The sequence below is a fragment of the Myotis yumanensis genome, unplaced genomic scaffold, assembly GCF_028538775.1.
Source record: "Myotis yumanensis isolate MYYU_CA2020_CCGP unplaced genomic scaffold, mMyoYum1.0.hap1 SCAF_12, whole genome shotgun sequence".
NCBI classification, from domain to species: domain Eukaryota; kingdom Metazoa; phylum Chordata; class Mammalia; order Chiroptera; family Vespertilionidae; genus Myotis; species Myotis yumanensis.
In genome coordinates this window covers 16,302,877-16,447,055 of record NW_027223763.1, presented here as the reverse complement: position 1 = coordinate 16,447,055, position 144,179 = coordinate 16,302,877, and the positions used below count along the sequence as shown (strand labels likewise).

Below are 144,179 nucleotides of genomic sequence, written 5' to 3'. Positions count from 1 at the left end.
TTCCGAGTCCTGCCTGCTGCCAGACAGTCCAATTTCTCCCCATATGAGTCCTGGGTCCCCAGAGACTTCCCAAAACTGGAGTTCAGAGCAGTCGGGAGCTTGTGACTCCCTCCCGATTCAAAAAGACAGCCGCGTCCTCATGTGCCAGCCCCTTTTATGCGAGCGTTCAGCCTCCGTACCTCTGCACCTTACTTCCGCAGCTCCTCTGAGTCTCAGTGTGCTTTTCTCTTTCCTTCTAGTTGTAGAATTTCCACTCAGCCAGCCTTCCTGTAGTTCTGGATGATGTTCGTTTTGTCTTTTCGTTGTATTTTTGGAGTTGTTGTCGGAGGCAGCAATTTTCAGTGTTTACCTATGCCACAATCTTGGTTTCTCCGATGGTCTATTTTTTATTACTTATTTACCACAAGTAAAGTTCAGGAATTGTCATCTTTCTTTTCTTTTCTTTTCTTTTTTTTACTTTTTAACTTCATTACCGCTGTGTATGTGCTCCATCTGAGTGACGTAGGTGCTTATATAGGTGAGTTCTCGCCGTAGGAACAGATCCCCGATGTAACCCGAGGATGTACTGTAGAGGGAAATGGATTAAAATATACATTTAATCAAAAGGGAGGAAGATAAGAGAGAATATATGTGAACATGTATCAAATAAAAAACATATTTACATGAAAAATATAAATTCAAATCTATTATGATTACATTAGATGTCAAGAGACAAAATTCTACAGAAATACAATAATTGTTGCTCTACATAAAATGAGCAATATCCAGCATTACATTATTAATAATGGACACCTCAGAGATATAAGGAAAAAGAAAATTTTAAAGTGATGGAAAAAATATACCATTAAACTCTAACTGCAAGAAAGCTGCATTTTACTCCCTATTCTATACTAGTATCTATATCTCTATCTGTATATTTATACCTATACTAGAGGCCCGGTGCACAAAAATTTGTGCACTCGGGGTGGGGGGGGGTGGGGAGAGGCGGGTCCCCCAGCCCGGCCTGTGCCCTCTCGCAGTCTGGGACCCCTCGGGAGATAATGACCTGCTGGCTTAGGCCTGCTCCCGGGTGGCAGAGGGCAGGCCCAATCCCTAAGTGCAGCCCCTGGTCAGGCTCAGAGCAGGGCCGATTGGGGAGTAGGGGCGCCGCCCCCTGTCATGCACAGAGCAGGGCAGATCGGGAAGTTGCGATGCCACCCTCAGTCACGCTCAGGGTAGGGCCGATTGGGGGGTTGGGACACCGCCCCCTGTCACACTCAAGGCAGGGTCGATGGGGAGGTTGTGGCGCCACCCCCGTCACGTACAGAGCAGGGCCAATCAGGGGGTTGGGGCGCTGCCCCCTGTCACTCACAGAGCAGGGCCCATCAGGGGGGTTGGGGCTCTGTACCCTGTCACACACAGAGCAGGGCCTATCAGGGTGTTGGGGAGCTCCCCCCTGTCACGCACAGAGCAGGGCCAATCAGGGGGTTGAGGAGCTCCCCCCGTCACTCACAGAGTAGGGCCGATAGGGGAGCTGGGGCACCGCCCCCTTTCACACACAGAGCAGGGCGGATCAAGGGGTTGGGGCGCTGCACCCTGTCACACTCAGGGCAGGGCCAATGGGGAGGTTATGCCTCTACCCTGTCATACACAGAGCAAGGCCCGTGGAGGGGGGTTGGGGTGCCACCCTCTATCACCCACAGAGCAGGGCCGATCAGGGGGTTGGGGCACCACCACTGTCACACTTGGGGCAGGGCCGATGGAGAGGTTATGGCTCTACCCTGTCACACACAGAGCAGGGCAATCAGGGGATTGGGTAGCTCCCCCCTATCAGGCACAGAGCAGGGCCCGTGGTGGGGGGGGGGATTGGGGCGCCGCACCCTGTCACACACAGAGCAGGGCCGATCAGGGGGTTGGGGAGCTCCCCCCTGTCAAACACAGAGCTGCAGGGCAATCAGGGGATTGGGGAGCTCCCCCCTATCAGGCACAGAGCAGGGCTGATCAGGGGGTTGGGGCGCTGCCCCCTGTCACAGAACAGGGCCAGTCAGGGGGTTGGGGCGCTCCCCCCTATCAGGCACAGAGCAGGGCCCGTGGCGGGGGGTTTGGGGTGCCGCACCCTGTCAAACACAGAGCCCCAGGGCAATCAGGGGGTTGGGGAGCTCCCCCCTATCAGGCACAGAGCAGGGCTGATCAGGGGGTTGGGGCGCCTTTCCCTGTCACGAACAGAGCAGGGCGGATAGGGAGGTTGTGGCCCCGCCCCCTGTCACACACAGAGCCACAGGGAGATCAGGGGGTTTGGGCGCTGCCCCCTGTCACGCTGATCCCAGTGCCGGAGCCTCGCTGCTCCGCTGATGCCGGTGCCGGGAGGCATATTACCCTTTTACTATATAGGATAGAGGCCTGGAGCATGGGTGGGGGCTGGCTGGTTTGCCCTGAAGGGTGTCCTGGATCAGGGTGGGGGTACCCACTGGGGTTCCTGGCCAGTCTGGGTGAGGGGCTGAGGGCTGTTTTCCTGAAGCGAGTGACTGAAGCTCCCAACCGCTCCTTGTTTTCTTCTTCTTCTTTTTTTTTTATTCTGGGCCAGCTTTAGCTCTGAGGCCTTGCTGCTGAAAACATCAATACAATGTTTCGGTCTGGCTGGGTTTCAGTCCGGCTGGTTTCTGGGGTTTTGTTTAGCTTCTTATTTGCAACATAGTACATAGTTTCTTAGACTTGCAGCTGAGAGGCCGGCAAGTGAGGCGGGGAACATTGGAGTCCGCAGCAAGCAAGCCTCATCCTCGCTTCAGTGCCTGGCTGCCGGCCGTCATCTTGGCTGACAGTTAATTTGCATATACTCACTGATTAGCCAATGAAAAGGGTAGCGGTCGTACGCTAATTACCATGTTTCTCTTTTATTAGTGTAGATGTCTGTTCCTATATCTGTATGTGTACCTATATCATGGCGACGTAATCACAAAACAGCGTGTGTAGAGTCCGATGAAACCCGAGGACTGTCTATTAACTTAATCCTACGTTATCATTATTGTTTTATGATTCTTCCCTGTGTTCTTAAGAGATCACTTCTTACACTCTCTTTAATTATTAATTATAGTTTGATATACAAAACATAAAATTATAGTAAAGTACCTATACTAATATTAGAAATAGATGAGTAGTTAAGGTAAAGCCCATTTCTAGAAACATCTCCTAATCATAAATGCAGTGGTGTGCTTTTGAATGTATTTTTGAAAAGTCTGGCCCTCTTGTTTGAAAAGCCTTATTTTGTAGCATATGCCATTTTTCATAGTGTAATTTTTCTTATCATGGCTGATTGCAATCTATCAATATGATGTCACTGAATGTCAGTTGGGAAGAGACCCTCACAATCAACTTGAAGCCATCAAAAGCCAGCATCAAAGAATCAGGTAGAAAAAAATTTAACCAGAAGCCAATCATGTGGCTAAATCAGTATGTCATCAATAACATAGCATAAAAAATACATAAGCAAAAGCTGACACATCTCAAAGGAGAAAAAGAAAATCCACATCTATAATTGTGCAATGTATTTCACATAAATCTTATGAGATGATGAACAAGCAAAAATTACTAATTGGGAATATAACATTATTAACAATCCATGTAGCAAACTTGAGCTAGTTTACATATTAACCACACTGTACAGGACAACAGAATGCATATTCTATTAAAGGTATATGGAGATGTTGACTATTCAGTAATTTTAGGAGATATATTTCCCTGTGCTCCTGACTGCAACCAGAGAATTTAGTGATTGCCACTTAAAGAACTTAATCCTCTTGACACCCATCTCTAAGGCCTGTTTTATATCTCTGTTCCTCAGGCTGTAGATGAAGGGGTTCAGCATGGGGGTAACTACTGTATACATGACTGAAGCAGTTATGTCTTTGGAATCCCATGATGAGGAGAAAAAGTAAACACCTGTAACTGTCCCGTAGTATAAAGACACCACAGAGAGATGGGAGCCACAGGTAGAAAAGGCTTTATAGAGTCTCTTAGTGGAGGGGACCCTCAGGATGAGGGCCCCTATACGGATATAGGAGCCCAGAATAACACCAATACACAAAAAGGAAATCATTCCTCCAACAGTGTATATGACCAACCCATTGAGGAATGTGTCTGAACAGCTCAGCTTCAGGAGTACAGGGAGGTCACAGAAGTAGTGGATGATGGCATTGTCAGCACAGAAGGACAGTCGGTCCAAGAGGAGGGTGTACAAAAGGGCAACGCTCGAGGAGAGAACCCAGGAGCAGGCCACCAGCAGCACACACAGCCCCTCCCTCATGATGGTGGTGTAGTGCAGAGGCTGACAGATGGCCACATACCTGTCATATGCCATCACAGCCAGAAGAAAATTGTCAAGACCAGCAAAAAGTATGAAAAAATACATCTGAGAAATACATCCCACGTAGGAGATGGATTGTTGCCGAGTCTGCATGTTCATGAGCATCTTAGGGACAGTGACAGAGGAGAGAGAAATGTCAGAGAAGGCCAAGTGGCTGAGGAAGAAGTACATGGGCATGTGCAGGCGAGAGTCCAGCCTGATGAGCAGGATGATGAGCAGGTTGCCCAGCACCGTGGTCAGGTACATGCCCAGGAACAGGGTGAAGAACACGCCCTGCTGCCCTGGCGGGATGGGGAGCCCCAGGAGGAGGAACTGGGACACGCTGCTCTGGTTCTCAGGCCTCATGCTGCTCTTCTGTCTGCTGGGGATGAGGAAGGGTTGGGAGTCTCAGGAACCTAGAAAGGATGAACAGGACATCTCATCTCATACTGTCATTATTGGGAAAACCATTCATTTTTAAATACTTTCATATTAATTTCTCACACCTGTGGATGTATGCCTCTTCCCTCTCTCCAAGTCTGGCTCCAGGAAAACATTCAACCTCCAAAGTAGTCACAAGACCTCACTACACAGAAGAGGGGTTCACTGTTTATTCAGTTTTTACTTTTAACATCACGTCTGTATGGGAACCTCTACTAAGGACTGCAGTGCAGCAGTGAGCAAGAAAAGCAAGGTGCCCACCTCTATGAGTTTACATCTTGATGAACATGGAGGGATCATTTCTACACCAGGCCAAAGCCAAACCATAATGATTCACTGTGGCAGGAAAGGAAGGTGAGCCCCGGAAAAGTGGTATCAGTTGTTTCTGCCTGAAAGTAAAGTGAGACTGCAGTGCTGAGCGGGCGTTGTGGGAGCATTGTCAGAACTCCTGTGAACCTGCCGGCTCCCATTGACCCTCAGCTGTAAACTCAGGGACACTCTGGAGTTTGGTGGCCATTGAAACCCACTTGAGGCCAGAATATTTCCAATACCAGATTAGTCCACAAAGTATATTTCATAATAATGCTGAACACTTAGGTGAACATTTGGGTACCAGGCTAAGGCCTTTACCTACATTTCCCAATTAAATCCACACATCAGCCTTACATTCCCAGATTTTAAAACCTCTTCACAACTGCTGTAAGGATTTGTATTCTTTGACCAATTTTAGTTTTTAATTAATAGAAACATAAATGACACAAATTCTGTAGGCACACAGCACTACAGCAGGGACGGAATGGCGCACAAATTTATGTGTGTATATTAGTATCTATTACATATCTGATATGTATTGTTTATAACTTGATATATATATATATATTACCATTTTCTATAAATTAAAAATCACCAAGTGTTAGCTACTTCATGGGATTCTGTCTAATATGTCTGTGTGATCAGAAACCATGCTCTTAACTGTTACACAGGGAAACTTCCCTTTTCTTGCTTAGGAGCAAAGCACAATATATTATTTTAGAGCTGTGAGGACCCAGAATTGTCCAAAATTTTTTTATTCCCTTTACTAGATAGTTTTATTCCTTCATATTTATTTACTTTCCAAGTGACAAAAAATTCTCAAATACATTAAGATGTATTTATGCAATATCTCTTTACTGAGGGCCTCTGCAAGATTCACAAAACTAGTGTAATTCTTTCAATTTTATAGACTTGAAAGTGAGACCAATGTTTTATATAACTTCCCAAAGGTCTCATCACTATTTAATGGTAATTGTGCCCAATACCTTCACACAGCATGATGCCTGGAGCTTAAGATTAGTTAGTGTGTTTGTTTCCCTGGGATGTTTAGTAAAAATAAAGAAAGTTTGGAAAATCCTGAGCAACTCAATCACACTCATGTACATAAAAATGATAGCAAATCCATTTCAAGAACCAGGGGGTTGCTTAGAAATTGAGTATCTTAGGTAATGGTGCCCCAGAAGGAGGACACTAGGAAATATTTGAGTCATGGATACAAATCACACACACACACACAGACACACACACACACACACACACACACAGCTGCTTCGATAATGTACATCACCTCTGACCAAATTTCCATCCTAAAGGAAGAATAGCCAATATATGGTTCATCTCATAAACATCATATGCATACATACAAGTCAGAATTAACAGAAGTTGGAATACACACATACAGTAATACACCTCTCACCCCAAACACACTCACAGTGCACATCAATACTCCTGTTTCATGATGTACCTGGTGAACACTCACCTCACCACATAAACATAACTCAAACACTACACACACTTCACCAAAAGCACACAAGACCACAAACAATTCAAAAATTTTACAAGAAACACACAACACAACACATATGTAGACCCAGCCACACTCACTACAACAAACAGAATACATTCTCCTATTAATGAGAGTGGATTAATGAGCTTCCTTCTGACGTTCCCCTTGCTAGGGGAGGGCAGTCAGCATGGGGCAGTTAAGTCTATTCAGTCACAGGCACAGTCATTAAACCACCACCAACACCCATGCATATGGTCTCACACACATGGTCACATACAGACAGAGAAAATCCAATAACATAACTTCCAGCTCTCATACACAAGGTGTCATTCACAGGCACAGCTCACATGTGCACCACAACACACTGCTGAGCAGAGGCCTGAGCTCTCTCTGTGCTGACCTTGGTTCCTGGTGAGGTCGGCATCTTCTTGTCCAGCAGCAGAGACAACAGTGTCCCTCCCGATGTTCAGCTGTGATGCTAGTGTTACAGTCACACACAGGAATCAGGAGTCCCAACCAAACACCAGGAGGCTGAGAACTTGGTCCACAAACACTAAAATGAGGCTGTGAGATTCATAGCACATATACAAGCATACACAATACGTGCACACACACAGGGTCATGGACACAGAGTCTCACACATGAACCCACTAGCACACTGGCAGGTCCATCGGCAAAGGCAGATTTCCAGCTCCTCTCACCTGGGCTCCTCAATTGGTGAGTTCAGACACCTTCTGCTGCAGATTATCGCTTATCTCCTCAGCTTTTCTTCAGGAGACCTAACATCAGACACACAGAGGAAATATCTGGGGACTTGGCAGTTCTACAGACTTTCATTTTCCTTATCCGGCTCTAGAGAAATGAGTCCACAAATGACACTTAACTGCTAATGAGAGACTGCAGCCAAGTCCCCTAGCTTGTGGCTGATTTCTGACTGCCCTTTGGGGAGCTGTGTGTCCAAGAGTAAGAGGGACTGGAGTCCTAGGGGACAGTGTCCCTGATTCCAGTCATGCCCTGGACGGCTTTGCTCTTGGGCATTGTTCCAGCTGGGAAGAAAGATTTTTCAAGTTTCTATTTTCAAATGATTTCAAAGTTATAGAAAAGTTGTAATAACGATATTAAGAATTCCTGGTCAATCTTCAGCCAATTCCCCAATGGTTAACATTTTACTATGTTTACCTTCTGTGTGTGTATCCTATATAATAAGAGAGGAATATGCTAATTAGCTGTTACTCCCTGAGGCCTAATGACCAAGCATGTCAAGACCAGATCACGGATCAGCAAGAGGGTGGGCCTGCATGGTACTAGTGGGCTGTGGAAAACTATAGGACGGGGCAAGGCAGCAAGGAAGCGGAAGTGGAGAGCTACAGGAGAGGGCAGGGTAACAAGAGGGGAGGGTGGGGGAGCTACAGGAGGGCGGGGCAGCGGTCGGAGAGCTTCAGGAGGGCTGCAGCAACCTATTGGCGCACGGATTTCTGCGCAGGGCTACAAGTATGTATATATTTATGTACTAGTATGTTTGTATGTATATTTCAGGCTTAGATTTATAGCTGGTATACCAGTACATGTTATCAGAATGCATATGATAATGTTTCCAAAGCTACTGTTTTTATCCTGTTTTAACAAATTTTCAAAAATATTTATTGTTGAAAGTATTACATTTGTCCCCTTTTCCCTCCATTAACCCTTCTAGCCTTCCCCCAGTCCCTACCCCAGACCTTCACCATACTATTATCTGGATCCACTGATTATACATAGATGCATACAAGTTCTTTGGTTGATCTCTTCCCACCCACCCATGCCTGCCTTCCCTCAGAGATCTGACTGTATGTTCCATGCTTCTATGTCGCTGGATCTATTTTGTTCATCAGCTTATTTTGTTCATTAGATTCCACATTTAAGTGAGATCATGTGATACTTGTCTTTCTCTGACTGGCTTTTTGCTTAGTGTAATACTCTGCAGGTCCGTTCATGCTGTCTCAAAGGGTAAAAGATCCTTCTTTTTTACAGCTGCATAGTATTCCATGGTGTAATGTACCACAGCTTTTTTATCCACTCATCTACAGGTGGGCTGTTTTCCGGTCTTAGCTATTGTGAATTGTGCGGCTTTGAACATAGGGGTGCATATATTCTTTCTGATTAGTGTTTTGAGTTTCTTAGGATATATTCCTAGAGTGGAATTGCAGAGTCAAATGGCAGTTCCATATTTAATTTTTTGAGCAAACTCCATGCTGTTTTCCATAACGACTGCACCAATCTGCATTCCCACCAGCAGTGAATTAGGGTTCCCTGTTCTCCACATCCTCGCCAGCACTTGTCATTTGTTGATATGTTGATGGTAGCCATTCTGATAGGAAATGCATTGTTGCTGGCTCTGAATGTCCATGAGCATCTTAGGGACAGTGACAGAGGAGAGAGAAATGTCAGAGAAGGCCAAGTGGCTGGGGAAGAAGTACATGGGTGTGTGCAGGCGAGAGTCCAGCCTGATGAGCAGGATGATGAGCAGGTTGCCCAGCACTGTGGTCAGGTACATGCCCAGGAACAGGGTGAAGAACATGCCCTGCTGCCCTGGCGGGATGGGGAGCCCCAGGAGGAGGAAGTGGGACACGCTGCTCTGGTTCTCAGGCCTCATGCTGCCCTTCTGTCTGCTGGGGATGAAGAAGGATTGGGAATCTTAAGATCCCAGAATGGATGACCAGGACCATCACATCTCATACTGTCAATCTCTGGAAAACCATGAATTTTAATTGCATACCTATTAGTTTCTCATACCTGTGGTTTCAAGCGTCTTCCCTGTATTCCTGTCTGTCTCCAAGAATCATCACACCCCTAAGGCAAACGGCAAGACCTCCTTGCACAGAAACAAGAGGGCATTCTCCCAGTTCTATAAGTTTACATCTTTTAAAAAAAATTTTAAAAAAAATTGATTTCAGAGAGGAAAGAAGGAGAGAGAGATAGCAGCATCAATGATGCCAAGAGAATCATTGAAGGGCTGCCTCCTGCAAGGGGAATATAAGACTGATGTATGGATTTAATTAGGAAATGTGGCGATTGAACCCACAACCCCACTATGTGCCCTGACTGGGCATTGAACTGTGACTTCCTGGTTCATAGGTCAATGCTCAACCACTGAGCCACACCAGCCGGGCTGAGTTTACATGTTAATGACCTCCGAGAGATAATTTCTAGTTTGGCCAAGGCCAAACCATAATAATTCACTGTGGCAGAAATAGAAGATGAGCCCCTGCAAACCAGTGTCAGTTGTTTCTGCCTGAAAGTAATGTGAAACCCAGTCCCATTGACCCACGCTTGTAAACTCAGGGACACTCCAGCGATGGGTGCCATTTCAAGCCACTTGATGCCAAAATAGCTCCCAAACCAAGATAGCCCACAAACTCTCTTTCATAATAGCGCTGGACATTTTGGTGAACGTTTGGGTGCTGGTCTAAGGACTTTACCTACATTTCCTAATTAAATCTCCACATCAGTCTTACATTCCCAGATTTTCAACCATCTCCACAGTTACATTAAAAATTTGTGTTCTTGACCTAACCAGTTTGGCTCAGTGGATAGCGCGTCAGCCTGCAGAATGAAAGGTCACAGGTTCGATTCCGGCCAAGGGCATGTATCTTGTTTGCGGGCACATCCCCAGTAGGAGGTGTGCAAGAGGCAGCTGATCGATGTTTCTCTCCCATCGATATTTCTAACTCTCTATCCCTCTCCCTTCCTCTCTGTAAAAAATTAATAAAAAATATTTTTTAAAAAAGAATTTGTGTTCTTTCAACTTTTTTAGCTTTTAAGACATAGACACATAAATGACACAAATTCTGTTGGCACACATAATACAGTAGGGGACAGAATGGCATACACGTATGTATATCTGTATCTATAATATATGTGACATGTATATTACTTGATATATATATATACACATATATATATACATATATATATACATATATATATACATATATATATATACATATATATATATGTATATATATATATATACACACACACACACACACACACACAAGTAGCCTGGTGCACGAAATTCGTGCACTGGGGTATGGAGGGGAAGGGGCCCCTCAGTCTGGCCTTCACCCTCTCCAATCTGAGACCCCTCAGGGAATGTCCAACTATCTGTTTGTGCCCACACTTTTAATAGATAACAGCTCCATTGTTGTTTCTTTCTTATGCATCAAACCATTGGAATTAGTAGGTATTCAAAGTGTGTATACATTTTGGGGGGACACCCTGTGTATCTCTAGTCATTGGTGAAATAAACCAACAGCAGATTTGGAACCCCCAGACAGGGAACCTCGCTCACTCCCCCCTTGTCTCCCCACTTCACTTTCCACCTTCGTGGGCAGCAGGAGAATCAACGTTTTCTCTCAGTAATTCGGAAAAGCACGTCCTGTCACCCACTGCCCGGCAGGAGTGTGCTAGGCCCCAAGCAAGCAAGGCTCAGTCAGGGCAGCCTTCACTCATGGGTGCTGGCACCCAAAGTGACATTCCTCCTCTACAGTTGCCCCGACTATCCCACTGTTTCACTGAGAGGATGGAATTCCTCTCCACCTCTGGGTTCTTGATCTTGAACGCTGACCGAAGGCACCTCAGCGAGGGCCACCCATGCCCACCAGGTGTGTCTATCTGCATCTGCTCCTGCCTCAGCACCTGCATTAACCCCCCAGAGGTGATCTCATAGCTGCACTGGCCTCTGTGGGAACAGGGCATCACCACTCCTCCCTCTCACTGTCATCTCACAGGCACCCACCCTCAGCACCCAGAACACCCCAACACTCTCCAAAGGACGTGAGCGCATCAGAGGGGATGTGTGCACATCCTGTGGGGGTGTTAAGCATGCCGGGTTGATGGAAGTGCGGTGCAGAGGCGGCGGGAACTTGTGCATGCCTTGGGTTGCAACTGTTGCAGGCGTGGGAGGGTGACAGTGTGCTGGGGGATGTTCGCACGCCAGGGGGGGATGTGCACACCAGAGGCCTCTGGCTTTGAAGATCCGCAAACCCCATGATGTGGCCAGGAGGATGTCAGTCTGGTCCGCCACGGTGGCTGTCCCTGCGATCCTGCACCTTCTGGGCCAGGAGGCGGATCTTGCTCAGCCACTCCTGGGCGCTGATGGCCTGCAGGCGCTACTTCAGGTCAGCCTGCAGGCTCCACTTGGCGTGCTCACAGCTGTCACCACCGCCATGTGGGGAGTACAGGCTGCCCTCCGCCTGCCTGCCTTCCCTGTCCAGAGGCTCTCTGTGCTGCTCACCTGCCCAGAGTGACTGGGGCTGGGCGGAAGTCAGGCATCCTGCCCTGCCCAACCCCAGTGATCTGCCCCTGTGCGAGCTGCCGCCCTGCCAGGAAGGGTCACAGATCCAGGTCCCAGGACCGCGGACAGCCTCAAGTGCTGCCCCCCGCCCGGCTGGGTCACAAATCCAGGTCCCGGGACCACGGAAAGCGTCAAGCGCTGCCCCCTGTCCCCAGGTCACGGATCTGGGTCCCAGACTGCAGACAGCCTCAAGCACTGCCGACCCGCCCGCCAGGACATGGATCCGGGTCCCAGACTGCTGACAGCCTCAAGCGCTGCCACCCACCCGCCAGGTCACGGATCCGGGTCCTGGGACCTCGGACAGCCTCAAGTGCTGCCCCCTCCACCCCCCCGCAGAGTCACAGATCCGGGTCCTGGGACAGCAGACAGCCTCCCGCGGTGCCCCCCGCCTGGCAGGGTCACGGATCCGGGTTTGGACCTCGGACAGCCTCAAGCACTGCCCCCGCTTGCCAGGTCACCGATCCGGGTCCCAGACCCTGGACAGCCTCAAGCACTGCCCTGTGCCCGGCAGGGTCACAGATCCAGGTCCCGGGACTGCAGACAGCTTCCAGCGCTGCCCCCTGTCCGGCAGGGTCACAGATCCAGTCCCGAACCGCGGACAGCTTCAAGCACTGCCCCCTGCCCAGCAGGGTCACAGATCCGGGTCCCAGGACCGTGGACAGCCTTGCCCACTGCCGCCCGCCTTCAGTATGCAAATTAGCCACCATCTTGTTGCTTCAAGGTGGGGGTCCACATTGGGGTGCCTGGCCAGACTGGGTGAGGGGATGATGGCTGTTTGCAGCTGGTCACACCCCCTTCAGGGAGGGGGTCCCCACTGGGGTGCCTGGCCAGTCTGGGTGAGGGGCTGAGGGCTGTTTTCAGGCTGGCGGGCGACTGAAGCTCCCAACCTCTCCTTTTTTTCTTTTTTTCTTTTATTCTGGGATTTATTTACCTTCTATGGCTGTCACTGGAGCTGAGAGCCAGCTTTAGCTCTGAGGCTCGGCTGCAGCTCTGAGACCTCGGCTGCTGAAAGCAGGTACTGGGTTTGTTTGGGTTCTATAATTGAAACACTGTTGTGGTTCTGCTGGCTGAAGCCCTGCTGGCTGAAAGCAGGTTTCTGGAGTTTGTTTAGCTTCTATACTTGCAACATTTTTTCTTAGAGTGCAAGCTAAGAGGCCGGCAGCAGCAGGCGGGGAACCTTGGCTTCCTCCATCACTGGAGCAAGCAAGCCTCCTGTTTGCTTCAGTGCTTGGCTGCCGGCCACCATCTTGGTTGGCAATTAATTTGCATAAGAATATGCTGATTAGCCAATGGGAAGGGTGTTGGGGTTATGGTCAATTTGCATGTTTCTCTTTTATTAGATAGGATGTCTTATCATTTTCTATAAATTAAAAATGACCAAGTATTATCTACTTCATGGGATTCAGTCTAATGTGTGTGATCATAGCCCATGCTCTTAATCATTACACATAGAAACTTCTCTTTTGTTGTTTAGAGAAGTCAAGAACAATGTATTATTTTAGAGATGTGAGGACCAAAAGTTGCCCAAAATTTTCTTAGTCCCTTTACTAGCTGATTTAATTCCTTCATATTTATATACCTTCAACTGACAAAAATTTTCATATATATTAACTTGCATTTATACAATGAGTATTTACTGAGAGATTTGATTATAAACGTGTGCTGGATTTGTCAGATGTTTTTTCTGCATCCATTGATAGGACCATGTGGTTTTTATCCTTCATTTTGTTTATGTGGTGTATCATGTTTATTGATTTGCAGATATTGCACCAATCTTGGATCCCTGGAATAAATTTCACTTGATCATGGTATATGATCTTTTTAAAAAAATCTTTATTGTTCAGATTACTACAGATCTTCCTCTTTTTTCCCTCAGAGCTCCCCTCCACCTGGTTTCCAACCCACTCCAGGCTTCCCTGCCCCACCACTGACCTTGTCCATAGGTGAAAGCTTTTTGTCCAATCTCTTCCCTAACTCTCCACAACACTTTCCCCCCAAGAATTGTCTGTCTGCTCCCTTTTCATGCCTCTGATCCTATTATATTCAGCAGTCTGTTTTTTCATCAGGTTTTTTATTCATTTGATTTTTAGGTTCACTTGTTGATAGATATGTATTTGTTGTCACTTTGTTGTTCATAATTTTTTATCTTTACCTTTTTCTTCTTCTTCCTCTTCTTAGAGAATACCCTTCAGCATTTCATATAATACTGGTTTGGTGGTGATGAACTCCTTTAGCGTTTTCTTGTCTGTGAAGCTCTTTATCTGACCTTCAATTCTAAATGATAGCTTTGCTGGGTAGAGTAATCTTGGTTGTAGGTTCTTGCTATTCATCATTTTGTATATTTCTTGCCACTCCCTTCTGGCCTGCATAGTTTCTGTTGAGAAATCAGCTGACAGTCGTATGGGTACTCCCTTGTAGGTAACTGACTTTTTTTCTCTTGCTGTTTTTAAGATTCTCTCTTTGTCTTTTGCTCTTGGCATTTTAATTATGATGTGTCTTGGTGTGGTACTCTTTGAATTCCCCTTGTTTGGGGTTCTCTGTGCTTCCTGGACATGTCAGTCTATTTCTTTCACCAGGTAGGGGAAGTTTTCTGTCATTATTTCTTCAAATAGGTTTTCCATATCTTGCTCTCTCTCTTCTTCTGGCACCCCCATAATTCGGATGTTGGTATGCTAGAAGTTGTCCCAGAGGCTCCTTACACTATTTTCATATTTTTGGATTCTTTTTTCTTTTTGTTTTTGTGGTTGGGTGTTTTTTGCTTCTTCATATTTCAAATCTTTGACTTGATTCTTGGGATCCTGTAGTCTGCTGTTGGATCTCTGTATATTATTCTTTATTTCAGTTAGTGTATGCTTAATTTCTTTTTTTTTAAAAATATATTTTATTGATTTTTTACAGAGAGGAAGGGAGAGAGATAGAGAGTTAGAAACATCGATGAGAGAGAAACATCAATCAGCCGCCTCCTGCACATCTCCTACTGGGGATGTGCCCGCAACCCAGGTACATGCCCTTGACCGGAATCGAACCCGGGACCTTTCAGTCCACAGGCCGATGCTCTATCCACTGAGCAAAACCGGTTTCGGCTAGTGTATGCTTAATTTCTGATTGGTACTTTTTTATCCTAGAGGGTGTCACTAAATTTCTCAGAGGTTTCTAGAAGATTCTTGAGTAACCTTATAATTGTGGTTTTGAACTCTATATCCAGTGTTTTGCTTTCCTCCATTTCTTTCATTTGTGACTTGTTTCTTTGTCTCTGCATTTTGCCTGCTACCCTGTGTTGATAGAGTGGCTTTGTGTGCTAGGTGTCCTATAGGGCCCAGTGGCTAAGCCTCCCCAGTACCTGAGGTGGACACTCTTGGTGCACCTCTTTGTGGGCTGTTTGCACAGTCTTGTAGTTAACCCTTGATTGCTGTTGGTATCACTGGGAGGAATTGACCTCCAGGCCAATTGGCTGTGATGACCAGCTGTGTCTACACTGGAAGATCTGTTGTGCAGGAGACATTCTTATGGGGCAGGACTTGCTTCAGTGGGGTTTTGGTGCTCACTGAGTCTGCCCCTTGAGTGTGTCTCTCATGGATGTGAAGAGTTGTAATCCGGTATGGTCTCACTCTGACTGCTGTATACACTGGCTCTTGGATCTCCAAGGAGGTGCAAGGTCAGCCACTGTTTGAGGCCGCCCAGCAGGAGCTACAGAGACATCTACAGATTCCTCCTCTTTGTATGGGGTTTGAAAGTGCCCAGACGAGGCCCAGCTGTGAAGCAAGGCAGGCTGCTGCTGCTGGGCGTTGAGCCTTGGGCTTTCTTTTGGAAGCTCTGGAGCTCTCTGACCCAGCTGTAGTTTTACAAGTTTTAGGCAGAGAAAGGACAGGCCATTCATATGCAAAAGCCGATGCACACTGCTTGGGTGGGGTTGTAAATTGGGTGGGGCGGCATCTCTGGGATACACCAGGGTGGAGCAAGCAGCAATGGCCTCCCGTCACCCCTGCACTGGAGAGGTCCCCGGGTCTCCGAGTCCTGTGCCTCCTGTGCAGGAACAATGATTGTTGTGAACACCTCTGCAAGAAAGCCGCCCTCACGTTCCTGTCCCGATGGCAGACAGTCCAGTTTCTGCCCATATGTGTCTGTCCCCCAGAGTCTCACCTGGAACTGGAGTTCAGAGCAAGCGGGAGCTTGTATCTCCCTCCCAATTAAAAGAGCAGCACATCCAGGTGCCAGCACTGTATGCACCTCCGCATCTCTTACAGGTCTCAATGCACTTTCTTCAACTCTGTAGTTGTGGAACTTCCACTCAAGCAGGTTATCTGCAGTTCTGGGTGGTCGTTGATCTGCCTTTTAGGTGTAATTTGATGTGGTTGTGAGAGGCAGCAAGTATAGGTGTGTACCTATGCTGCCATCTTGGTTCTCCTCAGGAAAATATTATTTAAAGTAAAAAAAAAAAAAATTAAAAAATTGAAAGAAAAAAAAAACCTATCATAGTGTTTAGCTAATCATATACTTTACATAGTGTTCTTCTATGTATTTCCAGTCTAATGACTGTGCTGTATACCTGAAACCAATACAAAAAAATATTGAAAGTAAATATAATTGAAAAAAAGAAGAAAATTTGTTATTTACCAGCAAATAAGTAGAAATAACTGAATTGAACATATTTGGTATAGGGTGGTCCACAAAATCATTGTTTTCAAATTCCTATGGTTCTTTATGTTGAAAAAGTGAACAAACTTGTTCCCTGGAATATGAGAGGGTAGAGATATGGCTCATCTATAAAGATATGCTGAGGTCATAAGGAATTTTCTGTAAAAATGTATTGGTGATTCTTATATGACAAAATTATTGCAAATGTGGTGGCCATATGGTGATTCTTCTAATTCTGTTATTTCTTCTGTGTTGATTAGGTGTACTAGTATTCTCCTATAAGAAGGGACTTACCCTATTTTCCACATTTATTTATTTATTTATTTGTTTGTTTTTTTCATATCATTATGGACGCTTACTTATTCTCTTGAGTTATAATCCATTACAACTATTTATTTTGTAGCTTTAGGTGTTTTTATTGGTTGCAAGGATTCTAAATGATCTCAGAGAAGCCAACTGGGAAATACTTATAACAGAAACAAAAGGAGTAAAAACTAGAAACTAAGAAACTGAAGGGAAGTTTACCCACAGGAGGTGGGTCAGGAGTGGGACACAAATAATGGGGGATAAGACAATATAGCTGTTGATATACAGACAATAAATAAAAAATAAATTGCAACCTGTTTATACATTTTAAAACCCATGAGTTTGAATTGATATCTCCAATTCTGGTTTGACACCATAGAGAGTTTTCCAGCCTCTCCTTTTCCATGTACAGAGCTCCTTTCCCTGAGAGTGAGAGTCACTATCTTTTCCTCAGTGTTAACTTATTTGCTGAATCTTTGGATACATGGTGAGTTGTTTCAGAATCTTGAACTCATACCACAGTTAATAACATACCACAGCTTAAAACTTTGTTTTGAGGTTTTTTTTTTTATTAAGAATTCTGAAAGTATATAGACAAAATTCTAGGTTCAAGAACTACTTAGGTTATTTATTTTATTTTCCCTTTTAGTGTAATTATGGTGTTAATTTGAATTTTGTTATGTTCATTTGATTTGTTTTATTCTATTTTGCTTTACTAGCCACCTTTTCTATTCATGTTTTTCTTGCAAAAGGCAACATAGTCAAAACTACGCAAATAGCCGAAACCCGTTTCGCTCAGTGGTTAGAGCGTCGGCCTGCGGACTGAAGGGTCCCAGGTTCGATTCCGGTCAAGGGCATGTACCTGGGTTGCGGGCACATCCCCAGTAGGAGATGTGCAGGAGGCAGCTGGTTGATGTTTCTCTCTCATCGATGTTTCTGGCTCTCTATCTCTCTCCCTTCCTCTCTGTAAAAAATCAATAAAATATATTTAAAAAAAACCAAAAAAACAAAAAAACAAAACAAAAAAAAACCTTCGCAAATAATTCTACCCATCTCCCCATCGCTTCTGCCCCACCTCCTGTAGATAAAAAATCCTATTAGTTTCTGATTTATTCTTCCTGTGCTTCTTTTTGCTCAATGGGCAGACAGTTGGATATTTTATTTCCCTTCATTTTTACATGAGAAGTAGCACACTATAAATGCTCTTTTACACATTGCGTTTTTTTCATTTAGCAATATATCTCACTATTTCTTTGTATTAATTCATAGATATCCTTGTTCTTATTTTTTTCCCAGTTGCAAAATACTCAGTTGATATTCTGTGGAGACTTCTTTAGTGGTCATAAAATGAGATATTGCTGATGAGTGTCCTAAATGGTTCAAAGGGGTAGAATGGTAAATTTTATGTTTTGTATATCAAACTACAATTAAAAATTAAAGAGTGTAAAAAGTGATCTCTTAAGAGCACAGGGAAGAATCATAAAACAATAATAAAAATGTATGATTAAGTTAATATAGACAGTCCTTTGGTTATGTCGGATTTCACATACACCATTTAATGGTTACGTCACCAGCTCCCATTTATCTATATATAAAAAAAGTTCTGTTCTATCGACATATGTACATATGTGCTTCATGTTTTTCATTACTTATTTACCACAAGTAAAGGTCAGGAATTGTTATCTTTCCTTTAAATTTTTTTGACTGTTTCACTTCATTACTGCTGTGTATGTGCTCCATGTGAGTGACGTAGGTGCTTATGTAGGTGGGTTCTGTGCCTTATGAATAGATCCTGACGTAACCCAAGGACCTACTGTTGAGGAAATGGATTAAAATATACATTTAATCAAAAGGGAGGAAGACAAGAGAGAATATATGTGAAACATGTATCAAATAAAAAATATAGTTACGTGGAAAATATAAATTCAAATGTATTATGATTATACTAGAGGCCCAGTGCACAAAATTTGTGCGGGGGCGGGGGGGCGGGTCCCTCAGCCCAGCCTGCACCCTCTCCAATCCGGGACCCCTTGGGTGATGTCCAACTGCCGGTTTAGGCCCGTTCCTGGGGATCGGGCCTAAACCGGCAGTCGGACATCCCTCTCACAATTCTGGACCCCTGGCTCCTAATCGCTCACCTGCCTGCCTGATTGGTTGCCCCTAACTGCCCCTGTCCCCCTGCCTGATCACCCCTAACTGCCTCTGCGTGCCAGCCCGATTGCCCCTAACTGCCCCCCGCTGCCGGCCAGGTCGCCCCCAACTGCCCCCTCCCTGCTGGCCTGGTCACTCCTACCTGCCCCTCCCCGCCAGTCCGGTTGTCCCAAACAGCCCCCCTCTGCTGGCCTGGTCACCCCCAATTTCCCCCTCTCGGCTGGCCTAGTTGCCCCTCACTGCCCCCCCTGCCAGCCTAATCGCCCCCAACTGCCACCCTTGCTGGCCTGGTCAACCCCTACTGTCCCACTCTGCCAGCCTGGTCGTCCCTCTCTCACACACCTGCTGACCTGGTCGCCCCACACAGCCTGCTTGTTCAGATGTTGGGTCGTCCCTTAATAACCCCTCTACCAGCCTTATCGTCCCATGCAGCCTGCTGTTTGTCGTTTGGTCATCCCTCACTAACCCCTCTGCTGGCCTGGTCACCCCAACTGCCCCCCCTGCCAGCCTGGTCGCCCCCAACTGCCCCCTCTCCGCTGGCCTATATCCCCCTCACTGCCCCCCTGCCAGCCTAATCACCCCCAACTGCCCCCCTCTGCTAGCCTGATCGATTCTAACTGCCCCCACCCCCAGCCTCATAGCCCCTAACTGCCCCCTCCTGCTGGTCTGGTCACCCCCAACTGCTCCCCTTTCATGCTGGCCTGGTTGCCCCTCATGGCCCCTCCGCTGGCCTGGTTGCCCCATGCAGCCCACTGTTTAGTTTTTTGGTTGTCCCTCACTAACCCCCCTGCCGGCCTGATCGGAGGCAGCCATCTTGTGAGAGTGTGAGGGTTAATTTGCATATCACCTCTTTATTATATAGGATTAGATGTCAAGAGACAAAAATATCTGGAAATACAATAATTGTTGCTCTACATAAAATGAGCAATATCCAGGGTTACATTTTTAATAATGGACACCTCAGAAGTATAAGGAAAAAATAAAGTTTAAATTGATGGGAAAACTATGCCATTTAAACTCTAACCAGAAGAAAGCTGCATTTTACTACCTATTGTATACTAGTATCTATTCTCTATCTATTCTCTATTGTATACTAGTATATATTTATACCCATACGTCTGTTTGTATATCTGTATGTGTACCTATATCCATAGTGATAGATATAAAGTATACTAATATTCGAAGTAGATGAGTAGTTAAGGTAAAGCCCATTTCTAGAAACATCTCCTAATCATAAATGCAGTGGTGTGCTTTTGAATGTATGTTTAAAATGTCTGGCCCTCTTGTTTGAAAAGCCTTATTTTGTAGCATATGCCATTTTTCATAGCGTAATTTTTCTTAACATGGCTGATCGCAATCTACCAACAGGATGTCATTGAATGTCAGTTGGGAAGAGATCCTCATAATCAACTTGAAGCCATCAAAAGCCAGCATCAAAGAATCAGGTAGAAAAAAATTTCACCAGATGCAAATCATGAGGCTAAATCAGGATGTCATCAATAACATAGTATAAAAAATACATAAGCAAAAACTGACACATCTCAAGGGAGAAAAAGAAAATCCACATCTATAATTGTATAATATATTTTGCATATATCTTATGAGATGATGAACAAGCAAAAATTACTAATTGGGAATATAACATTATTAACAATCCATGTAGCAAACTTGAGCTAGTTTACATATTAACCACACTGTACAGGACAACAGAATGCATATTCTATTAAAGGTATATGGAGATGTTGACTATTCAGTAATTTTAGGAGATATATTTCCCTGTGCTCCTGACTGCAACCAGAGGATTTAGTGAATGCCACTTTAAGAACTTAATCCTCTTGACACACATCTCTAAGGCCTGTTTTATATCTCTGTTCCTCAGGCTGTAGATGAAGGGGTTCAGCATGGGGGTAACTACCATGTACATGACTGAAGCAATTATGTCTTTGGAACCCCATGATGAGGAGAAAAAGTAAACACCTGTAGCTGTCCCGTAGTATAAAGACACCACAGAGAGATGGGAGCCACAGGTAGAAAAGGCTTTATAGAGTCTCTTAGTGGAGGGGACCCTGAGGATGATGGTCCCTATACGGATATAGGAGCCCAAAATAACACCAATACACAAAAAGGAAATCATTCCCCCAACAGTGTATATGACCAGCTCATTGAGGAAGGTGTCTGAACAGCTCAGCTTCAGGAGTGCAGCGAGGTCACAGAAGTAGTGGATGATGACATTGTCAGCACAGAAAGACAATCGGACCAAGAGGAGGGTGTGCAGAAGGGCATATCCACAGGATATAACCCAGGAGCCAGCCACCTGCAGCACACACAGCCCCTCCCTCATGATGGTGGTGTAGTGCAGAGGGTGACAGATGGCTACATACCTGTCATATGCCATCACAGCCAGAAGAAAATTGTCAAGACCAGCAAAAAGTATGAAAAAATACATCTGAGAAATACATCCCATACGGTAGATGGATTGTTGCCGAGTCCTCATGTTCCTGAGCATCTTAGGGACAGTGACAGAGGAGAGAGAAAGGTCAGAGAAGGCCAAGTGGCTGAGGAAGAAGTACATGGGCGTGTGCAGGCGAGAGTCCAGCCTGATGAGCAGGGTGATGAGCAGGTTGCCCAGCACCGTGGTCAGGTACATGCCCAGGAACAGGGTGAAGAACACGCCCTGCTGCCCTGGTGGGATGGGGAGCCCCAGGAGGAGGAAGTGGGACACGCTGCTCTGGTTCTCAGGCCTCATGCTGCTCTTCTGTCTGCTGGAGATGAAGAAGGCTTGGGAGTCTCAGGAACCTAGAAAGGATGAACGGGACATCTAATCTCATACTGTCATTATTGGGAAAACCATTCATTTTTTAATACTTTCATATTAATTTCTCACATCTGTGGAAGTATGCCTCTTCCCTCTCTCCCAGTCTGGCTCCAGGAAAACATTGAACCTCCAAAGTAGTCACAAGACCTCATCACATAGAAGTAAGGAGGGGTTCGCTGTTTGTTCAATTATTACTTTTAACATCACGTCTGTGTCGGAACCTCTACTAAGGACTGCAGTGTAGCAGTGAGCAAGAAAAGCAAGGTGCCCACCTCTATGAGTTTACATCTTGGTGAACATGGAGGGAACATTTCTACACCAGGCCAGAGCCAAACCATAATAATTCACTGTGGCAGGAATGGAAGGTGAGCCCCTGAAAAATGGTGTCAGTTGTTTCTGCCTGAAAGTAACGTGAGACTCCAATACTGAGTGGGCGTTGTTGGAGCATTGTCAGACCTCCTGTGAACCTGCCGGCTCCCATTGACCCTCAGCTGTAAACTCAGGGACACTCTGGAAATGGGTGGCCATTGAAACCCACTTGAGGCCAGAATATCTCCAAAACCAGAATAGTCCACAAAGTATCTTTCTTAATAATGCTGAACATTTAGATGAACATTTTGGTACCAGGCTAAGGACTTTACCTACATTTCCTAATTAAATCCACACATCAGCCTTACATTTCCAGATTTTAAAACCTCTTCATAGCTGCTCTAAGGATTTGTATTCTTTGACCTATTTTAGTTTTAAAGAAATAGAAACATAAATGACACAAATTCTGTAGGCACACAGCAGTACAGCAGGGACAGAATGGCGAACAAATACACGTGTGTGTATATTAGTATCTATTACATATGTGATATGTAATGTTTATAACTTAATATGTATGTGTTACCATTTTTTATAAATTAAAAATCACCAAGTGTCAGCTACTCCATGGGGTTCAGTCTAATATGTCTGTGTGATCAGAAACCATGCTCTTAACTGTTACACAGGGAAACTTCCCTTTTCTTGCTTAGGAGCCAAGCACAATATATTATTTTAGAGCTGTGAGGACCCAGAGATGTCCAAATATTTTTTATTCCCTTTACTAGATAATTTTATTCCTTCATATTTATTTACTTTCCAACTGACAAAAATTCTCAAATACATTAAGATCTATTTATGCAATAACACTTTACTGAGGGCCTCTGCAAGATTCATAAAACTTGTGTCATTCTTTCCATTTTATAGACGTGAAAGTGAGACCAATGGTTTATATAAGTTCCCCAAATTCTCACCACTATTTAATGATAATTCTGCCGAATACCTTCACACATCATGATGCCTGGAGTTTATGGTTAGTTAGTTTGTTTGTTTCCCTGGGATGTTTAGTAAAAATAAAGAAAGGTTGAAAAATTCTGAGCTATTCAGTTACACTCAGGTACATAAAAATGATAGCAGATCCATTTTAAGGAACAGGGTGTTTATTAGAATTTGAGTATCTTAGGTAATGGTGCCCCAGAAGGAGGACACTTTAGGAAATACTTGAGTCATGGATACAGATCTCTCTCTCTCTCTCTCTCTCTCTCTCTCTCTCTCTCTCTCTCCCTCTCTCCCTCACACACACACACACACACACACACACACACACACTGCTGCCTTGAGAAAGTACGTCACCCCTGACCAATTTTCCATCCTAAAGGAAGAATAGCCAATATGTGGTTCATATCATAAACACTCATGCGTACATACAAGTCAGAATTAACACAAAGTTGGACATACACAATGAACAATAATACACCTTTCACCCCAAAACATACTCACAATGTACATCAACACACCTGCCTCATGATGCAGCTAGTGAACACTCACCTCACCACATAAACATAACTCAAACACTACACACACTTCACCAAAATCACACAAGACCACAAACAATTAAAAAATCTTACAGGAAACACACAACACAACACAACATATATGCACACCCAGCCACAGTCACTACAACAAACGGTATACACTCTCCTATTAATGCGAGTGTATTAATGAGCTTTCCTCCATCTGACCTTCCCCTTGCTGAGGGAGGGCAGTCAGCATGGGGCAGTTAAGTCTATTTAGTCATAGGCACAGTCATTAAACCACCACCAACACCCATGCATATGGTCACACACACATGGTCACATACACAGAAAATCCAATAACATAACTTCCAGGTCTCATACACGAGAGCGTCACCCACAGGCACAGCTCACATGTGCACAACACATTACTGAGCAGAGGTCTGAGCTCTCTCTGAGCTGACCTTGGTTCCTTATGAGGTGAGCATCTTCTTGTCCAGCAGCAGAGACCACAGTCTCACTCCCAGTGCTCAGCTGTGATGCCAGTGTTTACTATCACAGACATGAATCAGGAGTCCCTAGTCACATGCCAGGAGGCTGAGGAATTGATCTACATACACTAAAACGAGACTGAGTCAGATTCATAGCACAAACATACACAACTATCAAAAGCACATATAGAAGCACATACAATACATTCACACACACTGGGTCAAGGACACAGAGTCGCACACATGAATCCATTAGCACACAGGCAGGTCCATCGGCAAAGGCAGATTACCAGCTCCTCTCACCTGGGCTCCTCATTGGTGAGTTCAGACACCTTCTGCTGCAGATTATCACCCATCTCCTCAGGTTTTCTTCAGGAGACCTAACATCAGACACACAGAAGCAATGGCTGTGGCCTTGGCATTTCTACAGACTTTCATTTTCCTTATCCGGCTCCAGAGAAATGAGTCCACAAATGACACTTAACTGCTAATGAGAGACTGCAACCAAGTCCCCAAGCTTGTGGCTGATTTCTGACTGCCCTTTGGGAGCTGTGTGTCCAAGAGCCAGAGGGACTGGAGTCCTAGGGGACAATGTCCCTGATTCCAGTCATGCCCTGTACTGCTTTGTTCTTGGGCATTGCTCCAGCTGGGACAAAGGATTTTTCAACTTTCTATTTTGAAATGAGTTTAAAGATAAAGAAAAGTTGTAATAACGATATTAAGAATTCCTGGTCAATCTTCAGCCAATTCCCAATGGTTCACATTTTACTATGTTTCCCTTCTGTGTGTGTATATGTATATATGTATGTACTAGTATTTTTGTATGTATATTTCAGGCTTAGATTTATAGCTGATATACTAGTACATATTATCACAATGCATATGATAATGTTTCCAAAGCTACTGTTTTTATCCTTTTTAAACAAATTTTCAAAAAAATTTGTTTTGAAAGTATTACATATGTCCCCTTTCCCCCCCCCATTAACCCTTCTAGGCTGCCCCCACTCCCTACCCCAGACCTTCACCATACTATTATCTGGATCCACTGATTATGCAAACATGCATACAAGTTCTTTGGTGGATCTCTTTCCATCCACCCACCCACGCTCGCCTTCCCTCTGAGATTCGACAGAATGTTCCTTGCCTCTATGTCTCTGGATCTATTTTGTGCATCAGTTTATTTTGTTCATTAGATTCCACATTTAAGTGAGATCACGTGATACTTGTCTTTCTCTGACTGGCTTTTTGCTTAGTGAAATACTATGCAGGTCCCTTTATGCTGTCTCAGAGGGTAAAAGATCCTTCTTTTTTACAGCTGCATAGTATTCCATGGTGTAAGGTACCACAGATTTTTTATCCACTCATCTACAGGTGGGTTGTTTTCCGGTCTTAGCTATTATGAATTGCACTGCTATGATCATAGGGGTGCATATATTCTTTCTGATTGGTGTTTTGGGTTTCTTAGGATATATTCCTAGAGTGGAATTGCGGAGTCAAATGGCAGTTCCATATTTAATTTTTTGAGCAAACTCCAAACTGTTTTTCATAACGACTGCACCAATCTGCATTCCCACCAGCAGTGTATTAGGGTTCCCTGTTCTCCATATCCTTGCCAGCACTCGTCATTTGTTGATATGTTCATGGTAGCCATTCTGATAGGAGATGGATTGTTGCTGGCTCTGAATGTCCATGAGCATCTTAGGGACAGTGACAGAGGAGAGAGAAAGGTCAGAGAAGGCCAAGTAGCTGAGGAAGAAGTACATGGGCGTGTGCAGGCGAGAGTCCAGCCTGATGAGCAGGATGATGAGCAGGTTGCCCAGCACCGTGGTCAGGTACATGCCCAGGAACAGGGTGAAGAACACGCCCTGCTGCCCTGGCTGGATGGGGAGCCCCAGAGGAGGAAGTGGGACAAGCTGCTCTGGTTCTCAGGCCTCATGCTGCTCTTCTGTCTGCTGGGGATGAAGAAGGTGTGGGAAACTTAGGAACCCAGAATGGATGACCAGGACCATCACATCTCATACTGTGATTCTCTGGGAAAACCATGAATTTTAACTGCATACCTATTAATTTCTCACCCCTGTGGATTCATGCATCTTCCCTCTATTCCGGTGTGGCTCCAGGAATCATCACACCCCTAAAGCAACTAGCAAGACCTCCTTGCAAAGAAAGAAGAGGTCATTCCCCCAGTTCTATGAGTTTACATCTTAAAAAAAAATTTTTTTTATTGATTTCAGAGAGGAAGGAAGGAGAGAGAGAGAGATACCAACATCGATGATGCCAAGAGAATCATTGAAGGGCTGCCTTCTGCAAGGGGAATGTAAGACTGATGTATGGATTTAATTAGGAAATCTGGGGATTGAACCCACAACCCTGCTATGTGCCCTGACTGGGCATTGAACTGTGACTTCCTGGTTCATAGGTCAATGCTCAACCACTGAGCCACACCAGCCGGGCTGAGTATACATGTTAATGACCACAGAGAGATAATTTCTAGTTTGGCCAAATCCAAACCATAATAATTCACTGTGGCAGAAATAGAAGATGAGCCCCTGCAAACCAGTGTCAGTTGTTTCTGCCTGAAAGTAATGTGAAACCCAGTCCCATTGACCCACACCTGTAAACTCAGGGACACTCCAGTGATGGGTGCCATTTAAAGCCACGTGATGCCAACATAGCTCCAAAACCAAGATAGCCCACAAACTCTCTTTCATAATAGCGCTGAACATTTTGGTGAACGTTTGGGTGCTGGTCTAAGGACTTTACCTACATTTACTAATTAAATCTACACATCAGTCTTACATTCCCAGATTTTCAACCATCTCCACAGTTACATTAAGAAATTGTGTTCTTTCAACCTTTTTAGCTTTTAAGACATAGCACATAAATGACACAAATTCTGTAGGCACACACAGTACAGTAGGGGACAGAATGGCAAACACGTGTGTATATCTGTATCTATAATATATGTGACATGTAATGTATATAACTTGATATATATATGTGTTATAATTTTCTGTAAATTAAAAATGACCAAGTATTATCTACTTCATGGGATTCAGTCTAATGTGTGTGATCATAGCCCATGCTCTCAATCATTACACATGGAAACTTCTCTTTTGTTGTTTAGAGAAGTCAAGCACAATGTATTACTTTCGAGATATGAGGACCAAAAGTTGTCCAAAATTTTCGTAGTCCCTTTACTAGCTAATTTAATTCCTTCGTATTCTTCGTATTTATATACCTTCAACTGACAATAATTTTTATATACCTTAACTTCCATTTATTCAATGAGTATTTACTGAGAGAATTGATTATAAACAGGTGCTGGATTTTATCAAATGCTTCTTATGCATCCACTCATATGACCATGTGGTTTTTAATCCTTCATTTTGTTTATGTGGTGTATCATGTTTATTGATTTGTAGATATTGCACCAATCTTCCATCCCTGAATAAATTTCACTTGGTCATGGTATATGACATTTTTTTTATTCTTTATTTTTCAGATTATTACAGATGTTCCTCTTTTTTCCCCCCATAGCTTCCTTCCACCGGGTTCTCACCCCACTCCAGGCCTCCCCTCTGCCCCACTGACCTCGTCCATAGTTTAAGCTCTTTGTCCAATTTCTTTCCGCACCCCCACATCCCTTTCCTCCTGAGAGTTGTCTGTCTGCTCCCTTTCCATGCCCTGATCCTATTACATTCACCAGTCTGTTCGGTTCATCAGGTTTTTTATTCATTTGATTTTTAGGTTCACTTGTTGATAGATATGTATTTGTTGGCACTCTGTTCATAATTTTTTATCTTTACCTTTTCCTTCTTCTTCCTCTTCTTAGAGAATACCCTTCAGCATTTTATATAATACTGGTTGGGTGGTGATGAACTCCTTTAGCTTTTTCTTGTCTGTGAAGCTCTTTATCTGACCTTCAATTCTAAATGATAGCTTTGCTGGGTAGAGTAATCTCGGTTGTAGGTTCTTGCTATTCATCACTTTGTATATTTCTTGCCATTCCCTTTTGGCCTGCATAGTTTCTGTTGAGAAATCAGCTGACAGTCGTATGGGTACTCCCTTGTAGGTAACTGACTTTTTTTCTCTTGCTGCTTTTAAGATTCTCTCTTTGTCTTTTGCTCTTGGCATTTTAATTATGATGTGTCTTGGTGTGGTCCTGTTTGGATTCCTTTTGTTTGGGGTTCTCTGTGCTTCCTGGACTTGGAAGTCTATTTCTTTCATCAGTGAGGGGAAGTTTTCTGTCATTATTTCTTCAAATAGGTTTTCAATATCTTGCTCTTTCTCTTCTTCTGGCACCCCGATAATTTGGATGTTGGTATGCTTGAAGTTGTCCCAGAGGCTCCTTACACTATCTTCATATTTTTGGATTCTTTTTTCTTTTTGCTTTTCTGGTTGGGTGTTTTTTATTTCTTCATATTTCAAATCTTTGACTTGGTTCTTGGGATCCTCTAGTCTGCTATTGGATCTCTGTATATTATTCTTTATATCAGTCAGTCTATGCTTAATTTCTGATTGGTGTTTTTTTATATCCTTGAGGGTGTCACTAAATTTCTCCGAGGTTTCTAGAAGATTCTTTTTTTTTTTAAAAAAATATATTTTATTGATTTTCTACAGAGAGGAAGGGAGAGAGATAGAGAGTTAGAAACATCGATGAGAGAGAAACATCGATCAGCTGCCTCCTGCACATCTCCTACCGGGGATGTGACCGCAATCCAGGTACATGCCCTTGACCGGAATTGAACCCGGGACCTTTCAGTCCGCAAGCCGACGCTCTATCCACTGAGCCAAACCGGTTTTGGCTCTAGAAGATTCTTGAGTAACCTTATAACCGTGGTTTTGAACTCTTTATCCAGTATTTGGCTCTCATCCATTTCTTTCATTTGTGACTTGTCTCCACATTTTGGCTGCTTACCTGTGTTGTTTCTATGTACTGGGTAGCTGCTAAGTCTCCTTGAGTTGATAGAGTGGCTTTGTGTGGTATGTGTCTGTAGGGCTCAGTGGCTCAGCCTCCCCGGTCTCCTGAGGTGGTTACTCTTGGTGAACCTCTTTGTGGGCTGTTTGCACAGTCTTGTAGTTAACCCTTGATTGCTATTGGTATCACTGGGAGGAATTGACCTCCAGGCCAATTGGCTGTGATGACCAGCTGTGTCTGCACTGGAAAATCTGTTGCGCAGGAGACACCCTTATGGGGCAGGACTTGCTTCAGTGGGGCGTTGGTGCTCACTGAGTCTGCGCCTTGAGTGTGTCTCTTATGGATGTGAAGAGTTGTAATCCGGTATGGTCTCACTCTGACTGCTGGGTACACAGATTCTTGGATCTCCAAGGAGGTGCAATGTCAGCCACTGTCTGGGGCTGCCCAGCAGGATCTACAGAGACATCTGCAGATTCCTCCTCTTTGTATGGGGTTTGGCCCAGCTGTGAAGCAAGGCAGGCTGCTGCTGCCGGGCCTTGGGCCTTCTTTTGGAAGCTCTGAGGCTCTCTGACCCAGCTGCAGTTTGACAGGTTTTAGGCAGAGAAAGGACAGGCCATTCATATGCAAAAGCCGATGTGCACAATTTGGGTGGGGTTGTAAATTGGGTGGGGCAGGGTCTCTGGGAATCACCAGGATGGAGCAAGCAGCAATGGCCTCCCGTCAGCCCTGCACTGGAGAGGTTCCAGGGTCTCTGAGTCCTGTGCCCCCCCCAACACCTCCTGCAGGAGCAACTATTGCTGGGAGCACCTCTGTGAGAAATCCGCCCTTGCATTTTTGTCCCGATGCCAGACAGTCCAGTTTCTCACCATATGTGTCTGGGTCATTGTTCAGAGCAAGAGGGAGCTTGTATCTCCCTCCCGATTAAAAGAGCAGCACATCCAGGTGCCAGCACTGTATGCGCCTCTGCATCTCTTACCGGTCTCAGTGCGCTTTCTTCACCTCTTTAGTTGTGGAACTTCCACTCAGCCAGCTTTCCTGCAGTTCTGGGTGGTCGTTGATCTGCCTTTTAGGTGTAATTTTGATGTGGCTGTGAGAGGCAGCAAGTATAGGTGTGTACCTATGCTGCCATCTTGGTTCTCCTCAGGAAAATATTATTTAAAGTAAAAAAAAAAAATAAAAAAATTAAAAGAAAAGAAAACCTGTTATAGTGTTTAGCTAATCATATACTTTACATAGTGTTCTTCTCAGTATTTCCACTGTAATGACTATGCTGTATTCCTGACACCAATACAAAATAATATTGAAAAAAAGAAGAAAATCTGTTATTTACCAGGAAATATGTAGAAATAACTGAATTGAACAGATTTGGTATAGGGTGGTCCACACAATCATTGGCTTCAAATTCCTATGGTTCTGTATGTTGAAAAAGTGAATAAACTTGTTCCTTGGAATATGAGAGGGTAGAGATATGGCTCATCCATAAAAATATGCTGAGGTCATAAGGAATTCTCTGTAAAAATTTATTGGTGATTCTTATATGACAAAATTATTGCAAATGTGGTGGCCAAATTGTGATTCTTCTAATTCTATTATTTCTTCTATGTTTATTAGGTGTGCTAGTATTCCCCTATAAGAAGGGACTTACACTATTTCCCACATTTATTTATTTATTTATTTATTCATTTTTTCATATCATCATGGTCTCATGGATGCTTATTCTCTTGAGTTATAATCCATTACCACTATTTATTTTGTAGCTGTAGGTGTTTTTATTGGTTGCAAGGACTCCAAATGATCTCAGAGAAGCCAACTGGGAAATACTTATAACAGAAACAAAAGGAGTAAAAACTAGAAACTAAGAAACTGAAGGGAAGTTTACCCACAGGAGGTGGGTCAGGAGTGGGACACAAATAATGGGGGATAGGACAATTTAGCTGTTGATATACAGACAAATAAAAAAATAAATTGCAACCTGTTTATACATTTTAAAACCCATGAGTTTGAATTGATATCTCCAATTCTAGTTTGACACCACAGAGAGTTTTCCAGCCTCTCCTTTTCCATGTACAGAGCTCCTTTCCCTGAGAGTGAGAGTCACTATCTTTTCCTCAGTGTTTACTTATTTGCTGAATCTTTGGATACATGGTGAGTTGTTTCAGAATCTTGAACTCATACCACAGTTAATAACATACCACAGCTTAAAACTTTGTTTTGAGGATTTTTTTTTTTTTTTTTTTACTTGTGAACGTTTATAGACAAAATTCTAGGTTCAAGAACTACTTAGGTTATTTATTTTATTTTCCCTTTTAGTGTAATTATGGTGTTAATTTGAATTTAGTTATGTTCATTTGATTTGTTTTAGTCTATTTTGCTTTACTAGCCACCTTTTCTATTCATGTTTTACTTGCAAAAGGCAACATAGTCAAAACTACACAAATAATTCTACCCATTTCCCCATCGCTTCTGCCCCAACTCCTGTAGATTAAAAAAAATCCTATTAGTTTCTGATTTATTCTTCCTGTGCTTTTTTTTTGCTCAATGGGCAGACAGTTGGATATTTTATTTCCCTTCATTTTTACATGAGAAGTAGCATGCTATAAATGCTCTTTTACACATTGCTTTTTTTTCCCATTTAGCAATATATCTCACTATTTCTTTGTATTAATTCATAGATATCCTTGTTCTTATTTTTTTCACAGTTGCAAAATACTCAGTTGATATTCTGTGGAGACTACTTTAGTGGTCATAAAATGAGATCTTGCTGATGAGTGTCCTAAATGGTTCAAATGGCTAGAATGGTAAATGTTATGTTTTGTATATGAAACTACAATTAAAAATTAAAGAGAGTGTAAGAAGTGATCTCTTAAGAACACAGGGAAGAATCATAAAACAATAATGATAATGTATGGTTGAGTTAATACAGACAGTCCTTGGGTTACGTTGGACTGGACGTACGCCGTTTCAAGATTATGTAGCTATCTTCCATTTATTTATATAAAACAAGTTCTGTCATTTCAATATATGTACATATGTGCTTTATGTTTTTTATTATTTTTTTTGCTTCTTATTTTTTTACTAGAGGCCCAGTGCACAAAAATTTGTGCACTCAGGGGGGTCCCTCAGCTTGGCCTGTGCCCTCTCCCAGTCTCCCCTGGTCACAGATCTGAGGCCCGGATCTCATGGGCAGCATCTGGTACTTTCTGCGCCGCCTCCCCTGTCCCAATCTGGGGCCTGGATCCCAAGGGTGGCATCTGGCACTGCTCGCCCCACCTCCCCAGGTCACAGATCAGAGGCCCTGATCCCACGTGCAGTATGCAAATTTAACGGCCATCTTTGTTGGGTTAATTTGCATACTCTTCTGATTGGCTGACGGACGTGGTGAAGGTACTGCAAATTAGCATCTTTGTCTTTTAATAGTGTAGATGTCAATTTATTTTATTTTATTTTTTTATTGATTAAGTTATTACATATGTGTCCTTATTCCCACGTCACCCCCTATCCCCCCCACTCATGCCCTCACCACCCTGTTGTCTGTGTCCATTGGTTAGGTCTATATGCTTGCATATAAGTCCTTTGGTTGACCTCTCCCCCTTACCCCCATCCTCCCCTACCTTCCCTCAGAGGTTTGGTGGTCTGTTTTTTATTACTTATTTACCACAAGTAAAGTTCAGTAATTGTTATCTTTCTTTTAAATTTTTTTTACTTTTTCACTTCATTACTGCTGTGAATGTGCTTCATCTGAGTGATGTAGGTGCTTATATAGGTGAGTTCTCGCCGTAGGAACAGATCCCCGATGTAACCCGAGGATGTACTGTAGAGGGAAATGGATTAAAATATACATTTAATCAAAAAGGAGGAAGACAAGAGAGAATATATGTGAAACATGTATCAAATAAAAAATATAGTTACATGGAAAATATAAATTCAAATCTATTATGATTACATTAGATGTCAAGAGACAAAATTCTCCAGAAATAAAATAATTGTTACTCTACATAAAATGAGCAATATCCAGCATTACATTGTTAATAATGAACACCTCAGAGATATAAGGAAAAAGAAAAGTTTAAAGTGATGGAAAAAATATACCATTAAACTCTAACTGCAAGAGAGCTACATTTTACTCCCTATTCTATACTAGTATCTATATCTCTATCTGTATATTTATACCTATATGTCTGTTCGTATATCTGTATGTGTATCTATATCCATGGCGTCATAATCATGAAACGGCGTATGTAGAGTCCTATGAAACCCGAGGACTGTCTGTATTAACTTAATCATACATTATCATTATTGTTTTATGATTCTTCCCTGTGTTCTTAAGAGATCACTTCTTACACTCTCCTTAATTATTAATTGTAGTTTGATATACAAAACATAAAATTATAGTAAAGTACCTATACTAATATTAGAAGTAGATGAGTAGTTAAGGGAAAGCCCATTTCTAGAAACATCTCCTAATCATAAATGCAGTGGTGTGCTTTTGAATGTATTTTTGAAAAGTCTGGCCCTCTTGTTTGAAAAGCCTTATTTTGTAGCATATGCCATTTTTCATAGCGTAATTTTTCTTAACATGGCTGATTGCAGTCTACCAACATGATGTCACTGAATGTCAGTTGGGAAGAGATCCTCACAATCAACTTGAAGCCATCAAAAGCCAGCATCAAAGAATCAGGTAGAAACAAATCTCACCATTAGCAAATCATGAGGCTAAAGCAGTATGTCATCAATAACATAGGATAAAAAATACATAAGCAAAAGCTGACACATCTCACAGGAGAAAAAGAAAATCCACATCTATAATTGTACAATATATTTTGCATATATCTTATGAGATGATGAACAAGCAAAAATTACTAATTGGGAATATAACATTATTAACAATCCATGTAGCAAACTTGAGCTAGTTTACATATTAACCACACTGTACATGACAACAGAATGCATATTCTATTAAAGGTATATGGAGATGTTGACTATTCAGTAATTTTAGGAGATATATTTCCCTGTGCTCCTGACTGCAACCAGAGGATTTAGTGATTGCCACTTAAAGAACTTAATCCTCTTGACACACACTTCTAAGGCGTGTTTGATATCTCTGTTCCTCAGGCTGTAGATGAAGGGGTTCAGCATGGGGGTAACTACTGTATATATGACTGAAGCAATTATGTCTTTGGAACCCCATGATGAGGAGAAAAAGTAAACACCAGCGAGTGTCCCGTAGTATAAAGACACCACAGAGAGATGGGAGCCACAGGTAGAAAAGGCTTTATAGAGTCTCTTAGTGGAGGGGACCCTGAGGATGATGGTCCCTATACGGATATAGGAGCCCAGAATAACACCAATACACAAAAAGGATATCATTCCTCCAACAGTGTATATGACCAGCTCATTGAGGAAGGTGTCTGAACAGCTCAGCTTCAGGAGTGCAGCGAGGTCACAGAAGTAGTGGATGATGGCATTGTCAGCACAGAAAGACAATCGGACCAAGAGGAGGGTGTGCAAAAGGGCATATCCACAGGAGATAACCCAGGAGCCAGCCACCTGCAGCACACACAGCCCCTGCCTCATGATGGTGGTGTAGTGCAGAGGCTGACAGATGGCCACATACCTGTCATATGCCATCACAGCCAGAAGAAAATTGTCAAGACCAGCAAAAAGTATGAAAAAATACAACTGAGAAATACATCCCACATAGGAGATGGATTGTTGCCAAGTCTGCATGTTCATGAGCATCTTAGGGACAGTGACAGAGGAGAGAGAAAGGTCAGAGAAGGCCAAGTGGCTGAGGAAGAAGTACATGGGCGTGTGCAGGCGAGAGTCCAGCCTGATGAGCAGGATGATGAGCAGGTTGCCCAGCACCGTGGTCAGGTACATGCCCAGGAACAGGGTGAAGAACACGCCCTGCTGCCCTGGCGGGATGGGGAGCCCCAGGAGGAGGAACTGGGACACACTGCTCTGGTTCTCAGGCCTCATGCTGCTCTTCTGTCTGCTGGAGATGAAGATGGTGTGGGAAATCAGGAACCTAGAAAGGATGAACAGGACATCTCATCTCATACTGTCATTATTGGGAAAACCTTTCATTTTTAAATACTTTCCTATTAATTTCTCACACCTGTGGATATATGCCTCTTCCCTCTCTCCAAGTCTGGCTCCAGGAAAACATTCAACCTCCAAAGAAGTTACAAGACCTCATCACATAGAAGAGGGGTTCACTGTTTATTCAATTATTACTTTTAACATCACGCCTGTATGGGAACCTTTACTAAGGACTGCAGTGCAGCAGTGAGCAAGAAAAGCAAGGGGCTGACCTCTATGAGTTTACATCTTGATGAACATGGAGGGGACATTTCTACACCAGGCCAGAGCCAAACCATAATGATTCACTGTGGCAGGAATAGAAGGTGAGCCCCTGCAAAGTGGTGTCGGTTGTTTCTGCCTAAACGTCACGTGAGACTCCAGTGCTGAGTGGGCGTTGTCGGAGCATTGTCAGAACTCCTGTGAACCTGCCGGATCCCATTGAGCCTCAGCTGTAAACTCAGAGAGACTCTGGAATTGGGTGGCCATTGAAACCCACTTGAGGCCAGAATATCTCCAAAACCAGAATAGTCCACAAAGTATTTTTCATAATAATGCTGAACATTTAGATGAACATTTGGGTACCAGGATAAGGCCTTTACCTACATTTCCCAATTAAATCCACACATCAGCCTTACATTCCCAGATTTTAAAACGTCTTCACAGCTGCTGTCAGGATTTGTATTCTTTGACCTATTTTAGTTTTTATGAAATAGAAACATAAATGACACAAATTCTGTAGGTACACAGCAGTATATCATGGACAGAATGGCACACAAATACACGTGTGTATATTAGTATCTATTACATATATGATATGTACTGTTTATAACTTGATATATATATATATATATATATATATATATATATATATATATATATTACCATTTTCTATAAATTAAAAATCACCAAGTGTTAGCTACTTCATGGGATTCTGTCTAATATGTCTGTGTGATCAGAAACCATGCTCTTAACTGTTACACAGGGAAACTTCCCTTTTCTTGCTTAGGAGCAAAGCACAATATATTATTTTAGAGCTGTGAGGACCCAGAATTGTCCAAAATTTTTTTATTCCCTTTACTAGATAATTATATTCCTTCATATTTATTTACTTTCCAAGTGACAAATAATTCTCAAATACATTAAGATCTATTTATGCAATAACTCTTTACTGAGGGCCTCTGCAAGATTCACAAATCTAGTGTAATTCTTTCAATTTTATAGACTTGAAAGTGAGACCAATGTTTTATATAACTTCCCCAAGGTCTCATCACTATTTAATGGTAATTGTGCCCAATACCTTCACACAGCATGATGCCTGGAGTTTAAGGTTAGTTAGTGTGTTTGTTTCCCTGGATGTTTAGTAAAAATAAAGAAAAGGTTGGAAAATTCTGAGCAGCTCAATCACACTCATGTACATAAAAATAATAGCAAATCCATTTCAAGAACCAGGGTGTTGCTTAGAATTTGAGTATCTTAGGTAATGGTGCCCCAGAAGGAGGACACTTTAGGAAATACTTAAGTCATCGATACGGATCTCACACACACACACACACACACACACACACACACACACACACAGCTGCTTTGAGAATGTACGTCACCCCTGACCAAATTTCCATCCTAAAGGAAGAATAGCCAATATGTGGTTCATTTATTAAACACTCATATGCATACATACAAGTCAGAATTAACAGAAGTTGGATATACACACATACAGTAATACACCTCTCACCCAAACACACTCACAGTGCACATCAATACTCCTGTTTCATGATGCACCTGGTGAACACTCACCTCACCACATAGACGTAACTCAAACACTACACACACTTCACCAAAAGCACACAAGACCACAAACAATACAAAAATCTTACAAGAAACACACAACACAACAGAACACATATACACACAAAGCCACACTCACTACAACAAACAGTATACACTCTCCTGTTAATGAGAGTGTATTAATGAGCTTCCCTCTGTTTGACCATCTTCTTGCTCGGGGAGCATAGTCAGAATGGGACTGTTAAGTCTATTCAGTCACAGGCACAGTCATTAAACCACCACCAACACCCATGCATATGGTCACACACATGTGGTCACATACACACAGAAAAATTCAATAACATAACTTCCAGCTCTCATACATGAGAGCGTCACCCCCAGGCACAGCTCACATGTGCACAACACACTGCTGAGCAGAGGTCTGAGCTCTCTCTGAGCTGACCTTGATTCCTGGTGAGGTCGGCATCTTCTTGTCCAGCAGCAGAGACAACAGTGTTACTCCCGATGTTCAGCTGTGATGCCAGTGTTTACAGTCACAGACATGAATCAGGAGTCCCAACCACACACCAGGAGGCTGTTAACTTGGTCTACATACACTAAAATGAGACTGTGAGTCAGATTCATAGCACATACACACACAACTATCAAACAGCACATATACAAGCATACACAATCCATGCACACACACAGGGTCATGGACACAGAGTCTCACACATGAACCCACTAGCACACTGGCAGGTCCATTGGCAAGTGCAGATTTCCAGCTCCTCTCACCTGGGCTCATTGGTGAGTTCAGACACCTTCTGCTCCAGATTATCACTCATCTCCTCAGTTTTCTTCAGGAGACCTAACATCAGACACACAGAGAAAATATCTTGGGACTTGGCACTTCAACAGACTTTTCGTTACCTTATCCGGCTCTAGAGAAATGAGTCCACAAATGACACTTAACTGCTAATGAGAGACTGCAGCCAAGTCCCCTAGCTTGTGGCTGATTTCTGACTGCCCTTTGGGAGCTGTGTGTCCAAGAGTAAGAGGGACTGGAGTCCTAGGGGACAGTGTCCCTGATTCCAGTCATGCCCTGGACTGCTTTGCTCTTGGGCATTGCTCCACCTGGGAAAAAGATTTTTCAACTTTCTATTTGAAATGAGTTTAAAGATATAGAAAAGTTGTAATAACGATATTAAGAATTCCTGGGCAATCCTCAGCCAATTGCCCAATGGTTAGCATTTTACTATGTTTACCTTCCGTGTGTGTATCCTATATAATAAGAGAGGAATATGCTAATTAGCTGTTACTCCCTGAGGCGTATAGACCAAGCGCATCAGGACCAGATCACGGATCAGCAAGAGGGTGGGCCAGCGAGGTACAAGTGGGCTGTGGAGAACTACAGGACGGGGCAGGGCAGCAAGGAAGGGGGAGGTGGAGAGCTACAGGAGAGGTCAGGGTAATAGGAGGGGGGATGGGGGGGAGCTATAGGAGGGCAGGGCATCGGGTGGAGAGCTACAGGAGGGCTGCAGCGACCTGGTGGGCACACAGATTCCTGTGCAGGGCTTCTGGTATGTATATATTTATGTACTAGTATGTTTGTATGTATATTTCAGGCTTAGATTTATAGCTGATATACCAGCACATATTATCAGAATGCATATGATAATGTTTCCAAAGCTACTGTTTTTATCCTTTTTTAACAAATTAAAAAAAATTATTGTTGAAAGTATTACTTATGTCCCCTTTCCCCCCCATTAACCCTTGTAGCCTGCCCCCACTCCCTACCCCAGACCTTCACCATACTATTATCTGGATCCATTGATTATGCATACATGCATACAAGTTCTTTGGTTGATCTCTTCCCATCCACCCACCCACGCTCGCCTTCCCTCTGAGATTCGACAGAATGTTCCTTGCCTCTATGTCTCTGGATCTATTTTGTGCATCAGTTTATTTTGTTCATTAGATTCCACATTTAAGTGAGATCACGTGATACTTGTCTTTCTCTGACTGGCTTTTTGCTTAGTGAAATACTATGCAGGTCCCTTCATGCTGTCTCAGAGGGTAAAAGATCCTTCTTTCTTACAGTTGCATAGTATTCCATGGTGTAATGTACCACAGCTTTTTTATCCACTCATCTACAGGTGGGCTGTTTCCCGGTCTTAGCTATTATGAATTGCGCTGCTATGAACATAGGGGTGCATATATTCTTTCTGATTGGTGTTTTGAGTTTCTTAGGATATATTCCTAGAAGTGGAATCATGGGGTCAAATGGCAGTTCCATATTTAATTTTTTGAGCAAACTCCATGCTGTTTTCCATAACGATCGCACCAATCTGCATTCCCACCAGCAGTGAATTAGGGTTCCCTGTTCTCCACATCCTCGCCAGCACTTGTCATTTGTTGATATGTTGATGGTAGCCATTCTGATAGGAAATGGATTGTTGCTGAGTCTGAATGTCCATGAGCATCTTAGGGACAGTGACAGAGGAGAGAGAAAGGTCAGAGAAGGCCAAGTGGCTGAGGAAGAAGTACATGGGCGTGTGCAGGCGAGAGTCCAGCCTGATGAGCAGGATGATGAGCAGGTTGCCCAGCACCGTGGTCAGGTACATGCCCAGGAACAGGGTGAAGAACACGCCCTGCTGCCCTGGCGGGATGGGGGGTTCCCACAAGGAGGAACTGGTACATACCTCTCTGGTTCTCAGGCCTCATGCTGCTCTTCTGTCTTCTGGGGATGAAGAAGGTGTGGGAATCTTAGGAACGCAGAATGGATGGCCAGGACCATCATATCTCATACTGTCATTCTCTTGGACGACCATGAATTTTAAGTGCATACCTGTTAATTTCTCACACCTGTGGTTTCATGCATCTTCCCTCTATTCCCTTCTGCCTCCAGGAATCACCACACCCCTAAAGCAACCAGCAAGACCTCCTTGCACAGAAACAAGAGGACATTCACCCAGTTCCGTGAGTTTACATCTTTAAAAAAATTTTTTTTATTGATTCAGAGAGGAAGGAAGGAGAGAGAGAGAGATAGCAACATCGATGATGCCAAGAGAATCATTGAAGGGCTGTCTCCTGCAAGGGAATGTAAGACTGATGTATGGATTTAATTAGGAAATGTGGGGATTGAACCCACAACCCTGCTATGTGCCCTGACTGGGCATTGAACTGTGACTTCCTGGTTCATAGGTCAATGCTCAACCAGTGAGCCACACCAGCAGGGCTGAGTTTACATGTTAATGACCACAGAGAGATAATTTCTAGTTTGGCCAAGGCCAAACCATAATAATTCACTGTGGCAGAAATAGAAGATGACCTGTGTCAGTTGTTTCTGCCTGAAAGTAATGTGAAACCCAGTCCCATTGACCCACACCTGTAAACTCAGGGACATTCCAGGGATGGGTGCCATTTAAAGCCACTTGATGCCAACATAGCTCCAAAACCAAGATAGCCCACAAACTCTCTTTCATAATAGCGCTGAACATTTTGGTGAACGTTTGGGTGCTGGTCTAAGGACTTTACCTACATTTACTAATTAAATCTACACATCAGTCTTACATTCCCAGATTTTCAACTATCTCCACAGTTACATTAAGAATTTGTGTTCTTTCAACCTTTTTAGCTTTTAAGACATAGACACATAAATGACACAAATTCTGTAGGCACACACAGTATATTAGGGGACAGAATGGCACACACGTGTGTATATCTGTATCTATAATATATGTGACATGTATATAACTTTATATATATATGTGTGTGTGTGTGTGTGTGTGTGTGTTTTCTTTTTCTATAAATTAAAAATGATCAATTATTATCTACTTCATGGGATTCAGTCTAATGTGTGTGATTATAGCCCATGTTTTCAATCATTACACATGGAAACTTCTACTTTGTTGTTTGGAGAAGTCAAGCACAATGTATTATTTTAGAAATGTGAGGACCAAAAGTTGTCCAAAAGTTTCGTAGTCCCTTTACTAGCTAATTTAATTCTTTCATATTTATATACTTTCAACTGACAAAAATTTTCATATACATTAACTTGCATTTAATCAATGAGTATTTGCTGAGAGATTTGATTATAAACGGGTGCTGGATTTTATCAAATGCTTTTTCTGCATCCATTGATATGACTGTGTGGTTTTTATCCTTCATTTTTTTTATGTGTTGTATCATGTTTATTGATTTGCAGATATTGCACCAATCTTGCATCCCTGGAATAAATTTCCCTTGATCATGGTATATGATCTTTTTAATGTATTACTGGATTTGGTTGAGGATTTTGTTGAAGTTTTTTGCATTTATGTTCAACAGGGATATTGGCCTATAATTTTTTTTGTAGTGTCTTTATTTGGTTTTGCAATTAGGGTAATGCTGGCTTTATTACATGGATAGGAATTGCATTGAATCTGTAGATTTTTCATTCCATTGATTATTTAATTTGCTTCGTAGAAGCTTTTTAGCTTGATGTATTATCATTTGTCTATTTTTGCTTTTATTACCTGTGCTTTTGGTGTCATATCCAAGAAATCCTTACCAAGACCAATGTCAGTTAACTTTTCCTTTAAGTTTTCTTCTAAGAGTTTTATAGTTTCAGGTCTTACATTTTAATCTTTAATCAATTTTGAATTGATTTTTGGGAATAATGTAAGATAAGGGTCCAATTTCATTCTTTTGCATGTGGATATATCCAGTTTTCCCACCACCATTATTTTTTCTCATTGTGTATTCTTGATGCCTTTGTTGAAAAATAGCTATTCATGTATATTGGGTTTATTTCTGGACTTTCTTTTGTTCTATTGGTATCTATGCCAGTACTGTACTATTTTGATTTGGTAGATTTGAATATATTTTGAAATAATGAAATGTAAGGCCTCCAGTTTTGTTCTTTATTATTAACATTGTTTTTGCTATGTTGGGTTCTTTTTACTTCCATATGCAATTTAGGATTTCTTTATCTATTTCTGTTAAAAATGCCACTTGGAATTTATTTTGTGCCTACCAAAGACTTATTAGAATTTTCCCAAGTTAACTTCTGTACACCTAGTTTGGATAGAAAAACTTTTATTAAAGTTCGCAGATAGTACCTGTCCACATTAGTTCACCTTCTGAAGTGTAACATAATGTCTTTGGGCATTGCCTCATATTCTGATAGACACCATAGCTCTGACTGAGAAGGTTAGGACTAACCTGAGGGCCAGATTGGTAATTCTTTCACCTGACATGTTACTGCATGGTCTTATTACCTGGAATTCTCTTTAGTGTGAACTTTTTGGAATATCTGTAGGCTTACACATAAAAGATCTTGATTTCTTAGTGACTTGTGTGTTGCTGAGACAAAGAAATCAGATGCTGATGGCAGAGTGAGGATAGAAATGAAACAATATGTTTCCTGGTACCAAAGGACTTTATAAGTTACCAGAAGCTATAATTAATGAGTTTATTTATTTAATATATGCCAGGAATTCTTCATATTCTAAAGTGGTGTATTGTACTTGATTGAGCATGAGAAAACTATGGCATGTAAATAGAGGAAGTGGAAAGGGTACAGATCTTCTAGGCCAGCATCCCTAAGCCAAATGATTGGTAAGAGTTAGTGGTGACAGCCAGGTGTGCCTGTACAGATATGAAGATTATTGCAAATTAAATTTGTTGCATGAGTTGCTGGTTGCTTCATGACAATTAGAAGAGAACATAATGACAGCAATGGGGGGACCTTGATTTTGGGCCCTAGGTGTCCCTGAGTTTCATTAGGCCCCTATAAACTTCTTGTTATATTGTTAGGGCAAAAGGACTTGTATTCAACTTTAGGTCCTGCTATCCACAAGTTTATAATCCATAAAATCTGCTAGTTGTAAAAACATTTTTTTAGTTGGGTTTTGTTAATTCTCACCTGAGGATATTTTTTCCATTGATTTTTAGAGAGAGTGGAAGGGAGGAAGGGAGGGAGAGACAGGAGAGGACACACACACATGCACACACACACAGGGGGAGTGGGGGAGAAAGAAAGAGAGAGAGAGGAGAAACATTAATGAGAGAGACACATTGATTGGTTGCCTCCCACATGCACCCTGACCAGGGCCAGTATTGAACCTGCAACCCAGGTACATGCCCTTGACCAGGAATCAAACTGGTGACCCTTTGGTGTGTGTGTGTGGAGGGGGGTGCGGGGGAGGGGAGGTGACATTCTAACCGTTGAACAACACAAGCCAGGGCTGGTTGTAAAAACTTGCTGAACTAATTGAGGCAAAAGAATTCCAGGAAGGATATATATCTTACTTTACTATTGTTATTGGCAATAACATAATCAGGGAAGGATTGATTAAGCAACAAATTTATACTTTTATGTATTTGTGAGTTGTTAAGATTGTGTAATGGTCATTAATGTTGATCACTGAATACTTTGGGCTCTCCATTTTACAAATACATTGTTGGATTGTGCCTTGGGCTCCATTTTGTTGGGTGGCGTCATGAGACTGGTTGTGGACAATGAGTTGTGGTCAGAAGTGGTGTGAGTCACTTCTGAACCTAAGTATTTATTTGTCAGAACAAATCTTCAAGAGTCTTTCTCAGCCTCTGACAGTGATGATTAATGCTTATAATGATGAATGCTCCATCTAGTTTGATCCCTGAGTGTATAAAATGGGCAACACCCATATACTTTTTTTTTTTTTTTACAGTGAACTTGCAATGTGAATAAGAAATAGACCTTCGGTTTTAAGTTCCAAAGATTTTTGAGGTTGTTTGTTCCCACAACATAACCTAGCTATCCTGATTGATTTATATCACTATCCCAAGCTATAAAGGGAACTTCAGTGAAGATTCTGGCCATGTGGAGAAAAGAAGAATCACTAAGGAAGGGAAAAGGAAATGAATATTGAGAATTCACATGGTAATAATACGTTGGTGTTGGTAAGATGTACATCTGCTTTGTAAATTCTTTTATCTTTCCAGTGTTATCCTCCCTGCTCTCAAATTGAACAAGCTTCACAGGGCTCTTTACTGTATATCAAAACACATCCCATGTGCTTATTGCCTCTACCTGCTTGGATGATTCGCACTGTTTTAAATACTCTGCTCATTTCCTCGTCTAATGAACTCCCATCTGTCAAAATTCAACCCAGCCTTCAGGACAATCTTAGGTCATTCCTCAAAGAGCCTTTGCCAATTCCTGACCAACTCTATGTAATTTCTTATTCTAAAAACTAATTGAATTTTCTAATTCCTTGAGGACTAGCTGATGTCAAACTTATAGAAGACATATTTGGAGAAAGCTTTAGTCTACCATCTGGGTTGAAGAAACTGTTTTCCTGAAATTCGGCTTCCTAGCAGTACCTACTCTGGGATTAAATATTTGGTCAAGTTCATTGATAGACACCAAGTGTTCTAGCTTCCAGGCCAATGCTCTTACTGCTATTCAACACCACCTGCCATGACCTCTGTGGGTGCCATGTGAAAAATAGTTAGGAAGGAGGATAACCTATCATCTCTCAGGTCACCTCCCCATTATGACATTCCATTGTATTGCTCTTTCTATGAGTGAATTCTGTCCCTTAGTTTCCTCAAACCGTTCTTCATATCTTTGTTCCTAAGGCTGTAGATAAAAGGGTTCAGCATGGGTATCACTACTGTGTACACAACTGTGGCTACCCGGTCCTTCACCACTGAGTACATGGACAGGGGCCTAAAGTAAACATAGATGACACTCCCATAGAATAAGATTACTACAGTGAGGTGGGAGCCACAGGTAGAGAAGGCCTTCCACTTCCCAGATGTAGAGGGGATTCTGAGTACAGTGATGATGATTTGCAGGTAGGAAAAGAGAATGCACAAGAAGGGGGTCACAATGACTGCCAGTGTCTCGGTCATGACAACAATCTGGCTGGAGGAAGTGTCAGAACAGGATAGCTTCAGCACAGGCTGGGTATCACAAAAAAAGTGCTTAATGACGCGAGAGGCACAGAAAGACAGGCGGGACATGAGTAGCACACGGAACAGGGAATGCACATGGGAGATGGTGCAAGAAGCCAGCAGCATGAGGACGCAGCGCCGTAGGTTCATAACCACATCATAATGGAAGGGGTTGCAGATGGCTACCAGCCGGTCTATGGCCATAGAGGCCAGCAGGTAGCTGTCAGTGTTCGCAAATGCCATGAAAAAGTACATCTGGACCAGGCAGCCCACATAGGAGATAGACTTTGTCTCTGATAGTAAATTTACCAGCATCTTGGGCACAACAACTGTCGTGAAGCAGATATCCATAAAGGATAGATTGCTGAGAAAAAAGTACATAGGTGTATGGAGCCGGGAGTTAGAGTAGATGACGAGGATGATGAGTACATTTCCCACCACAGTGACCAGGTACATGGTGAAGAAGATGGCAAAGAGGGGTTTCTGCAGTTGAGGGTTGGAAGATAAGCCCAGCAGGATAAATCCTGAGGTGCTGCTGCTGCCGTTCTTTATCTCCATGGCTATTGCCTTCCTGGACAGGGTTGGAGAAGCAGTGGAAGAGATAGATATGAGCATCTTCCTAACCTCCAGCCTATGAAAAAAGCCCGCTGCTGTTTGTTAGGGTTTTAGAGATCATTTACTGCAAGAAACTGTAGAGAAATAGGGAGTAAAAATCTCACAAGGGAAACGTTTGAAAATTTCAAGTTGCTTCCTAGATGAGAAACTAAACATTTCTCACATGCTCATAGGACCTCCTATGTAGCCTAATTTGTCTGAGTTTCCCCTCAGTTCTCTTTTTAAAGATTCTTATTAGGTTGTTTTCTGACCAACTTACTAGCCACTTTTTTTTAATCCCATGGGAAGAAGCTGCTGGGTCCCACCTTTAATTATGATGCTTTCAAAGAAGGGGTTAATGAGGTCCTCTCATTAGGATCCTCTACTGATAGTTCTAGAGGTCGTGGTAGTTGGGATCGGACAAAAGTGAGCATCAGATTTCATCAGTGCTCCTTGGTATCCACAGAAATCAGATGAGAATATTTAAATCTTAAGAGAAAAATCTTCTTAATATATATTTAAATATTTCTGTTTGGCTAATATAATCTGGCCACTTAAATTATACGTTTTTGTTCAAGGATGCCACTCAAAATAGAAATGTTACCAGGAATAGCCTATGTTATGGAGATTAATTATTAAAATATATTAATTTTTCTGAATAAAAACTATGAAGTCCTTATTCTAAACATTCAAAATACCAGAATATAAAACTGTGCATATAAAAGTCTGATTCCCATCAATATCATGGAAAGGACAAGTCAGTATGGCCTCTGTTACCATTATTGAACTGCATTGCTCAGATGGTAGTCTAAGCCAATTAAAAGGCAAAATTAAAGAAATAAGAGGCGTAAACATGCGATTAGGTAAAATTGTCATTATTTTTAAGTGACTTGTATATCTGGAAAAGTGCTAATACATAGCTGAAGACTTTAATCATATGAAGATTTCACCAAAGTGGCCAGATACAAGATAAATACACAAATATTAATACTTTTCTTACATTAGGAAAATGCATGAAGAAAAAGTTTCAATTAACAATGCTAAGAAAGTCTAAGAAATACTTAGGAATAAACCTAAAAGGGAAAATAAAAAGAAATGTGAAATATCTATCTGAAGAAACTATAACAGGATACAAAGTTATGATCTGAATAAATGGAGATATTTTGTTCCTAAAAAAGATTCAATATTAAAGAATGTCAACTTATAGATTACACATATAAGTAATATCACATAGTAATTGTCTTTTTCTTTCTGACTTATTTGACTTAGCATAATGTTCTTGAAATCTATTCACATTGTTACAAATGGCAGGATTTCCTTCTTTCTCATGGATGAATCTAAAAAAGACAAACTCACAGAAATAGATTGTAGAATGGTGGTTGCCAGGGACTGGGAGGTGAGTGAAATGGGGAGATGTTATACAAAAGGTACAGTGTTCCAGTTATAAGATGATTAAGTTCTTGGAATCTACTGTAGAGCATGGTGAATAAAGTTAACACTACTGTATTACACAGTGCACAGATGATGTACTGTAGAATTGTGCATCTGAAACCTGTATAATTTTTTTAACCAGTGTCACCCTGATAAATTCAATAAAAAGGAAAAAAAATCCCCAATAAAGTCATTTATACATTTGAAGTAAATATACTGTATTACATACTTGAAATTTGCTAAGAGAATAGATATTTATTTATTTTTATTGAGACATAATTGATATATAATGTTGTGTAAGTTTAAAGGGGTAGAACATGTTGATTAGATTCATTTATATATTGCTGTATGATTACCAGTGTCGCATTAGCTGACACATATATTATGTTACAAGTCACATAATTATCATTTTTTTTATGGTGGAAATAATATCTAGTCTTTTATCAACTTTAACGTTTATAGTACAGTATTGTCTATAGTCACTGTGCTGTGCATTAGATATCGAGGATTAATTTATCTACTGCTTAGAAGTTTGTACCTCAAAACAGTATTTCCCCATTTCCTCCACCCATCCTCCCCAGCCCCTGGTGACCACAATTTCTACTTAAGAGAGTAGATCTTAAATGTTCTCATCACATAAAAGAAATAGTAATTATGTAAGGTGATAAAGTTATTAACTAACCCTACTGTGGTAATCATTTTGCAATATATAACTGTATTAAATCATCTGTACACTTTAATTTATAGCAATGTTATGTGTTAATTACATCTCAGTAAAGCTGGAGAAAAGTCAATTATTCTTAAATTATAAAATTCAATGCACCTATAATAACACCCAAAGGGAATTTAAAGTGTTGATTATTTTGCTAGGTCAGAATATTTTAGATTAATCCTTCACAACCTGTTGAGCATCTTCACCTTAAGCTTTATTTTCATTCACAAGAACTCAGAATTGATTACAATGAAAATCAAACACAAACCTTGCTATATCCTAGGTATTACAAGTTTATACCGATTTATGCAGCTTTGGTAAAACAATACCATATTTTAAAAGTTACTAGCTAATTTGAATGATAGTATCTTGCACATCATTTCTTCTTCACATATACATTTAAGCAATGTAAAACAGTGGTACCCCAAGGGAATTTTTAAAGAATTGAACTTATTAGAATGACTGACATCGGTTAATAAAATTATACTGGTTATATAGGTTTCAGGTGTACAGTTCTATAATACATCATTTGTATATTGTATTGTGTGTTCACCACCCCAAGTCAAGTCTCCTTCTACCACCATTCATCCCCCCTATGCCCTCTCTACCGTCCCCCACCCCCATTCCCTCTTACAGTTAACCCCAAGGGAAATTTTACTGTCACTTTAAGTCATTCTAAATTTATCTAAAGGGGTAAATGGCTAAAGAAAGACAAGCTTATTCTAATTTGAAAAAATTAGAATAATAACAGAGAACTTTTCTAATCTAAAAATAAAAACACACAAATAATGAAAAACAGTAAGAAAAACATTCAGGGAAAAGCAAATTAATGGACCAACATGAATAAATTCTGTATATCTGTATTTATACAGATATACAGATCTTAAACTCTATGGAACTTAGTATGTAATAAAGATTTATTTCATAGCAATGTAGGAAAGATGGAGTATTAAATAAGTGATATTTATGATAGTTGGCTGAATCTTTGGAAAATATGGCTAGATTTCTATCTAACCCACACATAAAAATAAAACTCATATGAGTGAACAATCTAAAAGTAAAATTCCAAAGTGTAAAGTAAGTTTTAGCAAAAAATGAAGGAGCATATTTTAATGGTCTCAGTATGGGGATGCTATTCCAAGCAAGAAATAAAATATAGCGGTAAAAAAGACTTAGTGTACTAAAATATGTAAAAATTGCACACCAAAATAGACAATAAGTAAAGCTGAAATATAAACTATTGACTCAAAGAAAATATCTGCAACACATTTACCAAAGAAAACATGAGATTTTTAGCCCACTGGCAATTAGGAAACATAAATTACACTGAAATACAATTTTCACCCATCAGATTATTGTTTATTATTGTTTTTGAACTATATTTAAAGGGAAAAAGATCCTCACATACATTAGTAATGAGAGGGTAATCAGGATAGACCTTTTGGTAGTTTCTATCAGAATTGAAAATCTGTATCTATCCAATAATTCCTCTTGAGTAAATCTATCCTTTTAAAATAGTCACATATTTGTAGCACAGAGATATGTACACATTTTTGTTATTACTTTGTTTATAACACCAAACAAACAGTACAAATACGCAAAACAGTCCACAGAGGAAGCAACCTAAATATCAAATAGGTGAATTATTAAACAATTTGTAGTGCATTCTTGTTAGTCAGTATCATGCTGTCTCTAAAGAAATAATGTCTAACATTAGCCATCATATATTAGTACTCAATATATGCCACACATGGAACTAGGCACTTTGTGTGTCTTTTATAATTTTATTTCCTCCAAATCCTCTGATATCGACACTGTCATTATCCCTGTTTTACAGATAAAGTAATAGGATTTAGCAAAGTTGAGTAACTCACCAGATCCCACAGTGTGGAGGTGGTAGAGCTGTGGTTTTAATTCAGGCAGTCTGATGCGCAGAGTGGAAGCTACTCATTGCTAAGCTATGTTGTCTCCATTACAGAATTGTCTAGGATATTTGTTTAAGTGATAAAAGCAAGTTGCATATAGAATAATCCCATTTTGGTAAAAAAAAATATTTATATTTGTGTTTGTTTTGGTGTGTGTGGCTTCTTTCTGAAGTGAGATTGAAGGGATGGAGTGAGGAGTTCTTTCCATATTTAACTTTATATTCTATTATCTGCATGTGAATAGGCATGACTGACCAGCTAGGGATTGTGCAGGACCCTTTTTTCAGCTCTCTGAAATCTCTCCTTTCTGTCTATTTTTTTTTTTTTTTACAAATATGTCAGTTTAGGGATTTACCTCTCCCTTCCCAGCTGTTCTAGATTCCAAGGAAGTGGACATTTACTAGTAAAATATGCCCATTGGAGTTCTTTTCCCTCAGCCTCAACATACCTTTAGTCTCCATCTGGTCAACCAGAGGTGCTTAAAATGGGACTTATCCTGGAAACTAATCTCTTGCGTTTTTTCTGCTGAGCTGGCAGCACCTCACCCAGAAGTTCCCTGTTGGAGATGCCCACTTCATTGCAGCCTCTTCCCTGTGTATTGTCAGCGCTTACACACGCCAGACACTGCTCTAAGAACTTTACACACAGTAGGTCATTTAGTCTTTACAGCCCCCCGCTTTATAGATAATGAAAGTCAGGTACAGGGAATTGAAGTGACTTGCCTAAGTCCACATAGCTAGATGGAGTGGAGTCCAGCTTCGGAGTGTGAACCCCTCCTTGCATTATCTTAACTTCCTTGTTTACTTGTTTCCTGGCCTTGGAGATGGAGAAGAGAATAAGATAGGATGAGAAAAGGGAGGAAGATCACATGAATATATTGATGTCATAGTCTCTGATCCCCAAACCCTTCAGCCTGCCTACCTGTGGGCTGACAGAGGAGATTCAGTGTCCTGAACTTGGGGCTTGCCAGGAGTTAAGATCAGGCTCTTAATCTCTGAGGACAAAGGCTGCTAGAAGTGCTCATATAACTTCAGAAATGTGCCAGCTGTTCTCTCCATCTACTGTGGGAATTGATGATAGAAAGGGAGACCCAGGGGCCTGTCCTCACAGCAGGCCAGAGCCCTGGGGGCATTGGCCCTGCGGTCTTCCTAGGGGAAGAAACATTACTGATGCCTGCGCTGAGCTCTGTGCCCAGGAGCTTGTGGGGAACCTGGGCTCCAGAAGTGTAGCCTCATCCCTGGGAAGGGAATTAGGGCCATGCAGCAGCAGGGGTGGAGCTGTGTTCATGTGCACATGTACTCTCTGTACATGCATGTGCTCCTGCGCATGTCTATGTGTAGGCTTATCAGTACCTACCTAGAGGGAGAGGTGATGGTTTCTGACATCTCTGAGGTTCTATGTCTGTGTGTATGACTGTCTAGCTGCAGATTGTAGTGTTATGGGGAAGGGATTGAGGTACTAGCTCCGGGGACAGACTGAATAGCTTCGGATACTGGCTCTGCCTCTTACAAGCTGTGTGAGTGTTTGCAGTAGTTAACCTCATTTTGCTTTGTTCTTGTTTTGTTTGACTTTCCCAAATATTTTATTGCTTCCATTTTTTAAGCCTCACTGCTTTTTCTAAAATATGTTTTTATTGATTTTAGAGAGAGAGGGAAAGGGGAGAGAAAGAGAGTGAGAAACATTGATATGAGAGAGAAACATCGATTGGTTGCTTCCCATATGCGCTCTGACCGGTGATTGAATCTGCAACCTGGGTATGTGCCCTGACCTGGAATCGAACTGGTGACTTTTCAGTGCAGCGGGGATGATGCTCAACCAACTGAGCCACACCGGACAGGGTCTGACTACTTGTTTTTAAATGCCAGTTTTAGGCCTTAACTGGATAGCTAAGTTGGTTAGAGCGTCCTCCTGATATGCCAAGATTGTGAGTTCTATCCTGGGTCGGGGCACATACAAGAAGCAACCAATAAGTGCATAAATAACTGGAAAAACAAATTGATCCCTCCCCCATTATTAAATAAAATTTAAAAATAAAGAAAATAAATGCCCATTCCACCAATTACTAAGTGGGTGAATTTGGGTAGGATATTTAGCTTCACCAACTCACATTGTCCTCATGTACAAATGGCATAGCAATCATAACTTTTAGATAGACATTTTCCTTTAAATGAAGAGTTTATTTTTAGAGCCCTTTTTATGGGTTCATAGCAAAATTGATCAGAAAGTGCAGAGATTTCCCATGTACCTGCTGTTTCCATATACATATGGCCTCCCCCACTATCAGCGTCCCCACCAGAATGATACATTTTTAAAACTGATGAATCTATATTGACATATCACCCAAAGTCCATAGTTCACGTTAAGGTTAACTATTGGCTTTGTACCATGTGTAGATTTTGACAAATGTATATTGACACCATTATAGTATCACAGAGAATAGTTTCACTGCCCTAAAAATTCTTCGTACTCCACCTACTCATTCCTCCTTTCCTTCTAACTCATGGCAACCACTGATCTTTTTATTGTCTCCATAGTTTTACTTTTTCTTTTCATCCATCTACTGAAGGACACTTGGTCCTTCCAAGTTTGGCAATTATGAATAAAGCTGCTATAAACATCTGGTTTTTATGTGCGCATAAATTTTCAACTCCTTTAGGTTGATACGAAGAAGCGTGATTGTTGGATCATAGGGTAAGAGAGTATGTTTAGTTTTGTAAGAAACCATTAAACTATCTTCCAAAGTGGCTGTACCATTTTGTATCCCTCCAGCAATGAGTGAGAGTTCTTATTGTTCCATATCCTTGTCAGCATTCAGTGTTAAAAGTGTTCTGGATTTTGGTAATCCTGATACCTGTGTAGTGGTATCATACTGTGGCTTTCATTTGCATTTCCTTTATGACATATGATACTGAGAATTGTTCCATATGCTGCCCTAAAAATTCTCTGTGCTCTGCCTATTCATTTTTTTGGTGAGGTGTCTTTATGGTTTTTGGCCCACTTTCTAATCAGTTTTTTTGTTTTATTGTTGAATTTTAGAAAGAAAACCTTTTGATACATATCTCAGTCTCATGGAGCATAGAGCAGGGTGGACAAGGGTGGAGAGAAGAGTAAATGGAAAAATGGAAGCTGTTCTCACAACTCCATTCATCTTCCATCTGGTGACCACAGTGGTCTTTATAAATTAGAAATAATTTTGTAGTTATTTGGCCACTTCTCTGCTCTACATCCTTCAACGTCTCCCCCTTGTTGACAGATTGTTTTTAGAGTGGTTTGTCATGGTATATAACTTAATGGAATTAATATGGGAGAATGTCCATTTTACTCATTTTTTAAGAAGGAGGAAGGAAGCATTTAAAAATACTACGGCATGGAATAAGAGTTTTGGCTGAATTTTAGTGATAGAGCGTATATAACTTGAATGTTTATGAGTTTCTTATCCTTCAGCAGAGTCGCTTCTTTCTTGAAAAGTCAGCTGTCTTGGGGCCAAGCCCCCATGTTCTAAGACTGAATATCCTTGCTGGCCTTCTCATGAACTTGTGACTGCTGCTGCTGCTGTAGTTCTCTTTGGCTTGTTTCACTGCAGAGTGTGACCGAGGTCATCTTTTATTTCTCAAACACATACTGCTTAGGGATGTGTATTAACAGATTCCATCAAGACAACAAAGCACTATAAGTAGTAAGTTTTGGAGGGTGACCAATTGGTCACATAATCCATATTCCAGGATGGAAAGATAATATAATAAAAATGACAAGTCCTCCAAATTAATATATATTAATTAATTAATTATTATATATATCTTAATTAATTATATATAAATTATTATATTTATTATTATATAAATTATTACATATAATTAATTATTATATATAAATAAATTATATATATATATATATATATATATATAGTCAGTAGACTCACAAAACTCCAGTAGAATTTCTTTTCTTTTTAAATATTTTTTTTCAATTACAGTTGACATAAAATATTGTATTAGTTTCAGGTATACAACCCAATAATTAGTCATTATATAACTTACTAAGTGATCATATTGATAAATCTTACACACATTTGACACCATGTATAGTTATTATAATATTATTTACTATATTCCCTATATTGTACTTTACATCCCCATGACTATTCTGTAACTACCAATTTGTGCTTCTTAATCTCTTCACCATTTTCACCCATCCCCACAACCCATCTCTCATCTGGAAGCTGTCAAAACGTACTCTATGTCTAGGATTCTGTTTCTGTTCTGCTTGTTCATTTATTTTTATTTTTAGATTCAATTGGTGATAGATATGTATTTATTGCCACTTTATTATTCAAATTTTTGATCTTTAAAAAATTTTCGTCTTAAAGAAGACCAATATAATACTGGTTTGGTGGAGATGAACTCCTTTAGCTTTCCTTTGTCTGGGAAGCTCTTTATATGTCCTTTGATTCTAAATGATAGTTTTGTTGGGTAGAATAATCTTGGTTGTAGGTCCTTGCTTTTCATCACTTTGAATATTTCTTGCCAATCCCTTCTGGTCTGCAAAATTTCTATTGAGAAATCAGCTGACGGTCTTATGGGAGCTCACTTGTAGGTAACTAATTGCTTTTCTCTAGCTGCTTTAAAGATTCTCTCTTTGTCTTTATCCTTTGGTTTTAATTATGATGTGTCTTGGTATGGATCTTTTTGGGTTCACGTTATTTGGGACTCTGAGCTCCTGGACTTATATGTCTGTTTCCTTCACCAGGTTAGGGAAATTTTCCATCGTTATTTCTTTTACATAAGCTTTCAATTTCTTGCTTTCTCTCTTTTCCTTCTGGCACCCCCATGATGCAAATGTTGGTGTACTTGAAGTTGTTCCAGAGGCTCTTTATACTACCCTCATGTTTTTTGGAATCTTTTTTCTTTTTGCTATTCTGATTGAGTGTTTTTTGCTTCCTTATCTTCCAAATCTATGATTTGATCATCTGCTTAATCTACTGCACTGATGATTCCCTATAATGTATTGTTTTTAAAAAATATATTTTCAATAGATTTTTTTTAGAGAGAGAGGAATAGGGAGAGAGAAACATTGATGTGAGAGTGAAACATTGATTGGCTATCTCCTGCACGCCCACTACCATGGATCAAGTCAAGGCCTGTGCTCTGACCAGGAATCGAACTGGCAACCTTTCGGTACACAGGATGATGCCCAACTAACTGAGCCACTCTGACCAGGGCCTGTAATGTAGTCTTCATTTCAGTAATGTATTCTTCATTTTTGAGTGGTTCATTTTTGTGTGTTTTCTAGTTCTGTTTTTATGCTCCCTATCTCTGTTGAAGTTCTCACAAAGTTCATCTATTCTTCCTCTAAGTTCATTGAACATTCTTTTTAAAAAAAATCCTCAAACTAAGATATGTTTTTATTGCTTTTCAAGACAGGAAGGGAGAGAGAAACATCAATGTGAGAGAGAAACATTGATTGATTGCCTCCTGTATGTGCCCCAATTTGGGATTGAACCCACAACCTAGGTATGTGCCCTGACCAGGAATTGAACTTGCAACCTTTTGGTGTATGGGATGACACTCAAACCAACTGAGCCACCAGCCTGGGCAGTGCCATTAATCTTCATATTTGTAAATGTAAAGATATATTTTTATAAAAAACAGTTTTTCAGGTAGGATCAAGAGACTTTCAGTTTTACTTTATAACTTCTATTTGAATTTCACAACTGTAGTGTATTCATGTGCTATCTGTATACTTAGGAAATAGAAAAGAGAAATATAGAAGGCCAGAAAAGTAGAATTAGAATAACTTTAACTTAGTGCCTTATTGTGTCTTCTTGCTATCAAGTATTGACACACAGAAAACATTAATGATACATAAAACTTCTTTGATATATAAAAACATACCTAGGAGGCAGGGGAAGAAGTTCATTAATTTGCTGAACCCTAAAATGACAATACCAGTTCCAACAAATTTCACAGGCCAACTGGGGTCCTCTAAAGAGATCAGTGGTCTCAACCTGGCTGTTCACTGAAATCATGTGGGTGCTTTAAAACTACTGAAACCTAGGCTACATCTCAGCGATTCTGACTTAATTAATCTGGGTGTGGCCCTGAGCATCAGGATCTTCTTATATGCTAAATATGTGGAGGATAATGTTATTCAAAGAATACAAGGAAAAAGGATCTGGCTAGAACTAGCTTAAAATTCTGGAATACTACTCAGCCATAAGAAAAGACGAAAAAGAAAAGAAAAGATGAAATACTGCCATTTGCCACAACATGGATAGATGATGAGAATATCATGCTAAATGAAAAAAGTCATAGAAAAAGTTAAGAACCAAATGATTTCACTCATATGTGGGATATAAAACAAAGAAACAAATGAACAAACAAGACAAACAAAGACTCATAGACACAGACAACAGTGTGGTGGTCACCAGAGGAAAGGGATGTGGGAAGCGAATTAAAGGGTAAAGGAGGTCGAATATATGGTGATGGTAGACTATTTGACTTTGGGTGGTGGGCACAAAATGCACAATTCAGATCATGTATCATAGAAATGTACACTTGAAACCTATATAATCTTGTTACCAACGTCACCCCTAAAAATTTATGTGAAGTGAAATAAGCCAGTCAGAGAAAGATAAATATCACATAATCTCATTCATTTATGGAATATAATGAACAACATAAACTGATGAACAAAAACAGATCCAGAGACAGACAAGCATTGATCAGACCGTCAAACCTCAGAGGGAAGGTAAGGGAGGGTGGGTTATGGGGGAGAGGTCAACCAAAGGACTTATATGCGTACATATAAGCCTAACCAATGGACACAGACAACAGGGGGGTGAGGGCATGAGCGGGAGGGAATGGGGGTAACGTGGGGATAAGGACACATATGTAAAAACTTAATAATAAAAAAAAAATCCCCTCCATCTAAAACAGGTTACTCAGTAGCTCCCTCCAGTGCTAGCCTTGGAGGATTGGCCTCAGGAGGAAACCAGGAAACATCCTGTTGAAAAGTTTCTGAGCCATTGTTACTGCAGAAGCTCCCTCAGAGGGATGAGGTCCAAACTCAGCTTTCTTAATGAGGCTCTGGGGAGCTCTTGCTGGTGAACCTCCAGGCTCCTTTACTTGGATGATAATTAACTACTCAGAGCATCTCTTACCAATTGAATAGAACCCAGGGGCAAAAGTTTGGCTCCTCCGTGGGAATGGTTGGTTGGGAATTATACCAGTTGTCTCTTAGCACATCCGATCAGTCTCAATGTAACCATGGGCTACAACTGATCTTAACACAGCCCCTGGTCAGAGAAACAGACTACCAAGGCACATTTATCACACCGTCTAGTCTGAGAAGCATGCTTTACCTTGAGAGCAAAAGAGTCGATCTGTTCAGAAGGACATGGGCTCCTCTGGTTCAGAATTCTGAAACAGGAGCCAAGAAGGGACTGTGGGGAATGTGATGGCTGTCCTCAGTGATATGCTCACACAGGTTAAAATGTAGCCTCAGACAGCTCCCACTTCCCCCCATGGTGTTTGTGTAGGCACTTCTGATTTAGAGTTAGTCAATTTTGAGTTTAAATTCTATTTACTACTTACCTGATGGTGACTTTGGGTAAGTCAGTTCACCTCTTTGAACTTCATCATTAAAATTAGGTTATTAATTTCCATAAGTCAGAATTCTGGATGATTGATTTGTCCTAGTTGCCTTTCCATTACCATGATAACCTTGTGTACATGTGTTGGCATCTTTAAATTTGTTAAACAGTCCAATTATAAAAAAAAGGCAGAGGACCTGAATACACACTTCTCCAAAGAGGACATACAGATGACCAAAAGACATATGTTCTCAACATCACTCATCATCAGAGATATGCAAATTAAAACCACTATGAGGTATCACCTCCCTGCCAGGATGGCTAGCATCAATAAATCAACAAACAAGTGCTGGCAAGGATGTGGAGAAAAAAGAACCCTAGTACACTGCTGGTGGGAATGCAGACTAGTATATCCATTAGGGAAAACAGTGTGGAGTTTCCTCAAAAATTTGAAAATAGAACTGCTTTTGATTCAGTGACCCCACTTCTAGGACTATATCCTAAGAAACCCGAAAAACCAATTAGAAAGAATATATGCACCCCTATGTTCGTAATTTACAATAGCTAAGATCTAGAAACAGCCAAGTGCCCATCAGTAGATGAGTGGATAAAAAAGCTGTGGTACATTTACATAATGGAATATTTTGCAGCTGCAAAAAGGAAGGAATTATTACCATTTATGACAGCATGAACTGATCTGGAGATTATTATGCTAAGTGAAATAAGCCAGTCAGAGAGAGAAAAATCACATATGATCTCACTTATATGTGGAATCTAATGAACAAAATAAACTGATGAACAAAATAGAACCAGAGGCATGGAAACATGGAACAGACTGATGAATCTCAGAAGGGTAAGGGAAGGGAGAGTGGGAGATTAACCAAAGAATTTATATTCATATATGCATTGCCCATGGATACAGACAATAGGGTGGTGAAGGCCTTGGGTGGGGCCAGAACTGAGTAAAAGAGGGCAGTGGGGAAAAAGAAGGGGACATCTGGAATACTCTCAACAATAAAGATAAAAAAGAAGTTAGCCCTCTGTACCCATGGGTTCTGTATCAGCAGATTTAACTAACTGTGGATAGAAAATGTTAAAAATAAATGTTACCTTATTGGTGACATGGACTATGTAGTTAGGCTTACAATAGTTGTGTCTGTACTGAACTTGTACAGACTTTTTTTTTTTTTTTTTTTTTAGCTGAAATTGTACTTCATTTTGTTCCTGAAATATATGCAAAATCATGTCTATCATAACATCACAAGCCAAGCAAATAAGACAACTGAAGATAGGAAAAATGCCAAGTTCCTTGAAATAAATCAAAGAAATCTAAAGGCAATGAGAAGCTGATATGACCAATTCATGTGTCCCTGAGACCATTGTTAAGGCATGGTTTCATATTTAATTAGCAAAGTATTTTTCTCTGTAAATAGTTTGTTAAACTATCGATACATTCTACAGTCAGTGGTATTTGAGATTTACTGAAATCTGACTACTAGTTTTATTTTCCTCTTCTACCCACCATTTTATATCAGATATCATACATTACTTTACATGAATCTTAAATATCTTGTATGTTTTGGTGTTTCCCTAGAGAAACGCTACCTCCATGTCTGACTCCATCCTGCCTCTCTTCAGTCCTACTTCCTTTAGAATATAACATAAGATCCAATTTCTTCTTTAAAATAACTTTCAGATTTCAGATTGATGTATAATACACATAAAAGTGCAAACATTATAAATGTACATTTAACAGACTAATCACTGTCTTTTGGCTTTCAGCAGCCCAGAGACATAGAAGCATGGACAGACTGTCAAACCTCAGAGGGAAGACTGGGGTGGGTGGGAAGAGATCAACCAAAGAACCTGTATGCATATATGCATAACCCATGGACACAGACAATAGGGCGGTACAGGCCTGGGGGGCGGGAGGGGGCAGGAGGGCAGGCTAGAAGAGGGAGACTTTTTTTCTTGTCATTCCCTAAACAATGCTAGTATAACAGTATAACTAGCATAACAACTAGTATAATAACATTTGCATAGCATTCACATTGCCTTAGGTATTATAAGTAATCTAGAGATGATCTAAAGTATAAGAGAGGTCGTGCATAGGTTATATACAAATACTACATCATTTTATACAAGAGACTTGAGCATCCATGGATGTCGGTATTTTGGGGAGGCCCTGGAAGCAGTCCAGGGGACAGTAGTAAATGCTGGCTCACCACGTGATGGAAATTATGAGAGGGCATTGTGGTCCGAAAACTCAGGAAAATGTGGATCTCACTCTAAGATTCAGTTGCCCAAGGAAACTTGGCAAACTGGAAGCAAAGCAGCACAGAATCTGAATGCAGAGAGTAAAAAAAAAAAGCTAATTTTATAATTGAAGCTGAATGCAAATCGTTTATTTGGAGAAAATATTTGCAAATGCATATAGCAAACAAATGGTTAATATGTACTAGCACTTTCTGCTCCCATGGCCATAGTACACATTGTAACCAATCTTTATTCATCCTTCTTCATTCAGCCCAAAGGTAGGGAAAAGATTTTTTTCACTACAGCATTTCAGGAAGTCCTCATTAAATTATCAGAGTAGGTATGGAAATGAAAACTAATTTGCCATACATGCAACAAAGGAATGAAATTGGGCAATATATACTCACCCAGACTTTGTCTCACCCTAGGTTTGGCATGATTGAGGCAAAATCAATGGAGTTTAAAGACTCCTTATTCTATCATTTAAAATCTTTAAGATCATCCATTTATTCCTTGTCTAAAATACCATGAAAGCTTAATTTGTTTGACTTAGACATTTCCATCTATTAAGATATAAACACCAGGAGAGAATGAGAGAGAGAGAATCACAATAAACTGCAGTTTTTCTTCACAACACAAAACAAAATAATTCATCTGACTGTGTCGCTATATAATTCGTTCTCCAACTAAATCGAAGCTTGTTTTATATCAGGCATTCTCAACAAAGCTTCTTACTAGTAGTTTACATCATTTTCTTTACTCCAGTGGCCACGGGAAACATTTCTGATTACATGTAATAAATTTTTTATTCTTAAAAAAATGACAGAGACAAGACACATGGAAACACAGGCATCTCTAGAGAGGAGAGCACACAGGCAAGTAGCCCCCAGAAGAATCAGGTGATGAATGCACTCTGAGCATATGAAGGAGCGGAAGAGCCGAGACCAAAACATGTGTAGAAGCATAGAGCTGGCTCACTAGTAGTAAATTCGGTGCTTGATGTCAGTTGTTGGGGATCTAATGACCAGAACCAAGGATAGTCAGCTGTTGGGAGAATTTCAAGAAAGGGCATGATCAGGGAACAGACTCTACATTGGGCAGCTTCTAGTCTGATAGGAAGTTCACACACACACACACACACACACACACACACACACACCCCTGGAAAAAAATTCTAACAGTTTCAAATAGAATAGAGTGGTTATTTATGCATAAACATCTCTGCATGTATATACTTTCTGTATAGATATGTATAAATATGTATAAAAATTTTCTGGATATTCAATGACCAAACAGGCTGAATTTATAAGTAGAGAGAAATATGGAAATTTCCAAATAAATAAGGAGGGAGTAAAGAGTATGTGATTTTCTGGAATGGAGAGATATTATGCGGTAGGTCTGCAGTCATAGCCCAGGTACCAAGACTGAGTGGAACTGTCCTGGCATGGCACCACAGAGACCACAGGGTGGAGAACCACAGGGTGCAGCTACAAAGATGAAAGAGTATTTCTCCACCAAAACTTGCCTCAAGTGCTGGTCGCGTGTGTTTGTGTGTACACGTGAGTGTGCAAGTGTGTGTGTGTGTGTGTGTGTGTGTGTGTGTGTGTGTGTGTGTGTACGTGTACACAAACAAACCATACCTTGCAATTAGGGTCCATGAATTTTGTTGATTGTTGTAGTAGAAAGCCTGTCCATTTCAGACTTAATCTTGCTTATCAGTTTCTCTAAGCCCCGTTTCATGTCTTTGTTTCTTAAACTGTAGATAAATGGGTTCAACATTGATGTCAATACAGTGTACATGATTGTTGCTATTCGGTCCTTGACAGTATACTTTGACAATGGCTGGAAATAGACATAGCTAATACTCCCATAAAACAGAGTCACCACAGTGAGATGCGAGCTGCAGGTGGAGAAGGCTTTGCGTTTTCCAGAAGCTGAGGGAATATTAAGGACAGCAATGAGGATCCTTAGGTAAGAAATGATGATGCAGGCAAATGGGGCCATCACAGAGGCCAGCCCTTCTGTCATGGCTATGACTTCATTGACAGAGGTAGAAGAGCAGGCCAGTTTCAGAACAGGGTTGACGTCACAAAAGAAGTGATGGATAACATTTGATGCACAAAAGGTGAGTCGATTCACCATGAGAACATGTAGGAGGGAGTGGAGGCAGGAGAAAGCTATGGAAAAGACCACTAGCAACATACAGCGTTTGTGGTTCATAACAGTGACGTAGTGGAAAGGGTTACAAATGGCCACATAGCGGTCAATGGCCATAGCTGCCAGGAGATAACTATCCATGTTTCCAAAGACCAGGAAGAAATACATCTGTGCCAGACATTCAGCATAGAAAATGGTCTTTGTGTCTGATAGGAAGTTCACTAACATCTTGGGGACTATGACTGTCGCGTAGCAAATATCAGCAAAGGACAAGATGCTCAGGAAGAAATACATGGGGTTTTGGAGTTGAGAGTCAGAGCGGATAACCAAGATGATGAGCAGATTTCCCATCAAGGTGACCAGGTACATGATAAGAAAGAGGGCAAAGAGTGGCTTCTGGTCCTCAGGGCGAGAGGAGAGTCCTAAGAGGATGAATTCAGGAAGTTTTGTCAGGTTGCGCTTTTCCATGGACTTATATGCACCTGAAGGTAAACAACACTGTCAATAAATGATTCTTGTCATCTATAATGTGTATTATTACATCTTGTTTTTATACTGAGCATTTACTCCAGTGTTTTTCTTCCTAAATATGGGAAAAGAGCTGAAACTGTTTTAACTTGTTCTTTTAAAATCTTTGAGATAGAAATCTAAAGAAAAAGACAGGAAGCAGGGGAAAGAAAGAGAGAGAGACTAGGTTAGAGAGCTGGATTTTCTTTTCTGCCTCCTGACTCTGGGCTGATAAATCACAGGCCCCACAGATGCAGGCTTTGAATCAGGTTCAGGTCAGCTTTAGATTAAGGATTATCAGTGGCTAATCCATATCCAGCTAATCATGATAGCTATCTCACCTAGCTTGTGGTTGATGAATAACCATCATTTTAAGTCAAGATGCCTCTTTCCACATCATCTACAATGGAAACAAGAAAGTCATTTAAAGAACATTAAATTGAATATAAACAGTTACAGGGAAAAGAAAGATGGAGGGAGAGAAAGGGAGAGAAAGGGAGTGAACTTGCGTGAAAAAATACTCTCCCAAATTTCCCTACATTTTGGCTGATAATTTATATCCTGAGATCGGGGAACTATGCCTCACAAGTAAACCAGGGCAAAGGCAGATTGGACTTTAGAGTATAGATGCAAAAGACATCCACATTTAGCATGAACATAAGTTAACTCTCTTATTTAGCGTCTCTCTGAGATAAGATATTCCCACTTCTCACCAGGCGTTCTCAAAGTTGATTTCTTACCTAGAAAGGACATTGAGCTCTTGTGTCATGTATTCTATTCATTCCACTCCCTTCCTTTATGCTCCATGAAATGATTAGTGAAAAAGAAGACAAAACTCGGCCAAGAGACAGCATACAGAAAAGGTACCTGATAAAAATCTCCAAATGCTTCTTGAATCCAAACGTTCCCTTCCTTGGATTCTTACCATCCTTCATAGGTGTAGATACTCATATGCCCTGCTTCTCTCATGGGAGTATCCCCTGAGACTGTCTCACTAAGTTTCTGATGTTTGATGAGGGAGAGAGTAAGAAAACAAACATCTATTAACTTAGTGCAAGGTTGTCTCCAAGGAGCCAGAGGAACTATAATTGTTCTCCCTTTCCAGGTTGCCTACATGCCTCTCCTTGACTCTGGGTATAATGCAACATCTGCTTAGCCTGGAGTAGGTGTTGGAAACAAACAACACTTTTCTGTCCCTGGCTCTTACAACCTTTCTGGGGGCTTACCTGGGAGATGTCATGCCATGTAGCACTGAGTACAGAGTACCAGGCAGGAACCAGGATCCAGTTTTTCCTTGAACTTATAAAGCTTTGACTAGACCTCCCCCTAGTGCCTCCATTTCTCTGAAGGACAACTACTTCGTGCAGCCCAGCATTGGGTACCTTCTGCTCCACTCCTCCCAAGTTCAGATACATTTGCTAGTTTAGTAGCTATGACTTTATGATGCTATCCTCCTACAGAAGAGTGTTGTAACTTTTGAACCTGGCCTCAGGTCTCCCTTCCCTTGTTAGCCAACCCTCATTCCTTCTATTACAACTAGGGAAAGCCACCTCTTTAGATCGTTTACTCTTCTTAATTCATGAAAGCACACAGAATTTATGCATCAGGATCCCAACATGCCCTGCCAAATGCACATTGCCTATTTCTTGTCACTGATTTCTAATTACATCTTACAATTCACTCACTTCACTTTCTTATATTTCTCCCTTCACGTGGGTCTTCAAGCTCAAACACAGCCTCTTACAAAAAGCATTCTTTGAGGAACTAATGGAATGTCTTTTCTGCTCCCTTAGTATGTGAATTGTCATTAAACACAAATCACGTTCATTGTCACATAAGTTTTCACTTAAAGGAAGACAACTATCACGTCTTCAGTAATTTATAAACTTTTTTCATGCAACCCACACAACCACCTCATACCATGTGTACTTATTGTCTTCATTTTTATAGTGACTTAGAAAAACAGGGTAACTATTAAACATAACTTGAACCAAAGGCCATTTGAATCCAAACCATGTAGTTGAACCTCTCTGTTTTTCCCTGACAAAGTTAAAGTTTTATATTAAGGAACAAATGACTAATGGAGCACAAATTTTGCCTTACTTTGCCAGATTAAACTTGAAAGTCTGTACTTTTAGCATAAGGACTACTTTTCTTTGAAGCATTAATTCAAATGCAGGCATGATTCCAGAAACGATATATTTTGTATGATCCACCTCTCATATTTTATTGATAGCTGATATCTGAGAGACTAATATTTTCCCACATTTTAACATATCTCATATGGGGTGAATTTAAATATATGGCAGCATTTAATCGGCAGCATTTTCTCCCACAATGATACATTAAAATAATATATCTTATGCTCAACTTTACTAGCTATTTGGGAAGTGTTAATCAAAACTAAAGGTCAATCAAAGGACTTGTATGCATGCATATAAGCCTAACCAATGGACACAGACAACAGGGGGGTGAGGGCATGAGTGGGGGGGGGTTAAGGGGGATAATGGGGGGATAAGGACACATATGTAATACCGTAATCAATCAATAAATAAAAAAATAAAAAAAACCATGAGTTGCCCTAGCCAATTTGGCTCAGTGGATAGAGTGTCGGACTGTGGACTGAAGGGTCCCAGGTTTGATTCTGGTCAAGGGTATATGCCTGGGTTGTGGGTTCGATCCCCAGTAGGGGGTGTGCAGGAGGCAGCTGATCAATGATTCTCTTTCATCATTGATGTTTCTCTCCCTCTCCCTTCCTCTCTGAAATTAACAAAAATATATTTTTAAAAAACTATAATGAGATACGACCGCACACCTGTTAGAATGGCTGTTATCAACAGGACAAGTAATAACAAGTGTTGGAGAGGTTATGGAGAAAAAGGAACCCTCATTCTCTGCTGGTGGGAATGTAAACTGGTATAGCCACTATGAAAAGCAGTTTGAAGGTTCCTAAAAAAATTAAGAATAGTTACCATATGTCCCAGAAACCCTTCTCCTGGGTATCTACCCAGAAAATTTGGAACATTTATTCAGAAAGATATATGCACCCTGTGTTCATTGCAGCATTTATGGTACTTGCGAGAGGATAAACCTACAGATCACTGGGATATAATTGAGAGCCCAGAAATAAACCCATTTATTTTTGTCAATTGATTTTTTAAATATATATTTTTATTGATTTCAGAGAGGAAGGGAGAGAAAGAGAGAGATAGAAACATCAATGATGAGAGAAAATCATTGACTGGCTGCATCCTGCACACCCCCACTAGAGATCGAGCCTGCATATGTTCTGACCGGCAATTGAACCATAACCTCCTGGTTCATGGTTGACCCTCATCCAATGAGCCACGCCTGCCGGACGTCAATCAATTTTTTATTGTTGACACTATTACAGATGTCTCCTGTTTCCCCCCTTTGCCTATCTCTACCCAGCCCCTTGCAATTCCATATGAATATTAGGATTCCCTTTTCCATTTCTATAAATTAATTGATTGGGATTTTGATAGAGATTGCATTCAATCTGTAGATCAATTTGTGGACACTTGCCATTTTAACAATATTAGTATTAAGTCTTCCAATCCATTACTTGGATTGGAAGACTTAATAAACATGGACTGTACACGTATAGGCAGGGGTAACGACTCAGAGGGAGTAAAAAACAGCCTAAAATTCAGGACTGTCTGCTTAGGGTGAGACTGGGAGAAATGAATCTCATGCAACCATTTTCAGTCCTCTTACTTTTCCCCCAAAGTAAGCAGGACTGTTAGAAAATCAAATGGCTGCTCTGCAAACAAAAATAAATGTATTACACTTTTTGAGGAAATTGATTACATTTTGATTGATTAGAATCTCTTTGTGTTTCCAATGAATTTTGATCGTATTTACCAATTAGTCGTTAGCATGGGACTGAGTTTCTTCTGTGCAGGTCAAAGGTGGAAAATACTGGTATGTATTCAGTTTGTAACCATTCCCATAATATATAATCTATATCAATAAGCCATATGTCATTGTTACTATATTTTAAAATGAGACAAAAAATTTCTCCAGTTTGCATAGTCTCAGGTTTTTTGATGTGCTGCTCTACATCCTGCTCTTTCTTTTATACTCAAAGACTTGTTTAAATCAAGTATTCTGAGGATGATAGTTCCTAAAAATAGATGAAGTGGCTGGATGAAATCCAGCAAAAGCATGCAATTAGATGAGGGTGGGAAATGAGGAAGTCATTGGAGAGTGGTCAGAGTTGTCCTATTGCTATCTCATAAAGCCTCATGCCTTGCAACTAATGCAGCTGAATTAAAATAATTCAGCTGCATTAGTTGGATAGGTTAGAAAAGATGGTTTCTTGAGGTGATGAAATGAGAATCAATTTCTCCTTGGGGTTTTTTCTTGCCCACCTGTTGACACTGTGCAAAGCTATGGTGATCCCCATAGGGTAGACCTTCCCTAAAGACATACTTGTTTTCAGAAAAAAAATTTTGTTTTGCCTCAGTGAGATCTAGGTACAAGGAAGGAGGAGCAGACTCCTGAGCTACAGTCCGTGTTTATAAAGAAAGATAGAAGGGCTCAGCCCATTCTAATCAGTATTTCATCCGAACTCAATTGGAGGCTTCTGGGGTTGCTAGAGTCTCAGAGTGCATACATGTAAGCAAGGCTGCCTCAATGGGATGAGTTGTCCTAAGAGGGCTTTTAAAAAAAATATATATATTTTATTGATTTTTTACAGAGAGGAAGAGAGAGGGGTAGAGAGTTAGGAACATCGATGAGAGAGAAACATCGATCAGCTGCCCCCTGCACACCCCCTACTGGGGATGTGCCCACAACCAAGGTACATGCCCATGACTGGAATTGAACCTGGGACCCCTCAGTCCACAGGCCGACGCTCTATCCACTGAGCCAAACTGGTCAGGGCTTAAGAGGGCTTTTACGGAAAACTACACAAAGGCAATCTCTAATTTTGTGAGAATGTAGCTAGGAGCTCTACTCAGACTTTCTAACTTGAGTGTATGATGTTGGATACAGAGAAAAGGTGAGGATGAGGTTATAATCTGCCCTAATAGTAAATAAAAAGGGAATAGAAAATAAGACATTATAATCCTCTTGTAGAAAATTGTCTGATATTTGTTCCAAGAAGACCAATGAATAGAATGTGGTAAAAGTATTAAAATAAAGGTAAGCAATGGGATGGAGGAATTGTCAATAATAACACAAAGGGGTCGGTTTTTGAGTGAAAAAATGAAGGTGTGGATGGAGAATATAATCATGTAATAAGGTAGGGTATGGAGAGACATTTCATAGTTTCCAGGTATAAGAAAATGTGTGACAGCGGATCCAATTTATTTTGTAAGAATTTGGAAGATATATTCTTGAGACAGAGAAAAAGGAAGTTCTAATTTACATATCTCAGATTCAATATTTGTGGTTCATCAACACAGGGTATGGACTAGAAATAGAATTTAGACTAAAGACATTAACTAGTACACATTCCTAAGATTTAGATATTGATAAAACAGTGAAGACTCATATGTCCCTTTGTACTTTCATCAAAGAAGAAAGACAAGAATACCGGTAAGCAGGTTTAGGCCTTGACGCTCTAGCTCCCTCCCTTAACTATTACTCTAGATGTCGCTGAAGCACCAGGTGGGAATTAGAGGACCTGAGATACTTTTTGCTCTCATTTCAGGGATTCTTCCTTTTGTTTTTGTTTGCCGGATTTCAGTTTAGGTTACTATCTTAAGGTGTTCAAATCTGTACATGTGCATATCTTCATATTTATTCTAACAAATTACTCTTCTCTCTGGCATCAGCATCCTTGATCTCTCAAAGTTGTCTAAACAGGATCCACAGAGCTCAGGCTCTGATGGGAGCATGTTGAGATATTGAAAAATAGGAAAGATAAAGAGATGACTCTTGATGAAGTCAGTGAGTAAGAGCACTACAACTGCTTATTACTCTTATTGCATATAATTGGTTTAAAAATACAGTTTTGCTGTACTTGGGAAAAATGGACTCTATGTTATTACATTCTTATCCTCATAGTGGATAAATCTATACGTTTTGTTTCTTTTTGCCCCTTAGAAGCCATTTTCTCTCCCTTTCCCCAGGAAGAGGCTTATTCCCTCTCCCTTTCTTCTCATCGCTTCTTTTTCACCTTTATCTATACCTCAATATAGACATCCCTATGTGGCCACTGCCTTGAATGAGTAATAGGCCCACAACAGCATATAGTTGAGCTATATCTATGGACACAGAGAAGGATACAGGGAGAAATAAAGACAAAAGGTAAGTTTTACATTTTAAATTTCTGCTTTATGTGTGATCTTTAGATTAAAGAAAGCACCAAGAGAGATGTCCTTAAATAGTTTTGATTCTTTATCTCAATGTTAGGAGTATTCTCCTTTAGTTGGTTGGAACACTGGTCTCATCAAAGATTAAATGTAACCATAGCACACCATTTGGCTCTGCAGCGAAACATACTTACATAGTTATACTAATACAAATGTTGTCTGTTGATTCTCTTTTACCTGGAAGAGTTACCTATAGTTATAACTCCTAATTTATATGTTTTTTCAATCTTGACAATAAACAAATATAGTACAGCTTTCCAAAGTTAGGGAGGTTGCAGGGGTGAAGATGATAGGTGGTATAGTCTTAAGTTGATGGAATAAGAAATACAGATTTAACTATGTTATTTAAAAGCAAAAAAGTAACTAATTGGAGAACTAAAATAATCATCCAAAAATGGGGGAAAGGGAGGAGAAAAGAGTGAGGATTATGTAAACAAGATAAAACTTCATCTTTCATAATAAAGTCAAAAGATAATCCTAAATTGATAAAATTGTTACATAGATTATAAACAAATAGTATATTATTTAAAGGCATTAATGTTATGAATCACCAGACGAGTTAAAACTAATTAAACATGGAGGTGGGCAAAGTTAGAGAACTCTGCTTTTCATTATATGTTCTCTTATACTCTACTATTTTAAAATTATTTTCTCACATTCACAAAGAAAAATAGTATTTCATCAAAATATCCTTATCCATATAGTAGCCTCAGAAAGTTACCTCTTTGGTGTACCATGTAGATCTGCCTATAGGGAAAACCTGAGCTGAAAAGACATGAGAATTCTATCCCTGTAAGATTTTATTATTAATTGAAAATTAATCATTAATAAAATTAATGATTATATTAATCGCTTCTCTCATTTCAGGTAAATTTAGTTGACTTAATGGAATAAAAACTCCCCTCCTAAAAGAACATACAAAGTTAGGACCAGATCTTTACTCCAGTGCCCCCATCAAGGATGTAGAGACTGACACCTGGGTGGAGTCTTGATATCTTTCTCTTTCCTCTCCAACTCTGACAGCTAGCCAAGTGTGGTGCTTAAGTCCAACAAAACTATACAGGGTCAAGTCCAGTTTTTGTCTCTCAGATCTTTAATACAGTAGTCTCTTTGATTTACTTTCCTTATCTGCAATATGGGTCTGAAAGTACTGTAGTTTCTATCATATGGGATTGTTGTGAGAACCAAATGTGTGATATTTAGTATGCTCATAACAAGCATCAAGGAAATTCTGTGTATAGTGTGATGCCTTTCTTGTTATATAGTGAATTTCTTAAAAGCAGAGACCATGTGTAATTTATCTTGCTGTCCTTCATATCTATCAAATTGAAAGATCCTCAGTGATCAATAAGTGAACCTGGAATAAACTAAAGAGTGGATGAGTGAGTGGTTGGATAGAAAGATCATGGCAAGGGAAATGAATTAAATGAAAAAAAAAAACACACAACTTTTGGAAACTAGAGCCATTCATGCAAGAAAAGATGTTTCCTAATAGTTATCCCAGAGTAAATTTCAGCATTATTTGATCTTAACACTTGCTCTTCGCAGGGAATGTGGATTGTGTCTTATGGCCACTAGAAACAGGACAGAAGTAACTGACTTTGTCTTATTGGGCCTGTCCAGCTTTCCAGAGATGCAGCCAGTTATTTTTGGGACTGTCCTTGCTATGTACCTGGTGGCAGTTATTGGCAATGCCCTGTTGGTAATTGTTGCCCTCTCAGACGCCAAGCTTCAGACCACCATGTATTTCCTGCTCTGCCAGCTTTCCTTTATTGACATATTCCTCACAACCATCACTGTTCCCCAGATGCTGGTCCACACGCTGTCTGTGAATAAAACCATCTCCTTTAATCACTGCATGCTCCAGCTGTTCTTTTTTATGGCTGTGGGCAGCATGGAAGGCCACCTGTTGGCTGCCATGGCCTATGACCGCTATGTTGCCATCTGTGACCCTTTAAGATACTCTGCCATCATCAGCCGTCGCTTCTTTCTATACATAACCTTGACCTCATGGGTGGTTGTCAGCCTCAACAGCCTCCTTTATAGTGTGTTGGTCACCCGTTTAACCTTTTGTGGCAACCAGGTCACCCACTTCTTCTGTGACATCACACCCTTACTGAAGCTCTCCTGCACCCGACCAGTAGTCAGTGAAATGCTAATATTTACTGAAGGGGTAGCTGTGGTGATCAGTCCCTTCTTCTTCATTCTGGGTTCCTATGCCCGCATTGGTGTTGCCATAGCCCGTATGCACTCAGTTGCTGCCCTGCGCAAAGCTCTGTCCACTTGTGGATCCCACATTCTGGTTGTGCTCCTCCTATATGGCTCTGTGATCCGCATGTACCTCCGGCCCTCCTCCAGCTATGACTTGGATCAGGATCGCCAGTTGCCATCTTTTACACAGTAGTTACCCCTATGCTAAACCCACTGATCTATAGCCTGAGGAACCAGGAGGTCAAGGGAGCTCTGCAAAGGCTTTCCAGGAAACTCTGCATCTCAGGAAACTTCCAGCCTGGCTCCCAGGCCACCCGGGAAAGTTAAGATCTAACTGGAAAATGCCTCGAATAGATGGTTGCACTCCTGTTAACTGGTATGGTCACATTCCTGTGGGATAATCTTTTCTGTTGACTCCTTCTTATTTGGATTTGGCAAGAAGTACATTTTTGAATAAATAGTTCTGGTCCCTATTGACTGACTTAGAATCTCATCACTTTGGAACGGAAAAGATACTTTTAAATCATCAAACTTGAACCTCTCATCTTTCAGACCTAATATGAGGCATGGGGGAGTACTAAGTTGAATTATTACAGATCAGCATGGCCTGCAGAAATTTGATCATTTTAGTGATGATATAGCATGTACTGTTTTCCAGAGAGAAGTCAAAGTGAGGTACAATACCACTATACAGAAGAGAGATTTTTCAGCAAACCATAGAGTAGTCTAAACCTCTCTTAAAATGGTAATAATTTTATGGTTTCTCGTTATTCCAAACTCACAGTAATAATAAACAGTTTCATACTTATAGCAACTGAATTATTTCATCTGAAATTTTGTGTCACTTCATAAAAGACAGTGTAGGTCACTGATAATAAAGAGTGGAGGGGAATCTTCATAGTGGCTCTAACACCAGGAGTAGGTGGTGAGATATGGGGCATATGGTAAGTAGAGCTGTTGAGACACACTGAGAGACTAGACATGATATGTAAGGGAAAAGGAAGAACCAAGGATGGACTGTGAAAATGGGTGGAATAATTATATGTGGAAGTGGAGGCATATAGATATGGTGGGAGGGGAGGGGGTGCAACATCAATAACTTGTTTTTGGCCATATTTTGTGATATCTATCGAAGTGGAGATATTTCATAGGCAGTTAAATACATAATACTTGAGGCTTGAGGCATTGTCTTGAGATAGACATGTCACAACAAAATGTAGATGATATTTGAAGCCATGGGGCTGGGTAAAATCACCTAATGAGAAAATATAGAAAAGACGACTATGAACAGAGCCCCAAGATGGTTGTTCACGCCAGCATTTAGACATCTGGGAGAGGAGACAGCAAAGGAAAGTGAGAAATGGCTATTTACAGGAAGAAAGAAGGTAAGTTTGATATGCCTGAATCCTAGGAAAGAGTGTTTCTGGAAAATGGGAGTGGTCACTTTCTCAAATGCAGTTAAGAAGTCATTAATGAGAACAGATAATCAATTATTAGATTTGACAAGATATAGATTATTGGAAACTATAGTAAAGCCAGTTAAGTGAAGTGTTAGGGGAAAAGTGACAATTATTGTAATTTTATGATATAACTAGAGGCCTGATGCACGAATTTGTGCATGGGTGGAGTCCCTAGGCCTGGCCAGCAATCAGGGCCAATTGGGGTCTGCCGGCTGGGGGGAGGGATAGGGGGAGGGATCATGGGAGGTTGGCCGGCCAGGGGAGGGACTGCAGGAGGTTGGCCTCCGGCCCTCGGAGGGAGCCGGCCCTTGGCCTTCCTGGGAAAGGGGCTGTGTCCGCTGCCACCCATCCCCAGTTCCCTGTCCAGCCTGGGGCCCTAAGGCCCCAGATGGGGTCAGGAGAAGAGGCGATGGTTGCCTGGCTGGGTGTGGAAGGAATGGACGCCGGACGCCGCTGCTGTCAGCACCCCACCACCGCATGGTTCCTCACCTCTCCCCCTCCTCCTTCCCTTGCTGCTGCGCCACCACCACAGCAGGTGGGTGGTGGGCTGATTGGGGCCTGCTGGCTGGGGGCAAGGAATGGGGGGAGGGACCTCGGGTGGTTGGCCGTCTGTGGAAGGTTGGCTGTGGAGTGCATTGACCACCAGAGGGCAGCTCCTGCATTGAACATCTGTCTCCTGGTGGACAGTGAGCGTCATAGTGACTGGTCGACTGGTTGTTCCAGTCATTCTGGTCATTTGGTTGTAACGGTCGCTTAGGCTTTTATATATATACGTTGCAAGTGAGTAAGTGGAGGCTGTGATAATAGACATCTCTCAAGTATAATTTAGAAAAAAAGAAGATAGATTTAAAAAGTGGTGTGTAACTTGAGGAGGACAAGAGTCAAGAGAGAATTTCTTCTAATTTTTGTAAAGACTGGTGACATGAAGCATTCTTTACTATTAGAAATAATTCGGTATATAATGAAATATTCAGGATTCAAGAAAGAAAGTAATTAATTGCAAGAACAGAGTCCTTGAAATGGGATGCATATCTACTAAGGGGATGTTTTTATCTAGGAGATGAGCCACTTCTTTCCCTGTAACAAAAAGTCAGAGTATGCAGATGGGCTGGTCAATTTGATGGTGGGAAGATGACATATACTTGAAAAGACTTCAGCTGAGAGTGGCAGGATTGTTTTTGAGAATTGTAGAAAGAAATTATGTGAAATATGCTAGAGTTTGAGAAAGTGAAGTACTAGAAAAATGTTACGGTAAGCCTCAATTCTGCCAATATTGAGTGCCCATTTAGGTATTTCATTTACAAGTTTAATATTAGTCATGTCAGCATGGTTGGTGATATTCTGCAACAGTTATCAGGTAATCAAGTATAATCATGAATAAACAAAACCTGGGTTTACCTAGGGCTGGGTAGAGCTAAGGGAACAAAAGAATTAAGGGTGTTTACAAGAAGGTTGTTTACAGTTCTGGACCATAAAATGTATTCTTGTAAAGGTGGGAAGGAAGGGCATAAATTAGGTGATGGGTAATGAAATCAATTTCAAGGGACAATAGATCTCAGTGATGTCAGAGAATTGTAGTTGAAGAACTAAGTTAAATAAGGTGAAAATATAGTAGCTGATAGGAAGTGAAAGTTTAAAATTGAGATTCACCTGTGGTGTAATCTATAATAATAAAAGCGTAATATGCAAATCGACTGAACGACTGAACAGCAAAACGACCATCTGGACGACCTTCTGGACGACCATGCTGTGGCACCCACTGGCACCAGGCAGCCACGGCGGGTGCGATGCAATTGGTCGGGGGCCTGGCCATCGCCCCATGATCGCTCTGCAGAGGGAGGCCCAGGCCACCAGCTGGTGGGGTGATTGATCAATTGGGGGCTCCATGGTTGCCCCAAAGAGGGAGGCCCAGGCCAGCGACTGGTGGGCTACGGTGGGTGGGTGGGGCATCCCTCTGTGGAGGCATGATCGATCACATGATCGATCACATGATCGCCCTGCAGAGGGAGGCCCAGGGCATTGGCCGGGGCAGGGGGGGGGGGGGAGATCAATCAGGACACAATCCATTGCCCTAAAGCGGGAGGTCCAGGCTACCCCACGGTGGTGCTGTCGTGGGTGGGTGGGGCCTACCTCTTTGGAGCCATCAATTGTGGGGCTCCAGGACTGTGAGAGGGCACAGGCTGGGCTGAGGGACCCCTCCCCCCCCAGTGTATGAATTTTGTGCACTGGGCCTCTGGTTATTTATAATGGCAAAGTCTAAGATATGACCAGATCTGAGTGAGTGGTTAAGATGGGGTAAAGTAAAAGATTGCTGAAGCTAAACAGATCAGGAACTGAGAACCCAAATTGTTTATAAGATAAACCAGTTACATGGACATTTGTATTTCCAAAGTGATAATTAAGTAGTGGTGGAGAGAGTTAGAGAATCAGATGCTGAAGACATCAAGGAGCGAGGATGAAACACCAGAAAGTTTCCTTATTTATGTTATTTTATTTTTTAAAAATAAAAATAGTATAAATTTAAGTTTAGAATATGATGATTTGATATACAGGGTGTGGCAAAAGTAGGTTTAGAGTTGTGGGTGTGAAACAGTTTATTTTGGTATTGTTATTTATTAATTAATTGTATTCTTTTCCATACGAACAACTATAAATGTACTTTTGCTCTAGCCTGTATTATGTAAAGCACTCATAAGAGTGACCAGCCCATAGTAAGTACCATGTATGTATATTCTATTATTATTAGCATACAGATGAAGAAATAATGGGAGATAAGTTCAAAGAGCTGCTAGGTAAAGCTTGGGTATCTATATGTACCTAGAGACTATTGATGAAATGAGAGTAAGGTCAGGAGTTAATCTGCCTCATTCTTTTTATTGACTGAATAGCAATTCACAGTATACTTGTATTGTGTTTGGGATTTTCTTCAAAGCACTGAATAAGAAATAATCCAAAACCTCTGTATTTATAACAACAGACATTTATTTCTCAGTCTAAAGTCTGCAGGTTGAAAGAGGCAACTGTAACTCCTGACCTTATTCAATGGACATTAGCCATTATGTCCCTTTCCCTATATTGAAGTAATTCCCCCATTTCATTTATCTTGGTCAGAGACAGAACCTCATTCTATCATAGAGAATAAAAGCAGCCGTGTTGCTCTCCCAGCTTCCCTGTGAACTAGAACATGGGCGAGTGACCAAGACTTGGCCATTCACCTGTACCACCTTATTTGAATCTGGACGTGTTGGTGCAAAGAATAAGAACTGGGCAGTTCTTTCTGGAGGTGGTCGCATCCGGTCTTCAGGCCTCCAAGGGCTATGCCCAGTGACTGTTGCTGGTAACTATTGTTGTTGGGGATACAAGCGGCAGTGAACAGTGTGGTGATTACAGCATTGAGCTCATCCGACCAATCTGAGATATGATTTTGACTGTGTTTCTTTTCTATTTTATTGAGCCTCGTCGCTTAGTCTTCTTGGAAAATTCATGTACATTTTCAATAACCATATTACCTTCACGAATTAATGAGAATTGGTTTCTGTTCCTTGCATCTAAGTAACTCTGAGCATTAGAACCTGGGTGTTTAATGACAGGGCCAGAAAACAACCTCAACTATAACCAAAGCCATGCTATTGTTTTACACTAAATACATAGTTTCATGTGCTTTGGGTTTAAGGGATATCTCAGGACAATATCCAAAGAGAAAATCTGTGAGATGTATTTAATATAGATATTTCTAGGAAGTTCTGAAAGAAAAATATGCGAGGGTCAAAACTGTTTCCCCAGAATCACAGATAAAATTTGGAACAGTGTTTTGGGGTTTCATCTAAAGAAAGAAATCCATGATCTGCTCCTCCATTTCCTGTAGGCTCTCTTGACATCCCCATTTCTCAGGCTGTAAATGAAGGGGTTCATCATGGGGGTCACCACTGTGTGCATGACTGTCAGGATGCGACCCTTGGCCACTGAATAGCTGGTAATAGGCTGGAAGTAGACCCATGTGAGCGTGCCATAGAAGATAGCCACCACAGTGAGGTGGGACCCACAGGTAGAAAAGGCTCTCCACTTGCCCTTGTCTGAGGGACTCCGGAGCACCACTGAGATGATGCAGGCATAGGAGGCAATGATGAAGGCCAGAGCTCCGTTGATGACAATAACACCTTCCGTGTGAATCATCAGGGTGTTGAGGTGAGTGCTGGAGCAGGATAACTTCATCAGAGGGTAGAGGTCACAGAAGAAGTGAGGTATCCTGTTATCTGCGCAGAAGATCAATCGGCCCATGAGAAAGGTGTGCAACAAGGCGTGAAGATGGGAGAGGATATGGCACAGGGCCACCATCTGTGAGCACAGCATCCTGGTCAGAATCATATGGTAGCGGAAAGGGTGGCAGATGGCGATGTATCTGTCATAGGCCATTATAGCCAGGAGGAAGTTTTCCATGGCTGCAAAGCATATGAAGAAATAGGTCTGGGCTAAGCAGCCCATGTAGGAAATGGTCTTTGTAGGAGAGAAAATGTTCTGCAGCATCTTGGGGACTGTGGTGGAGGTGAAGCAGATGTCTGTCAAGGCCAAGTTACTGAGGAAGATGTACATGGGGGTGTGGAGATGTGGAGTAGAGATAATCAGTGTGATGATGGCAAAGTTGCCAGAAATGTTGATTGCGTACATAAGTAGAAAAAGAAGGAAGAGGGGGATCTGTTCTTGTGGGTAGGCAGAAATGCCCAAGAGAACAAAATGGGATACACTGGTCCAGTTGGTATTTTCCATCTGTTGCCATAAGAACAAAAATGATTATTATTAGTTTTTTATTGAGGTATAATTGACATATAACATGATGCTAGTTTCATGTGTACAATATAATGATTCAGTATTATTATACATTGTGGAATGATCACCATGATAAATCTAGCTAGCATCCACATGCTAGTGTACTAATTACAATTGTTTTTTCTTGTGATGAGGACTTTTAAGATCTACTCTGTTAGCAACTTTCCAATATCCAATATCGTATTATTAACTCGAGTACCATAATGTCCATTGTATCCCCATGACTTATTTATTTTATACCTGGAAGTTTGTACTTTTGGATCCCTTTCATCTATTTTGCCTACCTTCTCTACCCTTCACCTCTGGCAACCACAAATCCGTTCTCTGTATCTATGAGTTTTTTCTTTAGATTCCACATATTAATGAGATCATATGGCATTTGTCTTTCTCTGTCTGACTTATTTCACCTAGCATAGTACCCTCAAAGTCCATACACATTGTTGCAAATGGCAAGGTTTCATTTTTTTTTTTTTTATGGCTGGATAATATTCCTTTATTTATATTACATCTTCTTTGTTCATTCATCCATCGATGGACAGTTAGGTTGTGTCCCTGCCATAGCTATTGTAAATAATGCTGCAGTAAATATGGGGTTGCATATATTTTTTCAAATTAGTGTTTTTGTTTTCTTCAAATAAATACCCAGAAGTAGAATTGTTGAATTACATGGAGATTCTATTTTTACTATTTTTGAGGAACCTCTATACTGTTTTTCAAAAAGGGTTATTTTTATAGACTTGGACATGTGAGCAGGCCATTTAGTTACTATCACTTTTTTGCTCCAATGTAAACTACATATGGTGTTTATGAAAGGATCAAGTGCTTAATTGTTTTCCAAAATAACGGGGTATGGATTTTTCATTATAATTAACATAGTCACTATCACCATAGCTAACATTCACAGAGAACTAACCTTGAACCAGGGACTTTGCTACATTATCACATTTAATTTTTATAATAACTCTACGGAAGCAATTATTATTATTATTATTATTATTATAATATTAGAAATGAGAAAACTGAGGTATAGAAAGTTTAAGCTCATAAAAGGGCAAAATCTGAACTTAAAGTTTTGTTTATCTGGCTCCAGAGGCTATGCTAGTGACACTGCATAACACAACTCCTCAAATTAAAACCAAGGCATCTCATCCATGGTAATAAGACCTGTTGACGGGCTATATATAGGCATTTTGGCTAAAAGGGATTTCAGAGGTCATTTGGTCCAGCAATTTCTATTTTGGGGAATGCATACCCCAGTGGTGCCCAGCGACTCCTCAGAGTGCACAGACATGGTTTCAGGAGAATCAATATCCAGATTCTCAGCTTTTGCATTTTTCTTTTCTTAAATCGTTTTGTCTTCAAGATGTCACCTTATGCATTATTCTGTCTTCCACTTAACAAATGAAAGACTACTTTAATCCATCCAAGTCTTTTGCATTGGCTCAGGATATAAAAACCTCAAAGGAGCCAAATGAAGGGACAATTAGAACCATTAAGAAAATGAATTACTTTAATGAACAGAATACAAATATTTTTAGATTGAGGGGTTTCCAATTGCTTGCTTTCAAAAAATTTGAATACCTAATCTAGTTGTCAGCACATCATTAAAAATAATTTTTGATTATATGTAACACTAGTTACTGTCATATTACTTGGACAGCGTTTGGTCCCCTGGAATCTCAAAGAACAAGTCTATTATTTTTCAACATTAAATCTAAACATCAATCAACAGAGGCAGCATTGTGCAGTGAGCTAGAACCCCGATGCTTTCATTTAACAGCCATATGACCTTGAGGAAGTCACTTACCCTCTAGGAGCCTAGGTGTTCTCATCTGTAAAATGGGGGGATTTTGATAGCACATTGCTCATAAAGTTGTTATGAGGATTAAATGAGAGTACCTGGTCCTTGGCAACTGTTCAGTGCCAGCAACTATGCCTATCAATTTTTCAGTCTTCTCTACACAGAGTCTCCAGGTTTTTCTGGGAGGACAGTGTTTTGCCACCCAGGCCTCTCTACAGTGAAACTGCTCCAGTTTGTCATTGTCTTACTATTTGCAAGAGCATGGATGGACCTGGAGAGCATTATGCTGAGCGAAATAAGCCAGTTTGAGAAAGATAAATATCACATGATCTCACTCATTTGTGGAATATAATGAACAACATAAACTGATGAATAAAAATAGATCCAGAGACAGAGAAGCAGTGAACAGACCCCGTCCAACCTCAGAGGGAAGGCAGGGGAAGGGTGGGGTAAGAAATCAATCAAAGGACTTGTATGCATGCATATAAGCAGAACCCATAGACACATGGGTAGGGGGATGAGGGTATGTACTTGGAGCAGGGGGGTAGGAATGGCCGGGGAGAGGTCAATGGGGGAAAAAGGAGACATATGTAATATTTTAAACAATGAAGAATTAAATAAAAAATAAAATAAAATGTGGCTCTCAGAACTAAGCAAAATTCTGTGAGTCTGCTCTTTCATCACAGGGTAATCATGATGATTTGGTCTGGTCATAAATCATAGCTTTTTGGGTGGAGATCAGAGTTGGCAGTCCACAAGTGAGCTATGTCCATGGCTATCCCAAGAATACTTAACCTTCACAATTAGGTCGTTGGAAGAAAAAAGTGCAAACAATTAAGATCTGCCCCGTATAAGGCACTTTCAGATGCATGGTCTCATATAACTCTTACAGCACTTCTAGCTGCAACAATCACTTATCCTTATTTCATGGGTGAGGAAGTCAAAGCATAGGGAGGTGAAGTGATTTATTCAGCATAAATGGTCTGGCTGGCCTTTACACTTATGTCTGAATGCCTTGAGTACTGTGTGTGTCTGGCTACATCACACTCCCCTTTAGCTTACTTAGCATCTTCCCTATGGAAATGGATTTATTCATCACTCCTGGACTGTCTGCTTTTATATGTCAAATTAAAGGATGTCACCATATTACAGCTTAAGAGGGTGAGCATTAGCTTGTTCAAGTATAAAAGTGAACAAATTCATAATATGCCATTGAGCTATCCTTAATTGATTTCACTATGGTATGATGAGGAATAAGAACTAAAGAGTTGTAACCACATTTATTGAGCACTTCATGTAAACCAGGAATTATTCTAAGAGCTTTATATATGTGTTTTCCCTTGATGATCACAGCAATTCTGTGATATAGGTATTATTTTCTCAATTTATAGATGAGGACATTGAAGCTCTGAGGGGTTCTGTAACATGCTCAAAGTCACAGAGTCAGTAGATGGTAGAAATGGAATTTAAGTTCGGTTCCATCTGACCTCAATTTCCATGCTCTTAACCACTGGGCTATGCCACCTTTTAAGCTTTCCCCAACTATTGCAGTTCCTACTTTCCTTTTCCACTCCACTACCTTGTGCATTTGGCTTATCTTGTGATAAGTGTCTATCATAGTTTTTCTAGTTTAATCCTTATTGTAGAATTAGGAAGTAGATATTATTATTCCCATTTTCAGATCATGAAATTAAGGACCAGGGGATGAATTAATGCCCCCCCCCCCCCCCCAAAGGTCACAGAGCACAGGATTAGAGCCAGGTTCATCATGAATTTGTCTAACTTGGAAGCAATGCTCTTTCCCACCTCACCCATTTACCATATCACCCATGTTTCATTCTTGTCCTGCTCTTGGTTCAGGAAAAATGGGATGTCTCTTCTCAGTTCTAGGGAGGCCTAAGAAAGAGACTCAACTTTGCTTGACAGTTAACAGACTATGGCTGCTACCTGGGGCAATGCCATATAACTCCTGTGACAAAGCTCCCCAGAAGGCTAGAGAGAGCCCCAGAAGTGGTTGGAGGGTGAGTTGCCTGGAACCTTGGAGTCCTCCTCGTCTGCCTCATAGCCGGCAGAGATTATCCTGCTTGACCCATACTGCAGCCTATCAGCTCTCTATGGGAACTGGAGAATAATGTGGTGTGTGGCAAGGGGGTGGGGAGCCAAGAATGGGGAACTACTAGAGAAGAATCTTGCTTTAGCTAAGGATGTGGAAGCAGCAGCAGTAGTGTGGTGTGTGAGAATGGCTCTTGACCCAGGAATCAGAAGATTTGGGCTTTAGTCTCAGATCTGCTATGAAAATTTTCTTTGAGACCTTAAAATCACTACTATTTTGGCCCTCAGTTTCCTCATCTGAGAAATGGGAAGAATAGTACTTGTTTTCAATCCACAGTCTTTGTTAAAAAAACAAAACAAAACATAAGAGACCATGGACATAAAAGCCCTTTGACAAGTCTTATGAAGCAGTGAGAAATTGTTCGCATTAGATTTCTATAGGAGCTTGGGCTCTCTGTCACAGATAGGTCCCCATAGCTTCCAATAGTCTAATGCAGAGACTTTCTGATAATACAGCTGCCTTTCATTCCAAAGTGAGCTTTGTAAATAGAGGAGGCACTTGGATAGCAGTCTATTCTCTGAGTTTCTCTGTTTGATCATTAATCCCTAGAAGTGGAAAGAAAAGTCTGGGCCTATCATCAAGAGAAGACAAAGTGGACAACCGTGTCCAGGGGCCGATTTTTGCATCATCCAACCCTGATTACCCATAATACCTCCCCAGCTGATTGATGCTTTCTGAAATTCCATCGGATATTTTCTCTTTGAATCAGGATAATGTCCCTGAGTGGAACACTCTTGACTAACTGAATTATTCATTCTTTTTTGTGGTTAAGTTTTAGTAAGGGGAAGGGAGAGAGTCCATGAACACACAGCATATCTGAGGATGGTGTAGGGAGGAGGCACTGTGAAGGGAAAGAAGAGAAAAAGGAAGATGACTTAGGGAGTCAGAGACAAACTTCACAGTATGCACAATATTTGAGAAAGATGGTCTTCCCTCTGGAAATTACTAGGAGTCTATGTAGGAATAATCTAAGGTGCTCAGAAAGCACTGTGTGGTGTGCAGCCCTGAGTGCAGGCACTCACCTTACTGCAGATCCCCAACTAGACTGCAATGGGCTGGGCTCGGCACGTCCATCCTCCCTTCAGCAGCACGTGCCGTCATGTTTTGTTTTGACTGCAGCACGGAGCAGTCCACTCGGAGAAGACAGAGAAAGTTGCCCAGCACAGAAGAAAGAAAGGTATCAGGAAAGGGGTTGAAGGGCAGAACGGCTAGATTCCTGGGGGTGCTTCTGCTTGTCAGGGGCAGGAAAGCGTGTCCGGTAAAGGCCTTGGGAGGACTGAGCATGTGTTTCTACATGAATCCCCTGCTTCCCGCAGCACAGTTTCCCAAGTGTGTCATTGGCCGAGCTCACTGCCTTCTCTGGGGAGTGGGGCCCATGGGGCAGTGCTTCCACGGTTAGTATTAGTGACCGTCTCAGCTGACCCCAGGAGAGCAGCCAGGACCTGGGAGACCAGCCTGGACATGGGGTTCTCTGATGTGAGCTCCAAACTGTGGCACTGAGAAGAAAGCCCAGGAAAACTTTGATATGGTCAAAACATGGATGGGTATCTCCCTGCCTGAGGCCTGAAAGATATAGCCTTCTTTTAAGTGATACACTCTTGTTTTTCAAAATATTTAGCTGTGGATGTGTATTGAAAACTGAGAGTCTGTTTCTCACTTTTACTATTCCTCTCCAGGGGTGATCTCTGTTAATGTTTTTTTTAAAAAATATATTTTTATTGATTTCAGAGAGGAAGGAAGAGAGAGAGAGAGAGAGAGAGAGAGAGAGAGAGAGAGAGAGAGAGAAACATCAGTGACAAAATAGAATCATTGATCGGCTGCCTCCTGCACACCCCACACTAGGGATCGAGCCCACAACCCGGGCATGTGCCCTTGACTGGAATCGAACATGGGACCCTTCAGTCCACAGGCCGATGCTCTATCCACCGAGCCAAACCGGCTAGGGCTCTGTTAATGTTTGACATGTACCCAATTAACACATTTTCCTGTACACATATGTATATGTACAATTTTGTTTCCACAGAAATTAGTTCATTTGTTCTGGAGCTTTCTTTGTTTATCTCATCAATATATCATAGTCCTCCTATGTCACCATCAGGCCTACCTCATTATTTTAAAAGTATTTTGTGGATTATTAGATGTGCCAGAAGTTATAAAATGTCCCTACTCATGCCACTCATCTCTGTTTTGGGGGGAGCTATTACAAAAGAAACACTACATGGATATTCTTTTACAGGCTCTTCATGTACATATATTTTTATAGAAATGGAAATGCTAGATGGAAGTATATGTGTATTTTAAATCTCATCAGTGTCACTGGATTGTCCTCAAAAAAGTAAAACCAATTTTTACAGACTTTAACCTTGCTAATGCCGTGACCCTTTAATACAGTTCCTCATGTTGTGGTGACCCCCAACCATAAAATTATTTTCGTTGCTACTTCATAACTGTAATTTTGCTACTGTTATGAATCGTAATGTAAATATCTGATATGCAGGATGTATTTTCATTGTTACAAATTGAACATAATTAAAGCATAGTGATTAATCACAAAAACAATATGTAATTATATATGTGTTTTCTGATGGTCTTAGGCAACCCCTGTGAAAGGGTCGTTCGACCCCCAAAGGGGTCGCGACTCACAGGTTGAGAACTGCTGCTTTAAGGGCATATGAGAGTGTCCTTTCCACATGAACGGACAGCACCATTTACAAACTCTTTGCTGTTTCCCAACCTAATGACAAAAAAATAAACTACAAGAGGTTTACTTTTTATTTTCCTAATTGCTGGGGGCAATTTTTTGACCATTTTAGCATTTCTTCTCTGACTTTTCCAGCTACATCCTTGCTCACTTTTTCTATGTGGTTGCTATGTTGTTGTTTTTTGTTGATTTATAAGGGTTATAATGTGGTAAAGAGATATTCTCTTAGCCTTTCCTTCTTGATCTGACTCATAATTCTCTAACTACTAGTATTCTCAGTATCCAGCATGGATGGACATTTTTTTCTCTTACTTAAGCTCTGTTCATTCTGAGAACACAAATCATTAGTTCCCCTAGAAAGTAGTGTAACATATTTTTATTGATTTTAGAGAGGAAGGGAGAGGGAGAGAGAGATAGGAACATCAATGATGAGAGAATCATTATCGGCTGCCTCCTGCACGCCCTCTACAGGGGATTGAGCTGAAACTTGGGCATATGCCCTTGACTGGAATCGAACCTGGGATCCTTCAGTCCGCAGGCCAACGCTCTATCCACTGAGCCAAACCGGCTAGGGCAGTGTGACATTTCTTTATCATATTTCATATCAGTCAGTGCTCAAAAATCGGAAACACATACTAGTATGAACACCGACATCATCGAACGGACAGAGTTGGCAATAATAATAGCTCACATATGTTGAGTGTTCACTATGTGTCAGGCATTCTGTTTAAAGTGTTCAAATGCTTGTATGTCCTTTAATCCTCACAGTAAGCATATATATGAGTTACCCCCATGTTCATTGTAGCATTATTTATGACAGTCAAGATATGGAAACAGCCTAAGTGTTGTTTATTGAACATTTACTGTGATCCAAGTTAGTTAACATATTATTTACTACTTAGAGGAATCCAATGATGGAGTTATTTCAGTTTTACAGAAAAAGAAACCAGAACTGAGACAAAGAATTTTCCTCAAGTTACATAGTATGAAAGCAGTGGACTTTCGGTTGTGACTTGTAACTTCTGACATTAAGTCTTGAGTTCTTGTCACTAAAACACTAAATATAATTAGAACTAGGGTACATGTGGGTAGGGGTGTTGACTAACATAATCCAATTACTTTAATTTATAAATGAGGAAACCAAGGCTCGGAGACATTAAGTGATTATCTAGCAGTCGCACAGTTCATTGATGGCAAAGCCAACACTGGAACCCAGGATTTAAATGAAAACTTCATTCTTATTCTTCTCTAGAACACTGACTGTTTAAATGTAAAGTATCTGGTCATTTCCTTTGTATTTCATTCTACCAGACAGAATGAATCTTATATTCTTGAGCTAGAGATATATATCTTCTATAGTTCTTTTATTACGTGAGCTAAACAAAAAATTTGGACTTTTATTTTCATTTTATATGTCTACAAGCCCCCACCTGTGGACTTTTGTTAGTCATCCATTAAAAATAGACAAGTACTGTTGTGGGAGTGGGTAGTACACTACTCAAAGCATGGGCACTTCACAGAGATGGTTGGAGGTTACTGCTGTCACAGATCCTCTCCTTGTCCTCAGATGTCAGTCTGCACTGTGAAATATAAACACGAGAAAAACAGGAGTCTCAGGTTTAGAGAAGTTACAGTTGTTGGGCTCTCCGGAGGTCAATTTTCAACTCTCAGTTCTGAGTCTTGGTCCTGGAAAGAGTGTTAGAGTATTTTTCTTCTGAGAAGCTTTCCTAGAGCCCCCTTCATATCCTTGTTTCTCAGGCTGTAGATGAAAGGGTTCAGCATGGGGGTGACCACTGTGTACATCACTGAGAAGACTCTGTTCTTTCCACCTGAGGTGGATGATGGAGGACATAAATAGACCCCAATAGCTGTACTATAAAATAGAGAGACCACAGACAGGTGGGAGCTGCAGTTGGAGAAGGCCTTTTGCTTACCCTTTGGGGAGTCAATTCTTAGAATAGCCAATGCAATGTAAAAGTAAGATGTAAGGATGCAGACAAAGGGTCCAATTAACAGTGTTCCTGCTACAAAGATGAGCATCAGGCTATTGACATAAGTACTGGAACAAGCCAACTTCAGGAGGGGGACCAGATCACAGAAGAAATGGGGGATAATATTGGGGCCACAGAAAGAAAGCCTGGTCACTAGGAGGGTATGCACTAGGGCATGGAGGATAGTGACCACCCATGACCCAGCCACCAAAAGGACACAACATTGGGAGTTCATGGTCATGGCATAATGGAGGGGGTGGCTGATGGCCACATAGCGATCAAATGCCATCACAGCCAGGAGAAAGTTGTCTAGATCTGCAAATAGGCCAAAGAAATAGAGTTGTGTAAGGCACTCACCATAAGAAATCAGCTTATTCCCTGAGCCAATATTACCTAGCATTTTGGGAATTATTGTAGAGATGAAACCAATGTCAGAGAAGGACAAGTTGGCCAGGAAGATGTACATGGGGGTGTGGAGGTGCACGTCAGAGCTGATGGCCAGGATGATGAGCAGGTTGCCCAGCACAGTGACCAGGTACATGCCCAGGAAGAGCCCAAACAGGAGAGGCTGCTGCTCTGGCTTCTCAGAGAGGCCCATGAGAAGAAACTCATGGATGCTGGTCTGGTTTCTTCTTTCCATGTCTGGAATTCTGTATGAAATAAATTGTATTAAGTATAAGTAGCAAAAAGTAAAATAAAGCTGTGTTAAAAATTTTTGAGCCTCTACAAAAGTTTTGTGTTTTAGACAATTCTGTTTGGGAGAGCTCGAATTTATAACTATGCACATTAGGAAAGACCGTTTGGATCAGATGATTTGTAAAGTTATAGATTGGTGTCAGCACTTGACCAGATATCCAAGGCTCCTTCAAATGATTCCAGCTGTTCCCATGAAACATGGCAGGGAGTATGGAAGGTGCTCTGGACGGCACCCATCCTATCAGCACACTGGATGATTACAACTTCCCTGAATAATTATGTCATTAAGTAAATAGCATTTTGATTAATTATAATTAATTAATTGATCATATATAATTATAAATAAAATAACCTGATAATTTATTTAAAATGCTTTTTAAAAAAGTGAAATTTCAGAACAGTATGTATATTTATAATTTTATTTTTGTAAAATTAAAACATAAATGTTGGTATATGAGTAAGGACACTGAAATAAACACCGTGTAGAGGTCAATAGTATTTTCTTCTGAGAAGTGAGTATAAGTCAGAAGGTTGTGGGTGCCACCTTCTTCATAACTCAGTTTTAACAGAACGTATTATCTTTGTAATGAAAAAATTCTTTTAAAAGTATGAAGGATGCGATTGATTCATTGAATTAATCCAAGTGACCATCCAGAAGGCTTGGAGGTTGGGGGAGTTCTGTCAAATTGACCAGGGTGTACTCTCTGAAAGGCAGCTCTGACAAGTGAGTAGGAGAACAAAAATCAAACGCCTCTGACCCTGTGTGAAGGAAAGAACAAGTGAGGGAGCAGGAATTTGTCATCATAGGCCAGTCCATGCAGGCCCTTTCAAATCTTCCCAACTTTTCCAAAGAAAAGGCTGTAGGAAGTGCATGAAATATTGCTTCCCTTCACTCTGACAAGGCTGGGAATTATTGTGCTTTTTCTCTGACAACATTGATATTCTCACTCATCCGGCTTTTCCACCCACTTTGAACCTCTTCATCCGTATTTAAAAATCTAACAGACAGTATATTCCAGCTTCTGACTCCTTTGCTCTCACAGGACTTTCTTATATTTAGATACTAGATTGATATATTGCAAAGCTAAACAGAAGGTGTCAAATCCTTAGTTCGTCCCCCAAACTACCTGTTTGTTTCCAGCCCTGTTCAGAGAAGAGGATGTTTTTACCTGAGACTCAGATATCTTTATTTTCCATAGCAATCATATTGCAGATACATCAGGAATCTCATAACTAAATATTGGATATTAGGTTTAACCAATCCATATCCATTGCTCTGAGTTAATGAAAAAGTCAGAGTAATAATAATAATAATAATAACACTTGCTGAGCACTAGCCATGTGCTGGCCACTAGATTCTCTTAAGTGATAACTCTGTGCAGAGTTGCTGTGATGATCTTTATTAAGAAACTGAGCTTCTGAAGGGTTAAGAAACTTCAAAAAGCCACACATTTAGGAACTGAAGTTAAATTGTCGGAATCAAAAGCCTAAGTTCTCTGATCTGCTATGCTGCTTTTCAGTGTTCACCAAACCACATTCTAACTCTAGCTCCGCTTCCTGCGTATGTTCAATAAGGAGAAAATGCAACATCAGCAAATTCATTCATTCCAACTTTATCGAGCTATAGCTGACAAATAAAAATTACATAAAATAAGGGGTACAATGTGATGTTTTAATATGTTTAGTGCATAATTACAGCTACATTGTGAAATGATAACTGCAATCAAGTTAATTAACATATCCATCACCTAGAGAATTGAAATATTCATTCAATTGGGCCGTTCCAGTTCATGGCAAATGAGGATATTTTGTAATATTGGCTTATGCATCAATCTTATGTGAGTGTGAATTGATGTAAATCAGTCCATTCTGCCCAATGTTTGGATAAGATCCAGTTTCTGTACTTGTAAAGCTTAAGGCCTCAAACCATGATTTTTACATGAGTGGCTCAGACTCTTTCCTTTCTGGTGACTCTCTCTCCTCTGTCCCCAAATGCAACTGGATCTAGACTTAGGAGATTAGCAAATAGCAGGAAATACAGTGATATATTCTTTTATTTGCATCCAACTGTAACACCTTTATAGTGAGAATTGGAAATAAATGAACATTTTATTCCAGTTTTCACTTTTCTTGCTCAAGGGTAACTTAAACTTCAGGAATCTTATTATTCACTAGAAGCATATCACCCATTATAAACAGTTACACTAATTCCAAGTGAAAATGTACAAAATGAATTAATCTGATTCTTCTGACATTCTGGGCATATAAACTAATAAAATGTAAAACAATTAACTTTTGGGAAAACAATATGTCTTTTGGTTTAAATTTGATTATTATGACAAATGGTCTAACACCCTGGCCAAGGGTCCAAGCTGGAGGAGTGTGTCACAATCACATGGGGAGCATAGGAAATGGAAATTTCAAAATGGAACTCTCACGGTATCTATACACTTAAAGCCTCTGCCTTAGACTCATTTATGTGTTCCTAGGAGAATACTTAGGTGCATAGAGTAAAGAAGAAAAATTTTGACTCACCTTCTATATCCAAACTAATAATATGCATTGAATAATTCATTTAGCTTCTCTGAACTGTATTTTCCCTCCCTGTGAAGAGGGATAACTGAGTCCATGTCATAGGCTGTTGTGAGGTTCCTTATTGCCTCACATCAGGAAAATGTCAGTGCTATTTCTTATCATGACATAACCAGCCCTTCACGATCCCCTCCCCATCTGTCAGTCCAATGACACTTCCCCCGCATGCCATGCCACTCCACATTCTTGCCCACGAATCACTCACAGTCCTCAAACCACTCGTCGTGTTTTTCCTGCATGCCTTTGCTACTTAGCTATTCCACCTCCCTGAATGTCTCCTCCTCTTCTCCACCTGGCAAGAGCTCAGGCAGGTGTTAACACCTGGGGATGTTGGAGTTCATTGCTTTATCTTCTGTGCTTCCCAGTCCTGTATATGGGTCTCTGGTAGAACACCTGATATATTGCCTTATAATTGCTTATCTCCATTAGACTGTGTGGTCCTCAGTGCCAGGGACTCATTTTTATTCATCTTGTTTCTTCTTAGTACTTGGTGATCTTCTATTGAATAAATTAATGGATGGGTAGATGTAAAATGACATTTTAAGCCACAGTGAAACTGTATGGTGTTATTGTTTAGCTACCAGCATTGCCTTTTACTTACAGAGATAGTTAATAAAACAGATGACTCTTAATGAAGATCTTCGGTTGCTTAGCATATGTTCTGGTACATAGGAGGTTTTCAAAATTGTTTGTAAAAATGAAAAAATGCCCCAGCCGGTGTGGCACAGTGTTTGAATGTTGACCCATGAACGTTCTCCTGATCTTCTGATCACAGTTTGATTCCCAGTCAAGGCACATGCCCAGGTTTCGGGCTCTATTCCCAGTAGGGGGTGTGCAAGGGGCAGCTGATCAATTATTCTCTCTCAGCATTGATGTTTCTATCTCTCTGTCCCTCTCCCTTCCTCTCTCTGAAATAAATAAAAAACATATTTTAAAAAATGTATTGTGGATGTTGAATTAGTAATCAATTGTATATTTTCACAAGTACTGAATTCATGGTTTGTTTATATCTTACATTTGAATTAAATATTGTTTTGTTTTAATTTAAAAAGATGCACAAGAAATTAATGCTTGGAATTTAGATTTAATGTGAGCATATCTTCATGTGCCCCTTCCCAATGCTGAGAAATATTCACCAATTCTCTTGCTTTTATATATTTGAAAACAGCCAACATGATCTGATATGCTCCATTCACACATCAAGCCCCTCTCAGGTGTATATGAAAATTTTAGGAAACTGTGGTTTCAGGGACTAAAGGGTTAAATGAATAATCTGGGCAATAGCCAAATCTATCTAACCACCCCACCCTTTAGGAACTTAAAGGGACATCAAGCCATCTAATGCAACTGTCTTATTTTATGAACGAGTAAACAGACCTCAAAGAGCTGCTGCAATCTGTCCAACATTAGACCTGTTACCAAAAACAGGATTCCCGAAACAATTTACAGAAGACCATTCTGCTTCTCTTGACACGTGGCAATGACTTACTATCAGTCCTGAGCTGGGCCAAGAAGAGCTGCTTATTTCTTCATGTTAAGGTAGATGTTTGATTATTCTGTTCGCACTTCTCACTTGTCAAGACTGACGAAATCATATTTGATGAGCAAATGGAAAGATAGCATCTTCCCCTATATTTTAGGCAGAAGGGACCCCTGGCATATGGAAGCCTCATCTACTCTAAGGAAGAAGAAATGAGAGAAGGGCATCCTAGATCCTGAGTCAGCCAGCCTAGCTAGGATCCCAGGAAAACATGCAGCTTCTAGCACAATCCCCAGAGCTCTGTGAGGGAGGTTTCAGAGACATCTGGGAATACTAGTCTCTAAAGGATTCATTGTGGGAAAAGCTTGGTTCCTGCCCAGTCCCAATCCTCAAACTCTAAATGACTGCTCTGTGACTTTATGAGGTTCGCTTATCCTCTCTGGACTTTGGTTTTCTCAAGTAAATAAATCAGAAAACAAAATCTTCTCTCACAATAGAAATCTTAGAGTTAAAAATTATATATTTTTTGTCATTCTAGAGCACATGGAGCATTATCTTGTGGTTTTAATGAACACTTCCCCAACTCCTAATGATGGTGAGCACATTTTCATGTGCTTATTGGTCATTCCTACACATCCTTTATAGAAAGAGTCTACCCATTTTTATTCTTTAAAAAACACATATTTTTATTGATTTTAGAGAGGAAGGGAGAGGGAGAGAGAGAGGGAGAGAGAGAGGAAGACAGAAACATTGATGAAGAGAGAGAATAATTGATTGGCTGCCTCCTGCCCACCCCCTACTGGGGATCGAGCCCATAATCTGGGCATGTGCCCTGACTGGGAATCGAACCATGACCTCCCGGTTCATAGGTCGACACTCAGCCAGTGAGCCACACTAGCTGGGCAGTTTTTCTCAGTGGTTAGAGTGTCTTGTTTGATTCCTGGTCAAGGGCACATACTTTGGTTGTGGATTTGATCCCCCGCCCCAGGTGGGGTGTTTACAGAAGACAACCAAACAATGTGTCTCTCTCATGTTGATGTTTCTCTCTCTCTCTGCCCCCTTCTGCCCTCTTCCACTCTGTCAGAAAATCTATGGCAAAAATATCCTTAGATTCAGATTTTAAAAAAGAAAGAAAGAAAGCCCAGCTGGTGTGGCTCAGTGGCTGAGTGTCGACCTATGAACCAATCTGAAATCTAGAGGCTCAGAGAAGTCAAACAACACCCTCTCCCTCAAGGTAGCGGGGCCAGAAAACCTTTTGGCCAGGTTTGGAGTCAAAGTTTGCTGTTCTACCTCCTGTCCTGACCTCCTTCTGCCCTCATTTCCAGCTTTCCGAGGAGATACCCCAGAGCAACTACTGCCCTGAGATCAAAGACACAATCATCCCTGGGCACAAAATTGATCAAATGCAAATCTCCCCAGTATGCTCTGCACTCCTCCCATGCTCCTGGGTGAGCCTGGCTTAGGGAGCCAGAGTATGAGGCTAAAGCAATTACTTCATGTTTGTCTCTGAGGATCAGCCAGGGGAATCATACTCCAGAGGCCCTGAACCTAGAAATACTCCCGTGACAAGGTGCACAAAGGATGTCTAACACCCATCACTGCAGTCAGGGTTGCTGCTCTCCAGCTGGCTCAGTGAAACCAGCCTCGCCGGGTCCTTTCAACCTTCTCAACTGCTATAGGCTACGAAGAGCCCTGCGTGCTTGAAGCATGGTCCTCTGAGACCAAAGGGGGAACCCAGGAACAGTGTGGGCTCCTTTGTGGGTGCATCCTGTTTGGGCCACAGCAATATGGTGAGTGCTGCAAGAAAGGGGCAGGCAGGGCTGTGTTTTCCCTCAGAGACCCACAACGATCACAGTCAGCATCCCTGTGCACTCTCCCAGACATCCTGAGGGGAGCAGTGGGAACCCAGTCACCTAGGTCTGCCTCCTGCAGAGGAAGAGGTTCAGCTCAGAGGTGGCCGTGATGCAGGGTGTTTAAGGACGTGGGAAATGCTGTATTTTCTCTTTGTGACTTTGTGAGAGTGACTGAATATCTTTGAGCCTTGTGTAACTCTCTGTGATGTCAGATAACAAAAGCATGCACTACACAGAGCATTTGGTTAGATGCTGCAATGTATAGTGCTTTCGGTTCAGCAAATGGCAGCTCTTAATGCCCATGTGCTATATAGCATGCATGGAAGTAACTTGGAACTCATATCCCCATCCAATACCTACCACTTTGCTTTTGTGTTTTAATCTCTCTGCCTACTTGCTCTCTCTTACCAGCTAAACTGAAGAGTAGGGAAGAATTATGGGAGATCCATGAGGGAAGGTCTAGGGATCTTTATAGTCTAATATGAATAAAATATAACTCTATCATTGAGGACCACAAGTGTTACTTTTTGTGCAAGTTTCCTGTATCTCTTTTCTCTTCCTAGAAAGAGTGGTGGCATGGACACAATTAACCAGTCCAGTGTCACTGAATTCCTCCTCTTGGGTCTCTCTGAGAGCCCAGCGCAGCAGCCTCTCCTGTTTGGCATCTTCCTGGGCATGTACCTGGTCACTGTTTTGGGGAACCTGCTCATCATCCTGGCCATCAGCTTTGACCCTCACCTTCATACCCCCATGTACTTCTTCCTGGCCAACCTCTCATTTGCCGATGCCTGCTTTTCTTCCACCACGATCCCCAAGATGCTGGTGAACATCCAGACACAGAGTCAGACCATATCATATGGGGGTTGTTTGACCCAGATGCAGTTTTTCATGATATTCGGGGCACTGGATGACTTCCTCTTGGGGGTGATGGCTTATGATCGCTATGTGGCCATCTGCAAGCCTCTGCACTACTCCACACTCATGAGTCCTCTTGTGTGCGTGCTTTTTCTCATAGCATGCTGGGTTCTCACCATCCTCGCTGCCCTCTTACACACCCTGCTCATGGCTAGGCTTTCTTTCTGTGCAGGCAACACCATCCATCACTTCTACTGTGACATGGTCCCTCTGCTGCAGCTCTCTTGCTCAGACACCAGCACCAACCAGGTAGCCTTGTTCATTGTGGCCTCCATGATACTTACTGGCCCTCTCTTCCTGATTATCCTGTCATATGCACACATCATCTCCTCTATCCTCAGGGTCCCATCTGCCTCTGGCAGGCAAAAGGCCTTCTCCACTTGTGGGTCCCACCTCACTGTGGTCTTCTTGTTCTATGGTACAGCAATCGGTGTCTATCTGTGCCCCCCTTCATCACACTCAGGGGGGAAGGACAAGGTTGCAGCTGTATTTTACACAGTGGTGACTCCCATGCTCAACCCCTTCATTTACAGCCTCAGGAACAATGACATGAAGACTGCACTGAGAAGGCTTTTTGGAATTCACAACTGTCTTCCCAGGGACTCTAATCTTGTATCCGTATTTTGACATTACACTCTGAAGAAATCCAGAGCTTGTGAAGAAATATGATCCTCTATCACATTTACTTAGCTTTTAGAGAAAAGTGATCTAGAAATCACTTAAACCCTCCAAATACTACAATGTATGTAGTCAGCATATTTCATAAAGGACATATACTATGATAAATGTTGTCAGTATTTCCTTGGTTTGAATGGTGATCTCAGCTAGATGGGAGTAAAGATCAATTAAAACTTCATTTATTTACTGTCTTAATTAAAGTGTGAATTTTTTAACATGCAAATCAACATTTATTAATCTCTCTCATTTGCCAGATACTGTGTCAGGCAGAGGGGATACTGAATCTACCTCCCCATGTGCTATGTAGTTGCACTTATAGTTGCAATTAATGACAGTATATGTCCAATCATGATGATTTCTCCATAAAGCTTAATATTTACTTTGTTCCACTTTCTTATCTCTCTAAATGTATTATGCCATTTACTAGTAGTTCCCTAATTATAATCATCTTGGATATGGTACTATGGGGTAACTATTTTACAGATGGGGAAACTATGCTATAAGTAGGAAGGGAAAGTTGAAATGTGTTTCTTGTCTGACTCTGGAGTCCACACTCTTACATGCTTGCGTATCCTGCTGCTCAATGCTAATGTTTGTACTAAGAGGATTATTTATATTAAAGCTAATATGTATATGTTGATGCCTACCATGTGCCAGGTACTATACACTATTGACAAAATGTTCAAATGAGTAAGATACTGTCCATGTTTATACATGGTAGGAACATGTTCTGTTTATTGTTAATTAACTCAGATGATGATAGTTTCCATAACTAGTGTTGGAGCACAAAAGGAAGAAAAAAATGTGTCAGGTACAGTTTTACCCATGAGGTGACATCTTGTTGAAGTTTAACCTGTGAGCTCATTTGAATTAATGAAGAAAGATTCCATAGGGACAGGCTAGTTACAGAGGGTCATGCTTGTTCTTGGAGCCATTGCAGTCCAACTTTGGAAATGTTTGCAGTGGTTATCTCTCTACAGGTGGATCTTGCCTTTCTTTACCAGTTCAGTTTCCATAAAGTCTCTTGGTCAATTCTGTTCTTTGTGGCTCTCTCTCTCTCTATTGTCAATGCTTTTGAATTCTGGCTGCAGATTAGTATTTCCTAGGGCTTCGGAACTCTCTAGAAAAGAGATCCTAGTGTCTTTCATAAAAACAAAATGATAAAACTGGTAACTCTAGTGCAACCAGGTTTGAGAATACTGTTGTAGGATTTTCTTCCTGGCAGCAAAAGGACAGATGAAATAAGGTGTGAAAATATCTGGTGAATGGTTTACCCTAGTAACAATTAGTAAGATAAAAATCACTGGGGGGAGGGAGGAGTGGGGCAGGGCATAGAGCACTGAGAAGTTCCTAAATACTCAATCCTGGCTTAATCCTTTTACACCTAGTTCAGTTTTTAATTCTTTGTCTGCTGTAATTCTCTGTCCAGAAAAATCCTTGGGACTTGCTATACACTTTCTACCTCTGAATAACATTTATTTCACTATTATGCATTATTTTAAATTATATTAACAATAATATCAGAGTGAGGCATTTGTCACTGCCAAAGAGTCTATTTATATCCTTATCTTTGTGCTTCTACTCCCATTCAAAACAGATAAGCAGATAGATTGCATACTGTCCTGCCCTCTGGAAGGATTTCTCTTCACTGCTGTTCTTTAGAGTCACTCCTGGGTGGGGTTGTATATTGCGGTACACATTCTTGACAGTATCTGTCCATTCCACTTTCGCTCTTGAGTCATGATTTTATCCATGAACCAGGTTGAAGTGTTTTCCACTCTAACAGGCCAGTGCTGTGAGCTGAGTGAAAGGAAACTGAAACCAAGGTAAAGGACATGGGGATCTGGGCTGATCATCCCTATCACCGGTGCTCTCTGGATCTGCTTGAGGCTAATCCCAAATACAAGATGTTTCAAAAAAAATGTATACACATTGTAACAGCTGATAGCTCAATTTTGAAAATGAAATGCCTTTTAGTAAACACTGCCTTTACAATTATTTAAAGTGTGTGTATACATTTCTTGGGGACACCCTATAGTTCCATTGTATGATGGCTTGCTGCACCCTTAAACTTTGATTCAAGTTTAAAACTGGGTGATGGATCATGATTTTTTTTTTTTTTACAAAAGCTACCATCAGCTTGCCACGTACTATTTTTAATTTTTTTTAAATTATATAATTAAAGCAATGCCCTCATTGGCTTTTCCTCTACCTCAGTCTTAGAAATACCACAGTGTATTAGCCAATACAACAGATCTCTATAGGAGATCTGGCCTTGTTGCACATTTTGGTATTTTGCCATTTTCAGTCACATACCTTGATGGTTAAGTGCTGCCTCCTAGGCCTCTGATGCCTCAGGAAATTTTATTCCCGTTGACACCAAAGAGCCAAGCTCCATTTTAGCATTTCCTATCAGTCTGTCCTAGGGAAGAGATTATCAGTCAACTTTTCAGTGATTCTGATGTCCTCAGAATCACTGAATTCTTTATTGCTTTAGTGAAGGGAGTATCTTCTGTCCCTTCTTGGGGAACACAGTAGCTGATGGATTCTCTGGTCTCCCATAATAAATGCATTCTCATAGGGCCATGTACCTAAGATTCTGACCTCTTCTTCAATACTTTGCCAAGGGGTTCTAGCATCTGCATTTCATTTATTGTAGGCTGCCATTATTTCCAAGCCTGTCAATGACCCCAGCTGTGTAGAAGAACTCGTTCTAGGTGTTCCTCATATGAGAAGTCTCCCACATCAAACAAGTGTACTCTATCTAGCCTTATGAGCCTTATGTTCTATAACTTCCTTGTCCAGCACCCTGAGGATCCACCTCCACTTGTATTCATTCAGCCAGTTATTAGTGGGATGTCTAAGCCAAATCTGCCCCCCTTTTGATGAATCAGGTAACTATTCATATAGCCAGGACTGTTGTCCCCTGTTGGGACTATGCTGAAATCTGTTTCAAGTTATGAATCTAGAGAAATGAGGGAGGGAGGCAGGCATTTTAAGAAGGCAAACATCACCTTGCACATCATCCACCTCAGGGGAGAACTTTTTCATTTATCAAATGCTCCAGAACAACTCCAAAATTAGTGTTTAGAAAATACCACCATTTACTTAGTTTTCTTTTCCATGGGTTAGCTGTTTAGATCCAGCTCAGCTGGGTAATTCTCTTAGTGGCTTTGGAGGCTCACTGATGTGTTTGCAGTCAGCAGTCCATCGACTGGGTGACGGTGCTCCTGGAGCCTGGCTGCTTTTAAACTGAAACAATGGGAGTCATACAGGATCACATGCCTTTCATCATAGGACAGGCTGGCCAAAGCATGTCCACATGTCACCACTGTTCCAAGAACAGCAAGAAAACAAACACTTTTCAAAACCTTGCTTGTGTTAAATTTGCTGTTACCCTATTGGCAAAAGGAAGATGTAAGGCCAATCCATATTCTAGGGTTGCAAATTTTACCTTTTTGGAGGAGATACCAAGTCACATCTCAAGGATGCAGAATCAGAGAGAAAGAATTTGTAGCCAAGTGCTAAATCTATCACAGAACCTTTTCATGGTAGTCAGGCAGTGGGCCTCTGCTCTTGTCTGCCAAGGGAAAGTGGAATGCTTCCACCCATCTGTAGGATTTAAAGGAGTATGAGATTCAAGTAACTCTATCTAAATGTCCCAATGATAGGTCTCACATTTCCACCCTTTCTCTTTCAGAACCCCGAATTTAGAATAGGAGACCTAGGGCTCTGCCCTCAATTTTTTATGATCAAATTATGAGCCAGATTTTCTTAAAATTTTTTTTTTTCAATTACAGTTTACATTCAGTATTATTTTGTATTAGTTTCAGGTGTACACCATCCAGCGGTTCTCAACCTGTGGGTCTCGACCATCGGAAAACACACATAGCATATCAGATATTTACATTACGATTCATAACAGTAGCAAAATTACAGTTATGAAGTAGCAACGAAAATAATTTCATGGTTGGGGGTCACCACAACATGAGGAACTGTATTAAAGGGTTGCGGCATTAGGAAGGTTGAGAACCACTAACCAATAGACAATCATACTTTAGAAAGTGTTCCCCCTGATATTTCCAGTACTCACCTGACACCATACATAATTATTACAATACTAGAGGCCTGGTGCACAGATTCATGCACCAGGGGGGTGGGGTCCCAGCAGTCGGACATCCTCCAAGGGGCTGGGTGCCACGGCTCGATAGCGCTGCTGCGGAGTCGGGAGAGGCTCCCGCCACTGCAGCTGCATTCGCCAGCCATGAGCCCGGCTTCTGGCTGAGTGACACTACCCCTGTGGGAGTGCACTGACCACCAGGGGGCAGCTCCCGTGTTAGCGTCTGCCCCCTGGTGGTCAATGAGCATCACAACGACTGGTTGACTGGTTGTTCTGGTCATTTGGTTATAACGGTCACTTAGGCTTTTATATATAGAGATTATTGACCATATTTCCTATGCTGTGCTTTACATCCTATGACCATTTTGTAACTACCAATTTGTACATCTCAATCCCTTAAGCTTTTTCACCCTGCCCTGAAACCTCCCTCTCCTCAGGCATCAGACTGTTCTCTGTTTCTATTTTATTTGTTATATTGTTTTTTAGATTCTACATATAAGTGAAATCATATGATACTTGTTTTTCTCTGACCACCTTATTTCACTTAGCACATATCCTCTAGGTCCTTCCATACTGTTGCAAATGAAAGATTTCATTCTTCCTTTAAAATATTTTTTTTAATTGAATTCAAAGAAGAAGGGGGAGAGAGAGAGAGAGAGGGAGAGAGAGAGAGAGAGAGAGAGAGAAAGAGAGAAACATAAATGATGAGAGAGAATCATTGATCAGCTGCCTCCTGTATGCCCCACACTGGGGATCGAGTCTGCAACCGGGCATATGCCTTGACCAGGAATCGAACTGCGACCTCTTGGTTCCTGGGTTGACTAGAGTTTGGGGCATCACCAGAGCCTTAAATGTTACCCTACTTGCTGATTATGTAGTAATAAATCCTATATTTAGATATAAAATTGGGTAAACATATTGCATTTTGCATACGGCAGACAAAAAAGAGATGAAAAGAGTGGGGTGAAAACTTGATGCCCATAATAACAATAATATGGATGGGACTCAGACAAATGCTATATTGTGGACTATGTCAAGGAGCATGGCAAGTCAAATGAGGACTTTTAGACACGAATGACATCCTATAGCATAAAATTGTTCAGCGCCTTGTCAAGAACTCAAGTGTCCCTTTGTGGATATAGGTAATTGGAAATCAACAGTGCCTTATAACAAATGTACATTTTATTGTGCATCGTATGTGAAATAATTCTCAGTTAAAATATCAAAATATGCTTGAGTGACATTAGCAAGATTACAAGTGTAACTGAAATCCCACAAGGCTTCATAAAAACAAAAAGCCACTAATGGATATAGGTTGTAATTTTTTCAAAGCTTTGGCTTCGTTTGCATAGATCATATAGTCTGCTGTGATGATACAAAGCATTATATATAGTATTTGATATATCTATGTTATATATGAAAGACAAAAGAAAATATAATAGCTCAGGAAAGAGCCATTAGAGATTGGAAAAGAAATGTACTACAGGCAGAATCAATCTGAAAATACCATCATGAACCAGAGATTTCTCTATTACTAACATAATTTAAGTATTCCCTTGTTTCACTCTCCCCACTCCCAGAGTTCATGTAAGGTGTTATAATTTTGCATCCCATACCGCCATAATTTAATTCCTTACACCAGGCTCTTCAAATCAGAGTTCACAGATCTGCAGCATCAGCATCATGTGGGGGCATCATAAGTACAAATCTGGGGGCCCCATCCCAGAACTACTGAGTTGGACTTCGTGGTGGTAGATTTCAGGAACCTGTGTTTTAGCAAGTTCTCCAGGAATTCTTGTGCACACTAAACCTTGGGCAGCTTTGCTTTCTTTCTTCATTTGGGAAGGCAGGATGTCCATGAAAGATAGTCAGTGCTGGAACTGGAGTGGTGTTTGTAGGAAAGTGATGATGTGTGCAGAGAGTATGCACTGTAATGTGATCGTATGTATCTACAAAGGGTGACAGCATGAAGCATGCTTTTATTAATTATTGTGTATGGGGGCTAAGCAATATCAACCACACAGTACTGGCAAAGCGGGGCCTGTGGCCAGTCTTGATCTCCTAAAGGGACCTTCATCTTCAGAGTTAGAACATTTTATATCATTAGTGGAGAGTAATACATTTCTTCTTATATAAGTGACAAGTAGTTTGGATTCTTTGCTTTCAATAGGCCCATAAAGATGAAAAGAAAACCTATTTATTTTGCATAAGATTGTGTAGAGAAATAATGTAGCTAATCCTTTAGATTCTTGGGTTAAAGGTTGAGATTATGGTCTCAAAATATAAGAGCTTCCAAAATATCTCTTCTAATAACAGATAACCAGACTGCATATTATTATATCTCTTCTGCCTCCAAGTTGCAGAAATCAGTAATAAAATTGATCTAACACTTGCTAATCAAAAGTTACTAATAAAGGAGAGCATTGTTAATAAGATAATGAAGTTCTGGTCAACAAATATTTACCAAGTACATCCAATATGCCATCATTTATCTTAGGGCTTATGTCTCCAGAGACCTTAAAATTTTCAGACATACTCAAATGAAAAATCAGATCTGTGAGATCAACAAAAATGAGTTTCTGATTTAAATAAAAGTCACAGATATTACTGTGAGAAAAATGTTGCTTTACTGAAAAGTTTCCCAAGGGCCTTTTTCATGTCCCTGTTCCTAAGGCTGTAGATAAAGGGGTTCAACATGGGTGTGACCACCGTGTACATGAGAGCCACAATGATGTCCTTGTCAATGAAATTGCTTAATGTTGGGAAAAGGTACTGCCCAAATATTGCCCCATAATATAGAGACACCACAGAGAGGTGGGACCCACATGTGGACAATGCTTTACAGATCCCCCTGGTTGAAGGGACCCTCAGGATGGTGGCCCCAATGTAGCCATAAGATACCAGGATACATATAAATGGCAGGGTAATGACCACCACCCCTACTGTGAACATGACCCACTCATTGAGAGAGATGTCTGAGCAGGACAGCTTGAGCAGGGCCCCAAGGTCACAGAAGAAATGGGGAATGGTGTCAGCACAGAAGGATAACTGGGTCAGAAGGAGGGTGTGGGAAAGGGAGCTGGCGCAGGACAGGATCCAGGACACAGCCACTAGTAAAACACATAGCTCTCTCCTCATGATGGTGGTGTACTGAAGAGGGTGACAGATGGCAACGTATCGGTCATATGCCATTGATGTAATAAGGAAGCTGTCCAGGTCAGTAAAAAATATGAAGAAATACATCTGTGAAATACACCCTGCATAGGGGATGGATTTATACTTAGTGTGCATGTCCTTGAGCATCTTAGGGACAGTGACAGATGAAAAGCAGACATCAGTGAAGGCCAAGTGGCTGAGGAAGAAGTACATGGGTGTGTGCAGGCGAGAGTCCAGCCTGATGAGCAGGATGATGAGCAGGTTGCCCAGCACCGTGGTCAGGTACATGCCCAGGAACAGGGTGAAGAACACGCCCTGCTGCCCTGGCGGGATGGGGAGCCCCAGGAGGAGGAACTGGGACACGCTGCTTTGATTCTCTCTCCTCATGGTCCTCCTCTATCTGCTGGGGATGAAGAATTGTTGAGAATATTAAAACCAATCTTTATTGTTGAAAGTATTACATATGTCCCCCATTGACCCCTTCTAGCTCATCCCACCCCCCACCCCAGGCCTTCATCACACTATTTATTGTCTGTGTCCATGGGTTATGCTTATATACGGTTGAGAATATTAAGGACTCTGTAGTAATGATTTTTAGCTGTCATATGAAAAATATGTATGTTTTGTTTCAGAAACTGGGAAACTTAACGTATGTTTCATATAGTCCTTATATGTTGGCACATAAGGAAATTAGAAAAATTGTCAATGAGGTATGTTAATGTGAGCCAGCTTTTCTTAGTTCACTGTCAAGACAGAATTTGTGCATCTGTGGCATCGGGGACCTGATGTCTCAGCCACGTTATTGCCCCAAGGATACTCTGTGGTGAGTGCTCCAGACCATCAACCAGGGCATGGCCACTTTTAGAAGATTTGACTTCAGTACCCATTTTTAAATTTCATATGAGAAGCAAAATTTTAAATAAAAGGTTACAAAGAATAGTACTGTATTCCTTAAAGAAGACTCATCAATATACATATATTTTTATTTATGTCAATTTTTAAAGGATCCCTGAGAAACTCTGGATTATGTTAATTCATTCTTCCTCCTGCAGGGAGGGAGATAGTTTGAAAGTGTAAGCAGCTGGCCTTAAGCTCCTGGCTTACCCACCTGAACAGTTTCAGAATGCTTAAATCCTGGGCTGTCCAGACCTGGTTTCCTATGTTAGGATCCAGCAAGTGGAGATTCCTTCTGAAAGACTCTGCTTTCCTGTGTCTCTGTCTTTATCTCTTGAGTCACTTTTCTTTCTTTTCATCTCTTTCTCTCTTCCTGTCTATCCCTTCACTTTATCTTTCTATCTCTCATTCTCTCCTTCCTTCCATTTTACTCTCTGCCTCTGTATCTTCATTCTCCTGTCACCCCATGTTTCTTCCCTTCCCTTCCCTTTCCTTCCCTTCCCTTCCCTTCCCTTCCCTTCCCTTCCCTTCCCTTCCCTTCCCTTCCCTTTCCTTCCCTTCCCCCTTTTTCATTCTTTCCCCTTCCATGCCAAAATAATATTTCTGATTCTTCCTCTTCTATACCCATATATAAACTCATATATTGCTGAGAAAAAAAATACCCATTCCATTCGTAATACTGACCATACCTGCATTTATAATCCAATGTTTGGTGGGTGTATCTGGTGGAGATTCTCTTTAGGAGACCTATATATCAGCTTCCAAGGTCCTAGACATTCTTGGGCATCATAAAGAGAAGCTACAAGCTCAGATTTTCACTTCTGTTGATTAGTTCCAGAGCTATGAATTGAAGAGTATAACTAGCCCAGGAGAGAACCCTAGGGGGTAGGGAGCAGAACTTGTAATTTCCTGTTGAAGACATGCATCAACTTCGATTAATTGTCCAATTTCCCCCTTGATTCTTTTAGAAACATGTCCTGCGGGAGGGATGTTTGTGCTGAGAACTTTAGAGAATGAGCCTACAGAGAAAGCTCTCAAGGCGCCATTAATCTTCCTTCTGTCCCAGGTCCTGCTTTCCCATAGGTTAAACTCCAGAGAGGTTAAAAAAAGAATGACTGGCTCCAACTAGGTCCAAACAGAAATCCAAATGACGAAATGGCCTGTAAGAATTTAGGTAGAACCATATCCCACTCAAAGGGATCTCATTGGGTACCTACCCACCAGGTAACCTTGTATTTTTTCTCTCTAGTGATAATTATTAAATGCAAATTGGGGAGAGACAGGGATAATTACCTTTTTTTTGGAAGTTTTATTGCTTTATTGACAAATTTAGATTTGGTTACATCAAATGAAAACAGTTTTCAAGCAAGAAAAAGGAATGAAGGAAGGAAGGAAAGGAGGCTGAAAATAGGCAAAAAATAACCCACAAAGAAAGCAAACTTGCAAATAGGAAAAAAAGTCGACACACGCAACCCATAAAAATTTGACTCTTAAAATTGAAAAGCTTCAGGTTCTTTGAAATTGACCATTTGAGAAGATGATAATTTGTTGTATCATTAGTGATTCTTAGGGGTGAGATATATAGGACAACAAATAAGTATTTGTAGCTTGAGATAATCCTCTTTGGGTATTTATTTTGCCCTTTTTGATGTCTGGGTTTGAAAGGTAGTCAATACAGCATAGCTTCTCCCTGCAGAGCTTCTTTCTAGCTGTGATGACTGTATTACTGCCACAAGTATTAGACCTCAGAGCAGAGGACTTGGGAGAGACTGTCAACTCAGAATTGTTGAAGTCCAACAGCGTTCTAGGCAAAAGCCAGAGAAGAAAGTTCCCCGAATATTAGCCAGTAGCAGCTTAGCAAACTCAAAGTGGGCCATAAGCTAGATTGGCTATACTATATAGGCACTGGATTCCCTGGGAAAGACATACCAGACGTGCCCTGGAGAGGACATGGTGGGGGCTGGTAGGTAGGTCAAGCAGACAAAAAGGCTTGGATACAGGGTTTAGGGAACTCAGGTGCTAGACACAGGAAGCAATGTAAGCAAGCAGTACAGACAGGAGCAGATGGCAATGCACAGACAAAGGTGTGTGTGTGTCGGGGGGGTTGGACAGATTGAGTAATGAATCAGGGTGGAGACACTTTGGATTAAGATCTGACATGCTTAATGTCAGAGACAAGACCTGTGGCAGGCTGTGCAGGATAGACACAGAAGAGCTTACAATGGGATAGATGAAAGAGGATTCTACCTGGAAAGCAAAAGACAAATTATTGCACCTTTCACAGCACTTTGTAGGCCTCTTCAGATCTTAGAGACATACTACTACCACACCTGGAACACTGATTTCACCAATTTGTCAAATGACTTGATAGACTGCCAGCTTTAAGAAGGGTATAGAGCAATAGAGGGCTCTGTGGCTGGTTCAAACTGTGGTCCAAGGGTCATCTAAGTTGGTAGAATAGTGCTGGAAGTATCCACGGTAGATAATGGCACCCCATGGAGCCTCCAACAGACTCAATTAGAAGAGCTTCAATACTGTGCTTCTGGAGGTAGGAGCTGCTGCCAAGCTACTGGGCGGTAGAGAGTCCAAATGCCTAACTGTGGGCCATCAAGTGATTGGAGCTAAGTGCTGGCTGGCACAAAAAGTCATAAGGTCAGTAGCCCCAACAGCAAATTTGATATTAAGCCTTAGTAGGTAGAGAGAGCCAAAGTAAACTTCAGAACCAGGTAGCCTGGACCCTCATGTCCATCCCTCAGTTCGCATCTATGGCCACCATCTTGGAGAACCTGTCACAGGACGTGAGAGGGTCTGAACAGTGCAGGAGGCAAATTCCCAGCTCATACTTGTTTATCTTACCATTTCAGTGCATTCTGGCTAGAACCCCAATGACCACTGTTTTTACTTCTTTGAGGACTTTCTCTGGCCACTGAAGCTCAATTTGCCTATACATTCAGCCAACCAGAAGTGCCAGAACTACTCTTCACCCTCTACTACCACCCCTAGTTGTTCTCTGTTAAATATAGATAGGAGATGGCACATAAACACCTCAGCGCACTCACTGCTGGGGTGGACAGATTTGAGGTTGGATTCTAGTGTTCCCTGTGGAGTTAGCTTCATTACCTGGGTGATAATTTTTCTTCCTTCCCAATGTCCTTCTTCTACACAGTCCAGTCATCTTTTACTTGTTTTGGTTGCCTTGAGTGTATGCTTATGAGTAATATCTTACAAGCCTACCTGCTTGACCCCTTAAATTTGGGGTTGATAACCCACCTCTTTGCTCCCATAGCACGCACTGCTTTATCTGTCCTGCTCATTAGATTGGGCTCTTTGAAAGAAAAAACAGCCCTGTGTTTTCAAATATAGACTCACAGTACTCACAAAATTCTCACTACATAATAGGTACACACTATTTTAATGAATGAGTAAATGAATGAATGAATGAATTATTGAAAAACAATGAATAAAATGCTATCTCCTCCCCTTGATTCTGTTACTCTCCTCTGTATTTGCCAGTATTAATGAAGTAGGTTTCAGAGGCTTCTCACACTCATTCTTATGGTTAAAGAATAGATTTTGAAACCTGAGGATGTACCAACTATTATTATGTGTCATAACTGTTAAAAAATATTCTTGCATGCATTCAGATATTTCTGCAGGAAGAAAAAAAATCTATATTTCTGAAAAACAGGAACCCAACTATTCCTTGATACATGTTTTATTCCCCAGGGATTAGCAGCAGCTCTTCTCCCAGTTCCAGATTGAATATGAGAAGGAAGAAGTCCATATGCTACAGAGCCCACTGTTACAAGGGAGGTTTCATGGTGCAATGGAACTAGACTTTATGTTTGAAGCTAATGTGTTTGGGTTTGAATCCTCATTTGGTAATTTTCTTTTGACTCACTCTCAAATGCAATACAATGGGGAAAATCTATCTAACTCAAGAATTATTGTGAGGATTAAATGAGCTCACAGATGTGAAAATTCTTCATAAAAAATGAACCTGCAAATATGAAAGTTCTCATTTATATTCCCAAAGGAGTTGGCTGTCTTTAGTATATGGCAAAGGCACATCTCCACTGGGAATGGTTAAGGAAATGCAGTAATTACTCCCAAATTGTTCCTTGTCCCTCACTGGAAATTTGTGACCTTGGTCTCCTGGGTTCCCAGCCTGGCTGGTAAAAATGGATACCTTTGTTGTTGGCTGGATCTGGTTTAAAAGAGAGAGTGTACCTCCTTCCCACTTCAGGGTTGAGCTTGTGACTTTTCTTTCTTTCCCAGCCCTAACCCTTTTGGAGAGAAATTGAAATATTAGTTCACACCTTAGAGCTGACAGTATTTTAATTTATTACTCCTGAGCTAGGTAAGGGCAGTTCTTGTAGGCTGCAGTCAGCAGTGTGTGTGTGTGTGTGTGTGTGTGTGTGTGTATAATTTATGCCAAGCACTTTATATAAGTTTGTTGTGTCATATTGAATAACTTAGATGGATGTAATAATTATAATTCCTTGAGGTTTGTACTTTCCTCTCTAGGAAAATATGATCTCTTTTACAATTTTTCTGAAGATCTGGCCTGCATCCAAACTATGGGCACAAACTTCCAGGTTTAAAACAGTGGTCTGTATTTTTTGCAAATAATTGTAAACATGCATGTATAGAATTTTTTTTAGTATGTTCTTTCAAATATTATAACATATGCTTTTCATGAACTTATTTCATCGGCTAAATAATATTATTTCCAATGGATATGTACCATAGTTGCTTAAAACTTTCCGATATTGGCTGAAATTAGGTAGTCCATCAAAAACATTGACCAGGGTCTGACCTGGAGCCCCAAGAAATTCACTTCATAAGCAGCTGTCTTTTTATTTATTTATTTATTAAAAACATTTTATTGATTTCAAAATGGAAGGGAGAGGGAGAGAGAGATAGAAACATCAATTATGAGAGAGAATCACTGATCGGCTACCTCCTGCATGCCCCACACTGGGGATCAAGCCTGCAATGAGGCATGTGATCTGACCGGGAATTGAATTGTGATCTCCTGGTTCATAAGTTAACACTCAACCAGTGAGCCATGCCAGCCGAGCAGGCAGCTGTCTTTTTAAATTCATTGGTTGGTATTCTAGTTTCTCTATTCACTTTTGGTCATCTGATTAGGGACTGAGGCAATACATTTATCCAAAAGCTTTTGGGAAATTACAAATCCAATCTTCTGCTCTTTAATGAGGAGCAGATATCTTTTTTGGGGTCAAATTATGCTCTGCTAGAGAAAATATAATATGATGGTTAGAAACATGGGTTTGATATCTGATAAATCTGAGATTGAATGACCTTTCCATATTTCCATGCTGAATATTTTAGGCAAATTATTTATACTCTCTAAGCCCTAGTTTTCAAATGGTTAAATAAGAATAATGCCTTTTTTTGTGGTCCTATTAGGCTGATATGATAGAAAGTATATGTCACACCAGTTGGCCTATATTCCACAATAAATATGTGATTAATAAATGGTCTTCATTATAATTGTTATTGTCATTATTATTGATATTACCAGCTAGGCACATATCTTGAAACCATAGGTTTTCATTCATTCTCAAACTTTCAGATTTATTTCCTAAGGTTCTAGAGTGCTTTCAGGCAGCAAGCACTGTCTTCCTTGAGGATATAGTTAATAAAATCATGTAATACAGTGGGAAAAATTTAGTCTTTGAAGCCAGATAGACCTAGTATCAAATCCCAGATTCACCATATGCTAGTGCTATATAACATTGGATTAGTTTCATCACTGAGTCCCAATTTTCTCCTCCCTAACATGAGAATTAGATGCCTATGTGGGAAGAAGCGAGCAGTATTTGAAAAGCACCTGGTCCAAAGTAGGTGCTAAATCCTATTTTATTGACAATGTGACTATTTCTAACCCCATCACAGCCATCTCATTGGCAGCCATCTAAGTCAAATTGGAAAGACAGTAAGTTTCCTTTCAGTGTCTACAGCCTCTGCTTTCACTCTACCTGTAATTCCCACCCGTCCCCTCTACCCCTCCCTACTTTGTCTTAGTAGGCCAATGGCCTTGTTCAGCCATCCAAACCTGCTCCCCGCCTCAAATGGACGGCTCCCAGCCATTCCATCTCAGTGAGACTGTTGAACAGAGGACTGTCTCTGGAATACTTGCCTTTAAACCTAATCTGTAGTTGGGACCTTAAAGCCTTTTTCCTCTTGCTGAAAGAATTTAAGGTATCTGCAGGCTATTGAGGGTGGTGTTTTGGGAAGGAATATGGAAAGCTCAATGCTCTGGAAGCCACACCACACAGGTATAGTTCTGCATGTCCCCTGAGAAAAACTGACCCAGATAATCTGAAGAATCTCAAGAAATTTAAGAGTGCGTTCCATTACTCATTTCCCACAACCCATGAAGATTGCGGGATCAGGTTTGGGTCTGAGCATTGGAATCTGTGCAGAAAGCCTCTCTGCCTCGGGCTAAGTAGCAAACCATCTTCACCTCTTTCTAGCAGACCTGATGGTTAAGCATTCATTAATATACTGGCTTGATATCTGGTTCCAGATATATAGGGAGCCAGTCAGCTGCTTTGCTGTAGTCATTGAAAGTTATCATTTGACATGAAATTTTCGTTATTGGATTAAGTTGGTTCATAACTACACTCTTTCTCTCACTCAGTTGGGGTGGGAAACCAGTCTGGTGGCATATGGTGGCCTTCTGAATCCAGTTGACAAAGTGATGATGAGACCTCTGGACACTATCTTCTTGCTCCTGCTTCTTTCCCTCGTGTTGGATAGTGTATTGACTATTTGACTTCATTTTTTTTCTGTGAATTTCTAGCTCATATTGATTGAGCTTTTTGTCTTGTTCTTATTAACTCACAGGAATTCTGCATGTATCCTGAGTGCTAATCTCTTACCAATTGGTCAGTGTGCCTTCTCCATCCATGGCTTGTCTCTGTGGCTTTGTTACGGTGGTAGTGGTTGTACTAAAGAAACTTTATTTTAATGCAATCAGATTTATATTTGTGCAGTATGCTTTGGTGAGTCTTGATTCAGAAATGTGTTACTACCCTAAGATCATATTATAATTTACAAAATGTTTCTAATGTTTCTGAAATTTTGCTTCTTACATTTAAGTTTCTCATATATCTGGGATTATTTTTATGTATGGTGTGAAGTAGTGATGTACTGTTATTTTCCCCTTATGGAAAGAAAACTGCCTTAGCACCATTACTTGAAGAGTGTATTTTTTTCACTGATTTATAGTGCCACTCTGTCAGTTACCAAGTCCTCTTTATAAATGTGTCTGTGTCTAGGCTCTCTATTTTCCTCCACTGGTTTATTGGTTTACCTTCATAAAAATACATTATTTGTTGTAATCAATGTAGCTGTATAGTAAGATTTGATATGTTATAGTGAATTCCTGTCTTTACCATTTATATATATTGATATTTCAATAATTAATGATCTGGGTTAGGAAATAAATCTCTTGTAGGCTAATTTAAAAACACTGGAAGGATCAGAATTCCTCTTTAAAATTATTTTTGGCTTTTAGATGCACTTCTTTGAATGTGATGCCATGTTATTAGGATTATTAGGACTAAACCGGGGTCTTGAATAAGGCCTGATGTAAGTTTCTTAAATGGGCTGTCATGACGAATTTAATTGGACGAGACATCTTTTATTTGATCAACACATTTATATTGTGTATGCATTAATTATCTGTGACAGATTCTTGTTCTACAACCAATGAACCAATTAGAAATAATGATGGGATATGTAGACAAGCAGGGGATACAGAGTTAAACAGATCATTACACACAAAATTATGAAGGCCGATGAGATTTCTGATGTCAAATAATTTGCTTTGTTTCAAGAGGACAAACTCTGGAGTCACAATGCTTGAGTCCAAATCCCAGCTTATCCTTTTCTTACCGCTGTGAGAGTGAGACTGTCTGCCTCAGCTCTCTCATCCGAAGAATGGAAATAATAACAGTACCAATCTAATTCATATATTTAAGATTGTTGAGTCAGTTACTGCATGTAAATTATTAGACCAGGGCACAAAACAACATTTAGCAAACATTAACTGTTAGTATTTTCATTTACAGAGACTGGGACCACATTGAGAAAGAAAGTGGTTGTATATCCTAAGCTATACTTCTTTTACATTTATTCAGCAAAATATACATAAAATGTAAGAAAATATGAAGACATTCTCTAAATCAAAAGAATGTCTCTATTATGCTATGTCACCACTATCATTTTTTTTTAATTCCAAGGAATTCCACCTTTTCCTTCAGCTTTTTCCACCAGTCTGCTCCAGCTAGGGTACCAGTATGAGGAGGGAGAACCAGAGCAGCGTGTCCCAGTTCCTCCTCCTGGGGCTCCCCATCCCGCCAGGGCAGAAGGGCCTATTCTTCACCCTGTTCCTGGGCATGTACCTGACCACAGTGCTGGGCAACCTGCTCATCATCCTGCTCATCAGGCTGGACTCTCGCCTGCACACGCCCATGTACTTCTTCCTCAGCCACTTGTCCTTCACTGATGTCTGCTTTTCATCTGTCACTGTCCCTAAGATGCTCACGAACATGCAAACCCAGCACCCATCTATCCCCTATGAAGGCTGTATTTCACAGACATATTTTTTCATACTCTTTGCTGATCTGGACAGTTTCTTGATCACATCAATGGCTTATGACAGGTATGTGGCCATCTGTCACCCTCTGCAGTACACCACCATCATGAGTCAGAATGTTTGTGTCATGCTGGTGGCTGGGTCCTGGGTCACTGCTTCTGCTTGTGCTCTTTTGCATACTCTCCTCCTAGCCCGTCTGTCCTTCTGTGCTGACCACACTGTCCCACATTACTTCTGTGACCTTGCGGCCCTGCTCAAATTGTCCTGCTCAGACACTTCCCTCAACCAACTGGTAATCTTTACTGCAGGATTAACAGCCATTATGCTTCCATTCTTATGCATCTTGGTTTCTTATGGCCATATTGGGGCCACCATCCTCCGGGTTCCCTCTACCAAGGGCATCTGTAAAGCTCTGTCCACATGTGGCTCTCATCTCTCAGTAGTGACTCTGTATTATGGGGCAATTATTGGTCTATATTTTCTTCCTTCATCCAACAACAGCAATGACAATAACATAATCGCGTCATTGATGTACACAGTGGTGACTCCCATGCTGAACCCCTTTATTTATAGCCTGAGAAATAAAGACATGAAAGGGGCACTGAGGAAATTTTTGCATAAGAAAACATATTATTCCAGCTGATACTTTCTTTTTAAAACGCCCATGTGGTCATATTTCCTTAATAGCATGTAAATATAAATTATTAAAAACCGAGCTCACTTGTCTTCCTTCTACAGCTGTCAATCACAAACCTTGGCTGACATTATTCTTGGACTTGTTATGGGAATAGTAACATAGGATGTGCTTTATAGGACTTAATTTGCTCTTTTTTAAATAATGGGGACTATAAAATACTTGGAGGATACCGTGTCACTTTGGCTGGTATCATTAAATAGAAGCTGCCAGGGCTGGTCCTTCCTCCAATTTTTAAGTTGTAAAATGTGTTTGGCCTTTCACACCTTCATTTTGAAAGCATTTTTCATTTTGGTGATGATATGGCGTCTCCTCCCCCAGGCACCCACACATCCAGGGACTCTGAGCCCTTCTATAACTTTAATGGAGAACATGTTACATTTTACTCTCCTTACATAATAATGAACACACTGCATTCCTATCCTTTAGGAATATATCTCACACATCCTTTCTCCCCAACACATGCAGATATTCAGCAACAAAGTAAATGTCACATCCATTGTCTCAGGTACCAGTCAGAGAGCTTAATATGCATTAAAGCCATCTACTTTAAGCCTGAGAACAACCATAAGAGATATGTAGGGAAAACTCAGGCTCAAAGAGGCAAAGGATAATTTATAATTGCAGTTAGTGAAATGAACACTTGAATCTTGGCTGTCTGACTCCACAGCGATTCAGTCAAGAATAATTCTATAGAACGCTGTGTCCTGAGGAGGAATAATCAGCCCAGCCCAGTGGCAGAGGATATATGAAAAACTCCCGAGAGAAGGTGCTGCTTTACCTGAGACTTAACAAATCAGAATTACCCAGACACACAAAGTCTTCTCTCAGCCTGATGATCAAGGCAAAGGGAGCAGCCTTGAACTAGAAGTTCCAACAGAGGCACCATGATGTCAGAGACACCAGATACCAAAGGGAGTTGTAAGGCACACAATAAAGATGTTTATAGGAAACTAGAGGCCCGGTGCACAAAAATTTGTGCACTTGGGGGGGGGGGGGGCCCAGCCCGGCCTGTGCCCTCTCGCAGTCTGGGACCCCTCGGGAAATAACGATCTGCTGGCTTAGGCCTGCTCCCGGGTGGCAGAGGGCAGGCCCAATCCCTAGGTGCAGCCCCTGGTCAGGTTCAGAGCAGGGCCGATTGGGGAGTTGGGGCGCCGCCCCGTCATGCACAGAGCAGGGCGGATCGGGAGGTTGCGATGCCACCCTCAGTCACGCTCCGGATAGGGCCAATTGGGGGGTTGGGGCACTGCCCCCTGTCACACTCAAGGCAGGGTCGATGGGGAGGTTGCAGCGCCACCCCCTGTCACGCACAGAGCAGGGCTGATCAGGGGGTTGAGGAGCTCCCCGCTGTCATTCACAGAGTAGGGCCGATAGGGGAGTTGGGGCACCGCCCCCTGTCACACACAGAGCAGGGCGAATAAGGGGGTTGGGGCGCTGCACCCTGTCACACTCAGGGCAGGGCCAATGGGGAGGTTATGGCTCTCCCCCGTCACACACAGAGCAAGGCCCGTGGAGGGGGGTTGGGGCACCACCCTCTATCACCCACAGAGCAGGGCTGATCAGGGGGTTGGGGTGCCGCCACTGTCACAGTCGGGGCAGGGCCGATGGAGAGGTTATGGCTCTACCCTGTCACACACAGAGCAGGACCCATGTGTGTGTGTGTGTTGGGGGGGAGTTGGGGCGCCGCACCCTGCCACACATAGAGCAGGGGGTTGGTGCGCTGCACCCTGTCAAACACAGAGCTGCAGGGCAATCAGGGGATTGGGGAGCTCCCCCCTATCAGGCACAGAGCAGGGCTGATCAGGGGGTTGGGGCGCCTTTCTTTGTCACGAACAGAGCAGGGCGGATAGGGAGGTTGTGGCCCCGCCCCCTGTCACACACAGAGCCGCAGGGCAATCGGGGTTTGGGCGCTGCCCCCGTCACGCTGATCCCGGTGCCGGGAGCCTCGCTGCTCCGCTGATCCTGGTGCTGGGAGGCATATTATCCTTTTACTATATAGGATAGAGGCCTGGTGCACGGGTGGGAGCTGGCTGGTTTGCCCTAAAGGGTGTCCTGGATCAGGGTGGGGGTCCCCACTGGGGTGCCTGGCCAGTCTGGGTGAGGGGCTGAGGGCTGTTTTCCGGAAGCGAGTGACTGAAGCTCCCAACCGCTCCTGGTTTTCTTTTCTTTTTTTTTTTATTCTGGGCCAGCTTTAGCTCTGAGGCCTCGCTGCTGAAAACATGGATACAAAGTTTCGGTCCGCCTGGCTTTCAGTCCAACTGGTTTCTGGAGTTTTGTTTATCTTCTTATTTGCAACATAGTACATAGTTGCTTAGAGTTGTAGCTCAGAGGCCGGCAAGTGAGGCGGGGAACGTTGGAGTCTGCAGCAAGTAAGCCTCATGTTCGCTTCCAGCTGCCTGGCTGCTGGCCGCCATCTTGGCTGACAGTTAATTTGCATATACTCACTGATTAGCCAATGAAAAGGGTAGCGGTCGTACGCCAATTACCATGTTTCTCTTTTATTAGTGTAGATACCCTATAATCAATTTCATAACTCTTGAGCCTCTGAACCTGGATCTAAAATGCTAAGAGATGGGGGAGATGAGAGGTTCTTGTAAAGATGTTTCTTTTGGATAAAGCTGAGCAGTGAGTCCCAAAATCTCCCTTGGGGGGATGTGCCTTCCTCCTCACCTTAAACTTGGAGAAGCTTCAACAGCACCATTTAGAGAGTTTGATATACTATATCCCCTGTTTTTATGAATGTGAAGAGCAATAGGAAAGATGAAATGGGAGGAGAGCAAGAGTGAGAGTGAGCAAGAAAGAGAATGAATTATATTTGAGAAACACCTTCACTTATTTTCATAGTGGGGCAATAAAAGCATAAATGTTTCCTATGGACCACAGGTGGATTATGTGTGAGAGAGAACTGATATGCAACCATTTTCAGTTCTTCCCAAGAAAACCCATTAGAAAGAGTAAGAGATCAGTAGGGGATGCACCTCCCCAGAACCAGGGGCTATGAGGGGAAACTTTCACAGGAAGAAAATATACTTAGTACTTTAGCTATATCACAGAGGATTTGTGGGAAGGCAGTCTAGTATGGAAGTCTCTGAATATCCCCTGGCCTGGAAGTGACAACAAAAGAATGAATTAGTTTTAACCATCATCCAGATGGAGAGAAGTCAAACCTCTTTAATATGGTAGCAACCAAAGAGGCATATTATTGTCACCCCTTTCTCAATCTTGCTCCCATGCCCCATCCCCACAAAGGTGGGTACAATAAATGCAATGAGACTTCAGAAAAATGAGAAAAAAGGCAATATGCAATTCTGACAGCTTCCTGGATCTCAGATTCTTGCCTGGGAGAAAGAAGTGATGAAAAGGGTTGGTTTTTAAGAGTGAGGGATTGATCACTCAAAAGTAAAAAGAAATCTGTATGTTGGATGGAACAAGTAAATATTTCTGTGAATTAAAAAATATGTAGATTTTTTTTCATCCAGTATTTTATCTCCAAGTGTTCTAGATTCCCAGTCTGAAAGAGGCCACAATTCATCTCATCATTCCCATGTCCTTAGAAAAAAATCAGGAAATAAACTATTTTCTACAGGATTTTTAGATATTTTATTTTTTGTTAGAGTAGGTATATTCCAGGGTCCTTTCCCTGCCATTCCTGTTGATGTTAGTTTAGAACAGGGGTGGGAAACCTTTTTTCTGCCAAGAGCCATTGGGATATTTATAACCACTTGTAGGCCATACAAAATTATCAACTTAAAAATTAGCCTGCTATATTTGGTCAAACATTTAATTAACTCACCCCTAATGCCTTGGCAGGGCCAGACCAAATGATTTTGTGGGTCTTTTATGACCAGTGGGCTGGACAGTCCTCACCCCTGGGTTAGAATAATTAGTTTTATCACAAAATATAATATACTTCAGTGCTTTTGAGAAATGCTTCATAGTTCTATTTTCATTTTAGTGTTCTGAAATTATAAGCACTTCCTGGGTCATCATAACAATCTCCTTATAATGGAGATCCAAATATCTACTAATTGTGAGCTTGAAATGTTCCAGTTCTAATCTATACTAATAAAAGGGTATTATGTTAATTAGACTGGATGTCTTCTGGATGTCCTTCTGGACATCTTTCCAGACAAAGCCATGGTGGTGGGGGCCGAGGCAGAGTCAGTTAGGGGCTATCAGTCAGGCAGGGGAGCAGTTAGGGGGCGATCAGGTCAGCAGGGGAGAGCAGTTAGGTGTAATCAGGCTGGCAAGGGAGAGCAGTTAGAGGCGATCAGGCTGACCGAATTTCGAGAGGGATGTCTGACTGCCGGTAGTCAGACATCCCCTGAGGGGTCCTGGATTGGAGAGGGTGCAGGCCGGGCTGAGGGACCTCCCCCTTTACACGAATTTTGTGCACCGGGCCTCTAGTAGATAAAAATAAAAATACAGTCCAGAGAAATCTTGGTCATCATGTTTTGTTTTGTTTTCATGTACTTTTGAGATATTTTATGAAGATTATTAATTTAATCTACCATGTATTTCAAAGAAACATTGAAAGTGATCATAAGAAAATGGGGAAATATTTGCATGTTTGGCTATCAGTATTTTCCAGTGGAGGTACTCTTAACACTTTGAATAGGGCAGTTCTTTGTTGGGCAGGCTGTCTTGTGCATTTCAAGCCATTCAGCAGCACTGCTACTGACCACTAAATGCTGGTAGCAGATTCAATCATTGGATTAACCACAAATGCTCTCAGAACTTCTTAAACTCCATTGGAAATTTAAAATACCTGGAGAAGCTCACTGAAATTGTTTTAAGTTATTTTGTTAGCTTAAGATATTTTGGGAGAAGGCTAAGGGTTAGTTCTAGTACTTACATACAAATTAAGTGTGATTTTTTTTAAAGTGCTGCTGATTAGGGTGAGATTAGAGTGAGGCAAAAGAAGCATATGTGTAAAATTTGCCTCAAGTGCAAAATTTGAGACATTTCAAAAATTCAGTAATTAAAGCAAATATTACTTAAAGATTAATTTTTAATTAAGATGAGCTCAATGCACTCTTTTATCAAATTAAAATTAATACAAAAATATATGATCGACAAAATAATAAAATGTAAATAAAGACAGAAACTGATCCTGTACCTGCACAACTCAGCCTCCTCACCCTAATCCTGCCGAATTCCTTATCAGTCTTCCTAAGGTGTTTTGTATCCTTTTTCTCTGGCATCTTCATGGGTTTATTCTTTGCCTTTGGTTTTCTTTTTACCCTTAGTTATGATGTGTGTAGGTGCATTTCTTTTTTTCAAATTTATCTTTCTTTCAATTTGCTTAATTTCTTTCTTGATCCTGTAAGTTGATGCTTTTAACCAAATTTGAGAAATGTTGAGTTTTTATGTTTTTACATGAATTGTGTGCCCCACTCATTATAACCATTTTTCTTTTATGTAATGAACATACTTATGATAACTACAGCCACATATTTTTTGGTCAATTTCAGTGTCTATGCTTTCTTGTGATCTGTTTCTTATGACCCTTTCTTGACATGATGCCCTTTTGTTTACCTCATGTGTTTTGTAATTATTCAATGTTTATTGAAAATTTTGGAAGATGCATTTTGTATGAAGCATATTTTAGTTTTAAAGGTGCTGAGTTTTGTTCTGATAGATAGTTAAACTACTGGCAGAACCTTTTTAATCTTTTAGATTTTGGAGAGGAAAGGATGTTCATGTTGCATGTGCAGGATGAGCAGGTCTTATATCCAATGAATAGGGAGAACAGTGCTTATCGTGGGGAACACGTTCCTCTATTGAGTATACTTCCCAGAGCCCCTTTCATATCCCGATTCCTCAGACTGTAGATAAAGGGATTTAGCATGGGAGTGACCAGGGTATACAATACAGCCACAATGACATCCTTATTGCTAGAGTTGTTGGATGAAGGAAAAAAGTACAGCCCAATAATTGCTCCATAGTACAGAGACACCACAGAGAGGTGGGAGCCACATGTGGACAAGGCTTTGCAGATGCCTTTGGTGGAAGGGACTTTCAGGATGGTGGCCCCAATGCAGCCATAAGAAACCAGGATGCATATGAATGGCACAGTAATGACCACCACTCCCACAGTGAGGATAAGCAGCTCATTGACTGTGGTATCTGAGCTGGACAGCTTAAGTAAGGTGGAGAGATCACAGAAGAAGTGTGAGAGAGTGTTGTCTCCACAGAAAGAAAGACGGGCCAGGAGGAGGGTGTGCAAAAGAGCACTAGCACAGGATTGGACCCAGGACACAATTACTAGCAAAACACATAGGCTCTGACTCATGATGGTTGTATAGTGCAGGGGATGACAGATGGCCACATACCTGTCATAGGCCATCGAGGTAAGAAGGAGACTATCAAGATCCCCCCAAAATAAGAAGAAGTACACCTGGGAAATGCATCCAGCATAGGAGATGGATTGATCCTGAGTATACATATTCATGAGCATCTTTGGAGCTGTGACTGATGAAAAGGAGATGTCAGTGAAGGCCAAGTGGCTGAGGAAGAAGTACATGGGCGTGTGCAGGCGAGAGTCCAGCCTGATGAGCAGGATGATGAGCAGGTTGCCCAGCACCGTGGTCAGGTACATGCCCAGGAACAGGGTGAAGAACATGCCCTGCTGCTCTGGCCGGATGGGGAGCCCCAGGAGGAGGAACTCAGACACGCTGCTCTGATTATCCCCCCTCATGGTCTTCTTCTGTTTTGCTGTAGATGAAAAAAAGATATGGAGATGTGAAAGAATGTGAAACCTTAATGACTACAAATAATAGAAACATGACAATTAGTGAGTACATGAATTTTAACCTGAATAACTCATGCTTTTTGCCCACTAATGGGCTAATGGTGGTCTGATGTCAGGATAGTATATGTGTACCTAGAAACCAATGCAATCTCTTCTGGAAAAACCATGAACCATCAGAATGATAATCAGGTCAGGTTCAAATTTGAGGAGTCTAGGAATTCATGACAGAAATCTGAGATTAGTAAATTAGGGGCAAGGCTAGGTCAGTAACCAGTTATTTGAAGCACTACTAGAGGCCCTCCAAGGGGCCTGTTGTCTTTCTTAACCTTCCCATGACTCTCAGCCAAAGCATATTTCTAATATTTTTCTTTCTCCAGAAATATTTCATTAATAACATTGTTTCTATATACCATGCTTTATTTCAATGGATTGGGTCAAGATAAGACAACCAAGTGGACTGCACAGGATCTTCCAGAAATCAGGATTTGACAAGTTGGTGGAAACATTGCATATAACTTACGGAAATTAAGAAGAATCTGTGTCAATAATAATAAATATAGAGAAATAGTTTATTACAAAGCCATCAGTCCTTACTTTAAGAAAATTCCTTCCTATTCGTCAATATTTTCAGTCTAGCATTACTCTTTCTAAAGGAATTGTCATGGAATGTGGAGAAAAAGTCTGTTTCTCTTCCAAATTCTCAACTTATTCTCACAGTTCTTACCAGGTCACTCTTTTTTTTTTTTTTTTAAATTTCTTTTTTTATTATTTTTTTATTATTTTTTTTTATTTTTCGCTAAAAGTATTACAAAGGGTATTACATAAGTGTCCTTTTTTTTTTCTTTTTTTTCTTTTTTTCTTTTTTCCCCCCCACCCTTGACAAGCCCCTGCCCTCCCTTACCCCCCAGTGACCAGGTCACTCTTATTGAAGTTCTCAGAACACCAGGAAATACTCCCCCCCTCCCCCAGTCATATCTTGGATCTGCCAAAGAATAAAGTTTGTAAGTGTCCACCTTTTTTACAGTTCCTGTCCTATGCTAGTGATTCCTAACTGATATTTTTCTTGTCATATTCTTACACTTTGCCAATACTATCATTTCTCTCTCTTTCAGGTCAATAATTTTAGACTTGCCCATGTGATCACTCACAAAATAATAGGGAAAGGAAACAGCAAGGTCTAAGTATTAAAAAATAGAATCCACATATTATGTAAATATTTATTCAATCTAAAGATCCTTCTCCTTAAAAGCTGAGAAAGTATGTCACTGTAGGACTCATCATTCATCTTGGGGGTTAACTAAAGTTTACATTATCTACTAATTCTTCCAATTTGACTGAAATTATCTCTAAAATACATTCTTTAGTCTATTACATTAACAGTCCTATTAATTTAATGTTGTTACCTGAGATTAATTGCACATTGTTTCACTAGTCATTCCCATGTTAATAGTAATCAGTTTACCTACCACAATGAAAGGGCTAACTATCTGTCTGATGGACATTTTGATTGTTTCTAATATTCTTCTGTTTCTAACAATATTTCACTAATAAAATTCTTTATATGCCATTTTCATATTAGTATATGTATTTGAAGGATAAAACTTAGAAATGGAATAGGAGGATATGTACATTTACAATTTTGATAGATATTGTCCAATTACAAGAGGCTAAGGTAACCTTATCTTATGTGTTCTTTAAGATGAGTCCTGAAAAATAACAGCATGTCATGTGAAGATTATAAAAATGGTATTTCTAGTTAAGTGGAGAAGACAGGGCTATGGTGTTTGAGGAACAGAGAAAATTCAGGAGCATATCAGCATGGGAACATTATGAGGTTGGAGATTTGTCTGGGAACCAGATTATGTAAGGTCTTTTCTGCCATAATGGAAAGTTTGTATTCTATTCTCAGAGCAACAGAACACTCATGAAAATGTTGAAGGAAAGGAATGAATGCAAACATTTAAATAGTATGCTGGCTCCTGGGCAGAGAACAGATAATACAAGGCAAGAGTGTTAGCAGAAATATTAGGATGACATAGCAGTAGTTCAGGTACAAAAGTTATATCTGCTTACATCTGGATTATAGCAGAAGATGAAGATCATTACAGAATTGGGATAAAATTGGAGGAAAAACCAGTAAGACTTAATGGGGGATGAATGATAAGCAAGAGGAGGTATGTTTTTTCTATTCCATGGAAAATTAGAGGATCAGTTTGAGATCAATTAATCTACATGGAGCTCTCTGTTATACTTTGGTGTGAAGTGCTGCAGGGACAGGCTAGAGCCCAGTAACTTACATTGGACACACACAAACACACAAACACATGAAGTCACACTACTGAATAGTGAATTCCACCCCTGCTCTGATATTGCCTTTTAGCTAATGAGAACTTACACTTTCAGCTGCAGCATCAGAAGGTTCCACTATTTCTGTCTAGAAGACACACAATACAGTGAAGCAGGTGGAGTCTAATGGTTTCAAAGATACATCACAACAGGGAGAAGAATTCTTGGTTCAAACTCATATAAGATAGATATGTAGACACACACTTGTTTAACACTCTGAGCAATGGGTGTGGGTTCTAACTTAATAGATTATGGAGAAAACCCAGGTGGTGGTGGGTGACCAACTCTACACCCCCCGCCTCCAAATTAAAGACACACTGGAATAATTGCTTTTTTGCCTTTGGTTCCCTTGAGGGGATAACTGTTTGTTGATAGCAGGCACTTGGAGAGTTCATCCTTGGAGGCACAATGCTAATAATCACAACGCAGCTACTAGGGACTTGGTGATTCTAAAAGGTTTTTGTCTTCTCAGTTGACATTAGGGAAAATGCAATTCCAAGTTCATAACAAAGCGAACTGGAAGTTGAGTGTGTTAGTGAACCTCTTTTGTTTCTGAACCCAGTGCTATTTCAAGAACACCAGAAACACGCTAATACTTTCACTCTCTGAACAAAAGGTTGAGAGGCATTATAGCCTACCATCACAATGGGACCCTGGGGAATGGACCATGGTTTCTATAAGTCCTGGTCTCCTGCTTACATATGTGCATACACACACACACACACACACACACACACACAGAGAGAGAGAAAGAGACAGAAACAGAGAGAGATGTGTACACATAAAAATAAAACTGTAGAAATTTAGTGAAATCATAAGCATAAAAATCAGGCTATTCATTTCCTTTTAAGAGAAGACAGAGAGGCAGGATTTGAAGGAGCTCATGGGTAGATTCAAATGATGCTTTTAAAAAATAAATATTTATTAATGGAAGTATAACATGCATACAGCATTTAGCATGCATTAAGTGCTGTTTGATGAATTCCAAAGAAATACATTCCTAAAATTATCAGCCAAATAGAGAAATAATCCTTCATCATGCCTCTCCCAGTAATTTCCTCCAGAGGTAAATCTCCTTGTATTTATCACCACATATTACTCTTGTGTTTTTATTTTTTTTCATAAAGGTGAAAAAAATAAAATAGTCTACATTCTTCTCATATTTTATTATAATATATACTTTACATGCTCAGATATTACTGAACTAGTCCATCCATTTGAACAAATACATATGAGTACACAAAGCATTGAGCTCACTCCACAGAGTTTCTTTGAGCCCCTTCCCATTGACATCCTCTAGGAGCCACCAGTAATTGCTCTTTCTCTTTTTTTAAAAAACTTCTTTATTGTTGAAAGTATTACATATGAATCCTTTTCCCCCCATTGACCTCTCCCCACTCATTCCCACCCCCTCAGCACATGTCCTCACCCCCTCTACTGACTGTGCCCATGGGTTATGCTATGTGCATGCATACAAGTCCTTTGGTTGATCTCTCCCTCCTCTTCCCCGGACCCCATAGCAATAAGTTCTAGAGGTTGCTCCAGCTCTGGCACTCTCGCTGGTGCTAGAGTGGGCGATGGAGCCAACTCTAGCTCTGAGACTGGCTCTAACTTAAAACTGGTGCTAGTTCCAACTTGAATAGGTGGCAGAGCTGGTGGTACTGGATGTGACTCTTATGTCTGGAGCTGGCTTTAGCTGTGGACTGACTCCAGATTTGGTGCTGATGCTGAAACTGGCACAGTAGCTGGCTCTGCTCTGGGACTGGTGATAGACTATGTTCTACTAGTTGTACCGGTTAATAATGCGGATTTTTATCAATAGATGGAGTTTCACATATGTTGATATATATGCGATTTGATATGTATGCTATTTTGTTGTATTGACACCAAGCTTCAAAACTTCATATGTCAAATTTTCTGAAGGTGTTAACATCATAGATATTTTTACGCTTAAAAATGTTGAATTTCGTGCCAAAAAAAGAGCATTTGAGGCAAGTTTTAATTCATTACTTTATTTTGAAGAAAAGTGATGCTGAATGTTATCATATACTTCGGGAAGCTTATGATGAACATGCTCCATCTCAAGATACTTGTGAACGCTGGTTTAAACGCTTTAAAAGTGATGATTTTGATGTGAGAGATAAACAGCGTCCAGGTCAATTTGAACCACGCTTTGATCGTAAAGCGACCAGAATGATCCAGAAGACACAGCAAAGTAATTTGCTTCATGATAACACACCATCACACACTTCAAAACCAGTTAAAGACACGTTAAAAAATCTTGCCTGGGAAGTATTAACTCCCCTCCCCCCCGTTCACCAGACCTCGCTCCCTCAGATGACCACTTGTTTCGATCGATGGCACACGCACTTTCTGAGCAGCACTTCAAAACGTATGAAGAAGTGGAAAATTGGGTCTCTGAATGGTTTGCCTCAAAACAAGAAAAGTTCTATTGGGACGGTATCCACCAATTACGTGAAAGATGGGGGAAATGTGTAGGTAACGATGGACATTAATTTGAATAAGGCGTTTTTGATGTTTCTCTTGAAATTATCGTGTTTTCTTTGATTACAAAATCCGCCATTATCAACCGGTACACCTAGTAAACTTGGCACTGAAAATGGAAGAGGAGAAAGGTTAACCAAGATGAATGGCTTTCCATTTGCCTTTGCAAAGACAGAAAAACATCATACTGCCTTTAAGAGAACTCTCAGCCCAGATTCCACCCCAGGAAGCCTTCTCAGACTGCTATCTGCTGTCTGAGGCTACACGTTGTTCCTGGCCCAGCTCCAGACTCGGGAGGCTTTTCCTAGTGTGGCATAACCCCCTCCCCTCGCCCCCTCGAATGCACACATTTATCAATCCCTCACTCTTCCTGTCCCTCAGGCTTTGCCTCAGTAAATTCTGGATACTCCAGCTGGGCCAGGAGACGGCGGTGTGGTGCTCCAGGTCCAATCTGGGCAGGCTGAGCTGCACATAAATCACCAAGTGCTTTATGTCAGTAAAGTGCAGAGGCTGACAGAAATGAGGTCCGGCAAGGTGCCTAGGATGGAGGAGATGATGCTGAGTCAAAGGCCTGGCCTTTCCTTTCACACATTTCTCCCACAACATCCCTGCAAGGGCCTGGACTCCTGGGCCAGCTCCTGCCCATCCAGAGGCCAGCCTCATACCCAGACCCCAACTCTTGCTGTCCTGGCAGTGGCAGACCTGGTCACTGAGCAGGGGCTGACGGAGAGCCTCCATCACAGAGAGCCCTCGGTAAAGGGTCTGACCACCCCTCGCCTTCTTCAGTAAGGCCGAGGCACTTCTCTGTTGGCATCCTGTGACCTGCTCTCCATTGGAACATAAACTCGATGAGAACGTGAGGGTGGTGTCTGCTCTACCTTGCTGGCACACTGTCGGTGCTCCATGACTGTCTTACAGATGAAGGAACAGAGCCTGTCTCCTCCCCAGACTTCACAAGGCCTGCGTGCACCTCAGCCTGCAGCTTATGGAACTGGGGTGGTTTGGGTCTGTTTCCAGCTCCAACGCCCCAAGCCTGATGCTCTGACCTTCCTACAACTTCCTTGAGCCACCTGCTGTTCTTTGTAAAAGTCCCCATTTTTCTTAGTTAGCCTAGCTAGAGGTTTATCAATTTTATCAAATCAACTTTTGGTTTCATTGATTTTGTCTATTGATTTCCTGTTTTCAGTTTTACTTATTTCTGCTCCAATATTTGTTATTTTTGTCTATTTTAAGTTTATATTGTCTTTTTTTCTCTAGTTATTTAAGGTAGAAGCCTATACTATCAGCTTTAGAGCTTTCTTATTTCGTAATATATACATTTTTAATTCTATACATTTCCCTCGAAGCACTGCTTTTGGTGCATCCCATAATTTTTCATAACTTGTGTTTTCATTTTAATTTAGTTTAAAATATTTTAAATTTGTCTTGCAACTTCTTATTTGACCCATGTGGTATTTAGATATGTGTTGTTTAATCTCCAAACATTTTGAGATTTTTCCAGCTATGCTTCTGCTATTGATCTCTAGTTTAAAATTCACAGTAGTCTGAGAGCATACTTTGTATTTCTACTCTTTTAAATTGATGAAGGTTTGTTTTATAACTTAGAATGTGGGATATATTGGTTAATATTCCATGTGAGATTAAGAAAAATGTGTACTCGCCAAAACCGGTTTGGCTCAGTGGATAGAGCGTCAGCCTGCGGACTGAATGGTCCCGGGTTCGATTCCGGTCAAGGGCATGTACCTGGGTTGCGGGCACATCCCCGGTGGGACGTGTACAGGAGGCAGCTGATCGATGTTTCTCTCTCATCGATGTTTCTAACTCTCTATCTCTCTCCCTTCCTCTCTGTAAAAAATCAATAAAATATATTAAAAAAAAAAAAGAAAAAAAAAAGAAAAATGTGTACTCTTGCTGTTGTTGGATGAAGTGTTTTAGAAATGTCAGTTAGGTCCAGGTGATTGATGGTGCTATTCAAGTCAACTATATCCTTGCTGGCATTTTGCCTGCTGGATCTGTCAGTTACTGATAGAGGGGTGTTGAAATCTCCAACTATAATAGTGGGTTTGTCTATTTCTCCTTGCCAGTCTATCAGTTTTTGACACTCTATTGTTAGGTGCCTATGCGTTAATGGTTGTTATGTTTTCTTGGTGAATTGACTTCTCTATCATTATGTAATGAACTCTTTATCCCTGATAATTTTCCTGTTCTGAAATCAGCTTTTTCTGACATTAAGATAACTACTCCAACTTTCTTTTGATCAGTTTTTACATGGTATGTCTTTCTTTATCCCTTCACTATTGTATTGTGGTAAAATATGCATAATGTGAAATTTACCATTTGAATGATTTTTAAGCAAACATCATCACGATCCATCTCCACGACATTTTCATCATCCCATACTGAAACTTCGTACCCATTAAATAGTAACTACCCATTCTCCACTCCCCAGCTCCTGGTAACCATTCTACTTTCTGTCTCTAAGCACTTGCTTATTCTATGTATTTCATGTAAGTGGCAACATACATATTTGCCTTTTTGGGTCTGGCTTATTAGCATAATATCTTCAAGTTTTATCCATGTTTTAGCATGTATCACAAGTTTATTCCTTTATAAGCCTAAATAATATATTCCATTGTATATATACATATACCACATTTTGTTTATTCACTCATCTGTCAATGAACACTTGGGTTACTTCCAACTTTGTTATGAACACGAGTGTACAAATACCTGTTTAACTCACTGCTTTAAATTCTTTTGTGTATATACCCAGGCATGGAATTGCTGGATAATATAAAATTCTACTTTTTATATTTAGGGGGAACCACAATAATATTTTCCATAGTGCCTGCACCATATTATATTTCCATCAGCGGTGCACAAGAGTTATGATTTCTCCACATCCTTGCCATTTGTTATTTTCTGTTTTTTAAAAAATTATAGTAATCCTAATGGGTGTGAAGTGGTACCTCACTGTGATTTTGATTTGCATTTCCCCAATGATGTTGAATATCTTCATATGGGCTTATTGGCCATCTGTATATCTTCTTTGGATAAATGTCATTCAGGACCTTTGCCCAATTTTTAATTGGGTGTCTTTTATTTTTTTTGCTATTGTTGTTGAATTTTAGTTCTTTCATATTCTGGATGTCAGTCCCTTGTCAGATATGTGATTTGTAAATATTTTCTTCAGTTTTCTGTGTCCACCCTTTACTTTTAATTTATTTGTGCCTTTATATTTAAAGTGAGTTTCTTGTAAGCACATATAGTTGGGTCTTATCTTTTTATTCACTTTGCTAATGTTTACCTTTTAATTGGTGGTTTTAGTCCATTCACAGTTAAAGTGATTATTGATGAAGTCTGATTTTAGTACCTGCTATATTGTACCTGTTTTCTATTTGTTACATTTGTTCTTTGTTTCTATCTTCCCCTCTTTTTCTGTCTTCTCTGGTTTTAATTGAGCATTTTACATGATTCTTTATTCTTTCTTTTCTTAGCATATCCATTATTCTTCTTAACATTTTTTCGAACTAAAGTATCCTATAGTTTGAAACATATCTTTAAAGTTAATCTAAGTTCACTTTGAAATAACAGGTAGTGTAGTTACCTTATATAAGAGTACTCCCAATTCCTCCCTCCCATCACTTAGAACATTGCTGTTAATTCATTTCTCTTATGTATAAGCCAATATTTCTCTTTACATTGTTTCTGTTATTACTTTTAATATAGGTTAGGGACATGAGAACTATATAAATTAACTAAGTCAAACAAAGCTAAGCTACGTGCTGTCTGACATGGAACTGGACTGACTGGAGATGCAAGGAGACCTCAAAGAACTTCCAGATAAGGAAAATTCCTTCAAAGGTTGGTTAATAGCTTCTCACCCACACCTTATTGTTTACCCATACAATAAAGGCCACACAATATACCCTATAAAGGTTAAAGTTAATCCCAACTTTTTGCTATTCTCTATTTCCCATACCAGCAACTTTCCATAGAAACTACAAACAAATATAAGCTCAACCTCTAGAGATGGTTGGGGTCTCTCTTCTTTCTCTCATGAGGAGAATCCACTATTCTCTATGGAATGGCTTTTCCTGCTTGTCTCTCTTCCATCACATTGGGGGTTAGGATTTTAACATATAAATTTTTCTCGGGGGGGGGGCACAAATATTCAGTCTATTGCAGAGAACTTAATATAAGATCTACCTTCTTAGCAAATTTTATATATCCAGTATAGCATTATTAAGTATAGACATGTTTACAGCACAATTTTGAATTGAAGTGGTACAACTGAAATCGTTACCTTGTTCCCGATCTTAGGAGGAAAGTATTCAGTCTTTCACTGTTAAGTATGGTATAAGTTTTAGGTTTTTCATAGATGTCCTTTACCAATTTAAAGAAGTTTTCTCTATTTCTAGTTTCTGAGATTTTTAAATCAAGTTTGGATGTTGAATTTTATTAAATACTTTTACTTTGTATATTGATACCCCTTGTTACCTCTCATCTTTATGGTCTACCAATCCCCTCAATACACTGCTCACTCTCTGTCAATTTAGCTTCCTTTCTGTTTTTTCTTTGTTTGTTTGTTTTTAACATGTCAACCACTCTCCCATCTCAGACGCTGCAGTTTCTACTACCCTGTTTGGAATATTCCTCCCCTCAGATAAAAACAATGACTTATTCCCCTGTTCTCATTAAGCTTTTTGCTCAAATCCCTTGTTTTTATGGGAGCCTACCTGGGCCACTAGACTACTTAAAATAACAGGGACACCTGCAACACTCCTTTCCCGCTCACCCTGTTTGTGCTAATATCCACACTATGACACGCATTATCTTTTAACATAACATGTATTCTTCATTTTTATTTTTATTGACAATGTCTCTCCTCTTTAGTGTAAAAGCCTCAAAGGGAGAAATTTTGACTCACTTATATAGCATTGCCCAGTACTTAGAACAAATTTGAAATACAAATTTATTTAATGAGTGTTATATCATGCATACATTTATTTTTGCTTCAACTAGAAATGGATTGTCTCAGTTTGAGCAGAAAGAAAAAATCTTCATTTTCCCAAACTGGAAGGAAGAGGAATATAGACCACCACACTAAGAAACATCCCATAGAGGGAAAAAGACTTAGAATCACGAAACTTTTAAATAAAGTGATTGCCCTATGCATCTCTATTGAGTTCTTTCCACCATGGGCACAATAAAACTAACCAGTAAGGTCAGAAGCTTTACTTTTTTAATTTTAGGTTTTAGGAAGCTATAAGGAAGCACTTTATTAATTAGCTACCTTATTAGCAAGAAAAGCACTTTGAACTTCCTTGTTTTTATATGCTAGAGGAAAAAAATAGAGAAACTAGATTATTATTAATTTTTTATGCAACTATTTTATGATACCTCAATTTTTTAAAGAAACTCAATTTTATAGATAATTAACTCAAATAAGGGTCAAATGTACATTTCACTTTTTATTTAAAACGTACTATCACATAACACATTTGATAGTTCCAATCTTCAACTTAGAAGCCAAGAATTTAAAGAGTGAGAAGGTACCTTCTGCAATTATATTTCACATTTTAATTCCAGGGAGTATAGGGGACCAAACAGGGGAGACTATTAAAAGTGGGTACAGAGCACGAAACAGGTTGGTTACCTTACTGCACATTTTTCAAGGAGATTTCTCTGGCAGGATCAGTGGATGAGATAATAATACACAGTCCCCTAGATTGTCACTTGGAGAAAAGGATCCCACTCTTGAAAAGTTTCCCCAGAGCCCCCTTCATGTCTCTGTTCCTCAGGCTATAGATGAAGGGGTTCAGCATGGGGGTCACCACTGTGTACATCACTGAGGCAATTATGTCTTTGTCATTAGAGTTGCTTGATGATGGGAAAATGTACAGAGCCATAGTTGTCCCATAGAATAGAAACACCACGGAGAGGTGGGAGCCGCAGGTGGACAAGGCTTTGCAGATCCCTTTGGTAGAGGGGACCCTCAGGATGGAGACCCCAATGCGGATGTAAGAGACCAGAATCCCAGTAAATGACAGGACACTGATCAATCCCCCAGTAGCAAAGATAAAAATTTCATTGAGGGAGATGTCTGAGCATGAGAGCTTAAGCAGGGCAGCGAGGTCACAAAAGAAGTGAGGGATCGTGTCAGCACGGAAGGACAATTGAGCCAGGAGGATGGTGTGGGACAGGGCAATGCCACCTGAGAGGAGCCACGTTCCAGCCAACAGAAATATGCACAGCTCCTCCCTCATGATGGTGGTGTAATGGAGAGGGTGACAGATGGCCACGTACCTGTCATATGCCATTACTCCAAGGAGAAGGGTATCAATACAACCAAAAAATATGAAAAAATGCATCTGTGTTACACACTCTGGATAGGAAATGGATTGATCCTGAGTCTGCATGTTCATGAGCATCTTAGGGACAGTGACAGATGAAAAGCAGACATCAGAGAAGGCCAGGTGGCTGAGGAAGAAGTACATGGGCGTGTGCAGGCGAGAGTCCAGCCTGATGAGCAGGATGATGAGCAGGTTGCCCAGCACCGTGGTCAGGTACATGCCCAGGAACAGGGTGAAGAACATGCCCTGCTGCCCTGGCGGGATGGGGAGCCCCAGGAGGAGAAACTTGGACACGCTGCTCTGGTTCTCCCTCCTCATGCTGTCCTTCTTTCTGCTTAGATTGAAGGAATATTAGAAATGTCTCAGATGATAAATAGTGATAATGGCCAACACAATTGGGTTATCTATTTTCTATGGAGAAATTCCTCAGGTGTTTCTCACATGCTGTGGCCTGAATCCTCACTCTCACATTGTAGGGAGATTAAGAGGGAGTCATCAGATCTCCAGTGGTCCACAAAATGCCCTTCAGTGTAAACCAGATGAAATTTATTTATTTATCTAACCTGTTAGACACTGAACTCCTTTCTGGAGAAAATAAGATCAGATCAAGTTCTTTCCTTCCAGAGCTCACATTTTAAGGAATCGCCTCTTCATGAACTGGTTCTGAGTATCTGAGAATCTGAAACTAGACTTCTAGTGGCTTCTAACACCACAACTTTCTAGCTGGTTTCAACAGCTTACCTTCTAGCCTAATTTTTAATCTTTATCAAATAAGCATGATAATTCCTACCCATAGGGTTTGTAGGAGAATTAAATGATTCCATGAGAGTTATGGTATTTTAGTAGAGTTCTTTATGTGGTAAGGGCACAACGATGTCATCTGACATCTTCAGGCCAGTGTGAGTGTCCAGATAAATCTTGGCTGTTGTTTTTTAAATATTGGGTTGATCTTTAGGAATCTAATATGCCAGTAATGTGAGGTGGGCATTAGAAAGGAGCAGGTGGCTAATCTAAAAGTTGTGTTAATCTATACATTTGTTTAATTTGGATTAAAATATTCTTTTTCTTTACCTGTTTTTGTTCATTTCTTTGAGTCTATCTTCAGTGAATCAATTAGCTCATATCTGAGATTTCAAATGCAGTAAGTCATCTAGGGACCTGAGAACTGATAGATGCTATAAGATTGGTGATGCCTATTAGAATTAATATTTACCTGATTAATGTGACTGTTTCCCAATGTCAATCTTAATGTAATTCTTAATGTAATTGACATTTGTTGAACACGTTTTCAACTGTATGCCAGGCAAAAGGAAGGGATTTTTGCATATATATATTTATTTAGTGTGTGTGCCACACACAAGCATGCTGAAACTACGAAATGTTAATAAATCAGCTCATCATCACATGGCCAGTAACCACTAGTTTTCATTTTTTCCCCTTGTGTCTATTTTATTGTCTAAGCTCCTATTGAACATATTCTACCTCACTGTATTTAATTAAGCAAAATAGTCAGGCCTTTGAGGCATGTTATTTCAGTGTTTGAAAGAGGATCTCTATGCTCAATATTACTTTAATCACCAGCTCAGATGTCTGCCCATCACTCATTCCTACAGCCATTTATTTGCCTACAGCCTATATTTTGCAAACAGCCCTCACATACTTTCAACTACATGCAGCCAATGTATATTTTGTGTCTGAGAAGGAGAGAAGACAGAGACTTTTCTTTTCCATTCTACTAACCTGAGAAGTGAAGTCACTTACACAGTGTGTTTGGTGGTGGAACTTGATGTCAAAGAGAATTCTCCCAATGCTCTTCTCATTAGAAACAGACACTTCCCATTTCTTTGCAGGGGAGTGGCTGATAGAGTTGAAATGCCCATATTTTATGATGCCTGGAAGAGGAAACTGACATAAGACACGGGAATCCACATCTGACTTTAGATTCTTGTTCCAGACTAGGGTGATTCTCAGGGACAATGGGACAGTAGGAAGAAGTTGGTGACCTCACCCCTTACTAGGCCTCTCTGCTCATTGACGATAGCTGGGTGAGACTTCCACTAAGAGCTCTGGCTTCTCTGGAGGTGAAGTGGGGGTGCTGGGGGACCAGAAAACCTGATGTGTGCGGGCACGGTGCTGCAGTATCAGGAAGCTAATCAGCGGGAAGGGAACCTTCATCTTGTGTGTAAATGGTCGTGTGACCTGTGGTCAGTGATGAAGCCGTAAACTAAGGTTTGAGAGAATTTTGGCACGGGCCTGCTGTCCCTATTGGCACAGTGCATTCTCTCATGTGGAGCTACCTGGATGGGCAGTCAGGAAAGTCAGCCTTCATCTGAAGAAGGGTATACACTGGTCACAGTGACTGGTAGCTTACTGTGTGCCTGACACGTATTAAACTGTTGCCAGCGATTTTGTACAGGAGATATCATGATTCATTTATGTTTAAGACTTCTGGCCTCAGAGAGATCAAAGTAAGGCCACAAAGCTATTGGAGGACAACTAGCAGATTTTGAGGACACCCGAACCAGGACACTTAATGAGGCTGCCATGTTCCCTAAGTATAAATATGGATAATGCTAAAGGCCAGAGTGAGAAATATGAACCCAGGGCACTGGGGCAAAACTGGAACATTTAATCCACATAGTCCAGTGGCTCCAATAGGGCTTAATGTGGATCCAGTTTGTAAGTGCCTAACTACGTTCTGGTCTTGAGTCTAAAGGAACATCAGAAAGTGAGACTCTTCCATACACGGGCAAATATACAGACACGCACACACATGCTCTTAGAGTTTAAAGCCTTTACTTTCTACTTTCTCCCTATCCCCTCTACTCAAACTCAGATTTAGTAGAGGTGTGAGTTTGTTAAAAACAATACACACACTTCTATACATATGCTCAGTCTCTCTCTGTCCGTCTCTCTGTCTCTCTCTCTCTCTCTCTCTCTCTCTCTCTCACACACACACACACACACCCTCAGCACACATATTGTTGAAGGATGTTTTGCTGTTGTTTTTTTCTGATATATGCATATCCTAGATGAAAATGGCCATGGCACAAAACTGTTTCACACAAGTTCATAAATAATCATATATGCAAAATGCTCACAATGCACAGTCATACGAAGAACTTAAGGACAACATATAATAGAAGCACATACAAATAGGCAATTACAGACAGTAACAGATATTCAGATTGCAACATACAAAATCACACCAACAGTACACAGACAACATAGACATAACCCCTAAAGCACACGCATTGCTCAGAGATTTCCAGCCTGGTCTGATCAGTGCACATCCCAGGTGGAGACTGTCCATGTGTGTCAGTGACACTTACAGGTAGAAATACACAGAACACACATACCTAGTCTCATGTTCCTACACACATGTTCATAGGGGCAGAATCCTTGTCCATTCTAACCTATGCTAGTCCTTAATAATCTCAATACCTTCTGCTCTGCGCTGTTTCCTTCTTCTTCACTTTCTGTCCAAGAGACCAGGGAGCCACAGGACCAGATGCAGCCTCCATGGCCCAAGGACCTTCATAAATTTGCTTGTCTGTTTATCAGCAACAGAACAATGGGCAAGAGGGGTTTATTTATAGCAGAAAGAAGACATGGGGGAGAAGACACCTAGGATCTTTAATAGAGAAACAGCCAACATGGACTAATTGAACAAATTACTGCTGGCCTCTTGGGGAGGAGCCTGTGCAAGGACCAGAGGGGCTGAGTCACTGGAGTCCCTCAAGGCAATGTCTCTGATGTCGTCTGAAAGGGGCACTCTGGGCTCCTTTCTATCTGATCTGGTGGTTCCAGGTGGGTGGCAGGAGAGGCCAGGGTCAGTCTGGGCTTCTCAAGTATACACGATTATAGAGTAAGCCTGTTCCTTTATCACTAGCAAGGCTCTTGTAGCTCCTACACACGCCTCCTCTAAAGCTCAGCAGGTCTCCCTGCTACCTGGAGAGGCAGGGGCTGGGGCCTCACTCAAATGGTAGGAGAATGAAAGGATGGACTCTGTAGGATCTTGATTTGAATTTGGACTCTGCCACTTACTGTGAGCTCCTGAACAATTTAATTTAATTCAACAACATTCAGAGTCTTTAAGTGTAAAGTGGTGATAAGAATATTACCTTCCTTATGAGGTTGTTGTAAGAATTAAATGAGACAATGCATCTCAGAGTTCTTATCACAGTACCTAACACATGCAAATGTCCAATAAATATTAGGGCATATCACCAATAATGGCAGGGCACTTAATAAGCATTGGGAAATTAAGTGAATTAATTCATTTATTTGTTCTTTTTTATAAATAGTTATTAAAGACTTCTTAAATGTGGGAGCACAGCAATGAATAAAATAGAAATACATCATCTGGTAGAGCTTACATTTTAAGGGGAGGAAGCAAACAAAAAAAATAAAACAAATCAATACAGAACAGAACAAAACCACAAAAATCACAATAGTAAAATCCATGACATGGCAGTTGGTGAAAGGAGTCATGGAGTAAAACAAAGCAGGGAAGGGGTACAAAAGAGGACAAGAATCAATTCAGAATTAATAGGGTGGTCAATGTAGGTGTCCTGAGAAGATGAGATATGAATTAAAAATAGTTTGGGAATGGGAATGTTTTCATTAACCTTTCATTATCTGAAGAGGAAACTTCACACTCCACCAAATAATTTACTAAATCCACAGAAAAATTGACTAATGTATGAAATCCACATTTGGCCATAATCATTCTCAATGTCAACCTACAGTCATAGCTGCCACCACTGTAACTGCTGGGATGGCTGCCTCAGACACTCACTTTCCACCTCTCAAAAATTCATGATCTTCTAGATCCTGCTTGAAGCTCTCTCTCAATCTAAAAAGATTCCCAAAATATCAATCTTGAAATACATATCTTTCCCCAAATATACCTTAGACTTTTGTTTTTAAAAATATTTTTATTGATTTTGGAGAGGAAGGGAGAGGGGGAGAGAGAAACATCAATGAAGAGAGGGAAACATTGATCAGCTGCTTCCTGCACAATCCACACTGGGGACCGATCCCGCAACCTGGCTATGTGCCCTGACTGGGAATAGAACCATTATGTCCTGCTTCATAGGTCGATGCTCAACCACTGAGCTACACTGGCCAGGCTCAGCCCCCAAATATAATGTGGCTCATTTACTTTACCCCAAAAAGTGTAGGCATGCCAAAGAAAGAGAGCTTTAGTTGACATTCCTCTTTGCCCAACTTCCTAACACAGGTCTGCACACATAGAAGGGGCTTAGTAATTGATATAGTCAATAGATCAGCTCCCTTCCAATAACCCAAAACACTGACACCAAAAACTGGTGAGGATCTAGAGTAACAGGAACTGTCATTCATTGCTGGTAGGAATGCACAACAGTACAGACATTTTGAGGGACAGTTTGGCTGTTTCTTATAAAACTAAACTTATAAAACTAAACACTCTTCCTATACAATCCAGCAATCACATTCCTTGGTATTTACTAAATGAGAGGAGCACTTATGCCCACACAAAAACCAACACACGGGTGTTGAATAGCAGCTTTATTCATAGAGCAATTGTCAAAAGTTGGGAGCAACCAAGATGCCCTTCAGTAGTTGAATGGGTACTTGTGGGGGCATCTGGATGGAGATTCACAGGGTGCCTGTGTTAGTCTGTTTGGGCTGCAACAACAAAATACCATAGACTGGGGTCTTAAAAAGAACAGAAATTTATTTGTCACACTTCTGGAGGCTGAGAAGTTTACATTCAAGGTGCTGGCAGATTTGATGTTTGGCTTGGGCTAGCTTCTTACTTCATAGAAAGCTGTCTTCTTGCTTCTCATGCCCTCAGATGGTGGGAGGGGCAAAGGAGCTGTCTGGTGTCTCTTTCATAAGGGCACTGATCCCATCCATGAGGGCTCCAGTATTGTGCCCTAATTCCCTCCACCCCAAATATCATCACATTGGGGAATAGGTTTCAACATGTGAATTTTTTTTGTGGGGGGGGGGGCACAAATATTCAGTTTATAGCAGATATTAATTATGCTGTAAATTGTAACAATTCCTTCTGAGCATTTTTCTTTTTTTTATTTGCTTTGAATGGTTTTACATTTCATGTAACACTGCTACCAAGGTGACTTACCCGCTTTTCTTTTCTTTGAATTTTTGGATATACTTTTGAAATCCATCTTCTAAAACACAGTAATTTTTAGGTTCATTCACTTCTTTCTCAGCATTATTTAAACCCTAGGGTTTTCTTGAGTCTAAATTCTTGGGCCTCTGGTTCTTGTTAGGTCAGGGAGGAGACCCGAGGTAAAAATCCCCTTTTCCCCACCAGGCTAGTGTTTGATTTGTCTACATTTCTCTACCTACATCCATAGCTAACCTGAAGCCATCACTCAGACATCCCCCGAGGACTCCCTGACTGTGAGAGGGCGCAGGCCGGGCTGAGGGACCCCTGAGTGCATGAATTACGTGCACTGGGCCTCTAGTTTCAATATAAACTAAGAAAATACATAAATAAGTTAATAGTTAAAGGGTAAAATAATATGTCATGCAAACACTAATTTAAAAAATCTAGAGTGGCAACATTAATATTAAACAAATTAGATTTAAGAGCAAAGAATATTTCCAGGGAAAAGACCATCATTTCATGATGATAAAACAGTAAATTCATCAAGAGAGCATACAAATTCTAAGCATATGAGCATGTAATAACAGGTTTGAATAAAAAGAGAAGAATAATCTGATGGAACTGTAAGAAGAAATACACAAATTTATAATTATAACAGAGGATTTCAATATTCTTCCCTCAATAATAAAAAGGACTAGAGAGGAATTATTAATAATATAAAAAACTTAAACAACACTATCAACAAACTTGTCCTAATTGACATTTCTAGAACATTCTTCCCAACAATAGCAAAATATACATTTTTAAGTGTATATGTAATGTTTACCAAGAGGAACCATATGTTGGGCCACTAAACAAGTTTTACTAAGTTTTAAAGGATTCAAATGATACAAAGTGTGCTTTCTGACCAAAATGGAGTTAAGAATTAATAAAGAATATCAGGTGAAAATATCCAAATATTTAGAAATGAAATTATACACTAAACAAACCATAAGTCAAGAAGAAAAAGTCAAAGGAAATTTAGAAATACTTTCAGCTGATGGAAAATGGAACAGAATATATAAAACTTGTGAGATAAACCAACAGAAATGCATAGAGGGATATTTATAGCACTAAATGCCTGTAACAAAACCCAACAAAGGTCTCATATCAATTACCTAAGATTTTACCTTATAGAAACTAGAAAAAGAAGAGCAAACTAAATCCAAAGCAAGCAAATGTAATAATACTAGAGGCCCGGTGCACAAAATTTGTGTGTGGGGGAGGGGGGCGGCGATGGTTCCCTCAGCCCGGCCTGCACCCTCTCCAATCCGCGACCCCTCCGGGGATGTCCGACTGCCTTTTGCAATCTGGGACCGCTGGCTCCTAACCGCTTGCCTGCCTGCCTGCCTGCCTGATCACTCCTAACCCCTCTGCCTGCCTGCCTGATCACCCCTAACTGCTCACCAGCTGGCCTGATCACCCTAACCACCTCTGCCTCGCCCTGCACCTGGGACCCAGGATTCCCTCCTCCAGCTGGCCACAGGCACCCAGGACCCAGGCCGGCTTCACCTGGGCTGGCTGCAGCCGCAGGGGATCGTGGGTGGGCAGCTTCACCTGGGCTGCAGCCACAGGTACCTGGGACTGCGGGGTAGGCAGCTTGCTCCTCTCCCGGGCTGCAGGTGCAAGTGCAGCTGCTGGCGCCTGGGACCGCGGGGTATGCAGCTTGTCCCTCTCCTGGGCCGCAGCCTGGCTGGTCCCCATTCCTCTCTCATGAGCTCATTTGTGCCTGGCTGGTCCCTATTCCTCTCTCATGAGCTCATTTGTGCCTGGCTGGTCCCCATTCCTCTCTCCCCAGTGTTGAGTGTCTGAGCAGTTAAGGTGTGACTGCGTGAGGGTGTGATGACATGAGGGCATGATGACCATTTGCATATTAGCTCTTTATTATATAGGATAGTGGAAATAATAATGAGGAAAGCAGAAATCAATAAAATAGAAAATAGAAAGGCAATACATAATACCAATAAAACTAAAAGTTGGTTCTTTCATAAAAATTATGAAATTGATAAACCAGACTAATCAAAGAAAAAAAAGACACAAATTACTGTCAGAAATAAGGGGAGGGGGGGCAGGCTTACAAAAACATCTGAGGAAACTTTTCAGGGTGACTTGAGAATATGTTCATTGTCTTGATTGTGGTGATGGTTTTACATGTATATATCAAAATACATTAATTTTAACTTTTAAAAACTGTATGTCAATAAAAATATAAGTGAAAAGGAAAAAGGGACATATGTAATACTTTCAGCAATAAAGATTTATTAAAAATACAAGAAATAAGAAAGAAGCAGGTCCCCTCAGACAACGGAGGCATTTCCATTGAGACCACTTTCTCATTATCTTAATTAACACAATTTCAAACCAGGGAAGCCTTTCTGCACAAATGTATTTCACAGCAGAATTTAACATAGAAATATTATTTTTCTCCATCTTTATTTTTCAGAGCAGATTCCTTTGGAAGAGTAAGCTTTTCCCACCCAGTCACCATCCAAATGACTGGAGATCAGAGTTACATCTTCCCTATTCCATTGCTTCCTCAAGGGATGATTCCTTATGTTTGGTCCACATTGCATCATCTACAGGGCTCCCAAGGATATAAAGTTATTTCAGTTATTTGCAAAGTTTTGGCAGAATTTTCCTCCATATTGATTATCTATAGCAATCCCCAGTGAAGGTGTAGATGTTTATTTTCAGGACATGCATCTTGATTCAGTTACATGTGTTGCTCTTAATTGCTTAATTTAAATGTTCTCAACCTCAGCCTCACATAGGAGTCATCTGGGAGAAGTTTTGTATTGTGTTTAGATTTTAGGAAACCATAAGAAGCATTTAATTAGTCAGCTGCTCCATTCAGTAAGTCAGCAGTCTGAATTTTCTTACCTTAATCTTTGGAGTTAAATTAAGATTCCTAGATCTGGAAAAAAATGTTTGACAAATTGAGGGTGGAACTAAGGAGCCCATTGCTGAAATATAGATTATGATTAATTCTTACACAGCCATTTCAAGTGTTCTAATTATCTACACCACAGACTTACACAAGTATTGATACAAACTCATATAAGATGTACACATAAACACTACAAAAGTTTCCAAACCACATCACATTAGACATTTTCCATATTCTTCAACTTCAAGAATGAGAGGATACAGCTTGTAAGAATGCCTAATAAATTCAAACACCAAACACATTTGCAGTCAAAATTTCTTTTACCTTAAAGAGGAAACATGTATCAAAGCAAGATTTTCTTGTATATTCATTAATATAAGTAAATACTGTAATTTTAAAGGATGATTTCTATTCCTGACTTAAAAGAAATTGGGTGCTTTAAAGACAACTGAGATAATGGTGCTGTTGTATGTATCAGATCCCAAGGCTTATGGAAGCATAAGGAGACAAAAAATAAAAAGCTAAAGCAAAAAGAACTTGGTTCAAAGAGCACAGCTGGTGAGTCTGTGCCTGGAGGAAGCCACGGGGTTCATGGGAAGCAAACAGTAATAACAGTCAAAACAAGTAATTGAAACATGGAGTTGAGATGGATGTGTCAGTAGCAAGGATAATCCCCTGCATAGTTTTCCACAGTGACTTTTGGTCAACTAACAACTGAGAAGGCGAGGTAATTGTCACTTGGAGAAAAGGATCTCCCTCCTGAAAAGTTTCCCCAGAGCCCCCTTCATGTCTCTGTTCCTCAGGCTATAGATGAAGGGGTTCAGCATGGGGGTCACCACTGTGTACATCACTGAGGCAATTATGTCTTTGTCATTAGAGTTGTTTGATGATGGGAAAATGTATAGAACCACAATTGGCCCGTAGAATAGAAACACCACGGAGAGGTGGGAGCCGCAGGTGGACAAGGCTTTGCAGATCCCTTTGGTAGAGGGGACCCTCAGGATGGAGACCCCAATGCGGACATAAGAGGCCAGGATGCCAGTCAGTGGTGTGATGATACCCAGTGCCCCCACAGTGAAGATGACCAACTCATTGATGGAGATGTCAGAGCAGGACAATTTGAGCAGAGCTGCAAGATCACAAAAGAAATGAGGGATAGTGTTATCAGCACAGAAGGACAGCCTGGCCAGGCTGAGAGTGTGGGACATTGCACTGCTACATGAAAATAACCAGGATACAGCCACTAGTGAGGTACAGCCACAGTTTTTTCCCCATGATGGTGGTGTAATGGAGAGGGTGACAGATGGCCACGTACCTGTCATATGCCATCACTCCAAGGAGAAGGTTATCAATACAACCAAAAAATATGAAGAAATACATCTGTGTTACACACTCTGCATAGGAGAAATGGATTGATCCTGAGTCTGCATGTTCATGAGCGTCTTAGGGACAGTGACAGATGAAAAGCAGACATCAGTGAAGGCCAAGTGGCTGAGGAAGAAGTACATGGGCGTGTGCAGGCGAGAGTCCAGCCTGATGAGCAGGATGATGAGCAGGTTGCCCAGCACCGTGGTCAGGTACATGCCCAGGAACAGGGTGAAGAACACGCCCTGCTGCCCTGGTGGGATGGGGAGCCCCAGGAGGAGGAACTGGGACACGCTGCTGTGGTTCTCAGGCCTCATGCTCCTCCTCTCTCTTCTGGGGATGAAAGGGCAGTGAAAAATGTCAGAGACTTTGAAAGAGTGATTATAGCCACCACAGTAGGGTCTCTTACTTTCTCCTGGAGAAAAAGAATAACTTCTTGAATACATATCATCAGCTAGCTCTGCCAAAGCGATCAACAACCCTTAATGCCAAACATAGTTTCTTTCAAATTGTATGCATGCATATAAGCATAACCAATGGACACAGACACTAGGGAGGTGAGGGCATGTGCTGTGGGTGGGGTGGCTGGGGGGAATTCCGTGGGGGGAAAGGAGACATATGTAATACTATATATAATACTTGAAACAATAAAATAAAGTTTAAAAAATAAAATAAACAAGGAAAAAAAGGAAACATTAAGACCAGGTCCAGCATAAAAGAGGCACGCCTTAAGTGAAAGTTTGTGTTTGTGTGTGTGTGTGTGTGTGTGTGTGTGTGTAAAAAGCAACCAGACTGAATTTTTTCCTCATTTTTCTTCCCGTCTATGACAAACACCCCCCCCCCCCAAAATCCAGCTTTAAAGCCATTTTGCAATGGTTGTGATTTCCAAATTAAATACCTTGTAATTAAAAAAAGAGAAACCAGAACAAATTCATTCTACTTATTATTTTGCTCAAACAGGTTCCTGGCACTGTGCTACCTAATTGAGGATGTAAGAATAAATAGGACACACAGGACCTCTTTCCTTGGCCCCCTGACCCTCTGGGCACACCTGACCGAGGACTGAATAAAGATCAGGCTCTGCAGCCAGATTCCTTGTGCTGCGAGTGACTCTGGCCTCACCGCTTTTCTGGGTGGATGACTCAAGGAGCTGATTCTCTTGGCCTTACGTTGTGCCACAGTTTGTGAAGATACCAATGTCACACATTCCTAGAGTTAATAAGTGGGTTCTAATTCAAGACACATCAATATATAAGAACAGTGTCCTGTATAAAATAAACATACACAATTTTAGCCATTATTTTTATGACATGCTAACTTTCCAAATAAAGCCAAGATCAAATGCAGGAATTTAATTAAACAGCATAATGAGATGGTCAGCACACTCTTCTGATCTATATCAGGGCTATGAGTTCTGATACCTTGTGCTTCGTGCTGTTTCCTGAGTCCTCACTTTCGGTCCAGGAAATCCAGGATTAAAGTAAAGAGAGCAAACCTTTGTTGTTCGAAGACTTTTACAGACTTTAATGTCTGTTCACCAGCTTCAAAATAGTGGGCAGGAGATCTCCTTTTACCATCAGGAAGAGACCTCAGAGGGAGACAGCCCCAAGTCCCTGAGTAGAGCAGCAACCAATTGGGATAATTGCCTAACTTCCTCCAGGCCCCTTGGGATGAAACATGTTTAGGGGCCAGAGGAGCTGAGCTGTACCTGGAGTCCCAGGAGAAAGTGTTCTTAATGCCAGTGATACCTCGGGCCTCTGGTCAAGTCTCTGGATGGGAAGCAGGAGGTTCCCAGTTGCGTGTGGTCTCTGCATCACAATTTTAGCTTCTCTGCACAACAGTGTAGGGGCTTCAGCAGGCTCACAAAACACTACACAGACCTCTGTTCCAACACAAAGCCCCTTCAAATGTACTGGTCTCCCAATCCTCCGTGGGGTCCTATAGGGTAGGGTCTGTGCCTTGTTCAGGGGCAATGGGATTGAGTCTGTAGGCTCTGGGAGAAAGACTCTGGGCTCCGTCCCCTTACTAAGAGAGCATGGCTGAGAGATTTAGCACAGATCTCTGAGACTTGGGTCCTTCAAAGTGGAAATAATGATAATACTCATCAGATGAGTTGAGGGATGATTAAATGAGCACATAATGTAAGCTTAATAAATGTTCAGGGTTATTGTCAATATCTCTGTAACACCAGGCATCAGCTATGGCTGAAATAGGCACTTGGTAATGTTGAATGATTCATTTGTTCATTCATTGACACATTCTCTTAAATAATCATTAAGGTTCTCACAAAAGTAAGACAGTGATATATACTCTGGAGGCACAGCAGTGAATAAACCAAACAGAAATTCCTCTTGGAGAGCACACATTCAAGCAGGGGGAGCAGAAAACACGTTTTAATTAAAAATATGGTAGGTAAATGGCAAACGTGCTGGGGTACAACAAAACCAGGTTTGGAGCTCTGTATCCATGGATCTGTTTCTGTTTTGTTTGTTCATTTATATTGTTCTTTAGATTCCACATATAAGTGAAACATCATTTGGTATTTGTCTTTCTCTGACTTATTTCACTTTAGTATAATTATCTCTAGGTCCATCTTTGCTGTCACAAATGGTACAATTTCATTCTTTTTAATGGCTGAGTGATATTCCAGTGTGTGTGTGTGTGTGTGTGTGTGTGTATAATAGCTTTTTTATCCACTTGTCTATTGATGGGCCCTTGTGTTGCTTTCATAGCTTGATTATTGTAAATAATACTGCAAGGAACATAGTGGTGTATATATTCTCCTGAATTAGTATTTTGGGTTCCTTCAGATATATACCCAGAAGGGGAATTGCTGGCTCATAAGAAAATTCCATTTTTAATTTTTGGAGAGAAACAATAACAACATTAAGCATGCTCATGTTATTCCTCTATTGAATAACTTCTAGTGGGTTCCCAAGTCACTCAGACTGAAAACCAAAACCTCTGCTATGGTGATCAATTTGGTGTTAACTTGGCTAGACTACAGTATCCAGATATTTGGTCAAACATATTCTAGATGTTTCCATGAAGATTATTTTTGAGATGGTATTAACAATGCAATTAGCAGACTCTGAATAAAGTAGGTTGGCCTCCAGAATGTCGGTGGGCCTCATATGATCAGTTGAGGGTCTTAAGAAAAAAACTGACTCCCTGTAAAGAAGAGATAGTGTTCTCAGAAGACTGCCTTCAGACTCAAACTGCATCTTTTTCCCGGGTTTCCAGTCAGCCAGCCTACTCTGGGAGTTTGGACTACCAGCCTCCACAATTGCATGAGCCAATTCCTTAAAATCTCCCCTTCCCTTCCCTTCCCTTCCCTTCCCTTCCCTTCCCTTCCCTTCCCTTCCCTTCCCTTCCCTTCCCCTTCCCTCTCCCCTCTCCCCTCTCCCTCCACCTCCCCTCCCCTTCCCCCTCCCCTTCCCTTCCCTCTTTCTCTCTTTCCACACATACTCCTATTGGGTCTATTTATCTGGAGAACCTTGGCTAATACACCTACTATGACTGTAAGTACCCTACAAATATGGTCTCCTGATACCTCCAAACTTATCATCTACTATCCCTTCCCCACTCAGCTTTGTCCAGCTTCAGAGGCCCCCTTAATGTTCCTGCAATGGGCCAGGCACCATCTCACCTCAGAGTATTTCAAGTTGCTGATTTTCATGCTTGGAATGCTTTTCCTTAGATATGCCCATGGCTCACTTACCTGTCCTCACTAATGTCTTTGCTTGGATGTTACTTCTCCAATGAGCTCTATTTGGGCCACACAATGTAAATTAAAAACCCTGACCATAGCACTCTGATTCCCCTCTTTTTTCAATTACAGTTGACATTCAATGTTATATTCATTTCAGGTGTACAGCTTAGTAGTTAGACATTTATATAACTTACAAAATGGTCCTGAGAAGTCCAGTACCCGTTGACATCATACATAGATCTTACAATATTATTGACCGCATTCCCTGAGATGTACTTTATATCCTGTGACTATTTTATAACTACCAATTAATACTTCACCTTTTTCAGCCATCCTCCCACGCCCCTCCCATCTGGCTAACATCAGTTTGTTCTCTGTATCTATGAGATTGCTTCTGTTTTGTTTGGTTTTTATTCTCTTTTTATAGATTCTACATATAAGTAAAATCATATGGTATTTGTCCTTTCCTGTCTGACTTATTTCACTCTGCACAAACCCTCTAGATCCACCCAGGTTCTTGCAGATGGAAAGATTTCATTCTTTTTGATGGGAATTTTGCTCCCCCTTTCTATGCTTCCTTTATTCATGGCAGTTTTTACCTACAAACAAAACTTAGAATTTATTTCTTTATTTCAGATTCAGACCCATCTCGTGTAGAGCTGAGATTCCAGTAAAGAAACAATGACAATAAAGGGAATTAGTAAAGCTATGATGTGTTAGAAGATTAAAACTGCTCTGGGGAAAGAGGAGCATGAAGAGTGGGGTCAGGAGGGTTGGAATATACATCCTACGTGGGGATGTGGTGTCTTTAAAAAAACCCTGATATTGCAGAACTTAGACAATCACCTGGCATATCATAGTCATGCAGTAAATGTTTTTATATGCGTGAATTATGAATTCATGCATTTAGCTTTCCCCTATTAGAAGTGGGAGCTCTCAG

At 41.0% G+C, this 144,179-nt stretch overlaps 13 protein-coding genes and 1 pseudogene across 14 annotated transcripts; 3 read left to right on the top strand and 11 right to left on the bottom strand.

Moving 5' to 3' along the window:
- Window positions 1-3,697: 3,697 nt before the first annotated feature.
- On the bottom strand, window positions 3,698-4,684 carry LOC139021025 (olfactory receptor 1J4-like). Its single transcript, XM_070431171.1, has one exon. It carries the CDS (start codon window positions 4,682-4,684, stop codon window positions 3,698-3,700), a length of 987 nt encoding a protein of 328 aa, XP_070287272.1.
- A 16,080-nt stretch (window positions 4,685-20,764) lies between these two features.
- On the bottom strand, window positions 20,765-21,751 carry LOC139021024 (olfactory receptor 1J4-like). The gene has a single exon (XM_070431170.1). The coding sequence runs from the start codon at window positions 21,749-21,751 to the stop codon at window positions 20,765-20,767; it is 987 nt and encodes a 328-aa protein (XP_070287271.1).
- A 12,290-nt stretch (window positions 21,752-34,041) lies between these two features.
- On the bottom strand, window positions 34,042-35,028 carry LOC139021018 (olfactory receptor 1J4-like). Its single transcript, XM_070431159.1, has one exon. The coding sequence runs from the start codon at window positions 35,026-35,028 to the stop codon at window positions 34,042-34,044; it is 987 nt and encodes a 328-aa protein (XP_070287260.1).
- A 9,417-nt stretch (window positions 35,029-44,445) lies between these two features.
- Window positions 44,446-45,381, bottom strand: LOC139020439 (olfactory receptor 1L4). The gene has a single exon (XM_070430080.1). It carries the CDS (start codon window positions 45,379-45,381, stop codon window positions 44,446-44,448), a length of 936 nt encoding a protein of 311 aa, XP_070286181.1.
- A 15,595-nt stretch (window positions 45,382-60,976) lies between these two features.
- On the bottom strand, window positions 60,977-61,954 carry LOC139020437 (olfactory receptor 1L3-like). Its single transcript, XM_070430079.1, has one exon. It carries the CDS (start codon window positions 61,952-61,954, stop codon window positions 60,977-60,979), a length of 978 nt encoding a protein of 325 aa, XP_070286180.1.
- A 7,950-nt stretch (window positions 61,955-69,904) lies between these two features.
- LOC139020436 (olfactory receptor 1L1-like) lies at window positions 69,905-70,875 on the top strand. The gene is given in 2 exon segments (XM_070430078.1): window positions 69,905-70,718; window positions 70,721-70,875. Coding segments are annotated over 2 exon segments (969 nt in total).
- A 4,952-nt stretch (window positions 70,876-75,827) lies between these two features.
- Window positions 75,828-76,772, bottom strand: LOC139020435 (olfactory receptor 1Q1-like). Its single transcript, XM_070430077.1, has one exon. It carries the CDS (start codon window positions 76,770-76,772, stop codon window positions 75,828-75,830), a length of 945 nt encoding a protein of 314 aa, XP_070286178.1.
- An 8,373-nt stretch (window positions 76,773-85,145) lies between these two features.
- On the bottom strand, window positions 85,146-86,078 carry LOC139020434 (olfactory receptor 1f45-like). The gene has a single exon (XM_070430076.1). The coding sequence runs from the start codon at window positions 86,076-86,078 to the stop codon at window positions 85,146-85,148; it is 933 nt and encodes a 310-aa protein (XP_070286177.1).
- A 6,557-nt stretch (window positions 86,079-92,635) lies between these two features.
- Window positions 92,636-93,601, top strand: LOC139021017 (olfactory receptor 1N2-like). The gene has a single exon (XM_070431158.1). It carries the CDS (start codon window positions 92,636-92,638, stop codon window positions 93,599-93,601), a length of 966 nt encoding a protein of 321 aa, XP_070287259.1.
- A 4,711-nt stretch (window positions 93,602-98,312) lies between these two features.
- Window positions 98,313-101,315, bottom strand: LOC139020433 (olfactory receptor 1J2). Of its 2 annotated transcripts, XM_070430075.1 has the most exons (2): window positions 100,398-101,315; window positions 98,313-98,330 (listed from the first exon to the last, which is right to left on the bottom strand). In XM_070430075.1, the coding sequence occupies exons 1-2, from the start codon at window positions 101,313-101,315 to the stop codon at window positions 98,313-98,315; spliced, it is 936 nt and encodes a 311-aa protein (XP_070286176.1). The 2 variants fall into 2 exon arrangements, with proteins under 2 accessions (XP_070286176.1, XP_070286175.1); XM_070430074.1 differs by lacking the exon at window positions 98,313-98,330 and having other exon boundaries at window positions 100,377-101,315.
- An 8,843-nt stretch (window positions 101,316-110,158) lies between these two features.
- On the top strand, window positions 110,159-111,100 carry LOC139020432 (olfactory receptor 1J1-like). The gene has a single exon (XM_070430073.1). It carries the CDS (start codon window positions 110,159-110,161, stop codon window positions 111,098-111,100), a length of 942 nt encoding a protein of 313 aa, XP_070286174.1.
- Window positions 111,101-116,909: 5,809 nt separating this feature from the next.
- Window positions 116,910-117,851, bottom strand: LOC139020431 (olfactory receptor 1J21-like). Its single transcript, XM_070430071.1, has one exon. It carries the CDS (start codon window positions 117,849-117,851, stop codon window positions 116,910-116,912), a length of 942 nt encoding a protein of 313 aa, XP_070286172.1.
- Window positions 117,852-128,491: 10,640 nt separating this feature from the next.
- LOC139020430 (olfactory receptor 1J4-like) lies at window positions 128,492-129,430 on the bottom strand. The gene has a single exon (XM_070430070.1). It carries the CDS (start codon window positions 129,428-129,430, stop codon window positions 128,492-128,494), a length of 939 nt encoding a protein of 312 aa, XP_070286171.1.
- Window positions 129,431-138,896: 9,466 nt separating this feature from the next.
- On the bottom strand, window positions 138,897-139,844 carry LOC139021016 (olfactory receptor 1J4-like; annotated as a pseudogene).
- Window positions 139,845-144,179: the final 4,335 nt, after the last annotated feature.

Bases quoted from the DNA above. Each gene is read 5' to 3' on its own strand.
- LOC139021025 (XM_070431171.1), bottom strand. From the start codon at position 4,684: ATGAGGCCTGAGAACCAGAGCAGCGTGTCCCAGTTCCTCCTCCTGGGG.
- LOC139021024 (XM_070431170.1), bottom strand. From the start codon at position 21,751: ATGAGGCCTGAGAACCAGAGCAGCGTGTCCCACTTCCTCCTCCTGGGG.
- LOC139021018 (XM_070431159.1), bottom strand. From the start codon at position 35,028: ATGAGGCCTGAGAACCAGAGCAGTGTGTCCCAGTTCCTCCTCCTGGGG.
- LOC139020439 (XM_070430080.1), bottom strand. From the start codon at position 45,381: ATGGAGATAAAGAACGGCAGCAGCAGCACCTCAGGATTTATCCTGCTG.
- LOC139020437 (XM_070430079.1), bottom strand. From the start codon at position 61,954: ATGGAAAAGCGCAACCTGACAAAACTTCCTGAATTCATCCTCTTAGGA.
- LOC139020435 (XM_070430077.1), bottom strand. From the start codon at position 76,772: ATGGAAAATACCAACTGGACCAGTGTATCCCATTTTGTTCTCTTGGGC.
- LOC139020434 (XM_070430076.1), bottom strand. From the start codon at position 86,078: ATGGAAAGAAGAAACCAGACCAGCATCCATGAGTTTCTTCTCATGGGC.
- LOC139021017 (XM_070431158.1), top strand. From the start codon at position 92,636: ATGGACACAATTAACCAGTCCAGTGTCACTGAATTCCTCCTCTTGGGT.
- LOC139020433 (XM_070430074.1), bottom strand. From the start codon at position 101,315: ATGAGGAGAGAGAATCAAAGCAGCGTGTCCCAGTTCCTCCTCCTGGGG.
- LOC139020432 (XM_070430073.1), top strand. From the start codon at position 110,159: ATGAGGAGGGAGAACCAGAGCAGCGTGTCCCAGTTCCTCCTCCTGGGG.
- LOC139020431 (XM_070430071.1), bottom strand. From the start codon at position 117,851: ATGAGGGGGGATAATCAGAGCAGCGTGTCTGAGTTCCTCCTCCTGGGG.
- LOC139020430 (XM_070430070.1), bottom strand. From the start codon at position 129,430: ATGAGGAGGGAGAACCAGAGCAGCGTGTCCAAGTTTCTCCTCCTGGGG.